Here is a 144,179-nt window from a genome sequence, read left to right as displayed (position 1 = left end):
TCCACATACCACAAAGAATGACGGCCCTTTGGTGGCCCAGATCTGGTTTGCCAGAGGTAGCCCACACATGGGCCAGCACAAGGCCAGTTGCAGACACACTGGTGGTCCTGTGCTGGCCCATGTGTGGATTACCTCTGGCAAACCTGATCTGGGCCACCGAAGGGCCGTCATTCTTTGCGGTATGTGGGCCATGTGTAAGTTGTATGCAGCCACGGGCCAGTTGCAGACACACTGCTGGCCCTGTGCTGGCCCAGGCAGTTTCAGATCTGGCCATAGATGTCAGTCTAATGTGTACCTTAATCAAGCCATGTAATAACAACATGTGCCGGAACATAATAGTGAAAAAGTAACATGACGAAACTCTGTTCAGACAGTGAATGGACTGATTCTTATATAGAGCTTTTTTCTACTCTCCCAGATTAATCAAAGTGGTCTAGGCAACATGCTGCATTCACCCAATCACACACTTTTTCTAAACTGAGTGCTTCCTAACTACATCCATACACATTCACACTCTTGACAGTGGTAAACATGAGTAAACCGTCACTAGGTTTTGGATAAAGTGTACACTCACAAACCTGTCAAACCTGCATTTGAAACGTTGGCCACCATAGCAGTACAGTATTGCAACATGGCATTTGGGTCTTCTAACTAAAATAGGAAAATAGGAACATAAATATTGCCATCATTGCCAGACCTGGCCCACATCTGGTTGACATACACTCTGCCATGTCACCGGTCAGTCAGAAGTGCCAGCTTGATGCCGGATCCAGGCCAGACCTGTTTTCTATGAGCCTGGGCCATAAACCAAACCACAATCGGGCCAGATGTGGCATGCCATCCCATAAATAGTGTCTTATACACCAGGCCTGGCCCATATCTGGATGACATACAGCTTACCATGCCAGAAGTCAGCCAGCAGTGCCGGCTAGACACCAGATCCGGGCCAGACCTGTCTGCTATGTGGGATGACAAGTTCAGTTCTTGTTGCACCTTTTTTCCATTGTGTAGACTTAATATAACATAACAACATCACAATACTACAGTACTACTATTTTCAGTGTGAATACATTTAAATCATTTTAAGTTCATTTTAAGTTCATGGCAGAGAGTAATAACAGTAACTTTATATGACACTTTAAAAAAAAGATTACAAATTAATACATATTTTGAATAAAATACACATTAAAATGTGAACATATCCCAAATGCTCAGTCAAAGATAGGTCTTGCATTTATTCATTTATTTACATACTTCCATACACATATTAGATGTGAACTAAAGCCAAAACGTATTGTTGTTAAGATTAAGAAAATGTTCTGGACTGAGACCTCTGATGTTGTGACTGGAATCTGCTGGAGCCACTCTTCCAGTTTCAGGGTTATTACTTCTAATGCTCCTGTGACCATTGGGACCACTTTTGACTTTAGCTGTTTCTTCACTCTGGTACTTCTCTGTTTTATCAGGCTGTGGCTGTGGGCTGCTGGGTTTCCCACATTATTACAACTGTGCTCTTTTGCTCCTTGTCAGTCACTACTATGTCTCTGACTTAAACTAAAGTCCCACAGGATCTTAGCCGTGTCATTCTCAACAACCTTTGGCAGTGTATCCTATTGAGACTTGTGGACTTGTAGTCCATATACAACACAAATCCTCCTGTACACTATCCACAGCATTTCTCGGTGTATACAGTTCCAGCTTCTTACATCCTGCAACTATGTGCAGGACAACACCTTTGCACCGACTGCCACTTGGGTCTATCAGGTGTGGTAGACTCATGGCTAGGTCCTGTTCCCCATCAGCATCTGTTTTCAGGTGCCCAACACACTCATCTCGTGATGTTTCCTCTTGGATTATAGCTCTCACACTCTTTAATGATCATAGTCCCTCTTTCTGTTGCTTGTAGGGCCCCTACAAATGAAAATGCTTTCCCTCTCTGCAACCATTAAGCCACACTTATCCAGTTTGACTGACATTTTAATGTCCTCAATGTAGATCCCAGTGAGGTAAATGAGTGCCAGCTCACTCCTGCCATGCAGTTTGATGTCACCCATGTACAGGATGTGGCAGATGATCATTCCACTCATGAATCAGCTTTCATATCTGTGCTTTGCAATGATCTGGCTTAGTGGGTTGAGTCCTGTGTAGAACACCAGTGGGGAACATGAATCACTTTTGTATATGCTGCACTTTATGGTGACTTGTGCAACAGTTTTAAAGTTGGCCACCAGTGTTGTCTTCGACAGTCCCACTGAGATATAGATGAATGTTTTAAATAACTCCAACATCCATGTTAGAGGCACTGAGTTGTGGGATTTCATGGAGTCAATCCTGATGGTGCTCATGTTGGTGTTTGACTTTGTGTATACTGCTCTGTCAACCAGGAGATGATATTTTGGTGTTATTTCATCTCTGGTATTATTTCCAATGCCCATCTCATCTGCAGTCATGTTTTGATTAATGTCCTTACTCATCTTTGTTGCCATGATACCTGAGAGGAGCTTTAAATTTGTTTAGGGGCAGGTCATTGGCCGGTGGTTTAACGGTGTCATACTCTTGTTGGGATTCTTCATGGTCAGCCTTGTTCTGTCTTGTTTTAGCCAGTCCAGATGAGTACCTATTTCCAGCCCAGTTTTTTGTGCTGTCAACTATTTATGGAGTGTTGTTTACTTCTTCAGGATGGATCATGGCAGGTCAAGTTTCTCTCCAGCTCGTGATGTTGACTCTGCATATGGTCGTGGGACACTTCTTCTCCCAGGTGTTCTTCCAGTATTGTTGAGTCTTAGCTCTGAGTGGGTCTGCCCTCGTATTATTGTCCCCTTGTAGCTTAGGGGAACACCCTGGATGGATCTTTGGAGAACAGGCCGTTTATTCTCTTGGGCTCAGCTTCACTGGTGTATCTCTTCAGCTTAGTAATCAGAGCTGAGAGGCCTTGTTTTGCAATTTCTACAGCCTCAGTTAAGTCTATAATCATTCTTGATCTTTCTCCCCAAATGTTTCCAGGAGCGCTGTTTGTGGCACATCTGAGCTCATTGATTTCAGAGAAACAGTAAGTGGAGATGTTGAGTAGAACCTTGCTCACATCTACAAGCAACTTCTCTAATAGGTCTTTGTCAGCGAGTTGAGAGTAGCGACCTTGGTTTTACGGCTACTGTCTGTCCAAAGTGTTCATCATCAGCTCAATATACGTATTTGGTTGGGTATCATGTAGTTCAGTTTCACGTCTGTGTAACACTGAAACACACACCTATACACACACACACACACACACACAGTCACACAGTCACACACCACCAACAATGAACAAACAAACAAGCAAGCAAATAAATAAAAACAGTAAGTAAGTCAGTAACAGTAATAAGCAACCTGTGAGCTTTGTTGTACTGAATATGGCCTGTGTGCTTTGCACTTCCTGTTGGCGGACCAAAGGTTTTTCATACTTCATGTTTGCATCTCAGGGCCGAGCGAATCTGCTTCATAACTCGAAAAACGTGAGACTGAACCCAAATTTAGTTTTGAAAATTACACCAAAACACAAACAAAAAAATCTAACCCGATTCTGCTTTCTCAGTGACTCTGGTGTCAGACATAAATATCCAAATGCACATTATAAGATATAGCCAGTGTTGGGAAGGTTACTTTTATAATGTATTCCACTACAGATTACAGATTACATGCCCCAGCTGTAAAGCTGAAAACTAGCTTTACTTTGTTGTCTGGGTCGACTTTGCTAGCGAGAGACAGAGAGAGGCGTTGAAAGGCTGCTCCAACGGAACTTATTGTTTCAGAGGAAAACACGAACACAGCGTACAGTCGAGTCTTAATAGCTTACTTACAACTGGGCTCGTCAGGCACTCTTCTTGGCTGCAGTGGTTATTATTATATTTACATGCTTCCAGCTCCCGTTTCTGCTCGGTGACAGCTCGTACTTTTCCTTTTTCTCCCTCCCTCGCTCACAGACACATAACGGGTATGGCAGTCCATTCTCCCTGCAGCACGGACTACACTGCCCATGAGGCTACATGCTTTAGGGTGATGCCTGTAACACTCTGCCTATTGCCTTCATATTAAATCATTTTTGTGAATAATTTTTAAAAATATTTCTTCACGTCATTATGCGGGCTGCAAGTAGAGGTGACATGGGCCGCGAGATTGAGACACAGACATTAGAGCCTCTTAATGCGTTTTTTGTTTGGGTTTCCAACAGCGTGGAAAGCAAAAATAGAGAGGGCATAGCCTTATGAAACAGGAAAATACCGCCATGTAATCCCTTTATTTCAACAAAGTAACTGTATTCTGAATACCACCTTTTTAAATGGTAACTGTAACGGGATACAGTTACTCATATTTTGTATTTTAAATACGTAACGGCGGTACATGTATTCCGTTACTCCCCAACACTGGATATAGCCTTGTCTGCCTGCATAGTCTTCATGTCGATAAATCAAGGAAATGGCTCCTTTTTGCATGTTCATTAACAGGCACAACATGCACTCTTACAGATCCTCAACTATTCTTTGAATGGACTTTGATTGAAAGCTGGCCTTATTTAACAATGGCATTGTTATTCTTTGCCTGTAGCAGCTTGTCTAGGTGTCTGAGCGCTTATTTATTACCCGTTGAACATGAGACAATGAAAACGCAGTTCTCAGAGATCTATTTGAATGTAGAGAACTGCAGCACAAAGCAGCTAGAGAGCATCTCATTGTTTGACGAGGCCAGCAGAAATCAGGCTTGCTTCTTTTTGGGTGGTGGGTGTTAAGGGAGTGGAGGAGGGGCTCTGAATCTATCACTAGGAGTAGATTTAACCAAAACAAAGAAAGGGAGGGTGCAGGAATTGTGAGGTGGGGCTGGAGATTCTGGAGTCAAATACTGGCCACTGTGAACTTTCATGTGCTAAATTTTACTCACTTCTTTAGGGAGCTTTACTACACTTAGTTGTACCGCAATCCCTCCAGAAAAGCAAGCACTTTGTTTCCTTTCAGTTCATCTAGACTCAAAAAAGGGGTTGGGAAATTAATGTGTGAAGCCATTTAGCATGTATCCATGAGTTGTCTGTATGAACCTACAAAAACATGAGGCACAGAGCCCAGGTCTGCACTCAGAGATAAGTTGGATGAATGTACACTGTCATTCACAGAGAGCCAATGTGCTTTACTCTGCTAAATGGGCTAGGGATGATGAGGCTTGACTCTGAAATACATACAGCAATGATGGAACACTATTTTTAATATGCAGGTAAGATCTGGATAGCGTTGCTTTGTAACACGCGTAGAGTGTCACATTTGTGTACACAGCAAGAGAGTTCTGGGCGAGAGTTTTCTGATCAGCTGAGGCCTTTTCGTGCGGAGTTTGGATGGCAGGCGTAGGTTATCCACAGATACATACTGATTCCAGATATTATGGTTTAGTGGTGGTGGTAGGCGTGAATGTAAGTATGAATAGTTGTTCAGCTCTCTGAGTTTTCACAGTAATAGATATGTTGCCTATCTCAGGTGTTATCCTACCCCACCCTCTATTTTACGGAGGACGGGCTCCAGCCACACTGCAAGCCCAAGCTGGAGAAGCAATTAAGAAAACTAACAACATGGGTATCATTGTGAGAGTTTTGTTCACTATTCCCATGAGATCATCAGACTTATCGAGTCTGAGAATCTGTTTGAGAATATAAACTTTGTGAATGTTACCATACAATGCTCCTCGGCACAATGACACATTCGCTCAAATGTTCTGAACCCTGTTGTCTCTACAGTTATCTGACATGCTGTGGCCTAAACACTCAGCCGCTGTCTTTACAGTGTACCCGCCTCTGTTGCACCCTTTCTGTAGCCTCTGGTCACAACCTAGAGCCAAACTCCTCAGTTACATTAGAACAGGGGTGTCAAATTTATCCGGCCCGTGAGATAATTTCTTGTGTCGGTATGTAGGAACTGAATCTTCAGCCCTGTTGAGAATCCATGCAGGGTGGGAACTTTATTTTGATGGACAAACCGGGCGGCCAATCACATGCAAAGACAGACTGGGATCATACGATTATGTGAAAGGAGGAAAAGGCTCAGATGTTCTGTAGACAGCAAGCATAGTGATACAGGCCAGTTACACAGGAAGAGGGGGAGCTGGATTTAAATGCTAGTGCGTTGGGAAAAGTGAAGAAATGAGTGAAAACGTAACATGAGCAGCATCTGACTGCATTTCAATGATACCGAAGACCGAAAAGCTGAGTGCAGAATTTACAAAATTAGTAGCTGACTAAAGTGATACCCATTTTTATTTTCAGTCATTTTCCATTGTGGAGGACAAAAGTTTTCAAACTTGTCCAGGCCTGAAACCTCATGTGTGTTCTCCCAATGTAGTAGTAAATGCATAAAAATAAGGCTATTATCAAAATGCTGAATAAAAAACTTCTTCCTTGAAAAAGAAAATTTACCATTAAGTATGAAATATTTCATAAAATAAAGTATATACAAAGGCAGAGATGTAGCACAGAGCTATGACTCAGCGTCTGAGTGTCTAAATGAGTCTCACAGGCCTGAATATGCGCTTGAAGTCATTTAAAATTCTTGACTCGCTTGATCTGCTGCTCACTACAAACAAGCACGAGTAGAAATTGTGGACTTTTAACTGCATTTTCATACGTTTTACAGCTTTCCCTGCTGATAAAAAGCTCCCTTATGGCCATTCATACTGCACAAAGTCATTAAACAAAACAATAAAATGACAGAAAAGTTTCTGTTTTTCACTTTCTACTTTAAAAATGCCAGTTTTTTACAACTACAGTTTAAAAGAAAAGGACAGTCTGGGCAATGAGCTGCCAGAACTTTTTCTGTAATTTTACACATTTATTTCTTCAAATTTAAGTCCAAAGAGTCATGCTGACAGATTTCTTTATTTGTCACAGCAGCTTTTTCTTCATCGTGTTCAAAAATAGTTAAATATGTGACTTCTTCACACTGACAGAAAGGGGAGTTTCACTGGTCCGGCCCCTTTAAGATCAAAGTCATGAGTTGTAAAATGACCCCTGCATTAGAGTGTGAATTCTTGAAACATGCAACTACTGGATCAGTTGTTGTTGTTAGTGCAGTGATTTGGCTTAACACACAGCATTATCAGAACCTTGGCCATCACATATTGTCACGGCGAGTGGGATGAGCCGTGTGGAGAAAATAAAGGAGGATCCAATTGCAGGCACTCGTGGAGGTGCGAAGAAGGTTTATTGTAAAAATAAAACACAAGTTGAAAATGGCAAATGGAACTGAAGATAATCTAAACTGGGAACAACTAAACTACTAAACATGAACAAGAACACGAACATGAAGGAGGGTGAGCTGAGGCATATGACGGTAGACAGCAGGGAGAACACATGGAATGAAACACGGTAGATTCACAGACAGACCAGCAACTAATACACAAGTAGACACGACTTAAATACACACAGAAGAACACAGGGAGATTACAAACAGGTAGGGAACACAGCTGGGAGTAATGGACAAGACGAGACAGGGGAAGCAAAACAGAATACACTGACACCAGACGTGACCCTTCAAAGTAAAACAGGAAACAAGAGACAATTCACAAGACACAGACTAGACACTGAACTAAGCCTACATTAAACACGAGACACAAAACCTAAGAACTAATCTCTCACCAAGAATAACTGAAACATAGATTTATAATAATAATCGACAAAGCACCAGAGAATCAGAAAATAATCCATAATGCAAAAATAAACCAAAACAGAAGAAACTCAAAATGCTGGGTCAAAATGACCCAGAACCGTGACACATATAAGCTACTTTATTCTTTTTATTTTCTACTTGGCTGCTGGTCCTGGCCTCCACCAGCAAATGCAACCCATAGACAGACAGGGTGGGGGTGGAAACTGTTCATTAATAGAGTAAGATGGGTTCTCTGTTTCTGTTTGTTGTGCAGGCTTTGAAAGCCGCTAAGCCACACCCTCCTGGGTTCTGCAGAACAGTGACAAAACTGCAGAGCTCTGACAATTGATTAGCAAACGCTGGATATTTGGCGTTGAGGTAACAAGACAAACTTATAGACTGATTATAATGATGAGATTATACCAAATGAAGTTAAGGAAATGAATGCAAAGAAAGAATAGTGATTGATTTTTACAAATAGTGGTCATTAAATAGTGGTCATAACAGTTGTTTCCAAACTGTTACACTTAATGACTCTTAAAAATAAGCAGACTGTGGTAGCGTTTTTCCTTTTCTTTCTTCTCTTCTTTTTTAAGAGGGCATGTAGAACTTTTAAGAGTTCTACATGTGAACTCTTAAAATCGGGTCGTGGACTTTCCTTTTCATATTTCCTCTTTTTTTTACAAGCTCAAAACTTTGCTCTGATATTCAGATGTTTTATTGTTTTAAGCCATTTTAATTTCCTGATCTTGTTAAAAATTTTTACATTTTTATCTGTACTGTGCATTTAAATGCATAGAAACTTTAAAACAATTAAAATCACAATGTCATGGTGAGCCAAAGTAAAGACAGGTGAAAAAAACTGTAAGGAAGAAGAATTTTTACAAAGCAGCAAACTAGAGAGAGAAAAAATGAGCACAGCAGAGGAAAGTTTCAATGTTAAAGCGGCGGTGACTGGATGTCAGGCACCATTTGGGCAAGCTTCTAGTCCACTGACCAGGAAGGCCCTTTTTAATTATTGTCCTTGGGGCGATCCCTGCTGTGCAAGACTTATTGAAGTAATCTGCCCCTCACAGCACCTTCATTATGATGTATGGACTCCAATAAATGCGAATGAGATGTGTGATAGCAGCTGATAGGATGTAAGTTTGCTTGTATTTAAAGGAGTCCATCTGAGTAACAGTTTTTAGATGTATAAAACTGTGTAAAAAAAAGGTGTATACGAAGATTTGGAAGATGTAACACATGTAACTGATGCCATTTCAAGAAGGTGAGATCATTTTTAAAAAAATGAGCATGAGGTGGTTCAGGCATCTCTATAGTCTATCTAATAGACTCCAGTTTGTTCATGTAAATGGAGAGTCCTCTTCACACACTGAGGTTAATTATGGTGTTCCACAGGGTTCAGTGCTAGGACCAATTCTGTTTACATTATACATGCTTCCCTTAGGCAGCATCATTAGAAGACATAGCATACATTTACACTGCTATGCTGATGATGACACCCAGCTCTATCTGTCCATGAAGCCAGATAACACACACCAATTAGTTAAACTGCAGGAATGTCTTAAAGACATAAAGACCTGGATGGCCGCTAACTTTCTGCTTCTTAATTCAGATCAAACTGAGGTTATTGTACTCGGCCCTGAAAATCTTAGAAATATGGTATCTAACCAGATTCTTACTCTGGATGGCATTACCTTGGCCTCCAGTAACACTGTGAGGAACCTTGGAGTCATTTTTGACCAGGACATGTCCTTCAACGCACATATTAAACAAATATGTAGGACTGCTTTCTTCCATTTGTGCAACATCTCTAAAATTAGAAATATCCTGTCTCAGAGTGACGCTGAAAAACTAGTTCATGCATTTATTACTTCCAGGCTGGACTACTGTAATTCTTTATTATCAGGAAGTCCTAAAAACTCGCTGAAAAGCCTTCAGTTAATCCAAAATGCTGCAGCAAGAGTCCTGACAGGGACTAGAAAGAGAGAGCAGATTTCTCCTGTATTGGCTTCCCTTCATTGGCTTCCTGTTAAATCCAGAATTCAAAATCCTGCTCCTCACATACAAGGTCTTAAATAATCAGGCCCCATCTTATCTTAATGACCTTGTAGTACCATATCACCCTATTAGAGCACTTGGCTCTCACACTGCAGGCTTACTTGTTGTTCCTAGAGTATTTAAAAGTAGAATGGGAGGCAGAGCCTTCAGTTTTCAGGCCCCTCTTCTCTGCTGTGGTTTTTGAGTTTTGTAGAGTTTCTACTGCCTTTCCTTTTGTATTGTTCTTGTTTAAGTTTGGTTCTTGTTATTTTTAAGTCTTTTATTATTTAGCTCCATTTGTTATTATTGCTCCCCTGTGTCGTATTATTGTTCCATTATTGGAGTCTTGTGTTTTAGGTTTTCCTTTGGATCAGTTCATACTATATTCGTAGTAAGTTCTTGCTTTATTAGTCATAGAAATGTTACCATTAGTTTACTTCTTTCTTGTTTTTTTCTGATATTTGTTTAGTACCTGTCAGCATTCTATCCCGTCTTCTATTCTATTGTATTATATTGTATTCTTGTTTCAGTTATTTCATTGAAGTTTGCGTTTACTTAGTCGTTTCTCTCTTGTCTGTTGTGTTTAGTTTTACTTCCTCCTACTGTGTCATTGATTGGATTCACCTCTACCTTGCCCTTGTCTTTGTTCTATGTCGGAGTATCTCTTATCATCCCCTGTCTATTCCTGCCCCTGTGTTTAGTGGATTTAGTTTTGGCTTTTGTTTTGTGGGCCCCAAATCACAATGCATGAAATATATGTGGAAAAAAAAAAACCCAAACTCATATGATTCTGAAGAGTTTTATAAACACAGCTTCCTTTCTTTGTCTGAACAACTTCATGGGCTCCTAAAATGTGGGATAAATAATAGGGATTCAGGATTAAAATATAATAAATTCTTTGTACAACATTGAATATCTTTCCTTTGTGTCCCATGACTTGAATGAGCCTGTGCTATTTTCTTACTGTACCTTGATGCTTGTGAGTTCTTTTATTCAGGCACATAGAAAAAAACAACAGTGACTGAAAAGTATTGATTTTTCCAGCACTGCCCTGTGCCGTTCGTAGATTAAGAAATGCCAATACAAGTATTCCACTCTGACTCTCTGGTTCATGTCAAGTTCACTTGTCATTTTCGATAATTCTGACAAGCTCAAGATGCTTAACCATGATGTAGTTAGCAATGCTGGGTGGCCCTCAGGGTTTCTGATTGAATTAGCTGTCTGTGTTCTGCCATTTGGTACTAGTCTGAAGAATCACCAACACAGAGATGGTAGAGACACCCCTTGAACCAAAATGTACTAATTTATAGTACTCACTGAGATGCAGTAACCAGTGTTTTCACTGCCCAGTAGTTGGATACAGTTAAAAAGTCAACTGAGCCAAAGCCAACCAAACAAATGACATGATTATCCACAGCATATCCCTGCAGAAAAAACCCACGGTAGCATTGATGATGGTTCTTTTCCATTGAGATGTCTTTATGTTAAGTTATGGTAGTTTTATGCACAATAACTAGACCCCAAAACAAAGGAAGGTGCATGGAAAACTTTCATCATATCATTTACACCTGTGCTTTTGGTGCTGTAATAAAATGTCTGTCAAAAACAAATGTACAACAGATTTTTATGAATCTGGGAATAGTACTTTCCAGATTTGTGTATACTATTCCTTTAAGACTCTACTTTTGAGATCTGTTTTATTTAAAGATATTTGCTGGTAAGTTGTCTTCTGGAGTTACTTTTTGCAATTTGTTGGTTATTACGTTCTCGTTTGTTTGTACATAATGGAATGTGATTGCCAGTGTGTGTATGCATTCATATCTGAGATAGCTATCAGTAGAAAGAGAAAGAGGAGGGAGAGATTAGGCGACTTTGTGTGCTAATCCCTGTGAAATCATTGCCCCAGGGGTATAAGGTGGGGAGATAGGAGAGTGCTCCACTGATCAGACAGGCTGTGGCTCACTGTGTGAAGCTGTCTGTATGCTCAGTAATCTCTCCCCAAGCCACAGAGAGGACTGCCTGAATGATAGGCAGCTTCCCTGTCTGCAAAACCAGACTTCTGCCTCTAAAACTGTTCATTACAGCCAAGACTATGAAGACTACAGCGGAGTTAAGGAGGTGAGGGCTGAGGTGACGCATTAAGGAGAAATTTGATTTGGCTGTGAAATAACCAGGGATATCACAAATATGGTTTTGTTGGTTTTGTACAACAGTTTGGAGATATTGTGACCATGCATACATGAGGCAAATAATGTTGATTGTAAAGTCTGCATGTCTGTGGGTCTAAAAGGGCACATTTAAAACCAGTGTTGATGAAATCATTATTAGACTTCCTGGTTAGAAAATCTCCAGGGGAGCTGGAGTATTCCTGGTCAGCAGTGGTGAGTACCTACCAACAGCAGTCTGAGAAGGCCTGAAACAGGAAACCTGGTCTTGGATGTTGAGGTAACTGTTGGAATAAATTTCATTCACATCAAAAACTGGTCATTTGTTAAATTCTCCAATGCCAGGGTATTCATAAAAGGTAGCAAGCTGCAATTTGAAATTCAACATTGTTTGACAACTTTAGCCACCAAAAGTATTTTAATGTTCTATTTTGTAAGATTTGTAAGAACAAAATGTCAAAAAAGAATAATAGTAATTTTTTAAACATACTATAAAAAAATAGCAACCTTGGCGTGTTATTACCTTTTTATTTTTTAGCTACAAGTATTTAACTTAGATTTGGTTAGCTTAACTTAAATTAACTTAAGTTAGCATGCAGCCAGGTCGTGACCTCAGATAATTTATACATTAACATTAAGATGCAACAGAAACAATTCTGCAAAGCTGTATTTTTAAAAGTTGAAACAGGAATATTGTGTTAGCAATGCCACATGTCCACTTTATTTATTGTTACTCGATTAGCTATTCACAAGCTACATTTCAAAGGACTAACTTTAATGTGTTTCTATATTTCATTATTAATTTTATTAATTAATTAATTAATTTTATCTATATATATTTAAAAAAAATTACCCCCTCACCCCTGTGGGCGGTTTATCCTTCAAGCTCGGGTCCTCTACCAGAGGCCTGGGAGCTTGAGGGTCCTGCGCAGCATCTTAGCTGTTCCCAGGACTGCACTCTTCTGGACAGAGATCTCCAATGTTGTTCCCAGGATCTGCTGGAGCCACTCACCTAGTTTGGGAGTCACCGCACCGAGTGCTCCGATTACCACTGGGACCACCGTTACCTTCACCCTCCACATCCTCTCGAGCTCTTCTCTGAGGTACTTCTGCAGCTTCTCGTGTTCCTTTTTCTGATGTTGCTGTCATTCGGAACCGCTACATCGATCACTACGTCCGTCTTCTTCTGTTTGTCCACCACCACTATGTCCGTTTGGTTAGCCACCACCATTTTGTCCGTCTGTATCTGGAAGTCCCACAGGATCTTAATTCGGTTGTGCTCAGAGCTTGTTCCTGTGCTGCCATTATTAGTGCCTCTGTGCTGTCTTTCAGTCCAGCTTTGTCCAGCCACTGGTAGGATTTCTGGATGTCCATCCGACTACACTTCTCCAGTCCGAAGGACATTCCGATGTCATTGCTGTATTTCCTGGTGGTGTGGATCAGTGAATCATTGTCCCGTTCATTCTTGGTATACATCTTGATGTCATCCATGTACAGGAGGTGGCTGACGATTGCTCCATTCCTTAGTCTGTATCCGTAGCCAGTCTTGTCAATGATCTCACTGAGGGGGTTCAGGCCTATGTAGAACAGCAGTGGGGACAGCGCATCTCCTTGCTAGATACTCCTTGATGGTGACTTGTGCTATGGGCTTGGAGTTGGCCTCTAGTGTTGTCCGCCACATCCCCATTGAGTTTCTGATGAAGGCTCTTAGGGTCCTGTTGGTCTTGTATAGGTCTAGGAATTCCCGGATCCTGGTGTGGGGCATTGAGTCATAGGCCTTCTTGTAATCAATCCAGGCAGTGCACATGTTGGTCAGTCTGGTCTTGCAGTCTCGGCTGACTGTTCTGTCTACCAGTAGCTGGTGTTTTGCACCTCTGGTATTCTTGCCCATCCCTTTCTGTGCCCCGCTCATGTATTGAGCCATGTGCCTGTTCATCTTACCCACTATGATGCCTGATAGGAGCTTCCATGTGGTACTGAGGCAGGTTATTGGCCGGTAGTTGGATGATACCGGTCCCTTCTGGGGGTCCTTGGTTAGCCATTCTGGGTGTCTCTTGTCAATTAGCGGCTGGTTCATTTGTGCTGCCAGGCACTCGTGCAGTCAGCTTCTTCAGCCAGCAGGTGTGAATCATGTCGGGCCCTGGTGCTGTCCAACTCTTCATACTGGAGACCCTTTCTTGGATGTCTGCCACTGTGATGGTTACTGGACCCTGTTCAGGGAGGTTGCTGTGGTCTGCTCTTAGATCCACTAGCCACTGAGCATTGCTGTTTTGGGTTGCGTCCTTCTCCCATATGCTCTTCCAGTATTGCTCCATCTCCAGCCTTGGTGGTGCTGTTCTCATATTGTTCCCCTGCCACTGAGAGTACACCTTGGCTGGTTCTGTGGAGAACAGCTGGTTTATTCTCCTGCCTTCAATCTCTCTGGTGTACCTCCTCAAGCGGCACGCCAAGACTGTGAGTCTCGCCTGGCAGTTTTAATGAAGCGCTATTGAATTAATACACGTCAGGTATTAAGCAGAATATTGGGCTATTGTTAATCAGAAGATTTAAGAACGGCTACTGGAGCTGATTGTCAGTAATTAATAAATACACACAACACAAAATGCTTTTGCAGGTACCATGTATTTCAACAAAACCAAAGGAAAATAACAAAGAAAGAAAAGGGAAAACTTAAATAATCACTCCTGCTGCAGCGGTTCGATTAATCAAAAACCCAGTTGGGGTGCACAAAAACAACTAAATAATCCTGTAGCTTATATCAAGCAATGTAGATTCTCAAATCAAAAACAATGTTCCCTATAAATAACACACATCAGCATCAAAAACACAGGTCCACACTGAAGAGGGAAAAGTCCATGAATTTTATCTGAGTGTCCATGAGAGATGTCCAAGCACTATTGTCCATAAACGGGGGAATGGTGTGTATGATTGTAGAAATCAGTGTAATTGAAAAATGGTTTCAGAGAAGGGGACAGAGCATCGTCTTTGATAACTTCCTACCAGACCAGTGGAAGTGGAAGCTTCAATGCAGAACGATTCCTGTTCCTAGCCGTTCGTTGGCTCGCCATCCTTTTTTATACCCAAAAAGGGTCACCTGGCCTGCATTAAATAAACAGAGCCAATAACAAATCACAAGAATATGAAAATGTCAGCCAGCTGAGCTAAATACAGTTATTCTTGTTCCTGTGTACACAATTTATAAATAAATAAACAGTATATTTAATCAATAAGGATTTAACTAAAACAGTTCAACTGCTATATACAGATTGTATACCTTCAAGACATTTGTTATCCAACAAATAACAGCAGCCGATTAGCGTCAGCTGCTACCATCACAAACAGTCAATTAAAAGTTCAAGCTCACCAGTGTATGACAACACTATACGTCTCTTGCTCACAGTAGTCGGTGTCTAAGTCGCATAAGGTTATAGTTGGTGTTAAAAAAAAATGCATTAAAAACGGAAAAAGCAAGTGTTGAATTATAGTGCTGAATTAACTGTTAAAGAATCAATTGTTGACCGTAATAGATCAATTTCCACAAAAAGGTTTGGTTCTATCACAGTTTGAAATGTTGCTGTCATGATAGCTAAAATCACAGCTATCATGAGACATAAAGTAAATATGGAGCTGTCAAAACAACATCTAAAACCTTTTCTTATTGGACAGTGGATGAGGCTTTGGAAAAGTGGAGAAATTTGCTTATGTGACTAATCTCAGTGCAATAGCACAAAATGTAGTAAATGAAAAATTAATAGTGTTTTGCTCACCATTAAAATACACAAAACTAAACTAAAAACAGATTAAAACATTACCAGTTTTGTAAGAAAGCCTTTGCTGTAGGGCTAAATGAGAAAATTGTCTTAGACAGATTCGATTGCATTGTGACACAGAAAATATGCTCATACACATGCATATGGTGACAAGCAGATACACACATGCCCTCACAAATTGGAAATGAAAATGATCCATCAGCCAGTGTTTGGGAGACAGAAAAGTAAACAATTTAGGCAGTCACATTAAGACACTTAGAAGTGTAATTACTGCTCCTCCATCGACCCAGATTTCCAGCAGGGGACCCATTGCTGAATGTACTTAGGTTGTTAGGAGTAAATGAGCTCACTTTATTGCATTCTCGTTTCTAATGGGTCTCTCTTCTGCACCTCTGGCCAGCGGTACACATCTTTAACCACTCACAATCAGCCCTCACAGTCAATGTTTATAACCTATTGTATTGTACAGAGCAAACAGTAATGTGCATTTAACTTGAAATACCCTGTCAGGGGAGCCTTGTGCTTACTTTAAGTCCAGTGTGAAGGTTGAACTGTGTTTGGTTGACAAATATTGTGGAGAATGCCATAAAATATTGCAAGAAGTAATTTTTCCCAGAGGATAGATCCTATTGGTAGTGCTATTTCCTGAGTCTCTTAGTGCTACCACCAGGTTAAGAAATTGTTCAGGAAAACATTGAAGCATTTTTTAGACGACATTTGATACCATCATCAAAGTAATGACGTACCATCTACAAAGTAGTCAATCTTTCAGTCTCCAGTTGATCTTTCTGAGTTAAGTTCAATAACTTCCTCTAAATCATCACCATCTCTATTAAACCCCATCCCTGGAAGACTACTCAAAAAAAGTCCTGCCATTAATTAATGTTTCGATATTAAATGTGATCGATCTGGTTCTATTAGTGGGCTAAATACCGTGGGCCTTTAAGGTGGCAGTAATGAAACCTTAAAAAGCCATCACTTGACCCAGCTGACTTCCTAAAAGAGAAATTGTAAAACATCCAACTGATCATCTGCAGAGGCGTTTCAGTCGGGATTCAGAATTTAGTACTGAAGCAACATTAGTGAAGGTTTTTTAATTATAGGTACTGTGCTACAGTGGTTTGAATTATATTTGTCTAATAGACTCCAGTTGGTTCATGTTTTTGGGGAATCGTCTTCACACACTAAGGTTAATCACAGAGTTCCATGCTAGGATCAGTTCTATTGATATTATACAGCGTTCTCCAAGACAGTATTATTAGATGGGATAGCATACATTTTCCTTGCTATGTCAATGATTCCAGGCTTTATCTGTCTATGAAGCCAGGTGACACATACTACTTAGTTAAACTGCAGGAATCTCTGAAAGACATAAAGACCTGGATGGGCTCTAATCTCCTGGTCTAAAAGTCTTAGAAACGTAGTGTTTAACCAGATAACTACTCTGGAAGGCATTACGGTAAAAATGTGCGTAATCTTGGAGCCATTTTTGACAAGGATAGTGCACATAATCAATAAATACTGTGCAATTGCAAAAAACCCATTCCTAAAAATCTTAAAATTACAAAATTAGAAACACCTCAAAGCAGGAGACATGAAAAACATTATGTATACTTATGTTCTAAGTTGGATAATAGAGTTGGCCGGGAGTTTCTTAGATTCTTTTTTTTTTTTTTTTTTTTTGCCGCCTGTCCCGTTTGGTTCTTTTGCCATCAGAATTATTGTCTGAAGGCCAAGAAAGATGCCCAACCGATTTACTTTACCGAGTGGACCATCCCGGCCTTGCCGTATTGGTCCATTTGATTGACCTTTGTTTTTATTGTTTATTTATTTTATTTTCAGTTCTTACATACGGGACAGACATGACTGGGGAAAGGAAAGGGAGAAAGAAGTAGAGGGAGGGAAAGAAAAACACCTGGATCGAGCAAAAATACAAAAGGAAATGGGAAAGGTGAAAACTAAACTATAACCTAAACTGGGTGAACTAGGACTAGACACAAGAAACTGTAAAAATGAACATGGAAGAAACTGAGACTCGATTGTCTCATTATGAGCATGCCCCGACATCATCAGGCATGCATACAAGCATGTGGGAGCCGTACAAACTACCATTGTGAGTTGCTCGAAACATATTTCAGCAAAATGCTGCATCACTTTGTTCGGGGTGTCTTCAGTGGCCCATCCAGAATGTTTTCATACAGTGGCCACTAAAAATTTTGGGTGGCACAAAAAAAGAGATTGTCCAGTTTTATTATGCTGTTGTCAAATAAAGGGTTACTTGAAAAATGTGGCAAAAAAGAGAGAAGAATTGTCTAGTTAATTTCCTGCTATTAAAGTTGATATCACTGAAAATAGGTACATATGAAAACCAAATAAGATTTTTAAATCCATAATAAACAGTCATGTTAGAATTATTGCATACATAGGACAGTGTTGCCAGAGGAGGCCAGAAAAATTTGGCTTCCTTGTTTTTGACTCATAATTTTGTACTTTGTTTTAGTTTAATAAAGCCATCTTTTAGTTTATCTCTTCTGTTTCCAAGTCTTGCATTTGGTTCCAACTCTGTCAGCCACACAGCCAGCTTTGGCATCTGGTGGGTTTTCAAGGTGTTGCTTAAATTTTTGGAGCAGCGTATGGTTCCTGTTATTGGCCAAGTTTCTGTTGTAACCTCTGTGAGGCTGCATTGATACATTTTTCTGTGGCAGTTTGACATTAGTTCATTTTTGCTCTCTTTCATAAAAATGTTTCTGATGTGTGCATCAAGAAATGTTTCGGGACTGGACCCGAGTTACTCTGTTTTTATCAGACGAACAAAATAAACACGATCAGTCATCAGAGCACAGACTTCCTGAAATACAAAACTTCATAGCACATGATACATGAAGTAAACACAAACCATGTAAAAGGAAATATAAAGTATTCCAACTCTTGATTACTTCTAGTAGTCATGAAACTAGAAGTCATTTTGTTGGCACATTTGCCACAACACCGCTGTTCTTGGACCGCACAAATCATCCATCCATCCGTCTTATTCCACTTATCTGGGACTGGGCCCAGGGGGCAGCAGCCTAAACAGAGAAGCCCTGATCTCCCCCTCCCCGGCCACCTCCTCTAGCTTGAACACCAAGGAGTTCCCAGGCCAGCCGAGAGATATAATTTCTCCAGTGTGGACAAATTATATAAAATCTATATGCACCAGATAACACTATACTGTGTGAGATTTCATCAAAACAATTCTAAAAATTGAATTTCCAGCCCTTTCCCCATCTGTGGATCCAACCACAACCATCTTCAAATGTTTAATTTGATCCCAACTGCAGACCTGTAAAGACTGTCCTGACTCTGTCTTACATAGTCACCACACTGCAGTCTTGACAGAATCTGCACGCAGACAGGCATACCAATAGCTGTTGTGGCTCAGGTGATAAAGTGCATTGTCTATCAATTGGAGGGTCATTACATTGAGACCCGACCCTCCAGTCCACAGGCAAAAGTATCCTAGGGCAAGATGCTGAATCCCAAAGTGGTTTAGTTTCACTCGGTATCAGTTTGAAGCTCAAAGGTATAATTTCATGTACTGAAATCATGCTTAGGCACGATTCATGAGTGGAAAATTACTTTCCTGCTTCATGCAGGTTCAATTAAATTAACAATAGATTAAGTGCAAATGTAACTAAATATAGCTGTGTGAACAGGTTTTGACCCATGGATGAATTGTGACTGCCAAACTGACTAGTTCTCATAAGTAGGTTATAAAATAAGGATTTCTTGTGGAGAAAAAATAGGATTTGAAAGTAGTGCCTATACGTAATTCTGACACTGAAGCAGGTAAGTTCTCCAGTTTTCTCCTTGTTGGTTGTGCTGAAGCTAAAAACATCAGCTGCTGTATGCATGTTCCCTTGAGGCTGTCAGACTTTACTCTTCCTTATTAAATGATCAGCTACACTGCTTATAGTCACAGTAGAGTGAGTTTTGGCAACAGCCATGAACTGCGAAGCAGTGATGCCAAAAAGTGGCTTATCTTGATGGATGGGTTCATTATCACCTTCTAATTACAGGTGGATTGTCAAATGTATTCATTACTTGTGCTGACCGGGGTTGTGTGAATGTGTGTCCAGGAGTTAGTGTTACACCTGCTGAACTCCAAGGGGTCAACTCGTGTGTGTTGGGGAGGGGCTTGGGGTGGGACTGGGCTCCAGGGGGTTTTGTTTCAGCTTTGCTGTAGGCTCTGTGCAATATTCATGAGTTATGTGGGGATCAGTGTGCTGTGTGCTGTGTACCACTCAAACTGGTTCTGCCTCTGAAACTGCCTCACTTACTCTGTGATCTATCTATCTATCTATCTATCTATCTATCTATCTATCTATCTATCTATCTATCTATCTAAACTATACCAGAGAAGTGGAAAAATCGATTTTATCAGCATTTAGAACAAGCGCCTTAATCTTTTTTTTCATCAATCTTCACTTATAAACCTATAAAGTTTGGAGATTTGCTGTAGATAGAAACAATGTTTAGAATTGTAGGCTTTTGTATTTATTATGGTTCCAAAAACACTAGAACATTTCCCATAATATGACTCAAAAGTATTTCTTTATAAGCACCACTGGTGACTATTTTTTACAGATATGGCCATGCCCTGCAGAGCCACAGATAACTTTGCTTGTTTATACAGGCTTCACAGGCTGCATGGTGCCTTTCATAATGACTGTAATGATGAAGATATGTGATATGAATAGATAGAATGTCCTTGTGTCAGATCTAGTTGAAATGGAAAACTTGAGACTCGTTCTCTGCTCTTCATGGTTTTCTCTGGTATAGTATGGTGTCAGATAGCAAATTAATGGTGTTAGTTTAGATGAATGAGTATCTTCTTTTGACACTTGATTTTAATAAGGCTTAAGCATCCAAATATGTATGTAATATTTCTAAAGATTTAGAAATGGGACAATTTGGGAATAAACCAGTTTGGCTGGTTTATTTAAACCAGTGGAAACCAGCAACCCAAAAAAGAATTTCTTGCTGTTTGGACCTTTATGTTAAGGTGCAAGCACCAAAGGTAAGTGGACTCTAAAGCATGACCAAGTTGAGACTAGAGAGTAGTGCAAATGTATTTACTTTGCACAAGAAGTAGAGAACTTGAAACACTGAATGGTTTGCACTGGGAAACTATGGGCCAGAGAACACGGGCACAAAGGGGAGAGCATAGATGGGTGAGCTTCAGAAGGCAGAACCTGAGCCTGGGATGGCGGTCCACTGGGAGAGAGGTGATGGGTGTTAAATCCCAAAAATGTACATGGGTAAAATAACAGTTCCAAGTGTTGTTAAGATTAATGTTCAGGTGTACTTGTGAATAGTGGTCCAGGAGGGGTGGACTGGTTTACTCACAGGAGATCGTAGGCAGGAGGGCAAGCAGGTGATGGAGCGGAGGGTTTTCCAGGGGCGATTTCTAATGGAGAACCAGCTCAACAAAACAGATGAGGGAATACAAAGACAGAGATTGCTTAGGCCCACTGGGAGAGAATCTGAAACAGGGAGCAAAGAGGCCTCAGAAGACAGGAATATTTAGCACTGGGGGCCCTGACACCCAAAGTGCTTCAGACTACAAGGCACATTTTCAAACATACATTCACACAGCACTTTTATCTACTTTACATCCATGACAAATTTCAAATGACCAATTACCTTACATGTGTCTTTGGAGGAAGCCAGAGAACTTGGATGAAACCCAAGCAGGCGTTGAGAGAACATTCAAACTTTCACACAGAACCAGAACCTAACCCAACCAGGAGATTTAAACACGAGACATTACTATGATGCAGTAGAACCAACCACAGCACCAGCATGAAAGATTTCCTCTGACACAACTCAAGCAAATATAACACAATATCACAATGTGCTGGTGTGGAACAGCTACAAGGCAGGAATAATACAATCACAAGAATCAATAACAAGAATGATATTGACAAACTTTATACACAAAAAATCAAAGAACTTTTTTTACTAGAGCAACTGTAGAAACTGAAGAGGAAACTGACATTCACTAATGTAAACCAAGAGTTCAAACCACAAAACAGAGATGATAAGAATTAGAGACATTTACAAGAAAATAAAATTCTGGTTTTAGATTTAATCAGTGTTTGCCTGGTCTGTCAGTAGAACAGGTAGGCCAGCAAAGAATATGCATCACAGTAATTTAGTCTTAATTTGAACACAGGCACAGGGAGAGTAATTATTAGATAGAATATACTGAGCTTAGTTCAGAAAGCAGCACTTCTTGTCTAATTAGCACATGATGCTATTTAAAATAAAATATTTACAGGACTGTGTAAAAGTCTTGAGCCACTTAACTTTGATCTATAAATCATTGAAACATCAAAAGGCACCTAACTAGGTGAATAAACTAGTGTTGTACCTACACCTACACACCTACACCTACACAAAACCAAGTCTATCTTTAGTCTGGTCGCAAAAACACAAAATTTGTTCTCATTTCTTTAGTTGAATTTACAAATTTCCAAAAATATCAAGGTTTGAGAGACATACAAGTGTATTTTTGAACCAACGAGGTGATTCCCACAGAGCTATCAGCCGAAACATTTGTCAAACCTCAATGTGGTATGGGATTTGTCCTTAAAGAAATGTAAGAAAACTGTGTAAGTCCACAACAAAAGAAGTGTCTATAGCATATATATGTCTATAAACAGTATCTAAAAGTCATGTCCTTAGGAAATGGGGGTAAAATCCCAGCAAAGAGTCTCAATGGAAGAGAGAATTGAAATGAGGAGAAAAGGCTGAGCTATTTCTAACCACACACGTACTGGACTGCAACTTGTTTTAATCATTCATTAATCCAAAGTGGACATTTTGGGTTCAAATTATTGTTTATATGTACAGTCTAGGTTAGGGAAGAAGTACATCAGTGAGTGGCTTTAGCCATCTGTAAAACACACCTTAGGTGTCGTCATGGTTTTTTGGGGACCTTGTAAAGTTAAAGGTATTGGAACAGCTTCGTTTTTCCAAATTACAGTGATCCCAAACACTGCAAGTGCAGTAAATGCATACCTGCATAGAAAAACATACACATGGGAACACGATCAGTCATGGATTGGCCTCGTGAAAGCCTGTACCTAAACATTATTAACGTAGTGCAGGATCATCTTAACAAAGAATGGAACAAAAGGCAGCCAACTCCAAAAAAACCTTTGAAATGCCCCTCGTGAAGCCCAAAGAAGTACTTCTGTTCCTTTTTAGAAGACCTAGGCTACCTGCAAACCTGAACGACCCTCAGGTACCATCTCAAGCTACCAGTAGGAACAGCAGACACTAACAAAATGCACAAATTGAGAAAAAGGAAGAATTGGTTAGAGCAAAGGTGTGTGCCAATCATCTGAAAAACTCTCCAGTGGTCACGATGGTTTTTGTTTCCTCACTGAAGTTTATCTATCTTTGTGTTTGTGATCAGCAGCTGTTCCCTTAATGTTGTTTTGAGGATTTGTATATAAGATTTCCCCCTCATGCATATTCCTAAATGTGCGAGAGGACAAATAATTTATGTTGATTGATTCTCTCATTCATATGATTTCATGTTTGAAAACAGATAAAGATTCATCTGCCTGGAAGATCAACAGTCAGATGAATCATGTTGTTGTCAATAGCAGATCATAGGAAACTGATGCTGTGTGAAAATGCTATACAAAGAACACTTTAAATAAGGAAGATTCTCGAAATAATAAATGTGTTCCCTCAGCATGCAAGCCTGTAGGCTTAAATGCGTTCTACTTTTGTTTGGAATGATTCATTTCTTTGAATGGCAGCTGCACTGTAGCCAAAATAAATAAGAGTATTTAGAAGAACCCTCAGTAAAGTGGTTCAAATTATTATGCTAAAGTTTCTTAATTTTTTTTTTTTGCTTTAATCTGCTATTTTCAAATTAAGTCAAAGCAACTTAAATCTGTATTCTGGGTCTTACTGAAACTCATGTTTTAGAAGGCAGCCTTTTAATTATTCAGATATTAAATGCTACCAACATTGTCAATATGTTTAGTATACCAACATATTGGTATACTATTTATTTATTTGATTAGTGATAAGAACTTTATCGTCATTTTATTATCTTTTATCTTTGAATAAAAAAACAATACTCTATTTTGTTAATAGTAAACGTTCTTGTTTTACATGAAAACCATGTTTTTCACTGACAACAATAAGCATATTCACAGTTGTGCGCATTAGTAAAAAATATAAAGGGCTTATAAACTAAACTGTGACCTGTGATTTGCAACATTTTAGAAAACTGCTGACTTTGTTGTTATAATACTGTATAATGACTAATAATAATAATAATAATAACAATAATACAATTAATAATAATAACGACAATAAAAACCCTCGTTTCAAATTTTAGGGACAGCTGCGTGGGTCTTCTTTTCCAACTGAAGAAAGTATTATTTTCCCTGCGTTTCTTCACTTCGCCTTGTTCCGCGCTGCGGAGCTGCAGTGATGTCAGCCTGCCTGGGTGATTTGAAGGTCAGCAGCCTCGGAAGGGTTCATACAGAGTTCACCGGCATATATTAAGCATTTCAATCTTTCACTCTCTGTGGCAAAACTAGTTGGAAATGAGTTGCACGGGGGGTGGATAACCCATTCGTCATCGCAGAAGAAACGTGAGCTTTTAAACGCCGTCCGTGGTTCTTTTTTATTATTATTATTACAAGAGACAAATTCTCCCGTTCGCGCGGGTTTTACCACCGCTCCCAATGCGAGACGGGGCGATTTCCAAAAAACAGGTCGGATTATTGTTATTATTATGGAGTCTTCAGAGGTTCGCGGCAGGGCGGAGAGTAGACTCGGTGCAAGAAATGAGGATTTAGAAAAAGCGGCGGAGCGTTTCGGACTGAAATAATTAGTGATTCCAGTGCGGGACGAAGGAGAAGAAGAGGAACGAAATCCGCCGTGCCAAGGAGAGGGGGAGGGAGGGGGAGAGGAGTTCGACGGAGTTGCTTGCGCTTATGTCGGCGATTTTTATCCATCACACACAAGAGTAGTTGAACGAAGAGCCTCTTATCATGTTTGACTGCATGGACATGCTGACCGTAAGTCCCGGACAGATGCTGGATTTCTACACGTCCAGCCCGTCCTCCTGCATGTTGCAGGAGAAGGCTCTGAAAGCATGCATCAGCGGACTGGCGCATAGAGAGTGGCAACACCGCCGGAGCGCACACTGTAGGTCCAACTTCTCCACATTCTGTCGTATTCATGCTGTCGTTCTTGTGCTTATTGTTTCGCTTTGAGTTGCAGAGGTGAGCTCGAAATAATCATACAGGCAGAGTCCGGCATCTGTTCACAACAAGTTCTAATGAAAGGGCCTGCAGGTGGCAAGAGTGACAGTGGTAAACACGATGGAAACTGCTGGGTTTGAGAGTTTTACGCTGCCGCATAATTAAATCTTCCAAATAAAAAGTATTAAAGATTCACAGGGAGACCATTTGTGGAGCATCTTTGGAGCAAAATCAAATGTTTTGATGATTAAAAACAAAGAAAAAGTCTTCGAGCGCCTCACGTGCTTCCCAGCAGAGCCGATCTACTGAATGAATGCTGATGGCTTCCAGCAGTTCAGTTCAGAGAGCAGCACCCTAGCTGGAGGAATGTAGACCGTAAACACGGGCGGTGTTTCCACACCTCCCTCCCCGGGCTGCACATGACAGGAGGGGGCGGCCTGGCAAACCGCGACTTACGTTCTCTGACACTAATGTAGATAAACGAGCGCGCGGACTTCATTGACTTTAGCGGCAGCTCGCTGCTGGAACACGAACTGACCAAAGCTAATGAATGATTTTGTGCTAGTTTTTATCCAGTAGACCAAGTGGACGCTTTAAGGGCACAGAGTGTTACAACTGTACTGTTGACATATCGTTTCAAAAAGAATAAATGTAAGATTTAACAGTCCACAGTCAGGACTATATCGAGAATGAGCACTGTGTCCTAATTATTATTATTATTATTATTATTATTATTATATCCCTTTTTATGAATTATGACTCGTTATTTGTGGATCTGTTTAGATTTTTGTTACAAAACTAGCCTGCATGTTACCGCACGATATTCGAAACAGCCGATATAATATCACACTCACAACTGAGCCTGTTGTCATGAGGCAGTTGTCAGTGTTTGTTTATGGCTGACGCCCTGTTGCTGCTCTCTGATTTATCTTAATTTGTTAACGACCTCGTCAGGTGTCACTGCTCAAAGGCAAAACCCAGTGAGCAGAGGGAAAAGTTTCGGCTGAAGCCTTTAACCTGCAGCCGACTCCCACAGCGCTGTGCTGCGTGTCATTTACCTCAAATTTACATCTAGTTCTTATTTTGGTAATGAATGTATTTTCTTCTAACCTGTCAGAAACCTGTTCCTGGTGGTCAGGGCTCTTTAAATGATCAGCATGCCAAAGAAAACTCGATTGTCTTTAAGAGCTATGCTTTTTCTCCTAAAATTTATATCCAGTTGACATAAATTTGTGGTTATCTACAAATTATTGCTCTAAATAAAATAACAATAATAAAAAAAACAGCGATCAGGCCGTTAAACCTGTTAAATATTTTCCCATTTAAAAATGCTTTCTATTACATTATGTGCTCAGTTAGAACTATGTAAACGTTTTAAATATGTATTTAAAATTAAATGAATGATTTTTTTTATTTACGGATATTCTGTATAGGTTTTCAATTATATGCTTTTTTATTTTTATTCATTTATTTATTTAAGACACAAGCAAAACCAGAAAGCGATGATAGCATGGTGCTGTGAAAGGTTTACTCCAGTGGGTAAAGTGTCAGCATTAAGAATGTAAATGTAAAGACATTTCATCACTTAGAATAATAATAATTTTTTTAAAAGGTAAATCTTAGTGTGTGTAGCAAGGAGCATTAGTCCCACGAGTTCTTGGATATGTCCATGTAAACTAGTCCTGTCAGCTTTGAACAAAAGGCCAGCATGGACTGGATTTTATTCAGACTTCTGCCGTGTCCACGTGTTTTTTCTTCCACTAAGTCCAAATGACTTTTTAACCATTGGTCTATATTGATGTAGTTGTTGCAGTTTTACATGATCTCTTAATTCACAGTGAGCCTACTAATTAACAGATTGCGTAAATTTACTTTGTCTCACTGGCTTGCGGGAGTATTTTCTCTGTCATCAGAGCAGAGGCCTGTTCCAGTGCATATTTATTTCTTTATTTCATATATCTACTATTTCCTATTCAGTTGTTCCCTTTTTGTTTGAAACGACTGTTTTTGGACTTGATTTACTTCAAATAGAAAAGTGAATGTTTTTTGTTTGTTATATTTTGCATTTCATAATTTTTTATGGCTCTGTGATTGAGTGAACTCACTCTTCTGTTCCTCATTGACGATGCAAAAATGTCCTTAATCTGTTATATGAACCCTCAAAATGAACTCGATACTTTAATTAATAAGTTAATTAAGTAAATTAAATTAAGAATCGATTGATGAAAATAGTGTAGCTTGTGAATATTTCAATATTTGCAGGGCATGTAAAGCTGCTGTTGGTGACTGGGTCAATGTTTCTTTTATCAATAATTCTATTCTTGATAAAAGTTTGCAGATTAATTTTTAAAGTAAGGTAGAAATAAGGAAATGACTGGGAAAGCCTCCCCTGCCCCCATTTTTTAAATATGCCATTATTTTTTGTGCAATCTCTCAATGTCAGATCTCAGTGAACTTGAAATAGCCGCAATGCTAAAAATGAGGAACTCATGAGTAACACTTTGGCCTGTGAAGCCCAGTGTGCAGGTGACAGGAGGGCTTCTGACTAACACATCCCAGTAAGGTACTGTTCAAATAAGACCTTGATTTGAAGAAGCATGTCTCGTGTTCACTGAAACATCGGTTTTATAATTTGTTTTTCCAGGAAAATGCAAACCTCCTGAGTATTAATTAGCTGCAATGACAACAAAGCAACCATTAATGCATTTCCTCATTCAGTTCAGATGTTAATTAAGAGTGAAAGAACCTCTTACACAGATGAAATGGGCTATCGAATGGCTACACATGATGTCAATAATCTGGAAACAAGCAGCTGAAATGTTATCATGAAAAGACAAAGCCAAAGAGACAGCCTGGTATGGATTGTAGATCTGACACATGCTATGAAATAATGAGTCTTTTGTCTTTAAGCCTTAGCATCTCTGATATGGACATGAAAGGCCACGACTTGCACACCAAACTAATTTAATGACTGTGTGAAATAACAGGTGAACGGGGGGAAATTAAACGCTGTGTACAACAGTGAAATGGTTAGGGTGGCATTAAGGCTGCCCTGGGCTGTGCTGACACTGTGTGTTGATGAAAATACCTGCCTTTAAATAAATATCATATATTAGCGAGCTCATAAATCATCATAGCTGCTGATACATGCAACTTTTCATATTTCATATTATAAAGAATGACTCATTTTAACACTTTCTATAGCTGATGTTATAGTGGTAATTAAAAAATACTAGATGTTATTACTTTTTAAAAAAAGTTTATGATGCTGAAAATTTGATTTGTTTCACAGAAAAATGTTTTAAATAGCCTGCCCTGAGCTTCATGTCATTTTTAAATGCATAAAATGGACAGTTTTGTTTAAAACTGCAATAAAAAAAATAAAGAAATAGGATAAAACAACAGAGTGAACAACGGGAAACCTCAGTACAAACCAGTAGATAATAATTTTATCGACTATGTTAAAAAATATGAGGAATTTTTTGTTGTGTCTTTTGCAGTCTTATTAGAGTTTTAGAGGAGTTTTCCCTGATTTGTCATTAATTACTTGACTATACATTAGAATTTCTCCTTCTGAAAGTATATTTGCAGAAGTGGAAAATATACATGTTTTAGGCTACTACAAAACACACTATATGTGGACCTCTCCCATCCCAAAAATGGACTCGTCTCACTGTTGAGGTCTGGGAAATGCTTCCACTCCCTTAAGGCCAAAACAGAGAGAATGAGGAGGAGCTTCTTCCCTCAGGCTATTCGGGTCCTGACCCAGGGATACTCTGAACTGTCATGCATCATGTCACTACACACACACTGTTTATTTGCACACTTTTTATAATTTCTTTCTGAAATGTTTTATTTGCACATTCTACTTTTTATCTTATAATTTACCTTAATTCTTAGTTTAGTCTTTAATTCTTAGGTTAAATTCCTAATTTATTCTTTAAATCTGTTAGACCTTTTTTTTTTACTGTAAACTTTTAAAATGTAAATTTTGTAAATTTCTTTACTGTAGTTTAATGGTGGACATTGTACAGCAATAACATTTCACTACATGTTGTACTGTGTACGATAGAATTTGAATTTGAATATATAAATCTGAAAAATACATTAAAATACATTACTGAAAATATACTGAAAATTTTTCAGTCTGCTGTGACACACTGTCACAGACCTTCTTATTAGGGTCCCAGTGACTTTTCCCAGTGATATTTTCTTAATTTTTCGAGGTTGTGTGTTTATGTGATTTTTCATGATTTTTGATTTCCAAAAAAATAAACATGTAAAATAATCATACAGTTTTGTGAAGCTGATGGGCAAATAGTGAAATGTTTGGTTGTAAAGTAAAACAATTATTCTTTTATCAGAATGATTGCTGAATAATTACAAATCCCTGTACTAGACATATACTAATGGCAGCTCAAAACTACCCAGTGTTTGGGTAGTAATGGTATGTAGTAATGCAGACGTGAGGAGCTGGAGATTGAGCCACCAACTCTCTCTCTTTATCCCTCACACACACACACACACACACACACACACACACACACACACACACACACACACACACACACACACACACACACACACACACACACACTTCTGAGATATAGTAGGGGATATAAATCAGTTGTAGTTTGAATGAAATTAACAGCAGAACAAACGTTTTCACTCTGCATCTTTTCTGTTTTTTCATTATTTTGCATTTGGCTGGGGTCAGTGACCCTACTAGCAGCACGAGGCAATAAATGGACCCTGCAGAGGTTCCACAGGTAGTCCAACATGTCCAGGATGGCACATTAAGGCCACCTGTGTATGTGTCTTTAACTAAACAATCACAAACAGACTCTATGAGGGTGGTCTGGTGGCCCTAACTCCTGTAGTGGGCTTTGTGCTCACTGCCTGGCATCATAGCCCAATTGGAATTTGCCATAGGATACCAAAACTGGGAGGTGGGAGAAACAGACCTGTACAGGCTAGCCCAGGGGTGCCCAATCCCAGTCCTCGAGAGCTACCATCCTGCAGCTTTTAGATGCATCCTTGTTCCGTCACACCTGAATCAAATAAATGGCTTGTTATCAGGCCTTTGCCAAACTTGATGGCATGCTGAAGAGGTAATCCAATCATTTGATTCAGGTGTGACGGAACAAGGATGCATCTAAAAGCTGCAGGATGGTAGCTCTCGAGGACTGGGATTGGGCACCCCTGGGCTAGACAATGGCACCCTGACTGCCTTTAGGTATTGGGGTGAAATCCTTGGGTCTGCGGTCATACCCTATGCTTCCAAAATGGGTCCTGGAGTCTTCCTGATTCAAGACGATGCCTCATGTGGGGAGAGTATGCAGGCAGTTCCTGGAGGATGAAGGAACTGATACCACTGACCTGCCCGCACACTCACCTGACCTAAATCCAATAGAACAGCTCGGAACATTATTTTTCCGTCCATTTGATGCTGCCAGGCTACACCTCAGATTGTCCAGGAGCTCAGTAATGCCCTGGTCCAGATCTGGGAAGAGATCCCCATTATCCGTCATCTCATTAGGAGCATGCCCTGATGTTGTTGGGCAGACATACAAACATGTGGAGGCCATACAAACTACTAAGTAAGAGTTTCTGCAGAATGGACTAGTCTCTCACATCAGTTTTTGCCTTTGATTTTTGGGGTGTCTTTTGAATTCAGCACTCGAGGTTGATTTTTATTTCCATCAAAAGATGTGGCATTCTTTTGTTCCTAACACATTACTATGTAATGGTATCGATACCATGCTCATATCAGTACAGACATCCAGCATGATTTTTTCCCATTGAGATCTGATGTTTTCAGCACACACACACACATATGTGTGTGTAAAATATGTAATATATTGCCTCATGCTACCAGTACTGACATCCATCCATCCTCTTACACTTAACGTTGTCAGGGTTGCAGGAGGGCTGGAGCCTATCCCAGCTATCATAGGGCGAGAGGCAGGGTACACCCTGGATAGGTCAACCAGTAGTGACACTGACCCCTTAAATTAGCTTAAATGCTTTGAGTATTTTAAGCTCTTCTTGCTCTCTCTGGCACACATTGGAAGGCCATGCAAAGCTGCTTCTAATGTGGTGCACACTGTGTGAAAACCTGAACAAAAAAACACTTCCATACAGAGGAGTGTCAGTATTTAGAGTGAGCTTTCTTTCCACAGCCACTCAGGTTATGCCTACGTCTCCACATCAAAATCACCACAGCTTAACACAAACCAAATACAGAAACATCTCTTGTAATTTGTCAGGTTTAATTAAATCCTGTGATTTATGATAGTACCACCCAATTGATTTTTACTTAGGATATACATTTTTAGCGCACCTTCCCTTCTGCAGCATAAAAGCAGCTTTGTCCTCCAAAGCCTCATTGCTGTTTGTAGCGACAGGCTTTGCTTCATATTCTTTGCCATGTGTCCATTTTGTGGCCCGTGTGGACAGAGTTTCACAGGCTACTTGTTTTCCATCCTAAAAAATTGGATATAAGGATGCAGAGGGCACAGAACAAATCTCCAGATTCACTTTTATTTATAATTAACTACAAGTAACATATCTTCCCTCACTCTGCTCATTTATAGCTGAACTAGCATTAGCGTCGCTGTTTCAAAAACATTCTGGCCCCAGATAAATGAATCAGAAAATTCCTGTTAGATCAGTCAACTAAAAACCTTTGTGTGTGGAATTGACATGCTCTCCCTGTAAATAGGTTTCCGTCCACAGTCCAAAGATAATCATGGTTAGGTGTGGTCATTCTAAACTGGCTGTAGTGTGCTGTGAAAATGAAAACACTGAAGAAAAAAATGGTTTCCTAAAAAAAGAAAATGTAGCATGAAGTGTGAAATATTTCATAAAATAAAGTATGTACAAAGTTTCTTTGAATGGCAGAGATGTAGCACAGAGCCATGGGTCAGCGTCTGAGTGTCTAAATGAGTCTCACATTGAAGCCATTTATAATTCTTAACTTGTTTGATCTGCTGCTCACAACAAACAAACACAAGCAGAATTTGTAGACTTTTAACTGTATTTTCTAAGTTTTACAGCTTTTCCTACTGATAAAAACCTCCCTTATGGCCATTCATTAAACAATAAATAAATGACAGAAAAGTTTCTTTTTTCACCTTCTACTATAGAAATTTTAGTTTTTTCTTTTCAGTTTTTCTTTCTTTGTCACAGCAGCTTTTTCTTCATCATGTAGAAAAATAGTTTAATATATTAATATTGATATTATATAATTATATATTATGTATAAATGTATGTAAATATCCTTTACACTGACACAAAGGGGAGTGTCACTGCTCCGGCCCACTAATATCAAAGTGGGCTGCATGTGGCCCGCCGTGTAAAATGAGTTTGACAACCCTGCCTTAAACTGTGGCAGCGTCAGCTTCAGTGGAGCTATTGTGTTATCAGTCTTTTTGTTGAAAAACTGAGGGCTGCTGGGTTTAATGTTGTCAAACTTATTATTCACATGCTGTTGTGGTGCAGATCTATTTTTAGTCACGAATGTGGGTTAAACGCTCCCGCTTACACGGTGACGACGGCGCACTATGGCACTGTGCGATAAACAAAGCGTTGAAGCAAAAAAATGTGAAGATTTTTTATAATTCTTTTTCAAATTACTTGGTGAATCGTTGCAGCCCTATTCTGAATTATTTGAATTTTTTTAAGGGGGAGGTATATGGTGTCACTTCTCCATTCCAAGGGAGAAGTACTTCTCAGTCAGCATGTTCTCTTACTGGCTGGTTGTAAAAGGCAGTGTGTGTTCATATTAGCTTTCTCTGGTGTCACTAGCCACAGTTCTCATAGATAGCCAATCACAGTCCCTCCCCTTATTCATCTCGCAGACTCCAGCAGGGAGCCTGTGCTTTTTTACCCAACCAGCAGGTTCAGCCAGAGGGTAAGGGTTGAGGAGTCGCTCATTTTTCTCTCCCTGTTCGTAAGCCACACTAGCTATGCCCACTTGTCTGTCAATGGCCTTTATTTCTCTGAGCTTTCTGTGTATGTTAACATGCAGAGAAGCCGACTCAAAGTTTAATCATGCAGAAAATGGAAAAAGGCTCCCCCGCAACTGATGCCTATGTAGCTAACTGATGACCACACCTCCACACATACATGTAATGAGGGGTGTAATGCATCTATGTTTATACGTCCCATCTGTCTGCAGGTGGTCACACTGCCTCTTAGAAGCAGCCATGAGTTTCAAATAGGTAGCAGGGCTAAATTGTTGTGGCTGCCTCTCCTCAGTGTGTAATCGCCCAGCCATCACAAATGCACCAAAGTGTTTTTCCTCTAGATGTATGTTGAAGTGTGCTGTACCGCCTGGTGAAGGCTAAGGCACATTAATTCTGTGCTTCAGTAGTCCTCACCTGATGCGAACACCTTGTTTCAGTTATTAAGTGTTTGATACAGAATATTACACTGTGGTTATTATATGGCGAACTGTTCTTGTGTAGAATGAGCTGCTGTTTCCATATTTTAAGTCACAACAACAGACTGAACTATGTATAAGTAAAAAATTATATTTCAATACAATGTGCTGAAAAAGTAAAATGACTTATACATTTATTACTTGATGTATGTATAATATAATCTATCTATCTATCTATCTATCTATCTATCTATCTATCTATCTATTAGGGGTGGGCGGTATAAACGGTATACGGTAGAAACGATATGAATTTGGCCAACGGTCGAGATTTTGACTATACCGCTCTACCACGATAGCGCATGTTGATGGTGCCATCGAGCTGCGCCTGTTTTGGTCGAAAGCATTGTAGCGGCTGCAAGCAATATCATCTGCAAATTGTGCTGGGCGACAGTAATAGCGAAGAGACGAAGCACGTTTTGGAATATGAGGGAAGCCAAAAACTGCGCTTCCTCCACTTCCGTACCATTGATTCAGTAAAGTTGAATTCTCTTGCAGCTGCTCTATTCCCATGTTGTTGCAGTATATTAATGACTAACCTCGTATTGTGGATGGATTATCTCAGTTGTTCTCCTGACTGAAGTTTGGTCCGTTTACAGCATCCTGCCATGCGATTGCATTTGTCCCTGACCATCAGGAACCCTCACGTTAACATTTGTCGAGTGGAAAAAAGTTAGCGTTCATCCTGCAGCTTCACTGTGTTTATGTTATGCTAACATAGCTGTGTCGCTAGCGATCACGTAGCACATCATTATATACCAGCTAGCCCAACTTCAGTAACCCTACAAACGTCACTGCTGTTTAGTTTTCTGTCTTCATTTATGTTGGAAGTGATAGCAGAGCTGTATGTTTGAATTTTTCAGAAATCTCTCAGTCAGAACATGCTATATGATGCTTAGGTGGAAGCTAGCGAGCTAACTTCCTGCTAACTTCTAACTCTGTTAAATGTAATAAATTCTGTTTTCATGGATGCCTGGATGTTAAACTTAATTGTTACACCTGGTAAAGCAGCAACGCTGATCATTTTATTAAAGATGAAAGAATTTACACAGTTTTTAACTCTCAGTGATGTCGCAGTGTTCGTTTGACTTTGGGACCTGAGGCGGACGGAGTCAGTGTTGCCAACTCCTCAGTAAGAAAAATCGCTATTGGCTGTCTTAAAAGTCGCTAGAAGTCGCTAAATGACATCATCGCCTAATTTGCATAATTGGTCATGTTAATGTAATTGTAGCCTATGTTGTAAGAGAGAAAAATAACATTGTGGAAGAGACAAAGTGAGTAAAAAACGTCCTAAATGCATTTAGAATTTATTTAGAACTACAAATTAAATTTCTTTTAGCAATTATTGTTTTTTAATGTCCAACCCTACTCCTTTATCCGGGCCTGGACCGGCAAAAGTGACCCAAAATAGGCACTCTGGTGGAGTTACTTTGTGTGTGTGTGTTTATAAGTAGTTTTAAACCTTGTGATCCACAAAACAGCATAACAGTAAAAGAAGAACTGACTGCATTATAGTCAGTGCAGAAGAAGTGGCTTCGCTCATGCGCGATTCATTTCCAGTTTGAACGCATAGGTGTGAACATCTCCTGCCCTGATAGCAACTGGGGTAGGGCTATCCTCCGCCCGTGAGCGCTTTGGCATGGGCGAGGTGCCCACGGCAGCACCCGCTGCTTGTTGAGAAGAGCGATATTCGCTTTCACATCAAAAAGTCGTCATAAATAAGTCTTCAATAACACTAGAAAAAGTCGCCAGATTTGTCGCTCGTCGCTTTTTAGAAAAAAAGTCGCTAAATATAGCGACAAAGTCGCTAAGTTGGCAACACTGGACAGAGTTTTGGACCCAGATTACTCAGTGAGGCTCCTGACTACGGTACCTGTAATGCTCCAACAATCCATCAAGCGGTGGATTCGTAGCTTACCAAAGTCATACTAAAACATTTTTGACAGATTTTGAGCGCCGTGTACCACATAAAATCAGTTCGAGGTCAGTAAGCAGAACCAGAATTCATACATAAGTCGCACCGGATTTTAAGGCGCACTGTCGATTTTTGAGAAAATTAAAGGATTTTAAGTGCGCCTTATAGTGCGGAAATACAGTATACAGAAGAAAAGAATATATATATATCTATATATGTATATATAGATATATATATATATAGATAGATAGATAGATAGATATAGATATATATATCGTTACCGCACATGCTTCAAATTATACTGCGATATAGATTTTAGGCCATATCGCCCAGCCCTGCTTACTCTCTCTCTCTCTCTCTCTCTCTCTCTCTCCATATATGTCTGTACGTATATATGTATATATATGTATATATATATATATATATATATATATATATATATATATATATATATGTATATATCTGTATGTATATGTGGAGATATTTGAATTTGAATCTGAATTTCAGAAGTGAGACCAGTGAGACCACACCTCATTCACGCCCCCTCTGACCCTCAGTCTATATATGCCCCCTTCACTAATACCTGCTGTTCTCATTTTCATGTGAACACGCTGCGATGTCAAACAACTCTAAGAGTGTTCTAAGAGCATTGCCCGCCCGGGGAACCTTCCAGCAGCCATTCTCGCCCCTCTGCAATCCGGTCTGCTATATCCATTCCTCAGAATTCCTCTCTCTGCTCCATTCAGCAATACAGCAACTCCGGTCGCTCACCATCCCCGCGAAATTACAACCTCGGAACTTCGATTAGAGGAAGATCAATAACCAACAAAAGTTCAAGGCACACCTCTAGTCCTGATCACTCTGAGATACATCTCCAGCCCTGCAGAGCTTCCCGAAAATCCGACCCATCACAGTGCCTAACTCCTAGGACACACCGTCATTCCCACATCCTGGTGAGGTCTCCCAAAGACAACTTCCCATCAAAGATTTCAGACTGGACCGTAGCCCATCTTCAACGAGTTTTAAAAGAAAGGCATTCGCTTTTACCAGTCTGACAACAAGGCAAAGCTATTCCATTCCTTTTACCTTCTCAGCGCTCCCTCATCCATACAACAAATGAAGATAATCCTCTTTTCCCGGCATAAACAAAGCCAACGCCTCTAACAGCGAAGCTTCCCCTCACCTTGCAGTCTCGACCACCAGCCACCACATCGTGTGTTCCCGGAGGCAAAATTCCACCTCCCTCCTCAGCTGCTCCTCCTACCCCACATGGCACGGGGTTGCCAGCTCTGCGGTCTTCCATCCTTTCTTCGCAATTCGCCTCAGCAAATCTTCATGGAACCGGGTTGCCACTTCTTCAGCCAACTATCATTCTTCACTAAATTCTACACCAAACTTTCCTGGCACCGGGTTGCCAGTTTCTCTGCCATCCATTTCTTCTTTGCTAAACTTAGCAGCAAACCGTCCTGGCACCAGGTTGCCAGTTTCTCAGCCACCCATTCCTTCTTTGCTAAACTTAGCATCAAATCATCCAGGCATTGGGTTGCCGGTTGAGTGAACATTGGCGCGACTTGCTGCCGCTACTCACCGGTATCCTCTGATTATTTTTGTTTACTTCTTTTATTCTCCACCAATTTTAATCCTCTGTCCTATATTGACACTATTAGTGACCTGGCGAAATTCCCAAGCACCGGAGTATCTGGGTTTAGCTCTCCTTGACCGTCTGTTTTGGCTACTGTCTCCCACGGACTTGTTCACCTGGCTGTTTGGCTTACCAATATCTCCGTCTGCGATGTGGACTGGCAGGATCTGCATACTCTTCATGTGGGTTTGGATTATCCTGTCGTTGGTCTACCGTCCTGGTGCTTGACTTTACCACTATACAACTGCCGAGCTTCTCCGACTCTGTTTCCATCTGGCTGCTTGGCCGCCGGTACTGCTTCATCTCCACCCGGATATCGCATTCCTCCCTCGCTGCAAGTATATCCATCGGGGCTCTCCCCGAAACCTTCATCATGACAACTCTAAACCAATACAATCCTTCTGCTCCACCTCTCGTCATTCCCCATGTAACTTCGACAGGACTGCTGACCACAGTGTTTTAGCCAGCCTGCCCAGGGCGGCTTACACTTTTGTTCAGTCTGACACCACCGATGTCAATTTCGTCCGGGATCTCATCACTGACCGTAAGTTTGACTTCTTCTGTTTGACTGAGACATGACAACAGCCCGATGACTTTTCCCGGCTCAATGACTCCTCTCCCCCGGGGGTTGTTTACACCTGCCAACCCCGTGAGTCCAGCGGTGGTGGAGGTCTCGTGGTAATCTATACTGATAGGCCAAAAAAAGGAGGCGGTGTAGCTATTTATGTCAAATCAAGATTTAATGCCTCGATTGTTCTGTCCCAATCGATATGTAAACAAATGGAGTTTTTGGCTTTGAATGTAGATATTGCTAATACTCTTTCGATAACCATTGTTGGGTGTTACAGGCCCCCATCTGCTTCAAAAGAGGCATTATCTTCACTAAAGCACCTTTTGGCTAAATTAAATTACACTGAACTACTAATGGCTGGAGATTTGAATTGGGACTGGCTAAATGCAACTTCTGGTGAATTTAAAGAATTTTGCGATTCAATTAATCTTACCCAGCTAGTCTATCTTCCTACCAGGCCAAATCTTAAATGCCCTGAAAAGTCCACATTAATTGATTTGGTTTTAACAAATGTACCTCATAAATTCTCTTCGCTTGGTGTCTTCTGTAATGACCTAAGTGATCACTGTGTTGTTGCTGTTTGTAGAAATGCTAAAATCCCAAAATGTAAGCTGCGCATAGTGTGTAAAAGGAATCTTAAACAATTCAATGAACAGGCTTTTCATCATGATTTGTCAGTAGTTAATTGGGAAAAAATCGGATTATTACCAGATGTAGAGTTAGCCTGGACATATTTTAAGGAAAGCTTTATGGAAATTGTTAATAAACATGCCCCCTTACGGAAAGTTAGAATTAAAGGCCGAGAAAATCCCTGGTTTTCGCAGACACTCGCAGATAACATACACAAGCGTAATAGAGCATGGGACAAGGCGAGGCAAACAGATACTACCACTGATTGGTCTGCTTTCAAACAGCTTAGAAATAAATGCACTTCTCTTATTAAAAAGGCCAAATCCGAATACTTTTTGTCTGCCACCACTGAGAATCTCAACGATCCACAGAAATTTTGGAAAGTAATCAAGTCCCTTTCTGTCAATAAAATGACTCAAACCTTTCCTAAATTTGTTGTAAAAGATTCAGTCTCAATTAATGATAAAACTGAAATTTTGAATTGCTTTAATGAACACTTTTTATCAGTGGGTTCCTTGTTTGATTCTGCAGAAACTTTTTTAACAAATTCTTGCCCAGAATTCTCTATGTTTTCTGGAGACCGTTTTAACTTTGTACCTTTTAGTGTTTATGAAGTGCATAAAGCTTTAAAGGCTTTGGATCACAGAAAACCTCCTGGTCCAGACTTGATGGAACCTTATTTTTTGAAGCTGGCAGCGGATTATATTGCAGAACCACTTTCAATTCTATTTAATTTTTCAATTAAAACCAAAGAAATTCCATCGGTTTGGAAATCAGCTTTTGTCTTGCCTTTGTTGAAAGGAGGTGATCCATCGGTGTTGACTAATTATAGGCCAATATCAAATTTGTGTGTTTTATCCAAAATCATGGAATCGCTAGTTTGTGACCAGTTGAAGGAGTTTTTGTACTCTAATGATATTGTCTCTAAATTTCAGTCAGGCTTCAGGAAAAAACACAGTACTAACACTGCCACTATGAAAGTGATAAATGATATTATTATGGCACTTGATAAGAAATTGTACTGTGCGTCACTCTTTATTGACCTCTCAAAAGCTTTTGACACTGTTGATCATGCTGTCCTAAAAAACAGACTGCTCAGCCTTGGACTGTCAGAACATGCAATAGCGTGGTTCTCAAATTATTTGAATAATAGAACCCAGTGCATTAAACTTGAAGGTCTTTGTTCTAAATTTGTTGCTGTCCACAAGGGGGTGCCACAGGGCTCAGTTTTGGGTCCCCTTCTGTTTCTTTTATATATCAATGACTTGGGTCAAAATGTCTCAGACACAAATTTGCATTTTTATGCTGACGATACAGTTATTTACTGTTATGGATCATCTCTTACTCAGGCCATTGAAACCTTACAGAAAGCCTTTGTTGCTTTCCAGCATTCACTTATCCAGCTAAAATTAGTTCTCAATGCTGACAAGACTAAGCTAATGTTGTTTTCTAAGTCAAAGAAGGTCCCAGAGCCTATTCCAGTGGTGTCCACCCTTGAAGGAAATGTCATAGAGATAGTTCATGAATATAAATACCTTGGTGTCTGGATAGATGACTCCTTTACCTTTAAACCACATATAGAGAGACTTGTAAAGAAACTGAGGCTGAAACTTCGTTTTTTTTTCCGTAATAAACAGTGTTTTTCTTTTGCAGTAAAAAAACGTCTTGTCACTGCAACCTTTTTATCTGTGTTAGATTATGGTGACATTCTGTATATGAACGCTTCTTCTTCATGCCTTCTAATGTTGGATACGATGTATCATGCTTCCTTGAGGTTTATCACCAATTGTAGATATTTGACCCATCATTGTGACTTGTACTTAAGAGTAAATTGGCCTTCTTTGGCCATTAGAAGACAGGGGCATTGGTACACTTTTATTTACAAAGCTATTCTTGGATTGTTGCCTCCTTATATTTGTACTTTGGTCACAAGGACAAATAGTGGTTCTTACTCCTTGCGTTCAAATGATCAGCTGCTGCTGTCTGTTCCCCTTGTCCGCACAGAGTTGGGTAAGAAAGCCTTTGTCCACTCTGCGCCTTTTTCATGGAACCTGTTACAGAAAGACTGGAAACTGACTGAATTGTTGTCTTTAAATGTTTTTAAAACTAAACTCAAAGGCCTACAGACTGCCTCAATAATGTGTAATTGTTTTGTGTAATTTTTAATCTTGTTTGTTTGTATGTATTTGTTTGGAAATGTGCTGCCTCTTGGCCAGGACTCCCTTGAAAAAGAGGTTTTTAATCTCAATGGGACATTCCTGGTTAAATAAAGGTTAAATAAAAAAAAAAATAATCTATCGCAAAAATTGGAAAGTCTCGCCGCTGTCTTTGCCTCTTTTCAGTTCTTTTGAATCCGTTACCTGTCAACTCCCAGGCCCTGCTCCAACTATCGCCCTCTTAAGTCTAATTCTGTTTTTATAAGTGACTTCGCTGATCTTCAGATTCACCTGGCTACTGTTTCCCCCAACATAATACTCCTGGGTGACTTTAACATTCATATGGACAACAGTGATCCTCCTCTTACCAATAACTTTTTATGGTGTCTTGATAGTTTTGGTTTTAAACAGTATATAAACTTTCCTACTCATACTAAGGACCATACCTTGGACCTAGTTTGCTGCTCTGGACTTACTCCTTCCAACTGCAAAGCTGATGAACTACCAATTTCTGACCATTTGCTTCTCTCTTTCAATATCAAAATGACATTTTCTATAACCAAAAATCCTTGCTCCATCTCTTTCCAGAATATTAAGAAAATTAACCCTGATACTCTGTCTACTGCCTTCTCTGGTTGTTTGCATTTTAATAACCTGCTCACCCTAGAGGATTTGGCTTCCTATTATAACCACAGTCTCAATAATATTTTAAACCCTGTTGCCCCACTAAAAACCAGGTCTGTATCATTTTCCCACTCAGCACCCTGGTCTACATCTAAAGGCATCTGAAAGCAAAAGGTCGACAGCTTGAACGTCTCTATAAGAAAACTGGTCTCTCTGTCCACAAGGAAATGTTTAATAATCATGTTTTGCATTATAAGGAGTGTATCAGTCAAACTAAATCTGCATACTACTCGACCATTATTTGTTCGAACGAAGATTCCCCTAAGATACTGTTTTCACTGTTTAACTCTTCTTTTAGAGCACCAGATCCTCTCCCTGCTCACCTTTACTCATCTTCCTTTTGCGATTCTCTAATGTTATTTTTCTCTGAGAAAATCCACAAAATACACCAAGTCCTGGCCTCTGAAGTTGTCTGTAGTTCTCCCTCTGTAATTCCTCTCCCATTGCACTGTTTTTCTGCTTTCCAACTTCCCTCTGTCACTGATATTTCAGATCTCATCTGTAAGTCAAAATCTTCTACCTGTCAGCTAGACCCCATTCCTACAGTTTGGGTCAAAGCCTGTCTACGCTCTCTGCTTCCCCTCATATCTGCTATCATCTACTCCTCACTTACCACTGGAACTGTTCCTGCTCCCTTCAAAGTTGCGGTAATCACCCCAATACTGAAAAAACAGGCTTAGATCCCAATAATTTTAATAATTTCCATCCTATCTCCAATTTACCATTTCTATCAAAAATTCTTGAAAAGATAGTCGCCACACAACTCCACTCATACTTAACTAATAATAATCTGTATGAACAGTTCCAGTCTGGTTCAATAACATCACTCAGTCTGCATATTTCCAACTTCGTAACATTAATCGTCTCCATCCTTTTCTCTCCCCACATGCCACTGCCATTCTTGTTCATAGCCTGGTCACTTCCTGGATTGATTACTGCAACTCTCTTCTTTTCGGTCTTAGTCAAAAATCTATCCATAGCTTCAACGTGTCCAGAACTCTGCTGCTCGTATTATCACCAGGACCCCTTCTATGCACCACATCACCCCTGCTCTGCAGCAGCTTCACTGGCTTCCGGTTAAATACCGCATCAATTTCAAGATACTTTTGTACACTTTCAAGGCTATCCATCATCTCTCCCCTTCATACCTCTCTGACCTGGTTCAGATCACCATTGCTTCTCGGTGTCTCAGATCCACCTCCTCTCTTTCTCTTTCCCTCCCTTCCCCCCCGGCTAGCCACCATGGGGCACAGGGCTTTCTGTTGCTCTGCCTCCCATCTTTGGAACTCCCTTCCTCCTGAGATAAGAAACATCACCTCCTTCCCTCTTTTTAAGACTCAAAACTCACCTATTCACAATAGCCTATTCCACGTAAACTTTTCCATCCTGCTACTTTAATTTATTTTTTTTATTTGCTCAACGTTTTATCCCTTTTTTTTTGTAAATTGTTACGTTTGTTGTTGTGATCGCTTGTGTACAGTGTCCTCGAGTGTTTTGAAAGGCGCTTTCTTAAATAAAATGTATTATTATTATTATTATTAATCACTGCAGCCAGTGTTGGGGAGTAACGGAATACATGTACCGCCGTTACGTATTTAAAATACAAAATATGAGTAACTGTATTCCGTTACAGTTACCGTTTAAAAAGGTGGTATTTAGAATACAGTTACTTTGTTGAAATAAATGGATTACACGGCGGTATTTTCCTGTTTCATATTGTCGCGGGTCAGGACTGTTTGGGTTTTGTTTGACAGCTACGTTCTGTTGTTCCAGGCTGCAGCGTTATGGTTGCCATGGTTACAGGGCGACGCACTCTCTCTGCGACTGTGTGTTTCCTGGGTGAGAGAGCGCCTTTTTGTTGTTGTTGTTGTGCTAAGCTATGCCGAGCAGTTTGGTTAGCGGCGGTGTGTTTCTGTTGGAAAATAAACGGCTGTGCTCCCTGGCAACTCGGGGAAGCAAGACCAAACGACACATCTGTCTCCTCCTTGTCTGAGCTCGCCACAGTATGTTTGGCTATACCCTCTATTTTTGGTAATTCCACGCTTTAAGAGGCCCTAGTGCCCGTGTCTCAATCTCGCGTCTCATAATGACGTGAAGAAATATTTTTAAAAATGATTTAATATGAAGGCAATAAGAGAGTGTTACAGGCATAGCGCTAAAGAATGTAGCCTCATGGGCAGTGTAGTCCGTGCTGCAGGGAGAATGGACTACCATACCCGTGATGTTTCTGTAAGCAAGGGAGGGAGAAAAAGGAGAAAAGTATGAGTTGTCATCGAGCAGAAACAGGAGCTGGAAGCATGTAAATACAATAATAATCACTGCAGCCAAAAGCCCAGCTGTAAGTACGCTATTAAGACTCGACTGTACACCGTGTTCGTGTTTTCCTCCGAAACAATAAGTTCCGTTGGAGCAGCCTTTCAACGCCTCTCTCCGTCTCTCGCTAGCAAAGTTGACCCAGACAACAAAGTAAAGCTATTTTTTGGCTACGAGCCCGACACGAACCCGACGTATTAGTCAGAGGTCCTTTTACTACGGTTCGGAGCCGCGGACCTTCAGTAATAGTAATAAATCACACAGCAATAGTACATTCATGTAGCTGTAAAAAGCATGATAATATATTAAGTAACTAGCTGAGCTCATTCTTCTACCACTCAACCAGCCCACTCCACCCAGGTCGATCAACAGCCACGACGGTCCCATCATCATGTGCGACCCCATCTCGGGCAAAGGAGCTCACTGCGCTTGAGTTTGCTTTCGCGTTTTCACTATACAGAGGTGTTCTCTGCACCTCTTTTCCCTCCCAAAGACAAGAGCTCGATACGTACTTGACTATAATACTTGATCTCACCCTACGATTCGGCGGCACAGGCTTTTACTAGTACCACATCCAAGTTTGCTTCTCATGTAGCAGCTTGCTCACAACAGTTTGATCAGGACACATTCTGGGGCAGTCTCAACCAGGAACTCAGGCCGCATCTTTGCTGCCCATTTTTCTCTCTCCTGCAAGATATGCGGTGCTCCTGTATCATCCTGTATCGTTCGAGCCCAAAATAATTCACAGCCCATAAGCCGCACATCCACTCTTAACCGCTTGGCCCCAACATGTACACCAGAAATTTCAGAACCCACAGAATCCATTCCTAGCATGCCTTTGCCACAAGGTTCAGATAGGAAGGGCAGACCCATCATGCATCCAGGAGGCCGCACCATTTGCAATAATTTCAACGATTCTGGTTGCCTCAGGTGTTAGTGCCGCTATCTCCACTCCTGCTCCTTTTACGACAGCGGCAATTCCCGCCCACCATGCCCCCGCAACCCCCCAAGCAATGACTGCCTTTACCCGTTTCGACACCCATTCAGAATCCAAGATCAAAAGAAGCCTTAAAAAAATCACCCTAACCAGGAGTTGGAGTTGTTTTAGCCAGTTGTTGTTGACAGTGTGAGGTAAGATTTGGATTGTGCTGAACAAACAATTTATTCTGTCTGATATTCTCATATCATGTAAGTACAAGTATCTAGAGATTTGGACAAAATAGTCCACCTGAAAATCAGCAGAAAAATTGTTCAGCGTAGTATGACTAGTTATAATTTGTATAGACATGCTGCCACACAGTAGAATGATGTATGTAAGACAACTGCATTAATGCATTATTCCAAGTATCTATGTGTATTATCTGTGGTTTGGTTATATGAGCGAATTTTGCAAAAAATTGAGATAGAAAGTTCCAAATTCTTCCTTAAATAATTTCCAACCCAGGCTGGTCTTTAACTCATACTGTAAATATATAAGAGCATGCACAAGTGCCTGTTTTCTTGATCCTCCTTTATCAAGTGGCTTTGTGTGTCAGACCACTGGCTCATCTCCAGCAGATTGTCTCAACGAACATCTGCTTTATGTGCAAATGTTTTAACCTGCTCTCTGCCAGCTTCACAGGGAAACCATCTGGAGCATTAGAAGCAATAAAATGAAAATCAATGCTTGTCTCTCTGTCCTTACCAAGTTGGAAGTGCATTGTACATTGGCACTATAAAAATGCAATTGAATTGAACAAAGTAATAGTAAATAGCAAATATAAATAGTCAAGAGTACAGCTAAATATAAATACCCCAAATTGTATAATTTGGAATAACCTTGTAATTTGTAAGTAAACGGTGAGTGTGATGGAAGATCAGATTAAATCACCAGGGAATTCCATACAGGGACAAGGGTCCAGTAATTATAAGAGCTTGTCTCTCAAGATTGGTAATTGGGTTTACCCTGATGAACTACGGAAGAATGTAATCTAATCTGCTGGATAGAATGCTTCCCATTTTCTATGTAGAAAGGTTGTGTATGTGTGTGGACAGCTGCTTGGTCTCTACAATTATCATGGTTTTGGTGCATTTTTATTGATGGTGCTAAATTCTCTCTTGTAGCATTGTTAGTGGTATTTTATCTGCATGTTACATGCACATCTCCCATAAACACTGCTGTTTAATGATTAATGCTTAACATTTATTTTATAGCCATCTCTTTTCTGTGTGTGCTCAGCTAATTTACTGGACCCTCTTTCATAATTATCTGAAAATGAAATAATATTTTGGAGTAAATTAGATGGATGTTTCCAAGAAAGGCCTATGCTGTTTGTTAATTGTAATAAGAGGAATTTGTTAACAAGTGTCTGTTTGGTGGATTCAAGTTTGACCAAAATAAAATGGGAAATTTAACTTGGATTGAACCAAAAGAACTTCCTATTTTTTCACTATTCTGGTTGTAAATCCGTGTAACCCGTTGCTCACACCAGTTTTAGTCCTGGTTTTCAGTACACAGTGAACATCGTGTATCAGTTAGTAAGTTTCTGTTCACATACGCACGTTGGTTGGAAAGATATTCACGAATATGAGCTTCAATAACTTATAAGAAATTAAGTACAAATACGAGCAGTGCCTATTTCTTATTGTAGTAGACAATGAGTTTTTTATTCTAAAACAATAGTGACTTTTACTCAGTTGTATCACAAAAATCATTTCAAACATCTTCGTTTGGTTATACTTCAACAAGGAATTTGATAAATGGTTATATTTTCTAGATCAAAGACTTGGCTGACAAGGTAATTTAAATGAAAATGAACCATCTCTGGAAATGCATTAAGCATTTTGACCAAGCAACACACACAAACTAATCATGAGAAATACTCGAAAGCAGAATGTGATGTATAAAAGTTTATATGTGGAATTTGTGGCTAATGTTTTCTCTCTGTAGGCAAAGAACCTAATTGTAGTGAGACAGTTTAGTTTCCTGTAGGTTAAAATGTAAAGTTCTTTTCTAGTTCCAAATTGTTCAATTATTTTAGTTATTTTAGTAGAACAACCTTCTTCATCTCCTTCTTTTTGTTTGCAATCCCTGCAGCCATTGAAACACAGAGCACCAGCTCTGAGGAACTTGTCCCCAGCCCACCATCCCCACCACCCCCTCCTAGGGTGTACAAGCCCTGCTTCGTCTGCCAGGACAAATCCTCTGGATACCACTATGGTGTCAGTGCCTGTGAGGGCTGCAAGGTAGGACTCTTGTACTTTGTCACACAAAGTAATGATCTTTTTTGTTTCTCTGCAATGCTGAGAACAGGGATATTTTTGCTGAAGAGGATTACACACAATTGCCTTTGTTTTTGCCTTTTGAGAACCTTGTGATGGGTTTTTTGTTTCTTAAATAATTGTTAATTTTTAAACCTTTTTTTCCATTGTGGGTGCCATGTTGCCTCGTAAGTAACAGCAAGACTGACAGACAAAGATACAGTGCTATGAAAAAAAGTATTTGCCCCCTTCCTATTTTTTTATTAAAATATTTATTTTCTTTTTTTTTTTTTTTTTTGCACATTTGTCACGTTTCAGATCATCAAACAAAGTTTCATTATAGACAAAGATAACCTGAGTAAATAAAAAATGCAATGATTTATTTTATTAAGTGAAAAAAACTATCCAGGTCTACCTGGCCCTGTGTGAAAAAGCAATGGTCCCTTAAGTGATTGTGCCACTCTTGGCAGCATGAACTGCAATCAAGCATTTGCAGTAACTGGACATTGTTTTAATTCTGCCACATTTGAGGTTTTTCAGTACAACTTGTTTAAGGTCATGTCTAGGCAACTCCAAAGCCTTTAAGAGGTGGATTCGCTGGTGTGATGTGTTCAGATCATGCTCCTGCTGTATAACCCAAGCACGTGTAAGTCTTTGAGGAGTTTCTGGTAGAGAGCAGAATTCATGGTTCCATCACGTATGGCTAGTTGTTTAGGCCCTGTCCCAAATCATCATGCTACCACCACCATGTTTGACTCTTAGTGTAATGTTCTTTTATGATATGATATGGTAGTTTTATAATTGATAGAATGGGATTCAAACTTCCAAAAAGTTACTGTTGTCTTTTCAGTCCACAGACAATTTTCCCAAACGTCTTAGAGATTATCAAGATTTTTTTTTCTTGATTCAAATGTTGGGAAAATGTGCGACAGCAATGGTTTTCACCTTGGAATTCTATCAGTATCATTTTTGCCCAGTCTCTTTCTTCTTGCTGAATCATGAACGATGACCGTGACTGCTTAACTGAGACTGAGGCCCTTGGATGTTGTTTTGGTTCTTTTGTGAGCTCCTGGAGGAGCTGTTGATTTGCTCTTTGAGCTCTTTGTTTTTAGGACAACGAGTCCTGGGAAGATTCAACACTATTCCAAATTTTCTCCATTGTCAGATAATAACTATCGCGATGGTTCACTCGAATCCCCAAATCTTCTAAATGGCTTTCCAAATGTCAGTGACTTTGTTTCTCATCTGTTCTTTAGTTTCTTTAGATCATAGCGTGATGTGTTTTGCTTTTTGTGCTTTTTGAGAGAACCACCTGACTTTGTCAGAATGTATTCCTTGATTCAACAGGTCAGGCCTGGGTGTTTCCAGATTATGTGGTTAATCAAAGTTAATTTGTGATTTAACAAATGTGTGGAAAAAACACAAAACATGTCTTAATTAAGTGGTAAGTTTACCCAATTTTGTTTTGTAATTGTAGTGTATAGATTTTTAGTTTTGTTTATGTTGGTTTTCAGAGCCTTAAACACCATGAAGTAATTTTTTTATATATCTGCAGGAATAAAAAAATGTTAAGTGAGAAAATCTGATTGTTTTCCTAATATGAGTCTACCACTCCTTTATCACACAAGTGTATTCGTGCCCCGTCTCTGTCTGCCACTGTTGAGGTGTTCTACTTTTAGAAACTCCTCCCAACATCGGCCCAGGCAGCAGTTGTCTCTCTTCTGACACTTTCATATCTGTTGCTAGGCAACTGCTCACACCTGCATGCAGATAGACACATATACAAACAATATTCAGTAGGCCTGTGTGGATTTTGGTGTGCTTCTTTAACGTTTCTAATGGATTGATGTACAGTACTGTTAGTAGGAGTAATAGAGTAACAGAGTAATATGATATAATATTTTCTGAGGAATCCACATGTATTTGTTGAAGGTGGGCTGTACTATTTCTTGTCAAGTTCTGCAGTTTTTCTTTCCATGCAGTCCAACTACGTGATGACCTCTCCCCCTCCTGTCTTTGTAACATGTCCTCATCCCAATGTGTAACATACCGACGACTGTGAGAAATCATCGCTGGGAATGATAATTCTCTGGGTCAAACTAAGTGCTGTGTAGGCTCCTATTACATCTATGTCTCATCATAAAGATCTGTCATGACCTCTGACCTTCTTGCTGTGTCCTTGATTTAAGGAAAGCTCACATTAAGTGCGGCATCACACAAGAAGTATGGAAAATAAAAAGAAACAAAAGAAAATGAAATCAGGAATGGAGCATATCCTTTTTCACAGTGTTACTAACTCTGATGTTAAAGTAGTTAAAATCATGGCCGCATGTTTTGGGGGTTTTTTGTATTCTATTTGTTACAATGAATCTTCTGTCTCAGTGACAAAAGCTTTTTTTTCCTGCAGTGCATGGGGCAAGCCCCCTCTTATAGGCTGGTGCAACCAAGCATGCAGTACAGCTGTAGGCTTCAGGCCAACAAAGAAGACGTTTTACTGCTCAGTGAATGTGCCAGTTGGAGCCACAGATACAGTCAAAAGCAGACAGTGAGAGATTCTGTGTGTAGGCCCGGTGGAGAAATGTTTGAGTAAACTTTTAAAAGTCTTCTATGAAATCTGGGAAACAGACACTATCTCTACTTTTAAGATTGGGCTTCAAACTTTCCTTTTTGATAAAGCATATAGTTAGGGCTGGACCAGGTGACCCTGAATCCTCCCTTAGCTATGCTGCAATAGACTTAGGCTGCTGGGCACTTCCCATAATCCACCGAGTATTTCTTCTTCGTACACCTTTTTCATTCACCATGTATTGTGTATACACCATTCTGAATTTATTTACTTGATATTATTAATCTCTGGCCCTCTTCCACAGTGTGTCTTTGGTCTTGTCTTCCTACCCTCACTCCAAATTGGTTGGGCCAGATGGCCACCCATCCCTGAGGCTGGTTCTCCTGGAAATTTCTTCCTGTTAAAAGGGAGTTTTTCCTTCCCATTGTCACCAAGTGCTTGCACAAAGGGAGTCTTTTGACTGTTGGGGTTTCTCTCTATTACTGTAGGGTCTTTACTTTACAATATAAAACCCGCTGAGATTGAAACCCTTGTGATTTGGTGCTATATAAATAAAGTTGAATTGTGTTGAAATTGTCACAACAGCCCTGTGTATGCTCTGCTTCTCCTTTCTCCTTCCAAAGATTACAAAGTATATTTTAGGTGAGGTTGTTTTTGTTAGAATTATTATTATTATTATTATTAGTAGTAGTAGTAGTAGTAGTAGTATTGTTATTACATTCTGTTTTTGATTTTTCTCCTGCTAAATTTCTTACAGTTAAAGTCTAAATTGTGGACATTTCCTTTTTAACCCTTTGTGAAACACTAAAGGTAACAACAGAGTATTAATCCATTTTAGTGTGAATAGCTGGTCCAGGTTACTCTAGCCCATTAAAATGAACAGACCCTGGGGCCTATTGACCAGGCCCCTAACTTTAACCCAGTTATTACCAGGTGCCCCGACCTAGGGGGGAGCTACCGAAACAGGTGTGGGTGATAGATACTGGGCTTGCAAGGCTACTCAGGTTCCCGGCTTTTATTAGAGCAGGCTGGGTAGACACCTGGGAGAGAGAGATCATTAGAACTGGGCGAGTCCCCTCACCAATCCATTGGCTCTATTAACTCTGCATTACCTGCTGGGTAATACTCATAGGGTCAGATTAGGGTTGGTTCAAAAAAAGAGCCGATCCAGACTTCCTGCATTGGGGTGCTTGTCCCACCAGATCAGACACTACATTTATCAATGTTGTCTGTGATCTTCCTCTTTTCCTCTTACCTGGCAGCTCCATATTCAACATCATTTTCTAACACATCCACCGTCCCTTCTCCACACATGTCCAAACCATCTCAGCCATGCAGGAAAAAAATCCAATATTAAAACCTGAAGCAGCTTAGGTCCTCCGGTAAGACAACGTCTTCATTTCACACCTGTTCACTGTTGATGTCATGTATGTGCACCTGTTTCAGTGTTACTCTCAGACTAATGTTGAGAGAAACACATGTAAAAGCATGGCCGAGGGTTGTACTACAAAAGACGTTTGTCACCCAAGCTTCCATTAGCTGGTTCAACACAGACTAAAAGCCGAATATATTGTAATAGGTAGCATTATGGTTATCAGCTTTCACTGTTAACCCAGGCTTTCATCAGGATCACGCGTCTTCAGCACAAAGTTATGTATTGATATGTACTTTTACATGATATGTATTTGTTTTTTGATAGAAACTCTGTATAATGTCATATTTTTGTAGAATGGAGAGAAAAGGTTGTTGGTGCAGGATAGGCTGCACACCCATCTCTAAGGTTTATAGAGATTGGTCAGAAAAGAGAAAAATGTGCAGTGAGTAGCAGTTTTCTGGGCGGAAATGACTTGTGGATGCCAGAGTTCAGAGGGGAATGCACTGTTTATTAAAACAAATGGTTGCAAATGTCCTCGGTGATATTGGTAGCATGAGATGGTACAAGCAGTCCATTAAAGTCACGCATGTAGTCCAGTTCAATCAGGAAGTCCATAGCTACAGTTGCAAGGTTTGCTGTGACTCTAAGCACAGTGTGGTAGAAACACTAGGAGGCAACTACACAAGGAGAACAGGAAGAACAGGGCAGGAACAATCTTCAATCTTCTGAAATCTGTCTAGATTTTTAATCATACTGATTATTTTGTAGTTTATGTAACTACAAGTTATAGTTTGAGAATATTTCTAATAACAGGTGTCAGTTAATTCGCTGTTAAAACTTTTACACTACATTTTAACACCAGACCAATGAACATGAGTGGGAAAACAACATTAATAGATGGTGGTTGTCCTTTTTGCAGTGTTTGATTCTGTTATAACTGAGTCAGTGTGTTGCTCTGTCTTGGCAGGGCTACTGTGTTAGCAGAGCTGATTTGAATTGTTAAAATCGGGTGCAGGCATATGGGCTTCCAGAAGCACATGCATATGCAAAAGATGACAGTGTCTTCTGCATTGACCCAAAGTCACATTCAGTCACTCCTTACACTCCCTGCTGAGAAGGGACATGTCCTTCTGAAACTGAAGGTGAAATATCTACAACTTTCCAAGAGTGTTAAACTGCCGACTGTCAGTTTTCCTTTAGGTGCAAACCCTTCTGTTTAGAAATGTGAGTCGTTTTATTTATAATCAAGTACCACGTCCTTTTCATGGAACAAGAATCTTTAAGGGATGGTCACAAAAAAGGAAACAGGTGCAACACATGTTGTAATTACCGTGTCACATAGGTTATACTTATATAAAGAAAATATTTAGAGTTTTTAAAAGTAGAATGGGAGGCAGAGCTTTAAGCTATCAGCCCCCTCTGCTATAGAGCAATCTCCTAGTTTAGATTTGGGAGAAAGACACCCTCTCTACTTTTAAGGCATTAAACCTTCAGGTGACCCTGAACCATCCCTTAGTGGTGGGTGCTTTTATTCTGTCTCTATTTAATATGTTTAACTTTTTATATTTTCATACAGTGTTGAGTTAGCAAAATGTTGTTCTTTGTACACTCAGTGTAGTAAGACAGTTCTTCCACCCTTTTCCTACTCGGTTTTCCCTAACCTTCCTTGGAATGCTTTTGAAGTTCTGCCTGAGGTGGGAGTTAAAGATCTCACGAACTGGGGCCTCTGTCAGGCGCTCTCAGCACACGTTCACAATACATTTACTGAAGGTTTGCCAGGTCTGTCCGGCATTCTCTGCTGCCACCTGATCCAACTTATCACCAGGTGGTGATCAGGTGATAGCTCGGCTCGTCTCTTCACCTGAGTGTCCAGAACATACGGCTGCAGATCAGATGAAACAATTACACAATTGTGGACCTGGGTGTCCTGGTGGCACATGCATTTATGGAGAGTCTCATGATTTAACATAGTCTTCATTGTAGATATTAGTTCAAATGTTATTAATATTAATAATATATAGTTATTACTATTAGTTTAAATGTCAAATATGTATTTTTCATTAAATGTTATCTTGACTTTCTTTGTATTAATTGTAGGAATCAAAGCCTAGATAGATAAATCCTAAGACACAAATATGACCAGCTACCACAACAGTTAAATCAGACCGTATGTATTCTCAGTTCACCATAAAGAAAGATGGGTTGAACTTGTAAATGCGTCATGAGTGCTGACAGGTGTTTGGGGATGAAGACAAAACTTTGAGTCGTTACACTGCTCACCCCCTCCCTTCTATTTGTTGGGGTCTGGAGCGTCGACACAATAGGATTAGTTTGATGGAACTGGTTTGACAAGCGAGAGACCTTAACCTCGTCTCTTTGTGAACTCTCTCTGCTCTGTGTTTCACCTTCAAATCCACAGAAGGGGAAGAACCTCACCCACAGCTATGTTAGATTTTTAGGTTGAAAGTTAGGACTCAGCTTACTATTGATTTTACTGGATGTATGCTGACTGACATGCCAGCGTGGCAAAGACCAGGAAATCCTCCAGGCTGACACCTAAATCGTCTTCTTTCGTAAGTATAACAGGTGTTCACATTCATCCGTCCATCCATACTCTTCCGCTTATCCTTATCAGGGCGTCAGGTATGAGCTGGGATGATCAAACCCAATCTATCTTTTAATTTCTTTACGTGGTCTTCAAGAATGTTTCTTCAGTCTTTATGGAGGACACTCCAGAGGTCGTCTTTGGATGCTGAAAGACAGACACACAGAGAATTTCAGCAGGTTTTACAGATAGCTGTACTTACAGATGGTGCACCTTTCTCCTCACCTCCCTAAAAGCTATTAATGAAGAACCAAACATTTCTAATTTTATCACTCCATCAAAACTTTTGCCACTGATTTTCAATACAGTTCGAATCTATTTTGGCATACCTCGGCCTTTTTCTCCTATTTTCCTTCCAATGGCTTCTTGACAGCCACCTTTCCACTGCTGCTGATGCCATGGCAAACAATGGGAGATGCATTTCCCAGGTCTTGTGATGGGTCGATGCTGCATTTTTTCCTACTTCTTGAAGACATGATTTTCAAATGCTACTTATCTGCGTTAGAGTTTTTTCTAGGCATTCTGTTGTCTTCCCCTTTTCCAGTTTCCTCAATTTTCTTTAAGACACACTTCATGCCATGCTAATATATGGCAAGTTTTTGGCTAATATCTCTTTTGGACATATCTTGTTAGCGCAAAAATACAATTGTATTCCAATTAAACTGTCTTATCTTTGGGATTTTCATACATTCAACTAAAGAAATGGGAACAAAATATATGTTTTTGCAACAACAAGTTGTTTTTTTCTGCCATTAAGTCAGGTGTGTTCCTTTATTCTTAAATAATTCATATGTCAGTGTTCAGTGGTTCAACAAATGGTCAGGTAAACACTGGACTGAAAATAAATGAAAAAGAAGTCAAAGTTCAAAGAAAAACTTGTAGAATTATTGCCCGAGACCACTGTTGCACAGTACTATGAAATACATTTATTTGTGTTGTAAATGTATATCTGAGGTACTGTGTGTGGCACAAAACCCTACTCTTTTCAGAGGGTGTTTTGCATGTTGGGGTGACTGTAGCTCAGGAAGTACAGTAGTTTATCTAAGACTGGTGCTTTGAACCCTGGCTGCTCCGTGCCCAGAGTATCCTTGGCCAAGATACTGAATCCCAAGCTGCTCTCCGATTCGTTCACTGGAGTTTAAATGTCAGATAGGCAACACCTAGGTGCAAAATAAGTGTTTGTGTCAATGGGTGAATGAAGCATGTTGTGTAAGTGCTTTGAGGAGAAAAGTGCTTTAGAATAACTAATCCATATTTGTGGTTTTAGATATCCTGCTGACTAACAAACACATAAACAGGAGTGATGGATGGATGGATACATGTATATAAATGTGGTAACAATCCTGCATCTGTGTATTTCTGTACTGATTTCAAATCGACACTCTTAAATCTGCTTATTAGTTAACTGTACACTGCTGATCAGTTGTATTTGCTTTGGGGTTAATGAAAATAACAGGTGCACGAGGGGAACAACACTGAGACAAACAGGAATGGCTTTACAGCTGGAGACCACTGACACACTTTCCTTTTCTGTCTGTTTTTTTCACTAGCTTTGCATTTGGTCAACGTCAGGGTCACTACTAGTAGCTTGAGGTGATGGAATAACCACCAGTAAGCCACTTGTGTAAATGTCTCTGACCAAGCAATCAGAAATATACTTCATGAGCGTGGCTGAGGGCCTGACATCCTCTAGTGGGTCCTGTGCTTATTATCTGGCACCGTAGGGCCCGATTGGCATTTGCCATAAAGCACCAGGTCCAACAGCGGCTGAGTACACATGGCAGACGTGAAAGGGTTATGTTACCTGTAACATCGTTCGCAGTGATTGGTTTGGTAGCGGGTTAGTGATGGTCTGGGGAGGCATATCCATGGAGGAAAACAAAGACCTCTACAGGCTAGGCAACAGGACCCTGACTGCCCACTGCTTCACTGAGTGAATGGGTCAAATGCAGAGAGAGTAATTTCCCCACAGGGATCAATAAAATATACATTATTATTATAATCTTTGACCCACTGTCGGACCTTACACCGGCGGGTTCCTTATGTGGCTAGAGTATGCAGGCACTTCCTGGAGGTGGAAGGATATTTGACCCACACTTGCCTGACCTAAATCCAATAGAACACCTCTGGGACATCATGTTTTAGTCCAACTGACGCTGCCAGGAGCTCAGTGATATCCTGGCCCAGATGTGTGTGTGTGTGTGGGGGGGGGGGATCCCCCACGACAACATCTGTCGTCTCATCAGACGACAGATGTCGTCTGATATTGCAAAATGGACTAGCCTGCTGCATCACTTTTTCACTTTGATTGGTGAGGTGTCTTTGAATTCATCAGACACTTGGGATCCAATGTGTTCTGAAGTGGTCCTTTCTTATTATGACTGCTCTGCACTGCAGCCTCTTCTTCCAATTTCCTCTTTATATCATTATTTACTCTCTGCAGTCAGCTTCTGTCGCAGAATGAAGATGAAGAGGTCAGTTGTGTCAATAGTTTACTGCAGAGCCAAAAGAGGACATGAATCTGCTCGGGCCTTTCTCTGCCTGTCACCATAATCTCTCTCTTACAGTCTCTCTCACTCTGTGCTAACACACACTCCATAATGTGATTTGTCAAAGTTGTATAACATACAATAAGCCCAGGCAGTAATAGAGAGGAAGAAATAAAATGGAGAAGGTCAAAATGTCAGAGCTGTGACAGGAAATAGATGCAGTGGTGTGAAGAAATGTTTGTCCCTTTTTTCGTCACACATAATATTTTAGATCATCAAACAAATGTAAATATTAGACAAACACAAGTAAACACAAAATGCAGTTTATAAAAGAAGGTGTTTATTGTTAAGGGGGAAAAAAACCCAAATCTGACCTCAAACATTTAAGTGTAATAAACGTGCAAAGAAATAGGACATCAGTGTGCAGCTCACTTCTTGTCTGCTCGATCTCTGGCATTGTGTGAATACACACACAGGCTGAGACATTTATTCTGGTAACAACATAATGACATCAGGTCAGCTTCACAGCTAACAAGTTCTATAAAACAAAGAAAGAAACAGCAATCCTATGTATATGTCACCAGTTTACAACAGCAAATACAATGTGAAAGAAATGAACTGCTGCTGGTAACATATTTATAACAGGATAAATCAGTAAAATAATAAAGTATGCATGGACATGATCTAAAGTGAAGTTTTTTTAGGTATTCCAACTTTCTCCCATAGTACAAAGACATGCATGTTGGGTTAATTGGTGATTATGGCCATTGGTGGGTATGTGAGCTGGATAAAGTGGTTATAGATAGTATGTAGAATATTCTGTGTGTATTTATGTGTGAATATGGGTCCTTCTCTCAGTGACCAGTAAGAATGAAAAATATATAAAATGCAGGTCCGTTTCTAATTCCTTTTTAGTGGGGAGCACAATAATGATGCATCCATCATCCATCCATTCTCTTATAATAAATACTTGTATCACTTCTATAGGATTCTGAATATTAATACAGAAGCTAACTGATTTCAAGATGTAATTGCATCCTTATCAGAAAATTAAATCAAATTTACAGCGTGTAGTCTTTCAAAATTACCTGCGCTTTGGTTTGCAAACAACATCTGTCAAGAAAAGAACCTAAACCATTTGATTGTATTTACATTTCATATTCAAATATATTTTTAAAGTAAACATTTTTTATAAATGAATTAATACAGCATTTTATATAATTTCATTTTAAATATGAAAAATATTATGATAGCCTTGAAATGGTATGGTCTAGTACACCTCGTTTCTTTGTGTTTCTCTGTGTAAAACAAACGATGCTGGAGCTGCTGCAAAGTTTCACATGATGCTTCACATCAGAGTTTGTTGATGAGGCCGTTGGCTGGATGATTCCTGCTAACTTTGTCCAAGTAAAGGTTTTAACGGTGATTAAACCCACAGACCTTCAGTTAATACATATGATTACAATAGTACATATGAATACATTAGATTCATATGTATAGGAGTGTAGAGGATCCTCTTTCACAGCATCTTTGATATTACTTGGATATTAAGTGGTTATTACTTTGGTAATTGCATAGTGATAACTTTACCACATTATTACGCTCCTGTTTTCCCCTTGTTACTGTGCTATTACTCCTTTATTACTGAGCAGTAATAGAAAGTGCTACCATAATGTCGATATTTGCTAAAGTTACATATGTCCTGGTGTCACATAATTGAGTTTGGTCATTATTTTGCGTTCATATAAATACTAATGTGGCAGAATGTTAAAGCTACGATAGTCAATAATTTTCATACTAAAATACTAAAATGTCTCAAATAAGTCTATTGAGCTCAGACAGGAATTAGATCTTTGGTTGCTTTGGTTAGTGTACACTTTGTGGGTAGATTCTCATTAGGAGAGATATTTTTATATATATATAAATTAATAACTAAAAGAACAAAATAAAATAAAAACTATCCTGTTCTTTACCTAACTAGAAGCGAATGGCAAACAACGCTAAGAAATAAAATAAAAAACATATTTTTTGAAAATACATAGATTAGTTGGGTAGATGAATCTGAAAGTCTATAAGATGTTTTATCAAAGTGGTAGGTGTGTAGAGGCATAATCTAAATTATTATCAGTTAGAATTACCTAGTAAGAAAAATTTAAATCTGTCACCACAACAAAAGTACCAAAAAGATTTGGCCTGTTATTTTAAAGAAGTACGTTGGACAGGTCGGCAATAGCTTTGAACACAAATAATCTAATCTAGTTTGAGTCTATGCAGAGTGTGTTTGTGTGTAACTGAGCACAGCTGAGAGTGAGGTAGCCTAAAGATGGCTTCTGATCACTATTAGGGCCCTCGGCAGGTCTAGGCCGAAAGACAAGCCCAGAATGGCGAGAACAGTGGGGCCACAGTGGGATGTCTGTGGGACCGGGTGATCTGAAACCTCTTTATTCTCTCTGTTGTCTTTTGATAGCTCACGCTTAGTCTCTGGTTCTCTGTTGCAGCTATTCAAAGCAGGCTGGGTGAGTCACACGGGTCCTCTGCCGAGGACTCCAATTAACTTTCTCTCCTTTTTCCTTCCTGCTCCTGTTCCCGTTGTATTTCTTGCTCTTTCTTTGATTTTTCCCTTATTCGGTTTCCTGTCTCTACTGTACCTCCTGGTCTAATTACAGTTTTTGGATGCTCAGGTGGATAAATATGCTCTGATTGGGTTGGCAGGTGTGGTGTGGAGATAAATAAAAGAGCAGAGGCGGTGCTCTTTTTCTGTGTTAGTTGGTGACTGGTGATCTGTCTGTGCCTTATCTGTTTAAGTTTCGTGTTTTCCACACTAACAATGCAGGTCTTTGTGCTTGTGTACCTTTTCTGTCCTCTTTTTTTGTATTTTCAGTTGATATGGCTGATGAACCATCAACATTTCAGCCCCTATTTGTGTTTACAAAAAAGCTTTTAGCTTCTACAAACCCCAAAGTGCAAAAAGACAATGACTTTGATGCACTGTTCTTGTAATGTCAGGTTAATTTTACAGTGGCGGTATGAATTGTTGTATGTAACTGATTTGAAATCCAGCCAAGGTTTACCTTGACTTCTGCCCAGTGGTAGCTGGGACAGGCTCTACAGAGTTATGATTATATCATTATAATATGATTATAATATGCCCATAACTTTTGGCAGTTAGTTTGGAAGGGAATTAATTAAACTACACATTCTCAAAGCTGCAACAGTTCAAGGACCCAGTGGTTGGTGAACCCAGATGGTGTGTGTTCAGTAGAGTCTCAATATGGACCTTATGTGATCGTAAGCCTTAGATAGGCAACAACGTTTTGCATAATAGCTTTAAAGACATGAATAAAAACAAATTGCAGACTCAAATTTAGTTGAGGCTCTTCATTTTTGACCAAACGTTGACCCCAAGTTAAAAACGACCACAGAAAGAACTCAAAGTGTCTAAAAGAAAACAGCTACAAAAAGGTGACAATGCACTCTCTAGACAAACATGAGAAAAATGCAAAAACAGCCACAGAGAAACGTAACATAATTTCTTGTCTTCTTACTTTGAGTCAGCCAAAGTCCCTCCCTAAAATCAGTGATGTGTGTCACCCCTACACACACACAGACACACACAAACCTCCCCTCTTCCCTCTCTACATGCTACATCTCCTCATTTTTCAGGAACCCCCTGGGTCTCCAATCCCCTCACGTTTTCTGATAGCTGTAAGATGCTGACACGATTAAACATGAATCCTAATACTCTGCTGTGCCTCTAATCCCAACAACCCACCCCCACTTATCCCTACCTCTTGGCTGTACTGGATGCTCAAGCAACACAAAACACCATGGCCCAGTGAGGCAAGTGAGATAAACAGCCAGCTGAAGGTAGAACCAGTAAAAAAAAGAACAAAAAAGGGAGAGTAAAAGATAAAGCAAGAGTAAATGAGAGGTTGCGCATGAGTGAGAGAAGGGAGAAGGGGTAGGCCAGGTGAGCAAGGGTTGGATTCTATCTAAATATTTAATGGGCAGCACTTTCGTTTTTTAATCTGTAAATGAGAAGGCCTGAGATGTTGAGACCATGGCTGTGACACCCTATCCCTGGCCCATTAAAATAACAAGATGCTCGATACTGATCTTGGTTAAGGTGCACTATATCAGTCCAGGGGGAAGTGGCCTTGTCTCCCAGGTGGCTGGGTCTCTGTCCCTTGTACTCAAAATTATTCATCTCTACATGGCCTTATCTACCAAATAAAGAGAGCTCTGCTGTGAAGAGGGCCGTTATTGGCATTGCAAACACATTTACCTTTGGAGTGAGTGTTATTTATATCTGTTCAATCAAGCTTAAGGTGCAAGTTATGACATTAGAGCTAAGCTGTTTTTTACACAATAGAATTTTATGTTGCGAAGAAGCCGCTGTTATTTTTTTGATTTATGGTTATTTCTGACACTTTGTGGATTCCTTTGGGTCAGTTTGGATCTTTCTGTGGTAACTTTGCATTTTGTGGAGATACTTTTGTGTGCTTTTGCAGCTATTTCTGTTCATTTTATGTTATTTGTTCTGGTTTCCTTGTATCCCCTTGTGGTAATAATACAGTTATTGTGGGGGGGGGTTAAACTCTCTTTGTGTTAATTTTTCACTTTTAAAGTTGTTTTATGCCTTTTTGTGGTTGTTTTCATATGTTATAGTGCTCCTTTGGTGTATGTTTTTACAAAATTTCTATAGATGCGAACATGGCCATGGAATTTTTGAATTGTAAAAGTCTTTTACAGTCTGCTGCACACGTTTCGGTGGTGCATGCAAAAAAAGATTTAATCGCACTTTGCATTCCAAGAAAAGGGGAACATTTGTCAATGCACGATTTTTTGGTATACTGATTACACTGATGCGCACATCAGAGCTACAAAGAATCATAAGAAAGCGTGTTGCTTGGACTCATCGGAGGCAAATTTCATTTCAAAAGACTACCCAACAGAAGCCTTGATAAAAGCGTGGTTTGCATACCACCGAAGCATTTCAACCTTACGGTAACATCTAAATGTAAAACATGTTGCATGTGAGCACAGAAACTGTGGGAGCTGTTAGCGCTAGCAGTCCCAGTTCGGCAGCCCAAACTTGATGAAATGACTGGCTTCATGACCAAAATTATTAAGTCAACATCAGACAAACTTACAAATTCTCTTGCAAAATGGATTTCTCTGGACTGTAGACCACTATCAGTGGTAGAAGATAGGGGGTTAGAAAATGTGCTACAGTTAGCGTCAGGTGATCCAACTTTCTTCAACTGCTGTGCAGAAAGCCTATTTCAAATATAATTCAACAGCTTTATGACACTGAAAAGAAAGCAAAATGAGATGCATTACAGACAACCCTGCTAATATGGAGGAACTACACCAAGAGCAAACAAGACTGGGGCAACACAAAGAGCCACTCATACAGGATGTTTCCACACAGTGGAATTCAGCACGGGATATGGTTTCTCTCTACTAAAGAATCAAGAGGCTGTTTTTGCTGCTTTAGACAAATAAAAGCACAAGCTAGTCATTTTAACTCCATCACAGCTGGTAAAACTTCAAAAGCTGGCAACTGTTCCTGAGCCATGCAGTTAAATTAAACTTTTTTTTTTAACTTTTTAAACTTATTGTTACTGTAACAGCCCTACAGAGCAGAATCCACCATCAGTGAGACAGACTGCCTGCTGCTGTGGTGGTCCAGTCGAGCAGCGACCCACCCACAGCTGTCTGTCCTGGCCTGCAAGTACCTGATTAGTCCTGCCACTTTCCAATGTGAGAGACTGTTCTCACTTGCATGTCACATAGTAACATAAAAGAGAGCTGCCTTGAGCTCTGAAAATGTGAACAGGCTAGTTTGTCTAAATAACTGGCTGAAAGAGACGGACAGTAAATAAGCATGGAGGTATTGTGAGTCCAATGGGTTTGTTATCTTTTGCACTAAAATGTTCGATGATCACACTGTTTTAGTCTAATGTGTAAAATAATTTTGGCTAAGGTTACTTTAAAGGTGAAGCTGGTCAAATAACCTTTTATGTTTCTGCCTTGTTTTTTTAAGAAGAAACACTGCACTTTATGTTGAAATTTTCATTATTACTTTTATTTAAAGACAATACCATTTTGAAAATGTACTTCAAGTACTTAAAATAGCACTTTATCTTTAAGTCTACCCAGCGATCTGCGTTAACTATATACATATATATATATGTGTACATATATATATGTATATATATATATATATATATATATATATATATATATATATATATATATATATACATACACACATGCTGGATAGCATAGTGGTAAGACTACATGGCTTTGGAGCAGGAGAATTAAGGTCTGCAACAGGTGTTGAGGAACCAGGGCACCCTGATGAGAAGTGGGCTACTGGAATAAGGCGGCATTGGTAGGCGAGAGATGAAAATAGGGCGGTGTTGGAACGCTACTACGCAAATAACCCCAGCGGAAGGGGTTACATGAATATCTTCGATACCCAACATCCAGACTGACAGCTCAGTGTTCCAACATTCGGAAAAAGGGACTGCTCTCACAGCTAGAGATTGACAAGGTACAACACACATGCTACGGCAAGGGGGAGCCAGGACAACAAGTCGGGGAGGAGATATCATCAACACCCCCCCGAGATTGGGTACCAAGCCCCAAGTGCGATGGAAGAAGGATTGTTGAGTGCGAGAGGAAATGACCTAAAAGATAGGATCATGGCGAAGCTTGAAACTTGGAGCTTCCGTAGCCTGTTACCACAACGTGAAGTACCCTCACAAGATCTACTAGATGATGTGAAAGCAGCACTATGGACAATAACCACCACCACCATTACCTAGACTAACAAGCTGATCTATACCACGGCAGCAATGATCAGTGAGATCCTGGGCTTCAGGTTGAACAGCCACAAGGAGCAGAACACTCGATGGAGAAGGAGACTAGAGGCTAAGATCAAGGTAGCACAGAGGGAGATTAGCCAGCTTTTGGAGCTGCAGAAAGGTGCAACAAAGAAGATGACTAAGAAGTATAGCAAGCTGTCTTTACCCGGGGCCTTGGAAACTGCCAAGCAAAGACTCACAGCTTTGGCCAGCCACTTGAAGAGGTACACTAGAGAGATCGAAGGCAGGAGAATAAACCAGCTGTTCTCCACAGAACCAGCCAAGGTGTACTCTCAGTGGCAGGGGAACAATATGAGAACAGCATCACCAAGGCTGGAGACGGAGCAATACTGGAAGAGCATATGAGAGAATGATGCAACCCATAACACAGAAAGGCACAGAAAGGAAATGGCAAGTATACCAGAGGCACAAAAACTAGCTACTGGTAGACAGAGCAGTCAGCCGAGACTGCAAGACTAGGCTGACCAACCTGTGCACTGGCTGGATTGATTACCTACCAACCTAGATTTCGGCTTAAGACCAGAGGTGACCGCGCATTCTCCTCTGTTGCACCCTACATCTGGAATAATCTCCCTCAAGCTATTCGCGCGTCTGATTGAATTCAATTTTTAAAATTATCAATATCAACACTTCACTGAGTTCTTTTGATTCCTCAGAGGCATCCGATGGAAGACAAAACACTACTCAGTAGACCATTTAACACTTTATTTCACTTTCACAATACTTCTAGAAGGGAGATGCGTCCTGCAAGACTGTCAGGCAGTGATCAGCTGATCACGGGGTCGGCCTTAAAAGAGAGACACCACCCACCTGTTCTCCGCTCAGACATCAATCTCTTCATGTCAGGAGCTCGGAATCCTTGCCGACGTCAGTCTTCGCCTGCTTCAGCAACCGTGAGTGTTTTCTCTCTTGACTCTTCAGCTCATCCCGGCTCAGTTCGCTCTCCGTCTGTAACGTCGGTTCCGAAGCCGTGCTCTGTGCACCGATCGTTACTAGAGTAACTGCGTGCCTGTCCCAACCCATCGCTAGCCTTCGCCGCGTTTGGGTCTAGCCAGCACGCCACACGGGCACGCCGAATTGCTGTGTTTAATTCGCGCGTTACCCCCGATCGTGACAGGATGTCTGAGCCCGTCATAGACCCAGCGGAATTCGAACGGCTGAAAGCCGAAGTGATATACCTTCGCGGCGTGGTGGATCGGTTGAGCACAAAAGTGGAATCTCTCACCGGAACTGTCCTCCAACTTTCCACTTCCGTCACCGCGCTGCAACGTCAGCCAATGCCGGTGAGCGCGGAACCCCGGATCAAACTACCAGATAAGTGGAACGGAGTTGATGGCCGACCTGATGGCTTGCTTGCCACTCTAGACATGCTGTTTGAATGTCAGCCCCCTAAATACGCCACCGCCCGCGCAAAAGTAGCAATGTTAACCTCCCTCTTGTCTGGCCAGGCCCAGGAATGGGCTGGGGCTCTCTACAACAATAAATCCGCAGCTTGCAATGACTACGCCCTGTTCGTGGAGGAATTAAAGAAGACATTTGTTCCCCCGAGCAGTGAAGTGGAAGTGGAGTCACAGCTGCTTCATTTACGCCAGGGCAACCGACCAGTCTGTCACTTTGCTTCACAATTCCGTACCCTGGCCGCCAAGCTAAATTGGGGAGACGCTTCTCTACGATCCATCGTTTTGGAGGGGCTGGCTGATTACATCCAAGATGAGATGACCGGTCGTGAGGCCCCCAAAACTCTGGATGAGGCCGTGGACCTCGCCCTGAAGATCGACCAACGAGTGATGTCGCGGCCTCGCCACACCCCTCGGGCCTTTAAACCCTCCCAGCCTCTGAGGGCCACGTCTTCGCAGTCTCCTCCCCCCTCTGCAGGAGCAGCCGCTAGCCCAAGCAGCACGTCCAGCGGGGAGCCCATGCAGCTGGGTAGACTGTCTAAAGAGGAGAGAGAAAGACGCTGGCGTGAGGGTCTCTGTGCCTATTGTGGATCAGCTCGACACCGTCGTCCCCAGTGCCCGCTGCGCCCGGGAAACGACGACGCCAGGTAGACTGCGGGGGAGTCCCACCTGGCCCGTCCCTTTCCTCTGACCCCTCTCGTTTTCTGTTACCAGTAATATTCCACCTGAAGCACCAGCAGTTCTCATCTAAAGCTCTCCTGGACACCGGAGCAGCCGAGAACTTCATCGACCAGAAACTAGCCTCTCGACTTCGCATTCCGTTAACCCCTGTTGATCGATTCCTCCCGGTGACCTCCGTGGATGGGCAACCCCTCCAACCCTACCCGATCCAGTTCCAGACCCGGCCGGTCCACATGTCTATCGGGGATCATCAGGAGGAGATCCGGTTTCTAGTGGTCTCGGCCACCTCCCCTCTCATCCTAGGATACCCCTGGTTCCGTCACCGTGACCCCCACATCTCCTGGTCGTCCTGCCAGATTCTTGATTGGGGTCCCCAATGTCCACACCACTGCCTTTTCTCTCGGACCAAAGTGAACTCCAAGTCGGAAGAGGCCTCTCCCCCGAAACCCATTGATCTGGATAAGATCCCTCCGGCCTACCACGACCTATCTGAAGTCTTTAGTAAGAGGCGAGCCTCCATTCTACCTCCTCATCGTTCCTACGACATGGCCATTGAGCTCCTCCCGGGAGCGGTGCCCCCTCGCGGTCGCCTGTTCTCTCTGTCTCCTGAAGAGACTAAGGCCATGGAGGAGTATGTTGCTGAGGCCCTCCAACAGGGCTTCATTCGCCCTTCCACCTCTCCTGCTGCTGCTGGATTCTTCTTTGTCAAGAAGAAAGACGGCGGGCTCCGCCCCTGTGTTGATTATCAGGGCCTGAATAAAGTCACTATCAAGAACCGCCATCCTCTTCCCCTGCTATCCACTGCACTCGACTCCCTCTCCCAGGCCTGCATCTTCACCAAATTGGACCTACGCAGCGCCTACAACTTGGTGCGCATCAGGGAAGGGGACGAATGGAAGACGGCCTTCATCACCCCTAACGGGCACTGGGAGTACCTCGTGATGCCCTTCGGCCTCTGCAACAGCCCTGCTGTCTTCCAACATCTGATCAACGATGTCTTGCGTGATATGCTAGGCCGGTGGGTGTTTGCTTATCTGGACGACATCCTGATCTACTCCCGCACCGAAGTGGGCCATATTCGCCATGTGAGGGCCGTGCTGAACAGGCTGCTCGAGTACCAGCTGTTCTGCAAACTGGAGAAGTGCGCTTTCCATCAGCGGTCCACCACCTTCCTCGGCTTCACTATCTCCTCCGACGGCCTGACCATGGACCCGCAGAAGGTCCGAGCCGTGACCCATTGGCCTCAGCCCTCCAGCCTTAAGCAGCTTCAGAGCTTCCTGGGCTTTGCCAATTTCTATCGGCGCTTTATCCGAAATTTCAGCACCATCGTCGCCCCGCCGACATCTCTCACTAAACCAGCTGACCTGCCTAAACCCTTCTGCCTCTCCCCGAGCGCAAGACAGGCATTCCGGGACCTTATTCACCGGTTCACCACGGCCCCCATCCTACTCCACCCTGATCCTGCCAGAGCTTTTGTGGTGGAGGTGGATGCCTCTGATGTCTGCGCCGGCGCCATCCTTTCCCAACATGGCCCAGATGGGAAACTTCACCCATGCTGCTATTTCTCCAGGAAATTTTCTCCCACGCAGCAACGGTACGGTGTCGGGGACCGCGAACTCCTGGCCATCAAGTGGGCCTTAGAAGAGTGGCGGCATTGGCTTCTGGGAGTGAAGAACCCATTCCTGATCTTGACTGATCATCAGAACCTGATCCATATTTGAACGGCCAAGCAGCTCAACGCAAGGCAGGCTCGTTGGGCCCTATTCTTTGAGTCTTACAATTTCCACCTCACCTACCGTCCTGGTTCCAAGAACGCCAAGGCGGACGCCCTTTCCAGACAGTTTGCCTAGGACGGTCTTACATCGGACCCTGGACCCATCCTTTTTTTTTTTCTTTTTTTTTTTTTTTTTGCCTGTCCCGTTTGGATCTTTTGCCATTAGAATTATTGTCTAAAGGCGAAGAAAGATGCCCAACGGATTTACTTTACCAAATGGACCATCCCAGCCTTGCCGTAATGGTCTATTTGATTCATCTTTAATTGTTTATTTTATTTTTACTTGTTGTATGCGGGACAGACTTTACTGGGGGAAAGAAAGGGGAGAAAGAAAGAGGGAAAGAAAAACAGCTGGGAAGAAGGACGGGGAAAAAGGGCAAAAAAACAAAAACCAACAGAATAAGCAGACAAAAAAAATACATATTGACCACCTGGATCACCTGTTGAGAAAGAAAAAAGAAAACAAGCAGAAGAAAACAAGAGTAATAGAATAAACAACATCACAATGATATATGGGAATATGGCAGTAAATATTAAATGTTAAACATTGTTGTGCAGCACGTAAGATTGACAGCGCACAGGGTGCTTTGAGGTAGGAGCCAAAAAGGGTGTAGTTTGTGTGTGTGATCACCCGTGTGTACACCTGTGGACATGGACGCGCTTGATTTTTTTAAAAGGTTCCTTCATGTAATGATCTGCTAGAGGGTGGGGGGGGGGGGGGGGGGGGGGGCACTGCCCCGTCCTCCAGGGCATGAAGCAGGTGTGGAGGAGATCAAAACTCCAGACATCCAGAGGCCCCCAGAACACAAAAGACCAAGGAAGACCAACAGAGGGGCAGCCGCGCCACTGTCCCAGAAAGAGCTGAGGAGAGTCCCAGATGAGGGGTCACTCAGCAGCCGCGGAGCAGAGGCCAGGGGGGGTTGCAGTGACGTGCCCGTGAGCTCCGCCGGCAGCCGGCTGCGCCAGAGTGACCGGGCCCCGGGCCGAGAGGCCGAGGGCACCCCACCTCCGAAGTGGCCCGAGCGAGCCCCAGGCTCCAGGCCCCGATAAGCAGCCGCCAAGGAGTGAGCCGGTGTGTATCCGGACGCCCACCCCCGGACACAAAGAACCACCAACGCACCGATGTCTGGGGGCGTCCGCCACCGGCAGGGGAAGTGGTGGGGGGAGATAGGCCTCCAAACCTTGGAGGACCTGAGATGTCCCCAGAGAGGTGGCATCTGATACCCAACCTGACATATAGACACAGACATACAGGCACACACAGATACAAACATCCATTCCCACCCTCATGCTCTCATAAGCAATTACTCCACACTCAACCAACGTGGAGACAGACATAAAGAGACGCTGTACACACAATCACACTCCCCAAGCGTACTCTAAGAACCGGGTCTAGGTACCCTTGCCCCTGGAGGGGGAAACTGCACCCAGACCCAGGTGGTGTTACCCTTTTCCCTGCGGTGGAGAGAAGCAGACCGCCCCGACTCCGCAGCAGCAGGGAGGCCCCACATTCCAGACCCCAGTCGGACGGCCAACTCCTCCTCCTAGCCCCCCCGCTCCAGCAGGCCGCAGAGAACGGGGGTGTGAGAAGACTCCAAACCTCCCTCCGCCCGCTCATATGTAGTGTTGATGTATGTGTGTTCTAAGGTGCATTTAAAACCCAGGAGGGCATGGAGCTACCTGCCAGAGCAGCAGGTAAGCGCATAGCCCCTCCTGCTAGCCCTCAATGTCTACGTGTATTTAAAATTGAGAGGTGGGCAACGACGCCAGGGGTGAGGTTGTACACCCTGATGGTAATTTGGATTCCGTGTAGCGTGCCCACCCCCAAGATCCTATATATATGTGTCATGAGAGTGTGAGTAATGTGAATGTCTAAGTTGTGAGATAAAATTGAGGCACAGGCAGCCAGAAGGGGACAGAGGGGGGGGATGCCTCCTCTGCACCCTGGTGACACACCCCTACCCCAAGGCCCTGCATGTGTGGGTGATTGTGGTGGAGCGGGAAGAGGGAGGCAGCTGGAGATGGGGAGGGAAGGAAGGGAGGGGCAAGTGACCCCTCCCTGGGGCCAGCTCCCCCGCTGACCCCAGTAGACACCCCCATACTCCGCAACCCGCCAGGGAAAGGGGGCCCAGGCCCATCCGGACCGGGGCCCAGTGCAGCAGCGCCGCCCGGCCCCACAGAGCCCGGGACAGTCCACCTGACCCCACCACAGAGAAAACTGCACCCACCCCTGGACCCATCCTACCTGCCCATCGGTTTGCTGCTCCCCTTCGGTGGCCCCTGGAGGACTCCATCCGGGACGCCCTGGTCGCCGAACCAGCTCCGCCTGACGCCCCTGCTGGGAGGCTCTATGTGCCCTCCCGGTGCCGTCAGGAGGCCTTGCTTTGGGCTCACTCCTCCCCGCTCTCTGGTCACCCGGGGCCCAACAGGACCCTTCAACTCCTCCGTCGTGCCTTCTGGTGGCCCTCCATGACTCGGGACGTCCGTGAGTTTGTTTCCGCCTGTGACACCTGTGCTCAAGCTAAGTCCTCAACTCAGCCTTCAGCTGGCGACCTTCGCCCTCTCCCTGTGCCCAGACGTCCCTGGTCCCATGTCGGCCTTGACTTTGTCACCGGCCTCGACACCATCCTCACCTTTGTGGACCGGTTCTCAAAGACTGTGCACCTGGTCGCACTGGCTGGCCTCCCTTCTGCTAAACGGACAGCCGAGCTCTTCTTGGACCATGTCGTCCGGCTTCATGGATTCCCCAAGGACATAGTCTCCGACAGGGGGCCCCAGTTCACTGCCAGGTTTTGGAAAGCCTTTTGCCGTCTGATTGGAGCCTCTCCTAGCCTCTCGTCCGGCTATCACCCTCAGACCAACGGGCAGGTTGAAAGGACCAATCAACAACTGGGGCGCTTTTTAAGGTGCTTCGTCTCCGCCCAACCGTCGCTTTGGCCTCGTTACCTGCTGTGGGCTGAGCTGTCTCATAACCTTCACGTCTCTTCTGCCACCGGCCTCTCGCCCTTTGAAGTCTGTCATGGTTTCCATCCTCCTATCTTCAACCATCAGGAGGAGGAGGTTGAAGTACCTGCGGCTGAACGGATGGTCCGCCGCTGTCGTCAGGCCTGGATCAAGGCGCGGGCTGCCATTTCCCGATCTAACGCTCGGTACACCAAGCAGCATCGTCGCCGCCACCGTCCGGGTCATCCTTTTCAGCCGGGGGATCGCGTCTGGCTCTCCACGAGGCACCTGAGGCTCCGTACCGAATCCAGGAAGCTCACTCCCAGGTTCATTGGCCCGTATGAGATCACTGCCCGGCTCAACCCCGTAACTTACCGTCTCCGGCTTCCGTCCGCCATGAAGGTCCACCCTGTTTTCCACGTCTCGCAGCTCAAGCGGCGCATTACTTCCTCGCTGGCGCCTCCCTCCCCGGCCCCGCCCCCGCCCAGGTTCATCGATGGGGATCCTGTCTACACTGTCCGGCGGATCTTGGACTCCCGTCGCCGGGGTCGGGGGGTCCAGTATTTGGTGGACTGGGCTGGTTACGGTCCTGAAGAGCGCTCCTGGGTGCCGTCCCGCTTCGTCTTGGACCCCTCCCTCATCTCGGATTTCCGTCGCAGCCGTCCTGGACCGTCGGGTGCCGGTCTTCGGGGGGGGGGTCCTGTCAGGCAGTGATCAGCTGATCATGGGGTCGGCCTTAAAAGAGAGACACCACCCACCTGTTCTCCGCTCAGACATCAATCTCTTCATGTCAGGAGCTCGGAATCCTTGCCGACGTCAGTCTTCGCCTGCTTCAGCAACCGTGAGTGTTTTCTCTCTTGACTCTTCAGCTCATCCCGGCTCAGTTCGCTCTCCGTCTGTAACGTCGGTTCCGAAGCCGTGCTCTGTGCACCGATCGTTACTAGAGTAACTGCCTGTAATGTGCCTGTCCCAACCCATCGCTAGCCTTCGCCGCGTTTGGGTCTAGCCAGCACGCCACACGGGCACGCCGAATTGCTGTGTTTAATTCGCGCGTTACCCCCGATCGTGACAAAGACACATTGCCGCGGATCTCAAAATGGTGACAGGCACCTGACAGTTTTATTACTGGGCACCCTATTCTAGTCTAAACAAAAGTATTTTTCAGTAAGTTTCCACTACAAGATGGTTCCCTCTTATCTACTGCTCTACAGGTAAACATGGGCGAGAGCCTACGACTGAAGGACACCTATTCTACTGCCTTTATTATTCAGGGCTGTGTCCACTTAACACTACTTCTATATGATTATATGGGGCAGTTTTGATTAATATGAGATTAACATAAGGCACAGTAATAAAGCACTTCAGGTACAATCATTCCAACATCCCCTCTTTTGGTCTGCCCCCATGACAGACCAAGACTACTGCAAGTCATCAAACATAATATCAGCAGATTGACACCCCCCCCCCCAGTACCCAAGAGTGGCATCATTTTGTCTGCCTTGGCATCAGATCCTCCAACAGCCTGATTAATCACTCTTACCAATAATGCTCTGAGGCAAGGCACACAACAACAGCCACATGTTACCAGAATAGCTGTTAAAGTAGATAAAGAAACCAAAATAGACATAATAAAACTCTTCCATTGCCCAAAGACAGAGGTCATCCACTCTCCCAACGGATTATTGACTCCCGAATGCTCGTGCATGGTATTGGACAAAGTCTTCAGGCCTTCCAACGCTCTGGTCACAGATCCATCAGGGGCTGTATTATTAGGAATAAAAGTGCAGCACATATCGCCAAACATTGCGCAAGTGCCCCCTTTTTCCGCCAACAACATGTCTAATGCCATTCGATTCTGCACAGTCATAAGTGAAGTGGGTCCTAATTGTTCCGCAAACCCTCCTACAGCATCACGGGTTAAATAAGCCAATCTAAGGATATTATAATGGACGTAGTTAATACGATCCATTACTTATTTGGAGTAATTGGGATAATTCCTGCAATCAAAGGCAAATACTCAAACCCAGCCGCAATTGGGTTGGCCACCTTATGTCTGGCTCTGTTCTAGACTGGTTTTCATCTTATATATTTGAAAGGAGTTTTAGAGTGTCTGCAAACCAGATCATGTCAGAATCTACAGAGTTGTTGTGTGGAGTTCCTCAGGGCTCTGTGCTGGGACCTATTCTGTTTTTAATATACATTCTTCCTTTAAGTCAGATAATACAGCAGTTTCCTGAAGTATCTTATCATCTTTTTGCTGACGATATTCAGCTATATTATTCTTTTAAGCCTGCTGAAGCTCATAAGCTCTCCAATCTGATTGACTGTTTAACCAACATTAAACAATGGTTGAACAATAATTGCTTACAGCTAAACCCGACCAAAACAGAAACCTTGATTATTGCACCAGGCAGTGCAATACCTGATATTAAACGGCGACTGGGTTATGTTATGTTCCTCACAGAAACATAACCTTAGAAACTTGGGTGTCATTTTTGATGAAGCTTTTTCTTTGGAGGGACATTTAAATCAGATAGTGAGAACCTGCTTTTTTCACTTGAGGAACATTTCTAAACTTAGATCCATCGTGTCAACAAGTGAACTCGAGATGATAATACATGCTTCTGTCTCTACAAGACTTGACTACTGTAACAGCCTGTTTACTTGTCTAAACATGAAAGGGCTAGCCCGCCTACAGGTTGTTCAAAACTCTGCAGCGAGGCTACTGACCCGCTCGAACAAGGGTGCTCACATGACCCCTGTTTTAAAGTCGCTGCACTGGCTACCAATCAGATTTAGGTTCCATTTTAAAATTCTAGTTTTAACTTTTAGAGCATTACAGAGACAGCCCCCCCCCCCCTACATTGCTGATCTGATTCGTACACATACCTCCACTCGTAACCTGAGGTCAGCAAATCAAAACCTTTTAGTGGTCCCCCACACTCGTTTTAAAACCCGAGGGGACCGATCTTTCCAAGCAGTTGCACCCAGACTGTGGAATGCACTTCCCCTGTTTCTACGGGGTTTGGACTCAGTGGAGACCTTCAAAAAGCAGCTAAAGACATTTTTATTTCAAAAAGCTTTTAATTAGACCAGAGTTTTTATGATGTATTTTATGACTGTATTATGTTTTTACCTTGTAAAGCACTTTGTGACATATGTCTGTGAAAGGTGCTATATAAGTAAACTTTACTTTACTTTACTTACTTACTTATAGTCGTCTGGCACCCCTCTGGGCACACCAATGCAATCTATGTACGTTGGTGAACCTATAGAAAGGTCAAATGAGCTTGTCGAACGCTTCTTCAAAACATGACGTCTACGTCTCGCTGTTAGCTGGGCAGTGCCGGATTTACCCAGTCGCACCCTCTTTTCACCCACCAGTATTAACGGGGCTCCCAACCGCACTAAGGCGCACAAGCCAGATGTTCCCCTTGGAATTCTCATAAACAAACGATATTCCCCACAATAATAACACAAACCAGATCGTGCCCATGAACCAATATATGTGTCCTTCTCCCTTGAGGCGTTCCCCCTGGCTGGAAAGATTTCTACACACCAGTCATCTGGAATCTCGCCGGCGTCATGCTTGTGGCTGGAAGGTTCAGAAACAGTAAAGTTAAAACAGGTGTAATTTGCTTTACTCGGTGTGAACGGTGGGGTGGGACAATGAGGCACTTCTGTGATTGGCCAACATCCCGACCCTAAATTGCTGGATTTCTCTTCCCAAGAATGTGACCTTGGGTCTCACCAGCTGCAGTTTGTCCTTACTTACTTTAAACCCTGCCTCCGCCAGTCTCCTGAGCATGGTCATGGTAGCTTGAAAGCAAGCGTCGGCCGTGGGAGCCGCAATGAGCAGGTCGTCCACATACTGGACCAGGGTGCACTTCACTGGAAGTACACATGGTTCCAGCGTCTGTTTCAATACCTGATTGAAAATTCCTGGTCACAAAGCAAATCCCTGTGGAAGTCTGGTATACCTGAGCTGGTGACCCTTATAAGTGAACGAAAAAACATCTCTCAGGGAGTGGTGCAATGGCACACAGAAGAAAGCATTAGCCAAATCAATACAGGTAAACCACCGTTGTTCGGGTAAAAGATTGGTCAGAGCCGTGAAAGGATTAGGGACAGGAACAGTTTTAGTTTTCAACATTAATCATTAATGGCCCTCAAATCATGCGCCATACGATACTTTCCCGTGCCGTGCTTTTCTACAGGCAAAATCAGAGTGTTCCAGCGCGAGGTTGAGGGTTCTAACACCCCCACCTTCAATAAGCCCTCTATGGTCTCCGCAATACCCTCCTCCGCCTCAGGTCTGTGAGGGTATTGCAGACGCCAAATCGGGACTTCCGTCTTCAACTCAAAAGTCACAGGGGAGCACGTGGCTAAGTCAACATCTGTGGGCCCCTGTGACCACAGAGTGTGTGGCAGGGCAGCCAGGCATTTTAATGGCCTCCGGGTAGTCCGTTAGTTCCCTGCCATGAGTTCTCCAAATAGGGCGGTGTTCTAACACCCCCTCATCCCTCTGGATAGTAGAAATTCTATACGTGTTCGTGCTTGGGGAGAATGAGACCTCAGGGATCTGAGTTTGTTTCCAATCCGTTGCTCGGGATGCCACTCGTATCATAGGACCCAGGTCCTTCGCCTGGTGTTTGGAATGCACTGCCAAGGACATATGAGGACCGACTCGTCGCCCATTCTGAACCAGCTCTGTTTATCCTCCGGTAACCGGACCAGGGCTGCTACACCTTGAGTTCCCACATAAATGTCTTCAGAACAAATCTCCCAAGATTTGCCCTCAAGAAACTCAAGAAACAGATCTTCATACCACTCAGTTTTATCGCGGTCATAAAAGAGCGTCACGTGGTACGGGTCAATGGGAGGAGAGTAAACATCCAAGGCCATTATCCAGGGGCACCAGAGCTGAAAATGAGCCAGGATGCTGTCAGACGTAGTCAGCCGGGCCCAATAGATGTCAGCTGTTTGCTCAATGTCCTCAGACAGCAGCCATTGACCTCTGATCCCCGTCGAGATGCATGGCAGCTGAGTGCCATTTCGCAAAGTCACTGTCAGTCCGTCAGCCCCACACATGATCACCCCTCCAAGTTTAATCAACAAGTCTCTGCCCATTAAATTCACCAGGACTTGGGCTGAAATCACATACGGATGCATCACTACTTGGTTACCAAGTTCAGTCTTTAAAAGTGTTGTGACAGGCAGCATCATTGGAACCCCAGAGAAGCCGACCACACTGACTTCGTCCCCAGATAATCATGTCTCTCCTGGGGCCTCACTAATGGTGGAATATGGGGCTCCAGTATCAACCAGGAACAGCAGAGTCAGTCCATTCACTGTCATTGGGAACAAGGGATCTGCCTTTCCCCCATCTCCCCGGCCTCTCTGTGGGGAGTGTCACTGCATCCACTGCTGCCCGTCGCAGCCAGCCTCCCAGGTTGGGAATTGTGGACGTGGTCCGGGTGTCATGTGTGGGTTAGGTGCTTGATATTGGGGTCCCCCTCCACCCCACTGCAACTGACCAGTGTATTGTTGAGGCTGCTAATAACAGTTTCTGGCCCAGTGCCCCGGCTGGCCACAAATCCAACAAACATCACGCCACCCATGTCCCGCTCCAGGTGCTCCCCTTCCGTAGCCAGGTGCCCCCCTCACACCCATCGAGCCACCACGGCCTCTTGCCCTACCTCTACCGGGCCCCGTATTCCCACCCCAGTTGGGCATGGGTGCGGCTGGCAGTCCGTCATAGTACCCTGGACATGGATTCGGCAGATAATTATTTAGGTGCGAATCAGGGTGCCTAGGGTCGCGACCTTGCGCCACCATTACCTTAATAGCTTTACCCTCTTTCTTTCTATTTGTCACCTGCTGTCTTGCTTCTCCCACTTTAAACCTCAAGAGTTGTTCTTCAAGTTCCTCTAGATCATCTTTCTTTTTCTCTTTCTCCAATTTATACTTATCAAGATGGTGCACTAAGTGTGTCTCCCAGCAATGTGAACCCGCCCCCCTTTAAATCAGGGTCATCCAAAATTTTCTCTCTCACCTCCTCTGGAACTCCTGCTTTCCTGAACCACTCTTGATGGAGACCCCATCTAGTTGCGTTGTGGCCAGTTTGCTGCAGCCACTTCTCCTTGCTCTGCTCTATATAGTCTCTGGAGTTCTGATCAGGTTTCCACTCCAATTTAATAATTGCAGCAGCATTTGGGTTTGGCTACATCTGTCTAACGGCATTCCCTACTCTCTCCTGCACACACCAGTAAGGTGTGGCATCAGGAAGATCCACCACCCTTGCTATCACCTGCACCTCTTCTAACGCTGTTATAGTGATGCATCTTCCAGCTATGGCCCTGAAGTCCCAGAGCCAGTTGGGTGCCTGAAGTCACTTTATCCAGTTGTCTCAGCCATGCTGCTCCTCCCTCAGTTATTGGAGGCAGCATCTGTACTAACCCAGTGACATCCCCCACATTAAAAGGCTTGCACCTTCTATCCCTGCCACTCGTAGCCACAATGGGGTACTGTCCAGGACCCTTACTCACGTAGTTCTCTCTGTCCTCGCTTATAAAATGCTTCATACTCTTCAGGTTCTTCAGTCTCACTGAAATTCAGTCGTTTTGTAGGATTCTCATGATTCTCATCCTCTTTCACTGCAGCTTTTACCCAACCACCCCACGAATCGTCATCCCACTCTCTGTCTGTTACTCTCATTTCTCACTCCATCGCTGGAGTAAATTTCTGACATTTCTCCCGACTCCCTCGCTCCGGACCTCCCTCTAAGTTCTTTAATAGTTTCTTAGGGGCCAGGAGCACAACTGAGGTACCCCCTTACCCTTTCGAATTCTGCAGCTGGCTCTTAAATATGTCCAAGCTCTCTTCTTCCTCCTGCGCTGGACTGTGCCCTCTGTCTTCCTTCTGTGTCTGAGCTGGAGTGGGTAGTCCTCGAAACTGAACCGCCTTTTCTCCCTCTTCACTTACCTCTTCCTGTGAGGCCTCCTCCGGGCCCCCGCCTTTTTAAATAAAGTTCGGTTCAAAGTCCTAGGTCGCTTAGTCGGCTCAAAATCACAGTTGATGGGCCCCGAGTTGAGCCTCACCACTGTGCCGTCCTCCTTCTCCATACTTCTGTCAATAACCACGAAAGTTGGGGAATTTCCTGGACAGAGCACACTCCACAGGGGGCGCAGTGGGCCGGGACGGTGGAGAGGGGAAACCCTGCTTACCTTACCACCGGCTCCCTCATCCAATGCTCTACCCCCTGGCACCAAACTCCCCATTTCATTAGGTTAGCTCTTCTCTCCTCCTCCTCCTCAAGTTGTTTCTTAATACCCCCTTTCTTCCACACATTTTCCCCTTCCATCTCCTTTGTCAAATTCTTTCCCTTTTCTTCAGAAGCTCTTGTGGCTTCTAGCAGCACTTTGGCCAGTGGGCGGCGCGTATCATCTGTCACCCCTTGCTCATCACATATTTCTTTAATTTCTCTTCGTATTTCCAATATTTCCCCATCCTTACCTGTATTATTTCCAGAAATCATACTCCTCAGAGCTTTTCCCAGTTCTTCTCTCTGTTTTCCAATGGTTTTCCATATATTTCCATCTCCTGTTTTAACCCTAGGCTCTCCTCTAATCATTTCTTTTCATTCTGCCATTTTTATTTCACAAATGTAATACTTACCCCTGTCCACCAGATGTCACCCTTGTTCTCTTCTGTCCTCCTCATTGCTCCTCCTCTGTTATGCCCTCACGCTCAACTCCACCCCCCCTCTGAGTTGGGCTGCTCGCTCCTCCTTCTTCTGTCAGTCTGCTTCACCCCGCTCTGGGAGACACTTCCTTCTCACACACTCAACACACCATACAGAGCGCGTGTCTCGCTCTGCAAAACCCAAACACACAGTTTTAGATGCAAATTCACTTTAAGCCTAATTTACTAACCCCAACTTTAACCCAAACAGTCTGTAGGCGCTACAGCGGCCAACGAACCCAGCTTCGGAATCTAACTGGCGAAAGAACTCAGCCCCACTGTCAGGCAGACTGTCAACTGCAACGAATTATTTTAACTTTTTATACACACTCACAATCTAAAGACACTGTAGCAGGATTCCACAATCTCTGACTCGGAATCTAACCGGCTAAAGAACTTGGGCCCACACTCATACAGGCTGTAAACTGTGGTGAATTTACCCACTCGATTTCAATCGAGACACGAGACACAACCTCTCGCGCTTCACACACACACACACACAGCTTGAAAGCGCTGCTACAAAGACTCTGCCTCACTCCCCTCCGCGGCCCATACGTCCATAGCGGAGTACGAGGGGGGGCCTATTCTCATACACACTTCAGCTGTGGCAAGATCCCCGACCCTGACTGGTTCTTTAAGATGCCCTCAAGTCCAGGTTACCACCCTAGTCCTCCCGTCCCACGGGTCTCGCCCTCGCGTCCGCGAGCAAGTGGGGCAGCCAAGCCCAGAGCAATTACTCTTACTCTATCACTTTCAGCCGTCATCCGCAACAACCAATTTGTTTACTTGGCTTATTACACCCCAATTTAGTTGCTCTAGCGCACTGGGACGGATGATGCTCACACACCGCCTCTTTGTCTACTGCAGCAAATTGACACTAAGAATTCGATCAACTTAGCAAACAGACAATTTAAATAAACTCCAATATGCACACTTACAGGCGGTGCCTACCTTTATTTAAGATGACCCGGGTCGCTTTTTCGTTTCGCTGGTCGAACCCCCTTCCTTAGCCTCCTATTGGAATCCCGGACGAGCCCCCAATTATTAATATCAACACTTCACCGAGTTCTTTTGATTCCTCAGAGGCATCCGATGGAAGACAAAACACTGCTCAGTAGACCATTTAACACTTCATTTCACTTTCACAATACTTCTAGAAGGGAGATGCAAGACACATTGCCACGGATCTCAAAATGGTGACGGGCACCTGACAGTTTTATTACTGGGCACCCTATTCTAGTCTAAACAACAGTATTTTTTAGTATTTGATCAAAAACTTTTTTATTTAGCCTACTCTTCCTGTCTTCCTAGAGTAAGTGTACTATAATTTATCGTTTTGCTCTGATTAATATTTATAATGATTTAACCTTCAGCCTTTTGGATTGTGCCTACTATGCCTGGTGTATTATTGGTTAGTTATGTCTCACACCTGTCAGCATATCAGTATTTGTATCTGTTATTGCTCTTAATTGGTTCTGTGAAACACTTTGGCATACCTCTGGTTTTTAAATGTGCTATATAAATTGTATTGTATTGTATTGTACTACAAGAAGGCCTATGACTCAATGCCCCACACCAGGATCCTGGAATGCCTAGAACTGTGCAAGATCAACAGGACCCTAAGAGCCTTCATCAGGAACTCAATGGGGATGTGGGATGTGGCGGACAACACTAGAGGCCAACTTCAAGCCCATAGCACAAGTCACCATCAAGTGCGGGACCTACCAAGGAGATGCTCTGTCCCCACTGCTGTTCTGCATAAGCCTGAACCCCCTCGGTGAGATCATTGAGAAGACTGCCTACAGAATGGAGCATTTGTCAGCCACCTCCTGTACATGGATGACATCAAGATGTATGCCAAGGGTGCATGAAAGATTGATTCACTGATCCACACCACCAGTATATACAGCAACGACATCGGAATGTTGTTTGGATTGGAGAGGGAGAGAGAAGGACTGAGGGAATCTAACTACTAGAAGGCAACATTGCAGAGATTGAGGACAGCTACAAGTACCTGGGGATCACACAGGCAAACGGAAACCATGAAGAGGCCGCCAGCAAAGCTGCAACCACCAAGTACCTGCAGAGGGTCAGGCAAGTGCTGAAGAGTCAGCTGAATGGTAAGAACAAGATCTGGCTATCAACATCTACGCCTGCCTGTGATCAGGTACCCTGCTGGGATAAAAAGCTGGCCAAAGAAGGAGAAAGAAGCCACTGAAATCAAGAAAATGAAGCTCGTGAGCATGCATTGAGGGTTTCACCTTTAGTCCAGCACCCTGAGGCTGTACACTAAGTGGAAAGAAGGAGGCCGGGGACTAGTGAGTGTCAATACCATGGTCTAGGATTAGACAACGAACATCCACGAATACATCAGGAAGATGGCCACAACTGACCGCGCGCTCAGTGAATACCTCAGGCAGCAGAAAACCAAGAAAGAGGAGCAAGAGGGGAAACCATCATGGAAGAACAGGCCTCTGCACGGTATGTACCACCAGCAGATAGCGGAGGTGGCTGACATCCGGAAGTCCTACCAGTGGCTGGACAAAGCTGGATGGAAAGACAGCACAGAGGCACTAATCATGGCAGCACAAGAACAAGCTCTGAGCACAAGATCCATAGAGGCTGGGGTCTATCACACCAGGCAAGACCCCAGGTGCAGGCTGTGTAAAGATGCCCCAGAGACAATCCAGCACATAACAGCAGGGTGCAAGATGCTAGCAGGCAGGCAGGCATGGAACACCATAACCGAGTGGTCAACATAGTATACAGAAACATCTGTGCTGAATATGGCCTGGAAGTCCCGAGGTCAAACTGGAAGATGCCCCTAGGGTGGTGGAGAATGACCAAGCTAAGATCCTGTGGGACTTCAAGATACAGACGGACAAAATGGTGGTGGCTAAACAACCGGACATAGTGGTGGTAGACAAACAGAAGAAGATGGCCGTAGTTATAGATGTAGTGGTTCTCGATGACAGCAACATCAGAAAGAAGGAACACGAGAAGCTGGAGAAATACCAAGGGCTCAGAAAAGAGCTCAAGAAGATGTGGAGGGTGAAGGTAACAGTGGTCCCAGTGGTAATCGAAGTGCTTGGTGCAGTGACTCCCAAACTAGGCGAGTGGCTCCAACACACAGGAACAAAATCGGAGATCTCTGTCTGGAGGAGCGCAGTCCTAGGAACAGCTAAGATACTGCGCAGGACCCTCAAGCTCCCAGGCCTCTGGTAGAGGACCCGAGCTTGAAGGATCGACCGCCTGCAGGGGCGAGGATATTTAATGGTAAAAAACAACAGAGAAAGTTATTATCTCATTTATCAAAAGATAGAGAGCAATAAAACATAAGAAAATCTCTCAAGAAATTTCAACAAATTATAAAATAAAGTGTAGAAAAACACTTGAAACATATTTACGTATATCACTTAAAACAGGCTTAGGTTTTTATTTTCCAGTGTCATTTCATATTGATTCTACAGTAATACAGAGAAAACATCAAAATCAGACAATGGCCTATGAGCAAGCACATGCCAACAGTAAGAATGGAAAAGCTCCCTTTTAGCAGGAAGAAACCTCTGCCAGAACCAGACTCAGAGAGCCACATCTGATGGGGGGTGATGGGGTTGTCACATATTGTTGGCCATTTGGGATTTGGGACCACATTTCCAATTGCCCCTACACCTAGAAGCTCAGGTGGTTGGACAGCTTTCCCAATGTAAACTTCAAAATTTGATCCTGTTGTGATTTGGCACAAAATAAATAAAGCTGAATTGATCCAGCAAGGACTAATATCTTGAAACCCCATTTTCTTGGTGTACTGGGTTGGTATTCTTGTCCATAAATGGCACAATTTGCTCATCCACAATTTCTCTTTCATAGAAGGAGAAATAGTCTCATCATAGTCACCCATATTGAGATTGAGCGACTGTTGTCACTGAAAAGGAGAAATTTTTAATGCCCTCTCACTGTGCAAGAAGTATCACATCAGCATCAGCATGCGAAATGTGCCCAAATCAACGTCTCCTTCAATATCGCACAGCAGTGCCCTGAGGCAATGAAAAGAAAAACTGAATCGCTTAACATGCGAAATAAAAAAAACAAAAAATCATGAAAACATCTCTACAGCTTCATATGCTCACGCTTGTTTTTTATTTACAGGTTATGTCATTTTAAATATCATTACTAGGGCAAATATTCTTACCTCAGTCTCACACCATATGTTCCTCCAACCATGTGTCAGAAAAAGGTGTCCCATCTTCAAATCATGCTTGATAGTGACTCCCACATTTTTTCTGTTGGACTTTTTCAAACACTGATTGGTTGGCATCATACATTCACATGTAATATAGACATGTAACAGGCATGAGGCTTAAATAAACTTTCTGTTGCCCAACAGCAATGCTGTAAAGTCTATTTAAACGTAAATGAAACTTATAGTTGGACATTTTAGGATAATTTGTACAATTCAGAAGAAAATAATAAAATAAATACATCTCATCTTAAAAAAGTTTATCCTTTTTGATTTACTTAAGCTTCTTAAGTCAAACATATTCAACGTATTATTTGTTAAAATTATTCTTTTTCTTTTTAGTTCTAAATTAGTCTTCTCCACAGAAAGTGTCTGACTCTGTTGCTACTTTATGAAGGCCAAGTACATAGTTACTAACTTAAAAATGATAAAATCTTTATTGAAATCAGTCCACATTTATCTATTTTAACTATTTTTCAATTTTATTTAACAACAAAGACAACATACATCACATGAAACTGCGGAAATTTTTATTTTGTTGCCCAACATTTTGTAATTTTGGGTAACAAAGAGTATATTTAAGCATCATGCCTCAAATTACTTTTGTAATTTTGTTATAGCATGTTTCAAAAGATATATTGTGGTATAAAAACCACACACTCATCAAGGAAGGCATGAAAAGCTGACTTCAGAAATTCATGTCCATCTTTTATACTGTCTTTGGTTTAATCAGAATTTATTTGGAACAAAGAGGAGGTATGCCAACGTGGAAGCAGAGAACGCTTTTTCTCACAGAAGCTGTGTCTAAATTCAGCGGCTGCATTGAGAGGCTGTTAAATTCAATGGTCTAGCCTAGCAACTGTGACAGCAGCAGCTACAAAGGTTAATTCTAAATTATAACTATAATATATATGATAATATGATATCTATATTTTATGTTTATTCATAAGAAAGGTCAGTGGTTGAATTTAACTCAGCTGTCTCAAATATTGGATCATGTTTCAGATAAAATGAAGGGTAAACCGATGTAGCGGGTCTAACAGGAGAGACGTTATACATGACACATGACATTCTTACAAAATATGATGTAATGTTGTATATTAACTTACCCAGAAATACATCAAGCATATACCAATCTACAGCAGTAATATGCAACACCCACATACAAGTAGCAGCAATATACATCTAAAAAACACCATGTTTCACTTAACTGGAGAAAGAAAACACTATTTTCCTGACATTTATATTTTAAGTACATTTTGGTGCTAATACCCGCACAGTTTAAGTTTTTGAATTTACAACTTTTTGCTGTCCTTGAAAGGCCTCAGTACCTATTCTACTGAAACCACCACAATCCCACTTTGATAATAAAATATTGTAATATGAACTAAAATTACTATTACTATAATATAAATTAAACCCTCATTGAAGCTGTCCACAGTTCCCTTTATTATTCCGTCTTTCTATAAACATCCTGTCCTGCAGGATAAACCTTAGTGATTCAGGTTGAGCAGAGAGGTCTTGACAGTCTGTTGGAGCTTCTCAGTAGGCACAGAGACATGGACAGGAGGGCTTTGTATGTATAGTAGCACCAGGGAGTCACTGCTCTGTTAGAAAAATAAAAGGATTCATTTTCCAAAGTAAAAATTGCTTTCTTTTTCAGCTGCTCAGCTAAAATAAATTTCCAGAAAAATGAATCTGAATGCACAGGCGTTTGTGGGCTGCAACTGAAGGAGCCTTTAAATTTAGACAGCCTTCATCACCTCATTGTAATGTAATCAACCTTCACATTCAACCTTGGGATTCAGAGGGTTCAGGGACATGGGAAAGATGCAAGAATATGTGGAAACTCACCCATTTAAAAGGAAATGAACTGCTTTCTCAGAGGAAAAAAGGGGTTGAACAAGGAGAGTGACAGAAGATAAAGGAGGAATTAAAACTGGATATTAGTAACAGACAGCAAGCTATTATATACTATATATTTCTACTCAGTGAGTTAAAAAACCCTCTGCATTTATAAATGCAACAGTAATTTCTTATTTTTGTTTCATGCTGCTTAGATGTGGGATTGTAATTCAAATTGGCATTCGTAGGACTTTTATTTCTTGGCACAACCTTGGTGGCTACCTGTAGACAAAGAACGCCACATTCATCTGTGTTTTCTGTTCTTGTATTTAAACATTTCACTGGTAGTGTCAGGTAGGCCAGATAATGGGACATAACTCAGTAATCTGTAGGAATCTGTAGAGGAATGCCAACCTATACAAAGAGCCCTTCTTTTTCTAAAATGGGAAGTGTATAAACTTACTGTATTTCTTATTTATAATATCTTGTTAATCAAATACCAAATCTTTGATAAAAACAGTCAAGCTTGAAAGCAGTCTGACTTTATTAGGACTGAATGTGACACCACATTGTTTAATTTCACTGTATTTTACATTTGTTATTCAGACTGTGTATGAACATAGAATTTTTTTTTTTACTTATTACCAGCCATCAAAAATGCTAAACAACTTTAACACAAATTCTACTGCTTTTGTACCTCTGCCAACATGTTCTGTGTGGGGGTGGAAAACCACACAAGCAACTAGACATGAAGTGTCAAAATAGAGCAGAACTGAAAAACAGATTCACTGAGGAGGGGTACCCATGCAAATGCAGAGTAACATTTTCCTCCTTTGTACAACAGACAAACTCTTACAGAACTTAATAACAACATCACCTGTGACTTCTTGGAGTTTATCTGATGTAAAAACTCCTCCCTCCATTTTTAAAAGCACAGGATTTTCACAGTGTCACCATTTAAACATTATATTAGGAACTGGTAATCAAAACGTATTTGCAGGGATCTTTATTTTATGGAAGTAATAAAAATAAGAAATACTTGAAACCCTAATTCCAAGAAATTGGGACACTGTAAAATGTAAATCAAAACATAATACAATGATTTGCAAACGTATAAACTAATATTTTATTCAGATGTATTTCAGAATAACATTCTTTCATGATAGTCATGAAGACTTCACCATCCATAATATCAATAGGCAAATCTGAAAATTTCAAGAGACAATTCTAAAATTCTGTTTTGAATTTTGACAATATGGACGCCACATCTAAAGAGAGCAGACTATCCCGGTTGTTATTAGCACACATTTCAAAAAACGGAGGACACATCCGTTTGCACATCTGGAAAGGTGCCATCAACACTGACTGCTATACCACATTTTAGAGCAACATATGCTCCCATCCAGATTATGTCTTTTCAGGTGTTGCATATTTCAGCAAGGCAATGTTCAGCCTCATACTGCATGTATTACAGCAGCATGGCTTCGTAGTAGAAGAGTGTGGGGGCTGAAATGACCTCTGTGCAGTCCAGGCCTCTCACTAACAGAAAAGATTTGGCACATCATGAAATGAAAAATTCAACAACTGATTGTTGAGCAGCTAGAGTCATGTATCAGAGCAGAGTGGGACAGCTTTCCTCTCCCAAAGGTTCAGCAACTGATCTCAGTTACAAAATATTGACTGTATGGACTATCATTATAAGACGTGTGTTTCTGGACATGTGCTGCTGCAGTTTTCTGTATTCTATTGTGAATGTGAGTTTATGACTTTTTGAAACATTTTTGTTTATTTATTTTTACATTTTTTACACTGTCTCAGTTTTTCTAGAATTGGGGTTGTACAATATTCGGAACAAACTGCATTGCTGTTGCTAGTCTCTTCACCCTAATACCCAAGCTGTACTAACTTACCGCATGAAACTACAGTATTGTGCAAAAGTCTTAAGCCATCCTTTTCTTTATATTTTACTAGGAAAATGGTAAATATGTATAATTTGTATATTTTGAGAGTTTGTATAATTCCAACAAGCTTGAAAGTCAACATTTATAGTAGGTCCACGTTTATTCTTTGGCACAGCCTGAAGCTTCCTCAGAAAATCCAAGATGGCGCTGGAGTGACGGCAGCCTTTCCAAGTAGCTCTGCAACACTGTACTTGTTTCTTAACTTTTAACTATTTTTATACTACTTTCAAACTTTTTTTCATCTTCCTCTAGTTACTTTACTTTCTACCTCTTAGATATAGCATGGATAACACACTTTTTAAAACTTCTGGAACCAGCTCCTTCGTCTATTCGAGAGCGAAGCTGCTGGCACTAAACACAAAGACACAGACCGGCATGAGACACAACATCCCGGCCGAGCTAAAAAGGAGCTACAGAGGCTGCAAGGCTGGTGCGAGGAAAGCGATCGTGATAATGGGCAACGTGAACTTGCTACAGAATAAGATTGATGAACTGTCTCTTTTGAACAGCCACCGACTCTACTGTGAGTGCAGTTTGTTTATCTTCACGGAGACATGGCTAACCAAACTAACGCCTCAGACTAACGTAGACCTATGTGGATTTACATCCGTGAGAGCCGATAGGCCTGTGCGTACAGGCCAGCGGAAAAAGCAGAGGTGGGGGACTCATTGTCTACATTAACAACAGATATTGTAACCCTGGACACGTCTCCGTTAAAGTATCGGTATGCTGTCTGGACCTGGAGCTGCTAGCTGTTAGCTTGCGACCATATTATCTACCTCGAGAGTTCAGTCATGTGATCTGTGTGTGTGTTTACATCCCTCCGAGGGCTGATGCAACAGCTGCCTGTGAGGAAATACAGTTACAGCAAGACTGCAGACACAACACCCCAAGGCTTTCATTAATATATCTGGAGACTTTAATCATGTCATACTGGATTCTACTCTGGCTGCTGTTCACCAGTTTGTGAACTGTCCCACACGAAACAACAGGACAATTGACTTGATGTATGCTAATGTGACAGATGCATACAGAGCCACCCCCCTCCCCCCACTAGGGAAGTCAGACCACAACCTGGTCTACTTACAGCCACAGTACACACCCCTCGTCCAAAGGCAGCCTTTGACAACGCGTTCCATTAGGAGATGGACCCCAGAAAAAGAGGAAGCTCTGAGAGACTGCTATGACACCACAGACTGGGATGTTCTTCTGAGCCCACATAGCGAGGATATAGAGAGTGCAACACACTGTCTATCTCAACTTTTGTGTGGATGTGGTCGCCCCTGCTAAGACGGTACGGTGCTATCCCAATAACAAACTGTGGGTAACACAGGAAGTCAAAGCTGTCCTCAACATGAAGAAGAAGGCCTTCAGAAGCAAAGTGAAGGAGGAGATGAAAGCAGCACAGCGAGAGGTGAAACGCTGCCTAAGGGAAGCAAAAGACACCTACAAGAGGAAGGTGGAGCAAAAGTTGAAGAGGAACAATATAAGGGAGGTCTGGAATGGTGTGAAAACCATCACAGGCCACAACATCAAGAGCAGCACAGTGTGGGGGCGGGAGGGGGGTGGCTGTGGAGAAAGCAAACGAACTCAACAACTTCTTCAACAGGTTTGACCCCACCACCCTCACCTTTACAGAGCCCTCTCCCTACTCTCCTATGTCCCTCAATTCTCCCCCTGACACTATGGTAAATGATAAATTGACTGATTCTTATATAGCGCTTTTCTACTCTCCCGGAGTACTCAAAGCTCTATACAACATGCCACATTCACCCAATCACACCCATTCTCACATAGTGCTTTCTAAGTACATTCACTTTCTAAGTACATTCACTTTCTAAGTACATTCACACATATTCATACTCCGATGCATGCATCGGAGAGCAACTTGTGGTTAGCATCTTGCCCAAGGATACTTGACATGCAGACTGGAGGAGCCAGGGATCGAACCACCAACCTTCCAATCAGTAAATGACCAGCTCTACCTCCTGACCCACAGCCACCCCCTCCTCCAACCACTCTCTCAACAGCATGACAGCCCCCCCCCCCCCATCTACTCCCAGTGTCACAGTGGACCAGGTCAGGAGACAACCGGTGGCACTGACTCTAGAGCGGCTCCTCCTCAACAACCTCCGACCACAGGTACAACATGCCCAGGACCCACTACAGTTCACCTACAAAGCGGATGTCAGAGTGGAGGATGCCATCCTGTACCTCCTACACAGAGCCCACTCACACCTGGACAAGGGAAAAGGCACGGTCAGGATGCTGTTTGTTGACTTTTCTAGTGCCTTTAATACAATCCGGCCCCGTCTGCTTCAGGAAAAACTAAACAGGATGCAGGTGGACCCCTGCCTGGTCGCTTGGATCTCCGACTACCTCACTGACAGACCACAGTACGTCAGGCTGAAGGACATCACGTTTGACACTGTGGTAGTTTGCAGACGACACGGCCATCATGGGGTGTGTCTGGGATGATCAGGAAGAGTACAGGAGTCTGGTGAGGAACTTCGTCACATGGAGTCACACAAACCACCTGCAACTCAACACCTCAAAGACCAAGGAACTGGTTGTGGACTTCTGGAAGTTTAGAGCAGGGTCACTGCCAGTTCAGATAGTGGGAGAGGAGGTGGAGGTGGTCAACATGTACAAGTACCTCGGGCTGTGGGTGGACAACAAACTGGACTGGTCATGCAACACGCAGCACCTGTATAAAAAAGGCCAAAGCCGACTGTACTTCCTCAGGAGGTTGAGGTCTTTTAACATCTGCAGGAAGCTCCTGAGGATGTTTTACCAGTCGGTGGTTGCAGGAGTACTGTTCTATGCTGTGGTGTGCTGGGGGAGCAGCACAGCAAACAAGGACTCATCCAGGCTGGAAAAACTGATCAGGAAGGCTGGCTCTGTGGTCGGCATGAAGCTGGACACTCTGGTGACAGTGGCAGAGAAAAGGACACTAAAGAAACTGCTGGACATTATGAACAATGCTGGGCATCCTCTGCACACGGTCGTAAACAATCTGAGGAGCCTATTAAACGACAGGTTGCTTCTCCCAAAGTCAAGAACCAACAGACTTAAAAACTCCTTTGTCCCACACGCCATCAGACTGTTTAACTCCTCGTTGGAGGAGAGAGGGAGGGGAAACAGGAGGACAAAGGAGGGCGGGAACAACTGAGCTGTAGTGATTTTTTTCACTGTGCAATATTTGTAATATTTTTTCTTATATTCGACTGTGCAGTAATCACTGTGCAATAGACTCACTCAAATGTGCAATCCACTGGTATTCCCATTCATCCCTATTATATATTTTGTATTTATATATGTGTATATATCGTATATTTATGCTCATATCCTTACTCTCATTCCCCTTTATTGTATCTGTAACATGCAACTTCTGTCGGTGCTGTGCTACTGGAAACTAAATTTCCTGGAGGAACCCACCCGAGGGATTAATGAAGTTTCATCTAATCTAAAATCTTTTTGGTCATTTATTTAAATAGCCTTCAGGGATCAAAGCTCTTCTTTGGATGTTGTCTGTTCTCTGTCGAGATGATACCACACTGTTTCAGTAAAACTGAGGTCTGGGCTCTGGGGAGGCATGTGATAGCATGTTTGGGATCATTGCCATGCTGACAAATTAACATTTCTCCAATCAGACGCATTCCAGATGTTATTGCATTGTGTATCAAAAACTGACAGGACTTTTCTTTGTTCATAATTCCATCAGTTTTGACCTGATGTCCAATACCGCTGGTGGAAACATAATAAACTTATAAACTTTATTTATAAAGTTTACCCATATCCCCAAACCATCACAGAGCCTTCATCCTGTTTTACAGATAAACACTCAGGACTGAACCTGTCTCCTCACCTCCTCTGTACACAATGAGCCAAAAAGGTCAAATTTGAGTCATCACTCCATCAGCTGTGCTACCCCTGATTTTCAGTACAGTTCTTGTGTACCTTGGCAGCCTTTTCTCCTAGTTTTTTTCTTTAAGAATGGCTTCTTGATAGTCACCATTCCAGTAAATGTACTTCTAATGAGGTTCTGGTAAATACTGTATGGATCAACTGAAGGGCTAGATGCATTTCTCAGTTCTTTGCTGCATTTTTTTCCCATGCTTCTTAAGGATACACTACATACCATGCTGACATATGCCAACTTTTTCCAATGGCTCTTTGCGAGTACTCCTTGTTGCAAAAACAATGTTATGCCTGTTATAATGACATATTTATCTTTGGCATTTTTTGCAGATTCAGCTAAAGAAATTAGAACAAATTATGTGTTTTTGATACAGCCTGCTAGTAACAAAGTAACTGAAGATATAGTTCTTTGCTAGGTTGTCAGATTCATCCCTTATGTTTGGTGCCATTTTTTATCTTTGAAAGATTCAAGCTGCTTAACAGAAAAAAAAAGAAAGAAAGAAAAACAAAAAGGACTCTGAGAAGTCCAAGGACTGAAGAACTGGACTGTAAATGAGTGAAAAAGTCAATGTCCAAAGAAAACGACTGAAATACTTTTAGAAAGTCCTGATAACTATTACCACTTTAATAAATTGCAGGAATATCTGGTTCCTTGGAAGCAGCCTTGAACTGTCAACAAGCCTCTTCCAAGTAGAGGATCCCCCAAAATCTTGAGAAACATTTTATAGACAGTACATAACACATCACCTTCTGCAGGTCCAACTTCCAATATACTATCACATACTATCTCACATACACATAGACTTCCAAGGCTAAGTGACCTGGATGCGCTTAACTTTGAATGACTTAAGTACCTGGGTAGCCTTGGATTCAGAATCCAACCTGAACACACTTATGCATCAGCTGTATGCGTGTCTCTCCCATTGTTATCCATCAGACCTCACAAGTAATATTTACCAGCTCACTCAGCTTACATCATCCAATATAAAGGCTTCTATTAAAGAAATGAATAATATCAAATGAGCAAAGGTGACCTCGGTCTGCTCACGTGCTATCATGGCTCAGACACAAATGGCTGAGTTCAGCTTGTATCCGTGCTACCAAGTGTGCTGCTTGGTACTTGACAGATGCTTGAGTCTGAGGCAAGATGGGCAACAGAGACTGCAGTTTCAATCCTGTGATCTAATTTCTAACCCATCATCATCCCACTTCCCTAATGAAAGGAAATGCAAGGTCCCATCTGTCACAGGGAGATATTGCAAATGGAACCTCTCCATAGTGAAGGAAGTTCCTGAGGCAGAAATGCCTTCAACCATCTGCAAAAGGATTTGGATGATGTATAAAAATCATTTTAAGAGCTAAATTAATATCTGCAGACTAGGATATTGAAGACTCTTACTTTCTTTAGTTGCATCCCTGCTTTTTGCCACTCTGCATCAAAACAAACATGTTCCTAAACCTACTGTTGTGTCCCAGATCTTTCTGAGGATATGAATCATCTTCCTTATTGCTTTCCTTTGAGGGGGCAGTCCAGTGTGCATGCAGCATCATTCAACATGATTAAAAATCGTGCTCTCTCCTTTAGTTTGTGTTTGCCCCATCTCCCTTTGCTCTCGTCTTCCTGCCTCTTGTCTTCTTTTCCCCTCACACCCAATTGCTTGCCTTCCAATTGGGTTCAAACGCTCACTTTTAAAATTTTCTGTATGGAGGTTGCATGTTCTCTTTGTGCTTGGATGGGTCACTTGGTTAAATTTGGCACTAAAGTGTTCTGACTGATGAAGAGACAGATGTTGGTCCACTTTCAAACTATCCACAGATTGTATTTATTTATTTTTCTCCATGCAAGGTAGAAGACGCTCTCAAACACACAACTTCAGAAACCAAAGTTTTCAAAATTTCCAAATTCTACATGTTTTTAAAATTTGAGTCCCTTGCAATGGATCATGTAGACTGTAAAACAGTTTACATTTTGACAGGTCACTAATATGTAGTCAGTGTTGGGGAGTAACAGAGTACATGTACCGCCGTTACGTATTTAAAATACAAAATATGAGTAACTGTATTCCGTTACAGTTACCGTTTAAAAAGGTGGTATTCAGAATACAGTTACTTTGTTGAAATAAAGGGATTACACGGCGGTCTTTTCCTGTTTCATATGTTCGGCTGTCCCCTCTCTATGTTTGGTAATTCCACGCCGGTGGAAACCCAAACAAAACACGCATTAAGAGGCTCTATTGCCTGTGTCTCACCTCTACTTGCGGCCCACATAATGACATGAAGAAATATTTTTAAAAATTATTATTCAAAAAATGATTTAATATGAAGGCAATAGGCAGTGTTAAAGGCATAGCACTAAAGCATGTAGCCTGATGGGCAGTGTAGTCCGTGCTGCAGGGAGAATGGACTGCCATACCCGTTATGTGTCTGTGAGCGAGGGAGGAAGAAAAAGGAAAAGTACGAGCTGTCACCGAGCAGAAACGGGAGCTGGAAGCATGTAAATATAATAATAACCACTGCAGCCAAAAAGAGTGCCTGACGAGCCCATTTGTAAGTAAGCTATTAAGACTCGACTGTACACTGTGTTCGTGTTTTCCTACGAAACAATAAGTTCCGTTGGAGCAGCCTTTCAACGCCTCTCTCTGTCTCTCGCTAGCAAAGTTGACCCAGACAACAAAGTAAAGCTAGTTTTCAGCTACGAGCCCGACACGGAACCCACCGTATTAGCCAGAGGTCCCTTTACTACGGTTCGGAATAGTTTTCTATACGAGATCGCTGCAAAAAGTGCAGCCTTACCTAATGTCCACCTACTGTTACTCATTTATATTAAAATTCAAAGATCTAGTTGGTATTGGTATGGCGAGTAACCTTCAGTAATAGTAATAAATCACACAGCAATAGGACATTCATGTAGTTGTAAAAAGCATGATAATATATTAAGTAATCCAAAGTATTCCGTTACGTTACTCTCATTGAGTAACGTAACGGAATACGTTACAAAATACATTTTGGGGCATATAATCTGTAATCTGTAATCTGTAGTGGAATACATTTTAAAAGTAACCTTCCCAACACTGTATGTAGTTTGTCATATCTCTCAGCAAACAGCGTTACTACTTAGATCATCTGCTTCCATCTCACCCTATCCCTAGGGACCTCTTCTCAGACACCAACCCATACATCATAGCAGGTCTCACTATCATCTTGTAAACCCTCGCTCTCACTCTTACAGCTGTCCTGTCTCAAATCACCCTTGGCACTCATCTCCACCCACTCCATACTGCCTGCACTCTTCTCTCCCCTGTATTTTCTCTCTTCTGTCGTCTATTTAAACTCATCTCTGTTTATTAGTTGTTCACCTTTCCACCTGCCTCCCTGTCATTCACACACATATTCAGTCTTGCTTCTTCTGACTTTCATTCCTCTTCTCTCTAGGGCATGCCTCCACCTCTCCAGGTCTTCCACCTGCTCCCCAATCTCACCACAGATCACAATGTCATCTGCAAACATTATAGGCCACGGAGACTCCTGCCTGACCTCATCTCATCTGCCAACCTCTCCACCATTGCAGACAAGATTTCCATCAGTATTGGGGAAATTTAAAAGTAAATGTGCACTGTAAATCAATACAGAGCAGTATTTAAGGTCTGAGTCTTATTACCCACTGGAGCAGAAACTGGGTTTCATCAGGACGCTACAACACAGTACAAACATCCCCACAGACACAGCGGCCAAGAAAGCAGAAGAGCATCATTTCAAGAAGGCCCTGAGTAAATGTGGTTATCCCAGGAACAGCTGAGGCGCATTTTCTCAAGCCATAACATTTCAGTGGCTTTCAACCCCCCCGCCCCCCCCTCTCTGGTCCACAGGAAGGACTAGGTCCCCTTGCACAAAAGGGTCATGTAGTGTATCCGGTTCAGTGCCAGGTGGATTACCATGATTTATATATTGGGGAAATCAATTTATAATGTACCACCATGGTACTCTGATCAATGGTCACGACAGTTTGCATATTAATGATGATGAAATTGACCTCACGACCCATTATTAGTCAGTTGTGCCAGTTGCAGTCATATAAATCTACTGTTTATAAGGTTGGGGAGACTGAGAAAGAGACTTGGATGAGTGATGAAAAGTTTCTCCCACTGAAAGTGCAATGTCCACATGAACAGAATCTACTTTCTGGGGTCTCTTGGAGCCATTTCATAATTCATTTCATCAGTTCAAACAGTTGTACGTAAGTACTATTCATATATGTCAACACTTTGCCATAACCTGTCATAAGACTCAGTTTCCACTATCAGATGAGTAGAAATTGGTTAGGATGTTCAGGAACAATCCAGGAATCACCAAGGCTCAAGCCTGCAATGAACTGAGAGCTGCTGAAACACCAGGGTCACTGTCCACAGTGAAGTGCAATTTACCTTGACATAGACTGAGAGGGTGCTGACCAAGAAGGAAGCCCCGGCTCCAATATTGACAGCTTCTTTTTTTTTTTTTTTTTTTGTCTGTCCCATTTGGTTCTTTAGCCATCAGAATTGTTGTCTGAAGACCAACAAGGATACCAAATGGATTTATTTTGCCAAATGGATCATCATGGCATTGCCGTATTGGTCCATTTGATCAACTTTTGTTGTTATTATTTATTTTATTTTCAGTTGTTACAGATGAGACAGACATGATTGGGGGATAGGAAAGGGAGAAAGAAAGAGAGGAAGGAAAAGAAAAACAGAAGGGAAGAGGGACAGTGAGAAAGGGCACTTACAAAGACAAAGAGAAAAAAAAATCTCCTGGATCACCTGTTGAGAGAAAAAGAATAGAAAACAAGCAAAAAAAAAACAAAGCAACATACTAAACACAACACCATCATGTTAATCTAGCTAAGTGTAAACAGCAATAAATACTAAATATTGAATGTTGTTGTGCAGCACGCAGGACCGACAGCGCACAATGTGCTTTGAAGTAGCAGCTAAGAAAGGTGTAGTTTATGTCTACGAACAGTGAACACCCATGTGCACACCCGTGTGGATCAGCGCGCTTGTATACAGAAGGTTTCCCCATGTAACGGTCTGCTAGAGGGTGTGGAGGGCCATAGCCCCGTCCCCCAGGGCATGGAGCAGGCATGGAGGAGATCCAGGCTCCAGACATCCAGGGACCCCAGAGTGCGAGAGCCCAAGGAGGACCACCGGAGGGGCATCCGTGCCACCCTCCTGGGAAGGGCTGAGGAGATCCCCAGACGAGGGGTCACCCAGTAGCCACGGAGCAGAAGCCAGAGGGGGCTGCACTGGCGCGCCCGCCGGCTCTGCCGGCAGCCAGCTGTGCCAGAGTGAACCGAGCTGCAGGCCCCGAGGCCGGAGGTTCGAGGCCCCCCTTTGCCCCGGAAGAGGCCTGACCGAGCGACAGGCACCAGGCCCCGCCAAGTAGCCACCGGGAGTGAGCTGGTGCATACCTGAGCGCCCAGCCCCGGACACCAAGAACCACCAATGCACCGACCCCTGAGTGCATCAGTCACCGGCAGGGAGTGTGGTGAGGGGAGATAGGCCTCCACACTTTGGAGGGCCTGGGTGTTCCCAGGGAGGTGGAGTCTAAGACCTGACCTGACATATAGACACAGACAAACAGGCACACACAGACACAAACATGCATTCCCACCCTCATGCACACATATACAAATACTCAGCACTCACCCAACGTAGGAATAGACATATATGCACATGTACACACAATCGCACTCCCCAAACATACTCTATACCCCGGGTCCAGGTACCCTCGCCCCCAGAGGGGGAAACGGCACCCAGACCCAAGAGATGTGACCCTTTCCCCCGGGGTGGAGGCAAGCAGACCGCCCCAGGCCTCGCAGAAGCAGGGAGGCCCCCCGCCCCGATGGCTGGCAGAGAACGGGGGTGTGTGAAGACCCCATACCTCCCTCCTCCCGCTCATGTGTAGTGTTGCTGCGTGTTGTTCTAAAGTGCATTTAAAACAGGGGAGGGCATGGTGCTGCTGCCGGAGAGCAGCAGGTGTTAGCACGGCCCCTCCCGAGAACCCTCAATGTCTACATGGATTTAAAATTGAGAGGTGGGCACCGGCGCCAGAGGTAGGGTTGAATACTCAGACCATTCACTGGACGCCGTTGGCGTGGTCACCCTCAAGGCCCTATATATATGTGTGTGTTATGAGAGTGTGAATAATGTGGATGTCTAAGTTGTGGAATAAAATTGAGGCACAGGTGGCCAGAAGGGGACAGAGGGGGGGGATGTCTCCCCTGCACCCTGGTGACACACCCACACCCCAAGGCCCTACCTGTGTGGGTGGGTGTGGTGGAGCGGGAAGAGGGAGGCAGCCGGGGATGGGGAGGAAAAGAAAGGAGGGGCAAGATGCTCCTCCCTAGGGCCAGCTCCCCTGCTGACCCCAGTAGGCACCCCCGTCCTCTGGCACCCACCAAGGCAAGGGAGTCCAGGCCCATCCAGACCGGGTGACAGCTTCAAGTTTGACTGAAATTTACAGCTGCCCACATGGACAAGCCAAATGAATGGAGTTTTATGGTCAACCAAGACAAAGACTTGAGCTATTTGATTATATTAACAAGAGATATGTTTGGGGGTATAAAGGTGAGGCTTTGAAATCCATGAACACTGTCAAGCATCGTGCTTTGGGGTTGTTTTGCTGCTAGTGGTATGAGCACAATGGAAAAAGTTGAGGGAATAGTGAAGAAGGACGAGTACTTCCAGATTCATTAAATTCACCTCAAATCAATATCTGTACGATTGGGACACAACTGGGTGTGCCAACAGGACAGTGATGTCAAACGCATATCAAACTGGTTTGGGATGAATAAAGCAGGCTAACATGAAGCTTCTGGAACTGCCTTCTAAAAGCCATGACCTCAATCCTATTGAATATTTGTGAACTATGCTTAACAGCCAGGTCGGTGCCAGGAAACCAACCAATTTATATAAACTCTACCAAGCACCGTTTTCAAATATCAAACAAAATTATGCCCAAAGCTTATTGATGGCTATCAGAAGTGTAAATAACCAAAGGCCAAGGAACTTTTAGAACAGCAAGATAATAATGTTTCATTTTTTTATGTTTGTTAATAACTGCATGCTGTAGAATAATATTATCACAAATGTATTTTGATGGCACCGAGCTGGGAAGGACTCTGTCTGTTCAGCTGCAAGTCAGAACAGTCCAAAAGCACTGAAGATGGTGGTTAGCCACTCTGTGGCAAAATTTCTCATCGAACAAAAAATGTTCCTTAAAAACAAATTTGGCCTTTAGCTCGTTAAGTTATATTTCAAACACAGCACAATACCAGTAATTTCACTGAGCATTTGAGCAGTAGTGTCCATTCTGTCCCTTCATTCAGTTTAGGAGGTCTCTTTGTTATTCACTTAAGATGCTCTAAGAGCAGCTTTTATGAAGGAACTCACTTGGAATCGTTAGTGCCATTTATGCAAAGTAAATCATCTTCCTTTTAATCCAACTCCCGTAGATCCCAAAGCAGAGTCTCTGAAATCGGAATGATCTTCTCCATCAACACAAATCTTTCCACTAACCCCAGGTTTTTAGGCACTTTGTTGCCTAAAACTTTTTGGACAGACTCACAGATTGAGTTCATTTGAAATCCTCTAGTAATTAATTATTAGAACACTCATTTGGTCTTCTGCAGAAATTTAATGTTACTTTAAGTTCAGATATGGCAAGTTGTTGGTTAAGTCTTCCATGCTGTACAAGCAGCCTCACTTTTTAATACCATTAAATACTTTAGTGTCTGTTCCTGCTTGTACTCAATTTCCCAGCTCAAAGCAGCATTTGAAGCTCCCAGCTGGGACACACTCTCTTTTCGCTCAGTATTAATGGCAATAAAAAAAACCAAAACATCCAGCACATTGTTATACACACTGTTGTGACATTATGATATCCAGTGACAAGAGGATTTCAGTGGAGCTGTGTGGATGTTTTAGCAAAAATGCAGTTGCAGAAGATTAGAAGTGAAGTGAGGATAACTATGTGAGACGCTGCTTTTATAATGCATCCCCACCCTCCCCTGCCTTCCTATATGTATCTGTCTCTGCAGGGTTTTTTCCGCCGAAGCATCCAGAAAAACATGGTGTACACGTGTCACCGGGACAAGAACTGCATTATCAACAAGGTGACGCGGAACCGTTGTCAGTATTGCCGCCTACAGAAGTGCTTTGCAGTTGGAATGTCCAAAGAGTGTGAGTTTCTGACACAATTTACACAAAGTACTGATGTGAGCACATTAAATACGGCTGTTGGTTTGAAATAAAGGATTTGTGGTGGTCTATATTTTCCAAGCAACAATAAAATCAGGGGTATTAAATATTTATTTTTTCAAAAAATAAGAATTGCAACATTTATTTGATTATTTGATTAACTCATGTAGAGGAGTAACTGTCTGCATTTCTATTAATGTATAAAACTCCAAAACAAGAGAAAATGTGATTTTTTAATACAGTGAAAAGATGGAATTGGAAAGGTTCTATCAGACACAAATTTTCAAAAGGACATTTAGTGTCATTGTAGTTTTGTTGGTTGAACTTAACAGATTTAGTGCTGATTAATCAAGCATTGTTTGTAAAAGATGGCTGTAAGCACTGGATCTGAGAACTGAAGCCAGCACTGAAGTGCAATATCACTGGGAGCCAGCTATATAGTAGTTTTTCATACCTTCATAAAACATCTTGATCCAATAGTCACCCATTCCGATTTCTTTCACGAACCTCAAAATATTATGTTGAAATTAGCAAATTTGACTCCTTCTGTTAGTGTGATGGTGGTCCTTGTGAAAATAACTCATTCATTAATTTGATATTAGCCCTCAACCAGAAGTGTCACTCATATGTTTCACTCTGGTTACCAAATACAGTCACGTCTTGGTTCTTATATAGTGCTTTTCTACTCTACCTGAGCACTCAGACCGTTTTATATAACATAACCATTCACACTAGCACTTTTTTCAACACCTAAGCACTCTCTATCTAACATTCACATACATTCAAACTCCAGTGAACACATTATTGCCCAAGGATACTTAGGCATACAGATCAGAGCATCTGGGGATCAAACCACCAACCTCCCGATTAGACTTATTCTACAAAGCTATAATTTATTATTTGATTTCTAAGATATAAACTAATACGTTTTATTTACAGACATGTGAAAATTATGTTTTTCACAGGACTGTGAAAACCAGTACGTACTTACTGCTTCTAGAAGTAAGAACTAAGTCCTGCTAATTTATCATCAGAACGTGTGACCATTTCTACAAAAGAAGAGGTTTTGTCATGTTACTTGTCCGGAATTTATTTTCTCTAAGTTTATATAAAACCAGTGTTAGTACAAACAATGGCAGTATAAACACATAATGAGTGAAAGAAAAGGTGAGAGTGAAGAAGAAACACATTATGGGAAGTCCCCAGCAGCCTCGGAGCAGGATTTTGAATTCAATTCTAGATTTAACAGGGAGCCAATGAAGGGAAGCCAAAACAGGAGAAATATGCTCTCTCTTTCTAGTCCCTGTCAGGACTCTTGCTGCAGCATTTTGGATTAACTGAAGGCTTTTCAGGGAGTTTTTAGGACTTCCTGATGATAATGAATTACAGTAGTCCAGCCTGGAAGTAATAAATGCATGAACTAGTTTTTCAGCGTCACTTGTTTCTAATTTTAGAGATATTGTGCAAATGCAAGAAATTTCTTTAATCACACTATCTGTACTTTATCACTTGCTGTTGTTAAGACCCTCAAGATCCTCTGCATCACAGACATTCATAGGAACAGTTTGCATTTCATAGGTTACTGGTGTCCCTTGGCTGAATCAGAATTTATGGTTTAGGTCCACTTCATGTTCCATTAGTCTCAGTGGGGAGGGGGTCCATTCCCTTCTGTTATGCACTCTTATATCTGAGTAGAAGAAAAGTGGAAAATATGATATCGTGATTTCTTTAGTCTAAGCGCCCCCACAGGGCCCCTGATTAAAAAGAACTTACTCTGTTTCCTATATTCTTGTTGTGATCCTCAGCCTCTTACCCTAACTACCCTAACTGTCTATCTGTCAAATAAAGCTGAAAAAGACCCCCCCCCCCCCCAAACAAAATAAACAAACAAGAAAAAAACTACGTTCTTTGGTTTGTATTGGCAACTACTATGAAATGATACTGGTATATGGGGATTCTAAATAACAGATGCATCCAAATATCATGTCACATTTGAGCTCTGATGTTGCATCTGCCTTTCTTTCAAGGTGAACCCAAAATGCATAATATCTTCAAAGAAGGTATTATCAAGAGAAGGATAATGAGCTGCCTAGTTAGTATGATATTTTATAATAAGGTTCTAATGTCATTATTTACAAGTCAGTAGCTATTATGCATTACCTACTCCTGCATAATGTTTGTGTAATCAAAGTAACCATGTGTCTGAGTTTTGTCTGAGTTTTACTGCTTTACAAACTTCTTAAAGTATGTTTTTTTAAAGAAAGAAAAAAAAATGAATACATACACAACACAATACGATTTTCTTAGAGTTAAATACTGCCCAGAGTGAGAGCTGCCTTTACAGAGGTTTGCACTCTCTGGAAGAGAGATCTTTCTTGGTTGATGGTTTCAATTACTCTTATGTATGTGTGAATCATCACAATAGTATATATAAAATTACTCCCAATGTTGATCTTGTTACAGGGAATTCTCACAAAAAGTTACAACTGGCATCTGCTGGATATGCATGACCTTATCTCTTAGTCCCTCAGTCCTTCCTGGCTGAATTCACCGGGCTTGGCTTCTGTCTGTCTCTCTGCCTTTGCTTTCTTTCTCTTCTCTCTCCTATCTGTTGCAATTGTTGTGTGTGCTCATGGGCAGGACTCATCCTGGGTTTCTCTTGCCCAACACACCTGGAATGATAACCCACCTGTCTCTGACGTCATTCAGGATGTCATCAACTACTTAAGGTTGTGGCTGGCGGTCAGTCTTTGCTGAATCGTTGAGCTACACAGTTTGTGAAACACTGGGTACTTCTCTGCCTCTGATCTTCGTGGATTCTTAGCGTATGTTTCCTCTGCACAGATTTCCTCGATTCGCTTCCCCGGTGTGTGGTGAGCCTACCCTGAGTTGAGAAAGAGAGAGAGAGTTTTGTGTGGATTCCCTTTCTTACTGGACCTTTGTTTTCTCTCTTTTCATTGTGTTCAACACTGTTTAACTTCCACTGTAAATAAAGGCACTGAACTTTGACTTCCTGAGTCCTGCGTTTGAGATCAGCCTGCCTCATTGGCTGTGATAGAACAAGCGACAATATGGACCCAGTGGACTCCACCCCACTTCCTATTGCCCTTGCCTCACAAAAAGCCAAGTTAGATCGGCATGAGAAAGTGTTGGAGAGCTTTGAACAATCGCCCAGAAAATTGCAGAATTAAAAGGTATGATAAACCAAGGCTGTCTTTTCTCTCCTAGGAAACCACCCTGAAGAAATTAGTCTTTATCTGCTAGAAACTCTGTTAACTCCTCTCATCCTTGGTCATCCCTGGCTGAGAAACCATAACCCCAATACTGATTGGAAAAGAATAGCATTTCATGCTGGAGCACACATTGTGTTTGTCAAAGGTGAGAATTGTGAATTTCATGTAGACAGTGATTCCTTCCTCGGTTACACTGTTAACTCAAACCAGACCCAGCTGAGCCCCAAGCTGTAATCGATTGGCTGCTTCCAGCTAACTGTAAACACTTGCAACCCATCCTTGGTTTTGTTAACTTTTACCGTAAGTTCATCAAGGATTTCAGTGAGATTGCTCTTCCACTAACCCAACTCACCAACGTCTCTTTTCAATGCAACTCCTCGACCTAATCAGCTTTTAATCTCTTGAAACAGCGCTTCCCTTCTGCTACAGTTATGACCACACCTGCCAGTTCATTGTGGAGGTAGACAGCTCTGATTCTGGCATAGGTAAAATGCACCCGTGGTCTTCTTTTCCTGTTGTCTCTCTCCTGCAGAATGTAAGTATGATATTGGGGATCAAGCACTACTGGCAATCAAACTTGCCCTTGAGGAATGAGGGGTTGAACAACCTTATATATATACCTTATAACCCAGACCACAAAAACATCGCCTTCCTCAGTCAGCAAAATGTGTAAAAACTCAGCAAGGCAGGTGGGCTCTGTTTTTCTTCAAGCCAGATGGCGTGTCAGTTCTCCACTTCCAATAAAAACTCCAACGAGATTACCATCCCGTCCCCCTCTTATGCCATTGGCTTTCGCACCTCGGAGATCAAGTCTGCCATTCATGAAGCCCAGGAAAACCGGACCTGATCCTGGTAATGGTCCTCCTGGTCGCCTCTACTTGCCCTCTGCTGTCCGACCAAAGGTAATCCATTGGGCACACACCACAGAATATACCTGTCACCCTGGAGTTAAACGTACAATAACTTAATAATAACAATATCCAACATCTGTTCTGGTGGCCATCTCTGGTGAATAACATGTCAGCATGTTCCTTTTGTGCTTAAAACAATCCTCCAGCTCTCCCCCCTGCAGGTTTATTATAGGCTTTGCCCACTCCCAGCCCCCCTTAATTTGAACTCGATTTCATCACTGGTCAATCTCAGCAGGTAATACTCCCCATCATTGCTTGATCACGGCATCCGTTCAGACCGTGGAGATCAGTTCGGCTCTCAAGTCTGGCAGAAATCTCTGCAGTCTCTCATCTGGCTTTCATCTTCAAACAGCCAACGTGCAAACGTGCTAATCAACACCTGGAGGCTGCCCTACACTGCATAGCCTCTTTGAACTAGTCTACTCAGACCGCCCAGCTGGCCTGGATAGAATATGCCCACAACATTATGACCTCCTCTGCAACAAAACCATCGCCCTTCGAATCATCTGTTGGATACTGCATCCACTCTCCAAAACCATCTCCCCAGATATCATCATCTTTGTAAAGCCACCCATGCCGCCCTACTCAGAACAAAAGAACAAAATAAACATCTGGGACCTGCCTACAGTCCTGGTTGGTTTGGTTGTTTACTCAGTACATTCCCATCCTTTTTCTGTTTCTGCCCATCTCAAGCTACTTCAGAACATAATATTTAATGTCTTCCATGACTCTCAACTGTCCTTTGTGGCACTCTGTGTTGAATGATAAGCTCCAGTCCAAAAGCTTTTGGACAATGACACAATGTTTTGAAATTTTACCTCTATATATCATCAGAATGGATATGAAATCAAATAATCTGTAAATAATATGTGATTGAAGTGCAGGCTCAGTAAAACTGTATTTTATCAACTGTTTGGGAATTACAGACATTTTTATGTTATAACAGTAATAGGACACAGTGACATAGTTTTACATGTAAGAACTGCATTTAATTTAGTATTTAAATACTCATTTGCAACAGTATCGGTACTAACACTTCTGTCCTTGTCTCCCCCAGCTGACACACAACTTCACACAGCACTGCTGCAGCGCAGTGACGATATAAAACATGGCCAGTTGGCTCTAGTTCCTTCCACAATACTAAAGCTAGATTTTCCTGGTTACGATAAAGTTCCATCCTGCCAGTTTTTGGAGCCAGAGCATGCTCAATAGTCCACCCCCACCCTCCCTGGACTTTTATGTAGCCCGTTCAGTTCATTTTTTTTATTTTGATAGTCTCCTGCCTCACATGTATAATGTTCAGTTTTTCTTGTTTTGTCTCATTAGTCTGTATTAATGTCAACTATGTTCCCACCTGTGGCATGTTCCCTCGTTAACCCTTGTGTGTATATATTGTCTGTATCTTACTTTGTTGCGATCTTCCTCTTGCCTTGTGTCCTGTTTGTTCAGAGCTTCCAGTGTTTGCATCCTTGAGTACCTGCCAGTTAAGCTCTTTGTATTTTCCAGCAATAAAGCTCTTCTTGAGTTCAGTCCAGACAGTACTGCATTTGGGTCCTAACCTGCCTGCCATACATCATACCATGACAGCAAGACACGGCTGCAAAGGCAGATGTATGGAGTGACGAGAAAAGGACCCAAGTGCAGGCACTGATGACAGAGTAGTTGTTAGTTGTTTTTATAATGCAAATAAAAGCAGAGCATGTCAGGGACTAAAACTAACAAAACCTGAATTGGAAGAAACTAAGAAAAGAACATGAGGCGCATAGAAAACATTACAGAAACCTGCAGAAGATGATGAGCAGAGGGTGAGACACAGGGGAAGATGAACAGACGAACCAGTAATGAACAAGGAAGAGGCTTAGGATAAAAAAACTAAAGTTGTAAAGAGTTGTGTATCCTTTTCCATCCATCTCCTCTTATGATCCATATTTGAGCTCCAATTACTAAATGGAGATACCCTGCGACTCCAGCTATCAGTTAAAGCTTTCAGTCATAACACCCAGTTCTCTTTCCTAGCATTTGTTTCAGTGTCTCTCTATGGGATGCACTTCCCTGCGTATTCCTCAGAAGCATGTATCTCATTCAGCCAATCTTGATTGGCTGGTGATTGCAACAATCACATCAGACAGAGACATCCACCCTCAAATAACTTGTGCTATTACATAATCATTATTCAAAAACCTCTTCTTGCTTTGGGGCATATCTCAACCTTCTTAAGCTAGCTAGCTTAATTGTCCACAGACAGGAGTGTTAGCTAATTCCCGTCGCTAGGCGCTAGCTACGGTTTGCTCATCTCTCCTGAACCCAAATTTTAACCATAGATCAGCTGTCATACCAGTTACCCTCCAGTAAGGCGATCTTATCTGCAAGACTTTATTTGGACAGCACTAAGGATTTTCAGAGTAATTACCAGCTTTTTAGGCCTTACAAGGCAGGCCCTCTTAAGAGCAGGCACATCACTAAGCAATGGCTCTCACTTTGGATTGTGGAGGTGATTGCTCTTTGGTATACTAGCCTGCAGCAGCAGGGACCAGAATGCCTGCAGGCTTACTCCACTCATGGTCTGGCAGTGTCCTGGGCCCTTTTCAGAGGAATGTGAATCCAGGTATCTGTGCAGCAGCAAGCTGGTCTTCACCTCTCACCTTTGTCCGGTTTTACAGGCTGAATGTCTCAGCTTCAAGTATTGCCCAAGCAGTGCTGGGCACTGGGTCCTCACTTGGATAGGTGAGATACTGGCTATTTCTGTGACTGCTTGAGATAAGCTTGTCCAACAATATGGGAGCCTCCATTTTCCATAGTGAGAAATGTTAGGAATGAGAACTTTAGGCTACTTTGTAACCCCGGTTCTCAGAGTAGCATGAGTGAGATGTCTCACCAGACGGCCCTTCTTGCTGGGATGAAGCAAGAAGAGGGGCTTATCTTGAATAAAGACTATTCAAACTATTTAAGAGTGGGTGGCTTGGTCCGACATGGTCATTGCAATCACCAGCCAATCAGAACTGGCGGAATGAGATACATGCTTATGAGGAATATGCAGGGAGCCGCATCCCATAGTGGACCCAGAACAGTATGTGAAGAACTACTTAAACTTTGCATAGGTTCTTTTTGGGTACTCCGGCTTCCTCCCACAGTCCAAATACATGCACAGACAGTGTTAGCCCTGCGACAGACTAGCGACCTCTCCAGAGTGCACTTTGCCTCTCGCCCTATGGCAGCTGCAATAGCCTCTAGCCCGCCAGTGACCCTGAATTAATAAGCAGAATAGGATGGATAGTTTGACCCCCACTGGACGGGATACTGCAGCTAGGCACCAGGGGGCAATTGAAACATTTTGGCTTTTTAGAAGCCACTAGAATATTTTATTCACTCTTTGCTTGCAAATAGGCAAGCAAACAGATCCTCCCTTCAGCAGCTGAAGTAGTTGACATGTAAAGCCCTAAAAAACACTTTTTTGAGGATGTTAAAGAGGTCAGTAAAGCTAAAGGTTCAGCATTGAATTACCGATTTGTCATCGTGAATGTTAATGCTGTAGCATGTGTTAATGTTAGATGCTTAACTGTTTGTATTTACATAATGGCCACAAACCCAGCCTCAGGGATGTCCCAAGCCCATATAATTGGGAGGATTACATCAGATAGCACACCCGGCTTCAAATCTTTGCCAAATCTTTGCCACTCCATCCAATGTGGTAACCCCTGAGAAAATACTGTTGACCATAAATTTTATTACAGCTATTAGAGCACGCTGTAGGTATTAAAGGTAGCGCCCTGCAGTGGTTTGAATTACATCTATCTAATAGACTGCAGTTTGTTAATTTAAGTCGAGAGTCCTCTTCACACACTAAGGTTAATTATGGACTTCCACAGGATTCCATGCCAGGACTAATTCTGTTTACATTATGTCCCTTAGGTAGTTGAATTAGAAGGCATAGCATACATTTTCACTACTATGCAGATGATACTCAATTTTATTAATTTTATTGACTGAGTGATGCTGAAACATTATTATTTCCATGATGGACTTAATAATTTATTATTATCAGGATGTACTAAAAACTTCTCTGAACCCATTTTTAGTTATGCTGCAATAGGTCTAGGCTGCTGGGGGCTTGCCATAATGGTGTGAGTGTTTCTTCTTCAGTCACCTTTTTCACTCACTATGTATTTAATCATTAGTTATTATTGATCTCTGGCTCTCTTCCTTAGCATGTCTTCCTCCCCTCACCCCCAACTGGTCACAATTAGATGGCCGGCCCTCCCTGAGCCGGCTTTGAATTGAACTGAAATAAGGACACAGAGAAAGGTACTTTTATCTGACAACCACATTAGCTGTGTGTTAAGTTGTAATTATAATTAAGGTATAATTAATTATGACATTAATGTGGGAGATGGGCAGCAAAAGTTATCTAATGGGCAGGCAGGGGTTGGGTTCACCAGCTGGAGTCAAATGGATCTTGGTCTTATCAGTAGCAAAGCCTGTTAACCAATAGTTAGATCATCATAGAGCAATCTTTTATTTTTTAAGTTGTGTTCGAGTTGTGTTTGACTGCTGAGGTGATTTGGTTTCTCTGTATTATTGTAGGATTATTACATGACAATATAAAGTGCCTTGAAGCAACTCTTGTTGTGATTTGGTGCAATATAAATAAAACTGAAATGAATCAAATTAAATTGAATTGAAAATTTGCTCCAAGGTAATATTTTAATATTAATAATTTGCTATCCTGTAAGTCTCCTATAAAACCACTCTGCTAAGTGATTTTATAGGACTTTTGCAGGATATTGAGAACTTGTGACTGAGGGAGGACACGGCATATTGAGACACTTGTAACAGATCGAGAGCCCTTTGGGCAGACGTTTCCTCTAATCCAGTGTCTTCATTCCAAAACCTTTAAATTTTCCAAGTGAATGCGGCTTCATATGTACTGATAAAGAGAGTGAGTGTGAAAACACAGGTCAATGCACCCAAAACTAAGTTTGTTTGCTACTACAGGGGCTCTCAAATGTGATTGTCTGACGAGTGGCCCTGTTCCCAGTGCTGCAGTTTTTGTAGAATGAAGCTGGGATCAGTTTTCATTTCTGCGTTTCACAAATTGGATAAAGTAGGAGAAAGGAGGATGGTGCTTTAGCCTGTTCTTCGTTGTACTTGGAGCCCTGTTTGATCCATGACTTCTGCAAGACATGTTTTTCAACAATTGGGTTTATTCCTGTTGGAGTGTTAAGAAAAATTCAACTTGGCAGATATAATTCTATTTTTGCTGCTTTGAGTTCTGGGGGGGGGGCAATCTGCGAGCTCCCAGAGGTGGTGACTGTCTGAAAGCTAAAGATCTGCTTCTGGATTATTAACTTGAACAGTTCTGATTCTCAGAGCATGTTGAAGAGACTCGGTAGGCCAGTTAGTGAGTAAACTGTTCACTGCATTTTAGGTTTAAGTCTTCATTGTCATTGTGAAAAATAGATCTCCATGCTATACAAGTCTCCAGCCTATTGTCAAACACTGTCAGCCCTGCAGTCAGTAGGTCACAGCATGACAGGCGGTCAGCAAGGTCTGATACATCAGCTTGTCGTTGTAGTGTGCTCCAGTGTGGTTGTACTGATGAGGAGGTGGACGTTTGGGCTGCTACACAGAGGTTGCTCATGTGAATATGCAGCTGCTGTTGACATGTTCCGCCCATCATTGTGGGTGTTGTTCAGGTCACTATTTTGTTCTCTACTGTGTTATGTCGCAAACAAGTTGGATGAATTGAGGCTGCAAATAGCAGCCAATAACTCCCTCAAAGATTCATGCATCCTTCTTATCACTGAGTCCTGGCTTCATCAATCCATTCTGGACTCTGCTATTGAGCTAGCAGGCTACACCACACAGCCCCATGACCGAACAGTGGACTCCAGTAAGAGCAAAGGAGGTGGGCTCTGTATGCATGTGAACAACAGCTGGTGTGCCAACACAGGGATCACAGACTGTCACTGTTCACTGGACATAGAATATCTGACTGTCAAATGGAGGCCCATCTACCTTCTAAGGCAGTTCACCGTTGTCATAATAACAGCCGTTTACATACCACCAGATGCAAATGCTAACTCTGTGATTGAACTTCTGCATACAAACATCAATGAAAAAACAGAGCATATACCCTGTCACTGTAGATATCATATCAGGGGACTTTAATCATGCAGACTTAAAAACAGCAGTCCCTAAATTCCACCAGCACGTCAAGTGTGCCACCGGGATGACAATATACTGGACAAAGTTTATTCCAACATCAAAATGGGCTACATGGCCAGACCTCTACCACATCTGGGCAAGTCTGACCATTTGGCCCTATTTCTAATTCCTGCATATGCTCCCTCAAGAAAACTGCTCCCACCATCACAAAGACTATTACCATATGGCCAGAGGGCGCCTCTCAGCAGCTGCAGGACTGTTTTGACAGGACCAACTGGGATATCTTTGAACATCAGGACCTGGAAATGTTCACAGACAGTGTTCTTTGCTACATAAACACTGCATAGACACCATTACAGCAGACAAATGTATCTGGGCTTATCCCAACCAAGAGCCCTGGATGACCCGGGAGGTCAGGCAGCTGCTGAAGGAGAGGAACATCACGTTCAGGTCCTGCAAAAGGGACCACTACACCGCAGCCCGATCCAACCTGAAGAGATGCATCAGAGAGGCGAAGGGGGACTATAGGAGGAGGATTGAGGACTATCTGGAGAGTAACAGACAGCAGGTGTGGCAGAGCATCCAGCATCTAACCGACTATAAGATCAACCTCGGAGCTGCTGGAGTTGAATATTTTCTTCACGCTTTGAGGCCGTGTTACCAGAGGCATTGGAGCCAGAGCAACAACACGCAGCCCACAGCAGCACTACCCCCACCCTGGAGGAAAACAACGTGAGGCACACTCTGCAGATTGTTAACCCAAGGAAGGCGGCTGGTCCTGATGGCGTGCCAGGTCGTATATTGTGAGGGACTGTGCAGAACAGCTGGCTGGGATCTTCACCAGGATCTTCAACAAATAACTCACAGAGTTGACTGTCCCACTCTGCCTGAAGTCCTCCAGCATAGTTCCCTTGCCTAAGAAGCCCCACAGCCTAAGTGACTACAGACCAGTGGCACTCACCCTAGTAGTAATGAAATGGTTTGAGAAGCTGGTCCACAGTCACAGCAGCCCTGCCTTGCAACCTGGATCCACACCAGTTTGCCTACAGAGCAAACAGATCCACGGAAGATGCCGTAGCCACAGCACTCCATGCTGCCATAACACACCTGGAGGGGCATGGGAGCTATGTCCGGATGCTTTTTGTGGATTTCTGCTCTGCATTTAATACCATCTTTCCACACAAACTGGTGGTCAAGCTACAGCACCTGGGGCTTCCTTACAGCATCCGCTCGTGGATCAACAGCTTCCTCTCTGGCCGTAGACAGAGAGTGAGAGTTGGCCATGGCACATACTTAGCCCTGAGTCTCAGCACTGGCTCACTCCAGAGCTGTGTGCTCGGTCCACTGCTCTACACACAAGACAGCACCCATATCCACCAGAGTAACACCTTTGTGAAGTTTGCAGACGGCACTACCGTGGTGGGGCTCATCTCCAGGGGCGATGAGTCTGCTTACAGAGACGAGGTGGAGCAGCTGTCGTTATGGTGTAAGACCAATAACCTCCTCCTTAACACTTCAAAAACCAAAGAACTCATAATAGACTTCCAAAGGAAAAAGACAGAGATCCCACCACTGATCATCAGCGGTGACTGAGTGGAAAGGGTAGCAGACTTTTGCTTCCTGGGAGTCAACATAGAGGAGAACCTTTCCTGGAGTGCGAACACCTCCGAGCTCCTGAAAAAGGCCCAACAAAGACTGTACTTCCTGAGAATTCTCAGGAGTAATAACATCACACAGAGACGGCTGGTGTCATTAACACCACCCAAAAGATAACTGGCTGCCCTCTCTCCACGCTGGAAGATCTACACAATACCCGCTGTCTTAAAAAAGCTCAGAACATTATAAAAGATACCTCACACCCTGGCCACTCCCTGTTTGAACTGTTGCCCTCGGGCAGACGGTACAGAGCAATCAGTGCAAGGACAAATAGACTCAAACACAGCTTTTTTCCAACCGCAATAACACGTCTGAATGCTGCTACTAAAAAATGGGCATCACGCTACTCTTGAAATGATCTATGCACTGACTGAGTCATTTGCGTGGGAATGTATGTGAATGTTTGTTCATACAGTTAGATTATTCTTATTAGCAAATATTCTTATTTGCATTTAAGTATTCTATTGATTTTATATAAATTTGATATTTTTATTCAATTCAATTCAATTCAATTCAATTTTATTTATATAGCGCCAAATCACAACAAAAGTCGCCTCAAGGATGATGCACTGATCAAAGACCACTTCTAATTTCATTGTACCTGTGACAATGACAATAAAGACATTCTGATTCTGATGTCTCATCTTCCATATTAGCGTTGTTGTGGAAGTAGGCATCTAAATACTCTAAATACTCTTGAGTGTGGCTAACGCCCCCAGGTATTGCGGTAGGAACTTCTGGCAGCTCCACAAACTCTGCTTGCACCAGGACTGTAACCTGGCAGCTTCTCTGTTTACTTTGCTTGTACTGCAGCTAAGCTCACTGCTGAGCTGTTTGACCAACTTGATGCGGATGATCTGCACTCTGACCTGACTTCCAGTTGGAAAAACTGAGGTGTCTCTGCGACTGGACTGCTGTCGATAGAGTGGAGTGTCTCAGGATCCTGGCAATGCTTGATGTGTAACTGTTCTTTTTACTCTTCTGCCCTGAGCTGAATGCTACTGTTCAGCCTATGCAGAGAGGTAAATATAAATGACTTCAGCAAACAGTCATTTGTGTTGTATTTTTTCTTTTATTGGTGCACCATTTGTAATACTTTCATTGTTGTAAAAAGAGCAACAGATTCAGACCTTGACTGGCAAATGCCTGGCTGGTTATTCAACCAGTCAGTCGTGGACTTGAGCAGACATGAGCAGACCAAGAGTAAACATATTTGTTGACACATAGATTCAGTAACATGACTATGAAGTGTCATATAACAAACTTATCACAAAATATATTTCAGAAATAATCTGAGGGACAGAATAATACTTTTTTAATAAAAAAGTGATGTAATAAATAATATACCAAATTACTTTCTCCAGCAAGTAATTAAGTAATATACTGCATTAATCTTCTTTTTTAATAAGGAGTCCAGAAACAAAAAAGAGTTCGAAACAAAAGTTGCTGGAGTCCAGGAACAGTTCAAAACCCAAAATCCTAGAAGCAGGAGTCCTAGGACTCACCAAAAACAGTCCAGGGGCTGGCCATGTGCCCAGACAAAACAGGCTGAGACTGAATAGGGGGCCGACCCAGATGCCGACGGCACAACAGTCCATAACAGGGCTTTTCTGGGGGCCAACCGCGTGGAAGACTGCTGCTTTCCACTGCTGACCGCGTGGAAAGCGAAGGCCAAGCAGATGTGGTCGTAGGCGATGACCTTTGGGCACCTGGAGTGCTGGACGCTGCTTGATGGGCGCAGGACCAGATGAGGATAGGACCAGAAGCAGACGGTGGAGCAGGCAGCGGCGTGGAATTCGCAGGTGGTGGAGCAGGAGGTGGCTGAACGGACTCACCAGAGCCTCCAGCAGACATGAGAAGGTGCTCGACAAGCTCACCAGAGCCCCCAGCGGGAGCAGGCGGCAGTGTCGGAGCCATGGAGTGCTTTCCTGAACCCCCAGAGGACACGAGGAAGTGCTGGCCGGGCTCTTCCAAACCACCAGCTGACAAGGAAGGTTGCTGGACTGGCTCTCCTGAGCGTCCAGCGGGAACAGGCAGCTAACCCTGAAAGTTCATTTTTAGGTAGCTCTAAAACCGGGCCGGGCCGCAAATCCTCCAGCGAATCCTCCAGTGGCCCAGCTGAAAATCCTCCAGAGGGCTGGCCTGAATAACCTCCAGTGAGCCGTGCTGAATAACCTCCGGTGGGCTGGGCTGAAGCTGCTGCTCTGGGTGGACATGCACAGTGGAGATGAGGAAGTCCTAGATAAGAGGGTGCAGCAATCCGAATAGCCAAGGGACTCCAGAAATCATCCTCTGTAACCAGAGAGCTATCTCCTCTTGGTATTCCTTAATGGGCAGCACTAACCACTCCTGACACAGAAACTCCGTTGTGAAAACAATGTCCTCGCGGAGCTCAGAGGAGGGATTATAAGCTGCTGGGTCCACTGTCTGGTCGCATTCTTCTGTCATGATTTCAACTGTGTGTAGGCAGGAAACGACCCAAACGCAGACTCAAACTCAAAGAAACACAGCTTCATTTGATGAATGGCAAAACAATACAAAACTAGACTGGGAAATTATAGCTAAGACGCAATGAGGCACACAGGTTAACACACAGCCATGGATGAGGGAGATCGCGACAACGAGCAAAGAAGACGCAGACACTAAATACAAGAGGGGAACAGGGCAAAGAGGAAACACCTGGGAAACACGGCTGACACTGATTATACAGACGAGACGGGAGAGAGCAAAACATAACATTATGTAAACTGACGCAAGACTATCAAAGTAAAACAGGAAGTACACAGAGATGCAGACTGGAGGGAGCGAGAGAACACAGAGGAGCACGAGAGAGAGAGAGAGAAGACATGATGGGATGGGAGAAACAGATAAACATGAAAAGCAGGGGGATCACAGAATGAAATACAAGGAAAACAAGACACAAGAACTCACACAACATACATAAACACAGGCACACAGAGGGTGAAGACGCAAAGGGAAAATACTAATAAATCAAGGAACTGAAGAAGGAATGTAAGAAACTCAAAACAGAATACCAAAGACTACTAATGAACCAAAACATAACCCATAATACAAAATTAATACAAAATATCACAAGAATACAAGAAAACACAAAATGACCTCCAGAAAAGAATTAATTCTATGGTCTTCAATTATTTATTTATTTATTTATTTTCATTTTTATACAAGGTGCGTGTGTCATTTTAAACAGAAATGGTTCAAAAAGGGCTGTTGTTGCTGGTTTTTCTTTGTAATAACCAGCATAGATAAATGACTTAACATAACTGTACAACTTTACATAGGCTTTTCACACCAAAAACACACAACTGGAAAACAAAAGCTCAGTATTTTGTTGTGCCTGTGTTTCACACATCCCCAAACATTTTAAAAGGTAAATTCTCAGGTTTCAGATACACATGCAGTGTAGCCATCCCACATAGCAGACAGGTCTGGCCCGGATCTGGTGTCAAGCCGGCACTGCTGGCTGACTTCTGGTATGGTAAGTCATCCAGATCTGGGCCATACCAATTTTGCTATGTGGGATGTAGAATGATTGTACTGCATTCATCTGTAATCATTTTTACAAAAGGATCATTTCATCTCAAATTTGTCAATATTTCTTTAAGTAGTCCTGTGTGGCTTGTACTGTCTATTTTTCCATCCATCCATCCATTCGCTTCCACTTATCCTTTTCAGGGTCGCCTCTCGCCCTATGACAGCTGGGATAGGCTCCAGCGCCCCCCACGACCCTTTCTATTTTTCAGTTTTTCAAAACAATATATCTTGAAAATTATTTGATATAAAGCTAAGCTCACTGTAATCATATATCATATATGTTCAAACTATGTACCATAAATTGGAGATGGTTGAGCAGAAGGCCCACGTTCATTGGAGCCCTATTACCAAAAACAAGAACTTGGTGCACAAGAGTTAATTTATTAAATTTAGATTTTTTTTGCAATCCACAAAGGGTAAGAATTATACATACATATTTAAATACATACATACTATAACGTATACATAAAACCTTTAATAAGTGATGCTGAAAGTTTTACAGTGTCTTCTACTTTGACAAGGCCAAGGCCCCTCGTTAGTCTTCACGTTTGACTAAAGCTGGTAGCTTCTCTTTTACAGCATGAAAAAGTATTTGTTTGACAGCACTCCAAGAAAGTGTCTAGGGAACTCAGTGAAGAGCTCATCCAGGTCATCGTAGTCTAAGGAGCTTGGAAAGAAAAGCGAAAAGTTTCCTTGAAGACGTTTCACCTCTCATCCGAGAAGCTTCTTCAGTTCTAAGAGTGACTGGTGGAGAGTCCCTGATATACATCACATCAAAAACTCCACCAACAAGGTCCAGAAACTTTCACTTGAGCCAGATGAAACCATGGTGTCCTTTGATGTAGTCTCTCTCTTCACTTGCATACCTACAACAGAGGCAGTGGAGACGGTCAGAAAACGACTACAAGAAGACAGCTCCTTGGAAGACAGGACCAGCTTCATCCCCGATCAGATTTTCACACTGTCAGACCTCTGCCTCACCTCCACATATTTCAAATACAACGAGGGATTCTACAGACGCAAACATGGACGTGCCATGGGCTCCCCGGTGTCACCGATTGTAGCCAACCTTTACATGGAGGAAGTGGAAAGAAAGGCTCTTGGCTCTTTTAAAGGGAGAGTACCCAGCCACTGGTACAGATATGTAGACGACACCTGGGTCAAAATTAAGACACAAGAAGTGGAATCCTTCACTGCGCACATTAACGCCGTGGATAAAAACATCAAGTTCACCAGGGAAGACACAAAGGATAACTGTTTGTCATTCCTGGACTGGGCCGTGCGCTTTGAAGGGAATCGAAACCTCATTATTGAAGTTTACCAGAAGTTCACAAATACAGACCAGTACCTCCTCTGTGATTCACGCCACCCTCTGGAACACAAACCTGGAGTAATCAGGACCCTACACCACCACAATCAGAAAAATTTTATTTATCCCCAAGGGGCAATTAACATACAACAGAGCAGCCTAACGTTGAAGATTAGAGCAATAAGAACAGGCAGAAAGAGTGAGATAATAAATACACAGAATATACTGTATATACAGTTTTAAAATTACACAGTTTAAAATTAAAGTGACCAAAAGATGAATAAATAACTGTAAGTGACTAAGAGTGAGTAAAGTGTCGGTAGTATAAAAAGAGTGTAGTTTATGTTTCTGGTGTGGGAAATGTTCTTATCGGCTGGAATTAAAAGCAGAGTGGCTTTGGGGACAAAGGTGGCTCTCCTCCTCTCAGTCTGTCTCTTTAAACATGTTCCAGTCTGTGCACTCGAAACAGTCCTGAAGTGCTGAGACAGCCCCACTTGGCCAGACTCTGATGGTTTTTCTGGCTGGTCTTGTGCATTTCAGCAGTGATGTGTACGTGGGCAGCAGCATCACAGTGGCATGGTCAGATGAGCTGATTTGCGGGCTCACAGCTGCCTTAATGACACTGGCACAGTTTAACGTGGAGGCGGAGTCTGTTTACACACCGAGAGGAGCAAAGAGGCGGAGCCGTTACTGAGACGTGGAGCTCAGGTTAAGAGAAAGAAAACATATTTCTAGCATCCAAAGCAGCAGTGCTGTTCCTGTGATCAACATTAAAACCTTTACTGGGAAATAGCCAGTGAGTCCTTCATCAAAGCACCTGATCAATAAATTTAAACGTGAAGAAAAGCAAACTTGATAGCTGCTCCATCCACTGGCATTTGTTTTACAGTGAAAAATCTGCAGAAAATCTCCATGAGTCATAGTAACATATGCAGATGAACTCGTAACTTAGTCTGATGCTATGTTTAAATTATACAGCTAGCTGAAGGCTGACAGCAGCCATCCTATTTTACATGGAGCCAACAGGGGTGAGTCTAAAGGGGGGCATGGGGTGGACTAGACCATATTTATTTTAAGGTTTTCACAAGTTTTTCAGATTGAAAGTGAAACAATATAAAATACTGTCTCGATTAAATTACATTCATACTTAGAAATATAAAATTAAAGCTTTTGTCACAAGCCCATAAAAATATACATGCCCCAGTAAAACTCTGAGGGTTGTTAGGTTGGACACTGAATTATTGTTAGTATTAATTACCATCTACACCATCATAACAGTTTGTTTCAGCAGCACAAAAAGCAACTTCAGAATGCTGATAGGCTCGCTTCTCTGCATTGCAGCCTCCACATTCTCCTCTAAAGGCTTACAGACACAAACTCACTCATTCACTGCACACTTAAACACACAGAAACACGTACAAGAACTCATAAAGCCTTCAAGACAGAGTAAAGATTCATTTTTATGCCTTAGTTTAGATTGCATGTTTATTTTGTTTTTACTCTGACTCTACTTAAGAATGTTTGTATATTTTTGTATTAAAGAGAACATTTTCTTTAAATAATAAAATTTAATATGGCACATAAATACACAGGGTTTGTTTGTTTGTTGTTGTTGTTTTACAAATGAAACAGATGACAGATGAAACAAAAAAAAAAACATTGCAATTCCTAAAATGGAAACCAGTGAGCAGTTAATTTTTTAAGACCTGCGTTTTTTTTTCTTTTGAATAGTTATTATTGCTCAAGAGACAAAAGCATTTCTTATCTGGTTAATCGATTGAATAATTGATAGATCACTTGATTACTAAAATAATCAATAGCTGCAGCCCTAATAATAACTAATGATAAAATGCAGAGTGGTGTTTAAATATTAAATATGTAGTGAGAGAAAAAGATGAGTCAAGAAGAAACACTCAGTGCATTGTGGGAATCGCCCAACAGCCCAAACCTACTGCAGTATAACTCAAGGTTGTGCTCGTCCCTGTTAGTTGTGCACCTTTCCCTTACACTTTTAACTAATATACAGTCAACATTTTCACAAATGACCTTTTGTTTTTTACCCCGTTTGTTGACAATGTTGATAATTGTCATCAGGACAACTGTCAAGTCAGCCATCTTCCTCAGGATTGTGGTTGAATGTACTGAACTAGACCAAGAAGTAGAATTGTGGAAGTCTGCTGTCTAACATGTGTGAGCCCTCGTTAGAAAATAACAGTAAATAACCAAATGCTGAGTCATTTTGGTGTATTTTCAAGAAGCTGGTCCTTCTGCTGAATATGATCTGCAGACAGGTGTGTGAAAGCAACACACGCATTATTACTGACAAATGTAGTTTTTGGACTTTACCAATTGTACATTGGTGACCAAGAAAGACGCCCCTGCTCCAAAATCAACACGTCCAAGCTTGACTGAAATTTGCAGCTCATATTTGAGGTGGTCTTCTTTGTATTAATATTTAAGTAAAAGTGAATATATATGAGCCTCTGTGGGTCCTACGTTCTATACAAGTGTTTCTGAGATAGCAGTCCTCATTCGTTGTTCCAGTTGTTTGTTCAGTGTGACAGAATATGAAAACATTGGAAGACGTGCATCAACAGAAAGCCTGTATATATGTGACATTGCTTATTCTAAAGGTAGCCAGATGAATGCCTACTCACACTGCTACTATATTGTAGGGATGTACAGTACTTCCAAAGATCGGACAGCAATCCCAACTTGGGACATAAATACTCATTAAAGATTATTTACAGAGCAAAATATTTTTATACTTTTATGCCTTGATGAAAGCTTTGCACTTTTTGTGTTTCGTCTATGAACTGTCCCCCTTAGGGGTCACCACTACGCCTGTTTCCCTCCTGTCTGGCATCTTCCAAACTCTTTGGCCAATACGTTCACTATCCCGCCTCTGCACATGCCTGAACCATCTCAGCCTCACCTCTCTAACTTTGTCTCCAAACCACTTAACTTGATATGCTCATTTTCCTGTCATCCCCAAATTAGCATCCTCAACTGAGCCTTGTGTCTTTTCAATTAGTGCCACTGCCTCTTCACTACCGATTATATCAGGTCTCACTACTATCTTGTAAACATTCCCATTAACTCGTGCTGCTATCCTTCTTGTACAAATCAGCCTGGACTCCATCTACTCCATCCCGCCTTCACTCTCTTCTTCACTTCTCTTGTGCACTGTCTGTTGCTTTGGATGGTTGGTGCCAGGTATTTAAATTCACTGTCTCTACTCTTGCATGTTCAGCTTTTCACCTTCCTCACTCTCATTTACACACATATATTCTATTTTGCTTCAACTGACTTTCATTCCTCTTCTCTCCATAGAGTTCCTCCACCTCTGCAGGCTCTCAAAACAAATCACAGTGTTGTCTGCAAACATAACAGTCCATGGAGATTCGTTCCTGACATTATCTGTCAACCTGTTCATCACCACTGCACATGACACGGGGCTCAGAGGTAGTCCCTGATGTAATCCCATCCCATGATGTGAACCCATCGGGCACTCCTCACCACTGTTTCACTGTCCTCACATGTGTCCTGCACCAGCCTCACATACTCATATAACCTCACTACTCTGCCACTCCTGCCTTCCTCATACAGTAGCACAGTTTCTCTTTTGGGACTCTGTCATATGCTTTGTTTGGATCCACAAAGACACAGAGCAGCTCCGTCTCTGTACGTCTGGAAACAAACATTGTATCTGCTACTCACTGATCGTCACCTCTTTTTTTAACAACTCTTCTCCATAGCTTCATGGTATGGCTCAATTCAATTCAATTCAATTCAATTCAATTTTATTTACACAGCGCCAAATCACAACAGCAGTCGCCTCAAGGCGCTTTATATTGTACAGTAGATCCTACAATAATACATACAGAGAAAAACCCAACAATCATATGACCCCCTATGAGCAAGCACTTTGGCGACAGTGGGAAGGAAAAACTCCCTTTTAACAGGAAGAAACCTCCAGCAGAACCAGGCTCAGGGAGGGGCAGGGCCATCGGCTGCGACTGGGTGGGGTGCCTTATATGTTGTTTGCTTCACTAAGAGCTACATTTGTTTAGAGGATAATCCAGATTTTTGTGTTCCTCCAGCTGTTCGAAATGACCGGAACAAGAAGAAGAAGGAGAGCCCAAAGCGGGATCTGGCAGAGAGCTACGAGCTGACAACTGAGCTGGAGACAATCATTGAAAAGATCCGTAGGGCTCATCAAGAAACGTTCCCCTCCCTCTGCCAGCTTGGCAAGTACACGACGGTATGTATGATTTAACAAGGTGCCTGAACAACGTCTTTCTGCAACGAGCATTTAGTTGCATTATTTTTTTATGCAGTAAATGTTACATTGTTACTTTGACTTTATGCCCCTGTATTGCCATATCCCTGTATGGCAATGTGTTTCTGTGGTTTGATCCAGGTACTGCACCAGTACAATTCAAATTTAAGTGCATTTTATTTATAAAGCACCAAATCGCAAAAAACAGTTGCCTCGGGGCACTTCGTAAATACCCTACAATAATGCATGGCGAGTGAAAAGAGGTAAGAGAAGGACAAACAGAAGGAGCTCATTTTCATACTTTTGTACTGTACTCTAAATCTCCCTGTAATGCAACTTGAGACCTCAGATGTATGCCTCTGATAGTCCTCACAGAACCTCAGTGATAATTGTTGTTCCTCTCTCAGCAGCCATATATTGGATATAAATTGTGACAAGTAGAATAAAAGTGCAGCAACCACATCATGATTTTAGCCTCAGAGTTCGATGGTAATAGTGTTTGTTTACAACAGTTTTTATAGAATGCAACAGATTGGAGAAGCTAAACAAAAGCTGTAAATACTGGAAGACTTAGCCATTGTCAAAAGCAAATCCTCATCAGGGAGATTCTTGCAGAGCAGGCAGCTGCCCATCCGTCTGGCTGGGGCTCACTCCAACCTCCAGTTTTTGACATGTCTGAAAAGTGGAATAAATGTCGTAAACCCAACGTGTGTCCTTTTCTCCTCGGGTAAATTAAACCACAGATTTGTGCACTGAGTTAAGCTGGGCGCTCGCAAGGCCTTTCTCCCCCTTCTGTCACCTGCCAGTAGACGTCAAGGCCAAGAGTTATTTAAAGTTATTTAAATGCTAAACTAAAAAGCAATGAAATGCCAGATAGTCGGAGACTGCTAATCCACAAAGGGCCTTGTCAATCAGAAACATCAGGACCTGGTTTGTCCAGTCTGAAAGCAGATGAGCTTTCCCACTGAGGGAAGGTTCTGCACTCATTGTGACATGGCAAAAAAGTAAGAGGTCATAGAAATGTTTAGAAACTCTCCAAAGTACCATCTCCTACTTGACGTCAGCTAAATTCTGTGATGCTTTCACAGGCAAACAGTAGGAGCTGCATTACAGCTGATACATTCATAGCATGTTGAGATAATATTGACCTGATTGTGTTTGTTTTTAACCTAACGGAGAGCATTTGGTAGCAGGAGACTGGGGTGTATGTTTAATGATTTAGTGGTAGTACTAGTTTTAGTCATCTCATCACATCAGATTTCATAAGTGAGTATTTTTTTAAATCCACTGGCAGTTATAATATGAAGTAATGCCTCTCTTTTTGGGGAAGTGATAATAAACCTCTGAGTAGAGTTGGATATGAGATCTTAAAGGGGAACAAACTGGCTTATAGTACAGCAATTTTGCTCCAATGTATGCAGTTGTATACTGACTGTGTTGTCTCAGTGTAAGCAGCGTTTGCTGTTTGTTGGAGTGGTTAGTGTGGTTCGTGCTAATTATACTTGTTTATAGACTGCGAGAAATCCCTCATTATTACAATCGATTGGATCCTGATGCGCCTTTTGATTCGTGCTTGTCTGAAAAGTGGACCAGCTCCCGCTCCCCTAGATTATGTTAAAGCACCAATTATGTGGTGAAATATTCAAATCCTGGTCTGCAGTTATTTAGGAGTTCATTGCTGGGTTAGCTGAGATAGCTGTGCAATTGAGAGGGCTTAGCTCAACAATGAATAATGCTTCATTGACAGTGATGGTAATGAAAAATGAGCCTGGCAGTTTCAAAGACAAAATAAAGCACTGAGCCACACTGGCTCCAGGCACTGATGATGGTGGTATATGCCACTGCAATACAGTGCTCAGCTTGATGATATTTGCTACCTTAGAGTTTTGCGTGCTATCACAATCCTTCACATGTGGTGGCTGCTTTTACTGCCTTTTCCATCTCTGCATCTGCACATGAGTTTTTCTGATGTACAGTTTTTCACACTACTAGTGTATTTTGTAATGTTGCTACTTGCCTGATTTCTTTGGATAAATGTTGGTAAATTAAATCAGAATTCCCCAGCAACTTTCTTGTTTGGTCCTATTGAATTATGGGACTGGTGTAATTAACTGTGTGTGTGTGTGGGGGGGGGGGGGGGGGGGGGGGTGTTATTCCCCCGTCCTCTCAAGTTCCCCTTATTCTAGCCTTTCCCTTTACACCCAGAAGGAAGAGCAAGATAAGTTGTTTTAATATCGGCCATCAGCCCAACGTGCACTGAGCAAATGCACACACGTGTGTGTTGCACCTTCACATCCTCATTCCCTATGAATCTGGATGTCAGTCAGTTTTATGTGTCCGTAATGCTGTTGTGTGGACTGGAGCTCATTGTCTGTGATTTAAGCACAGCCCTAATGTGCTGCTCACTTAACCCCAGATCATATTTAATGGTCCCTCTCTCCATTTATCTGACTCTCTCTCTTTATTGGCTTGTGAATAGATTTCTTGCTTGTGACGATGTCCAGCATCTGTGCTAACTGCCTCTCATACAACCTCAGACGAATGAATGTGCTGTAAAGCCAGATTCCTCTGGTTGTCTCTGCCGTCTTTTCAATGGACTGTCGGGCTGCTCTGTGTAAGCCGTCTTAAACCAAACTCCACTCTTCCTTATAAGAGCTGCTCTCCCTTCCTCCTCACTAATCCCCTGCAGTTCCTGATTCACTAACTGTTTTCCATTTGTCCTCCTCTTGCTCTCATTCATCAGATCTTCATCCTTTCATCAGGTTTTCTCTGTATGTATTATTGTAGGGTCTACCTTACAATATAAAGCACCTTGAGGCGACTGTTGTTGTGATTTGGCGCTGTATAAATAAAATTGAATAAAATTGAATTGAATCATCTTCTCAGTAGATTCTCTCTAATTGGTAGCACATTTTCATTTGTCCTCAATCACTCTAACCTGCTGCACATCCTTTCCAGCCTGATCTCTCTGCCTACATGTCCTTTGCTCCCTCCTTGGTGTCTTGCCTTACATACAACTCACTATAGATATATAAATTATATATCACGATTAGGGCTGGGTATCGTCACTGATTTCTAGAATCGATTTGATTCCAATTCACAAGGTCCCGAATCGATTCGATCCACGATTCAGATCATGCATCAGTACATTTCCATATTTTTATATCTATAAAAAGAAAGCTGACACTTGTGAGCCTTTATCAAAAGTGTAAGCATCCCAGCAGATGCCTTTGTGTATAAGTGACTGAGGATAAAACACAGAAAAACATGAAGGTGATTTTCCTGGTCTGGGATTTTATAAAAATATTCTGCAGTAGATCAAAAACAAAACAAAACCATTAATCAACATATGAACATTACCTGATGCTGCTGAAGTGAAGCAGAGCAAAGTTGTAGAGGTTTTATTAGAGACACAGCTGAGCGTTTTGCAATTTTGCATAATTAAAAAGTTTAAATTTGTTCAGTATTGAACGGTAGAAATGAGGCTTTCTTTTCGGAAGTAAGTAAAAGGAAAAAAACTGCAAACGCTGTAAACAGCGGTAGACACATGTGTAACAAGCAAGCGAATAATGCAGAAAACAGATTTTTAGAGGGGAAACTGTTCTTGAAGTACAGAGAGAGAGAGAGAGAGAGAGAGCTGTGCATGATGTGTGATTTTATCGTGGTGGAAGCAAAACAGTAAAAGTCAGAGAGAATTCATGACGATGTTTATGTGAAGCGTAGTTTGGATCTTCTTTTGCTGCTGGTTCGCTCAATATTGTTTGGAGAGAGATAAAACCTGCAGCTTCTGAATCAGCACAAAAAGGGCGTGAACACAAAGCGCTGACAGATCTGAATCAGCGAGCTGCCGGCTTTCAGCCCCGACCGTGTCCGTGCTGTCGGGTGAGAAAGTCACATCTCACTGATTCTGATGCGTCGGCGGGTCCGCGCTTTGTGTTTACGTCTCTGTGCAGAATCCGTGTACCTGCTCTCATTGACTGTTTTAGCTGTTTGGTGGTTGTTGAAATGTTGTGAGGTTTAACCTGAGGCTCTGGCGTTTTGGACAAAATAAATTTAGATTTAAAAATCGATTCAGGATTTTAATGAATCGATTTTACATTATCCAAGCTAGAATCGATTTCAATCGATAAATCGATAATCAAAACCCACCCCTAATCACTAGATATCAAACTTACATGTTTCAGATCATCAAACAAACTGTAATATTAGACAAAGATAACCAGAGTAAATAGAAGATGTGTTTTTCAAATGATGATTTCATTATTTAATGGAGAAAGGTTATCCAAACCTGCCTATTCCTGTGTGAAAAAGTCATTGCCCCTCTTGTTAAATCATGAATTAACTGTGATTAACCACATTTTTTGGAAAGCTGTGTTCAGTTTCACAGACCTGTTGAGTCAAGAAATCACCTAAATAGAACCTCCGTGACCCAAGCTAAAAGATCTCAAAAGCAACAAATATTGCTACGATCGAAGGAAACACCTGAGTCACTGGCAATCATCAGTCTGAAGAGGGTTACAAAGCCACTTCTAAGGTTTTGGGAGTCCAGTGAATCATGGTGAGAGCCATTATGCACAAATGGGGAAACCTTGAAACAGTGAATATTTTCCAGGAGAAGCTGGCCTACCAAAATTATTCCAAGAGCACACTGAGACTCATTCGGGAGGTCAAAAAAGAACTGAGAACAACATTAAAGAACCACAGGCTTCACATGTCTCAGTTAAGGTCGGAGTTCATAATTCAACCATAAGAAAGAGACTGGGCAAAAATGGCATCTGGCAGAGTTCAACGAGAAAACACTTGCTGGAAAAGTAAAAAACACAAAGGCTCGTCTCACATTTGCCCAAAACATCGAGACAATGCTGAAGACATTTGGGAAAATATTCTGAAGAGACAAAAGCTGAACTCTTTGGAAGGTTTGAGTTCCATTAAATCTGGCATTAAACTAACACAGCATTTCAGAAAGGGAACATCATACCAACAGTAAAATATGGTGGTGGTAGTGTGATGGTCTGTGGCTGTTTTGCTGCTTCAGGACCTGAAAGACTTGCTGTGGTCGATGGAACCATGAATTCTGCTGTCTTTCCCCTGTCCAGAGGATACACCTTTTCTCTCATTATGACAGCAATCATTTGAATAAGAGAAGCGGTAATATTAAAACCATTAACTTCTGCAATTACAAGGCCAGCGTAAATTATTGTGACCTGTCCAAAATTGGCATCCTGAGATCGAGGTTGGTTTTAACCACCCTTACCCTTCGACCCACTGTTCTTCAGTTAATCTGTGGCCCCCCATAAACAGACAAACAAAATCACTATTTAACAATTTAACAAGATAAACAAGATCAGATTAATTTATACAATCTAATCTTTGTCTGCACAATACATGTACATGTAGCATGCAGACATGTTTCTGCATTCCTTGCTGGCTTAAGATTGTATAAATATAAATGTAAATATAAATATAAAGATGTAAATATAAATGTCACTGTAGTTAAATACATATCTGTTATTATTAGATGAATATGACCAATGGTGGAGTCATTTTTTTAAAATATTCCCTTAGGAAAAGAAGCAATAAAACATCATGAAAAGACCACAGTACACATAAAACTCCACTATTTGAAATGTGCATAAAACATCAAAAGTAAAAATTATTATTCTGTACAAAAATGTCCTCCAACAGCGTTAAATGGATTAATATTACTGCAGGAGCTCACTTTAAATACTTTCTTCATTTCTGTTTAATGTTCAGCAAAATATTCCTTACATCAGTGTGTGTGGTGACAGCGAGGACCAAGTAACACTGAAACTAAATCAGCTAAAAACACAGGCCTACATCTAGATTTTTTTTTTCATTTATATAAAAATATTAGTTGAAAAATCAGCTGAATTAAAAGACTGAACAGTGTGTGACATAGTTAACTGTCAATATAGATGAAGGTGGGGTGTTGGCAAACAGGTAGGTAGACTTATTACTGTCAGGGACAATCTCCAAAACACCCTGAACAACAGCATTTCAAACCATTAATCGCATTCTTTAATAAAATGTCACACTTTAAAAGCCGCTTAACTGTGGGCCACATCAATTAGCACATTATGAACAATACACAAAAAGACAACGAACACAAGGCGGAAAAATAAAATAAGCTGACTTTCATGTGAGTTGTGAAAATGCAGTACTACAAAAGATGTTCATGTAAAACTTGAAAAACAAATCAACTGCCAATAATGGTGTGTCACAGTGCGCTAAATCTAACTCTAAAATAGCAACAAAACCATGAATCATCTCCCTCAAAATGAGTAACAACAGAAAACCTATTAAAAACAATCAGGCTTAGATTAAGAGGGGTTTTTGTATGTTTGTTTGTTTTTTACAAAAATCAGCAGTCAGCTAACAACATCATAAGTGTACTCACTCAGCTGAAGTAACATTTTTGTTCAGGTCAAAATGTTGAGATGAGTGAGGAGATCTCAGTTTATTTCAAATAAGTCCAGCAGCAGAAGTAAAATCTTTCAGCTGGAACAGATGTAGCAGGGATGGAGAGATCCCGACTTGCAAGCCGACGTAACCGTGGGAAGCACTACATCTGCCGAAGTCGCCGCGCGAAGCAGCAACTGTTCACCTTTCGCCACTGAAGTGGGTCTTCATTAGGTGAAAGACCAGTCGAGTAACACCCCAGCTCATCTATTTCTATGGGCTCTTTATAGACATCCCCAAAATTGAAGTTAAGCAAGTGACTGCACATTTCTCTGTTTAGTTCATTTCCTGCTATTCTTGGCAGATACAGCAGGAGAAATAATTATTCGATCCCCTGATAAATTTGTTTGCTCACTTACAAAGAAATGAGCAGTCTCTATTTTTACAGTAGTTTAATTTTAACAGCGAGAGACAGAGTATCAACCAAAAACCCAGAAACAACACATTACATAAAAGCTCTGAACTGATTTGAATGTTGCTTATTGGATACCGCATATGTGTGCATTGGATTGGTAATAAAGAAGGTACCTAGAATTCATGAAGTTATGGTGTGCACCCCAAGCAGTTCATCGCATGGTTTAACCTGGTGACTGTCTAGTTCAATAGTATTCTATTGTACTGTAGGTTGCTGTTGTTAAATATATTATCATACATAATATAATGTTAAATTTTCCCTCTTTGAGCACAACAAAACCTGAAAGTAGGTTTTATTTTTCAAACAAACATGTGAAATGTGACCATTTTAAATAACACCTCTGTCACTGACATGAAAAATACACAATAATTAGTCTTTCTGGTTAGTCTGTAAATCTAATGTGAACTCAGATGCTTTCTGCTCTTGACTTTATAATAGTTATTTATGGAGAATAAACAAGCTAATTGTCCAAGGAGTTTGCTTGGTGAGACAAAGCACTCTGTCAGCATCTCTGAGCAGTTGCATTTGTGATTGGAACAGCAACAGTCAATTACAGTAACACAAAGGCTTTGTTTCCATATCTCCTGAGGTCTGTGAGTCACACTGTGTGCACTCCTGCCACATCACAGTGTTTCTGTAGGCTAGGGCAACTACACAAACATTTTTAATGTGTCATTTTTAATACAGTTGTGCGAGCTGTTGTGTGAAGCAAAAATCCAGATAGATGGATAGCCACTCATTCTTTCTTGACTGTCAAACTCCCATGTCCCATTTTTGCTGTCAGTTAGTGTTTCCTAGTACAGCCTACTAGTCGATACTGTTATACTTCTTTGAAGTCTACCGACTGGAGCGCATGTGTATTGGTGCGTTGAGATCTAAATTCTCCATGGATGAATTTACAATAGAAAACAAGCAAACAGAACGCAAAGAAAACAGACGAGGCTCTATGTGGATGTCTGCGTGCCTGTCTGATGGTGGGTACCCTGCTGGACTTGCAGACGTGGAAAGTGTAACATTTATGATCACCACGTTAGTTCCTTCACGGGCAAACAGTGACATTGCAACAATCCTGTACCATTTACACCAGTCCTCGTAGTATGATTGTTTTATTCATATGCATGTTGTTGTGAGGCTGGACCTCGGTCTGTGGGACAAGTTCAGCGAGCTGGCCACTAAGTGCATTATAAAGATTGTGGAGTTTGACGAACAAGTGCCTGGCTTCATGATTGTTTTATAATCATGCACGTTGTTTTCCTTGTTATTTTTGCTTTCGCTCTTTCTTTCAGTGCCCATCATTTGCGATTACTGCTCCAGGTTGCATCACTTTGCTTTCAGTCTGCCAACCAGTTCACACTTTGCTGGTGTCCTGCCGTTTCCATTTGTATGTCTTCTGTTTTCTGGCCTGCTCCTCGCCTGATTGGTTTGCCACACAGTTTGCCTATCCATGTAAAAGTTGTGATCAAAAAATTCTGAAACCAATCAACAGCCATTCATGATTTACATTCAACCATCTTCCATTCAATGCCATCTATTCAGGTACAATCTGTGCAAAGGTCTTTAGTTGCCTTTCATTGCTATTTCTTTTTCTATTTTGCTAAAATGGGAATTATGTAAACAGTCTGTAAAAAAAACCCTAATTCTTTAACACAGACTGAACTCTCTTTCTTTAGTTATTATTATTCAGGCTGAGTTCTTCAAGGACTGTTCTTAAAGGACATTCCAGAGCTCTTCTTTCGATGCTCACTGCCTTTTGTTCCTTTCTCTGTCACAGTGATCTCACACTGCTTCAGTAATGTTAAGGTCTGGGCTCTGGGGCAAAACTCCTCATAGTGTTTCATTGTGTGTGTTTTCTATCCAGGTGTGCTTTTACTGCACTGGCAGTGTATTTGGGTTGATTCTCATACTGGCGAATAACATTTTCCAACATAGCAAATTGGTATGGTCCGGCTCTAGCCCACATAATGTGCTTACACATGGCCCACATACCACAAAGAATGACGGCCCTTTGGTGGCCCAGACCTGGTTTGCCAGAGGTGGCCCACACATGGCCCAGCACAAGCCAGTTGCAGACACACTGCTGGCCCAGAACAGTTGCAGCTCTGGCCCCAGATGTCAGCCTAATGTGTACCTTAATCAAGCCATGTAATAACAGCATGCGCCGGAATATAATAGTGCAAAAGTAACATGACGAAACTCTGTTCAGACAGTGAATGGACTGATTCTTATATAGTGTTTTTCTGCTCTCCCAGATTACTGAAAGTGCTCTATACAACACGCCACATTCACACACTTTCTCTAAACTGAGTGCTTCCTAACTACATTCACACTCTCGACATGCAGACTGGAGGAGCCAGGGATCGAACCACTAACCTTCCTATCAGTAGGTGACCTGCTCTACCTCCTGAGCTTCAGCCACCCAGTGGTAAACATGAGTAAACCCTCACTAGGTTTTGGATAAAGTGTACACTCACAAACCTGTCAAACCTGCATTTGAAACGTTGGCTACCATAGCAGTATAGTATTGCAACATGGCATTTGGGTCTTCTAACTAAAATAGGAAAATAGGAACATAAATATTGCCATCATTGCCAGACCTGGCCCACATCTGGTTGACATACACTCTGCCATGACACCAGTCAGTCAGAAGTGCCAGCTTGATGCCGGATCCAGGCCAGACCTGTTTTCTATGAGCCTGGGCCACAAACCAAACCACAATCGGGCCAGATGTGGCATGCCATCACATAAATAGTGTCTTATACACCAGGCCTGGCCCATATCTGGATGACATACAGCTTACCATGCCAGAAGTCAGCCAGCAGTGCCGGCTAGACACCAGATCCGGGCCAGACCTGTCTGCTATGTGGGTTTGTATATTACACAGTGGATCAAAATCTGATAGTGGACGTTATGTGAATAAACATTCTCTGTCATGATATTTAACAAACACAGATGATCTCTGAGAGACAATCACTTGTTCACATTTTGATCTCAAATATTAAACCTGACTTGACTGCATTTAAGCCCTAAACAGAGTTCTGCTACTGAACAAGAAAAAATAAAATCATAAAATAATTTAAAGCAAAATAGAAAAACAATCAATCTAGGATTCATCTTGGCCAGTAACTCAAGAAATAATCAGAACAAATCATAGCAGAGGTGAAAGTCACAGACTTTGTTACGATTTGAAGTTAAATTCCACAAATCAACAATCTGTTGTACTGATTCTCACTTTAACACACTGGTCCCATGAGACATTATCTCAGGATTGCCTTTCCCTCTTACAGTTCCCGACTCTAGCCCTTCATTTGCCATTACTTTTCTTTCTTTCCTCCCCTGAATCACTTTTATTCTTTCCTGTTTTTATTGCTCTATGGATTCCAACCATCCTTGCCTCCCTGTCATCTTTGGATAGATTCTGCACCATATAGCTGTATTAATGATACCCTGGCTTCAAACTGCTCTGCACTATCTGTCACTGCTCCATTGCTGCATCCCGTCATTGCCAAAGCATCCCTCTGACACTGTTAGGCTCATTATCGCAGGGCCTAGCCACCAGGCTCAGTACAGCATATTCACAACAACAATCTTTGTGTTTTTGAGAGCTTGGGTTTTATGATGAATATTTTCTATATGCACGTCTGAGACATGTGGAGCAGAGTGAAGAGATCATTAGCAGCAATGACGACAGTAGCTGTCTCTTGGCCTGACACTGCTCTCTGTGTATGCGTATATATGTGTGATGCAGAACTCGAGTGCAGACCACCGTGTGAGGCTGGACCTAGGACTGTGGGACAAGTTCAGCGAGCTGGCCACTAAGTGCATTATCAAGATTGTGGAGTTTGCCAAACGAGTGCCTGGCTTCACGGGGCTGACCATTGCAGACCAGATCACACTACTGAAAGCTGCCTGTCTCGACATTCTGGTGGGTGCTTTTATTTTGAAGAAGCAACGTTATTATTTAGTGATTGGACGATGCTTTCTTTTGTACTGGCCTCACATTGATGCGTCTTTTGTCAAGGTGGAAAAGACTTGGATACATCTCAGCCAATCATAATTTTCTTGAATCACAATTTTTTAATATACGAGGCATTGTTCGATGCCAACAATGTATAGTCAAGATCAGCTTTATTGTCAATACTACCATATCATCTCCTGTCTCACAATGTGCAAAACACATACGTAAATTATAAATGGGGAAAAAAGAGAATAAAAATATGGGATACAAATTCAAAAATATGAATATTGATAAAGAAATATAAGAATTTATTAAACCCTATTATTATTGCAGTCTATATATAAAAATATGATGCATGCTAGGATTATTATACCCTATACACAATACTGCAGTTTCTGTATTAAATCATATACAGAATATAGGCACTGTGTCCCTGTCCAGGAGATACTTCTCATTTCCTAATGTGGAAAATTCTTCTGAATATTTTTGTAGGGCTGAGGCAGCTGAAGCAAGCACTAAACATAGAGCACTGGCATTTCCTTTAATGTAGGACAAATTGTGTTTTGGTTTGTGAACCTGAATCATAGCGAGGTGCTTTATATTGTAAGATAAAGAACCTACAATAATAGAGAGGAAACCCCAACAAACATCTCCTTTGAGCAAGTGCTTGGCAACAATGGGAAGGAAAAACTCCCTTTAAATGGAACCTTGGCAGAACCAGACCTAGGTATGGGGCAGTCATCTACTGTGACTGGTTGGGGGTGAGGAGAGGGAGGAAAAAGAAAAAAACTATATAGGAGAGACAGACATTAATAATATGTAATGATTACATGCAGAGAGCTGTATAAACACAATGTGAAAAAGGTGACTGAAGAAGAAATACTCTTTCTTACATGGGAATCCCCCGGCAGCCTACGTCTATTGCAGCATAACTAAGGGAGGATTCAGGGTCACCTGGTCCAGCCCTAACTATATGCTTTAGCAAAAAGGAAAGTTTGAAGCCTAATCTTGAAAGTAGAGATAGTGTCTGTCTCCTGAATCCAAACTGGAAGCTGGTTCCACAGAAGAGGGGCCTGAAAACTGAAGGCTCTGCCTCCCATTCTACTTTTAAATACTCTAGGAACAACAAGTAAGCCTGCAGTGTGAGAGCGAAGTGCTCTAATAGGGTGATATGGTACTACAAGGTCATTAAGATAAGATGGGGCCTGATTATTTAAGACCTTGTATGTGAGGAGCAGGATTTTGAATTCTGGATTTAACAGGAAGCCAATGAAGGGAAGCCAATACAGGAGAAATCTGCTCTCTCTTTCTAGTCCCTGTCAGGACTCTTGCTGCAGCATTTTGGATTAACTGAAGGCTTTTCAGGGAGTTTTTAGGACTTCCTGATAATAATGAATTACAGTCGTCCAGCCTGGAAGTAATAAATGCATGAACTAGTTTTTCAGTGTCACTCTGAGACAGGATATTTCTAATTTTAGAGATGTTGCACAAATGGAAGAAAGCAGTCTTACATATTTGTTTAATATGTGCATTGAAGGACATGTCCTGGTCAAAAATGACTCCAAGGTTCCTCACAGTGTTACTGGAGGCCAAGGTAATGCCATCCAGAGTAAGAATCTGGTTAGATACCATATTTCTAAGATTTTCAGGGCCGAGTACAATAACCTCAGTTTGATCTGAATTAAGAAGCAGAACGTTAGCGGCCTCTGTAGAACAACAAGGTTCAAACATGTGGCGAAGTAAGATGTGAGTTTTGTGGTCCATCTTCTGCACATTGTAATTTCAACAAGGTGGATATCCAGCATCACATTGTTAAGGAGACTAGTGTAAGGTTGTTCCAATTCTCACTGCTCCGCTCTCCTCTTTCCTTAGCCCTTATCGATTTTCCTACCCATCAGAATTTGGGTAAGAGGTTAGGAAAGATAGGAGGTGTTTTTGGAGCAATTCCAGCTGTGCCTGGAAGCTGTCAATCAAAGAGGTCAGACATCTTCCACCAGGATCTATTTGGATGAGTTATCAGAAAATTCGCCCAGCTGAGACTTACGAAGGGAGAAACAATCAGTTTGTCTTTTTTTATTTCTATTTGTAAAATAAATATGCTTGTCGATTATGTAAAGTTAGCAATTTCATCATGAGTCTGCAGTGACTGATTTGCTTTTAGCCTCAGCTGGCCAGTGGACAAACTGCACTTCAGCGCTGCCTTCATTTTTCTCTATGGAGGTTTCCATGTAGTCACAATTGTAAACAAACGTAAAAGACAAACCAGCCACTGGAACCTGAGAGCAGCAAGCTGCCACACTGTCACGTGACTCAGCCAAGTGAGAGCAAGAATGTATGATCTTAACTGATACAAATACATCTGCTATAGTCTTTATTAACCACTAATAAACCCGACTAACATTATAGTATAAACATAAAAGTGGTAAATTAAACTGAGAATGTAAAATCCACCATTGATGGCTATTGATGTAGTTGCAACAGAATCACACAGGATTTCAGGACTTGTTGGTCGCTACCACATTATTTATTATTCTTTATATGTATTTATTAACAGGTGAGTTTTGGGGCTATTGCTGTAGTTGAGTTTGAGACTTTGTACTGGCCTGTCGCACTTGTCAGGTGTGACAAAGCAGTGTAATGAACTCACAGGGACACACGCGAGGTGAGAAGTTGAAGGCCGACCACGATGAGTTTCTGGCTCTGACTCAACCATCAACATCCGCTCACCCGCACGTTTTTATGGTGAAGGGCGTAGATATTATGCACAAGGGCTGGGTGAGGGAGTGTCAGAAGAAAGATCAAACACTTTGTGGGTAGATGTGTGTATGTGTGTGTCTAAGCGCAGGCCTGGCCAGCCGGTGCGAGTCACCGCCAGTAGCCATGTTTTATTCTTTTTCATGTTGCAGACATGCCTGCCACTCACTGTCAGAGTCAACCCACTCAAATAGCTTCAAAGGCTACTGTAAGCTTCACATCCACCATCAGTTGCTTCATTAGGTGAACACACACACACACACACAAACGTGCAGTGCAACAGGGAGATCCAAAGGTTACTCTCTTTGGGTCTTTGGAAGGTCACTGTTTTTCTGGTGTATTGTGTCTGCTGGTTTATGTAAAATGTGTTAGACCTCATAGAGTCAGCTGACTTCTATTAAAATCAAACAGAGCAACATGTCAAGGTAAATAATGGTCTGTAAATAAGAACAGCAACCAGGTGTTAGGTAGATGAATGTGCATTTAACTGCTTTTTTTTAGGTTGAACATGTCAGCAAATCACTGGATCGTTCAGCAGCAACAATACATAGAGCAACTATAACATTCGACTTTAAGTGTCTTTAGGATCTAGTCTGCATTTAGCCCTCTCTGTGGTCTCTACTAACTGCAAGGAGAAACATCTTTCTCTCTGGTAGTAAACTACACTACACTGCACTCCACTACAGTTTATATTATTGGACAAATTGTGATATAAAGCTAATCACGTGGATTCTCAGAATAAAGATATAGTCTGAAAGTGAGCAGAATAGGTCCCCTTTAAACTTGTATTTCGTAAAAAAAAACCTGCCAGCTGTGTATCGCTCACAGTTTCTGCCTTGTTTGCTTCTCTGTCAGATCCTGCGCATCTGTACAAGATACACTCCTGACCAGGACACCATGACCTTTTCAGATGGGCTGACCCTCAACCGGACGCAGATGCACAATGCTGGCTTCGGTCCGCTTACTGACTTGGTGTTCACTTTTGCCAACCAGCTCCTGCCCATTGAGATGGATGACACAGAAACAGGCCTCCTCAGCGCTATCTGTCTCATCTCTGGAGGTGAATAAAGGACAGAGCATGAGGCGTTTCGTGAGAATGGGAACCGTTGGTGTTGATTAGTGTTGGTACCAAAGAATGACGAGAAACTGACAACGTAAGAGTGTACCTCAAAAAAATAAGGACACGAGGACACAAATTTTGAGCAGACCTCATCACATTTCTGTCGGCCCTCAGAGGGATTGTATGGTTACACCTGCTTGTGCTTGCTCAAAAGAAGGAATTGCCCACAAATGTTATCTAAGCAAACAGATCTTGGCTGTAGTCACACCTATACTTAGATCGTTTTAGTCAAGAACCACCGCGTGGTGATCAGAGAGTGGATCCAGATGCAGGACTCAAACAGACTTGAACTCAAATCACAGCTTTATTTGCTAAATACAAATACAACTGAGCACATGAAGCTGAGTGAAACATTAAAGGCTGCCAGACCAACAGGACCACACATAACATGCAAGAAGACATGTCAAAGAACAGAGAACATATCATCTCTACACAGGAGAGCAGAGTGGACACACCTGGGAGTCCAGCTGACCACCGCCTACTCGCGGTTCAGCATTCGCAGATTTACTTATTGGCACATTTTTCAAGTTATTTGCGGAAAACTCGCCCAATCATGGATTTTTTCATAGACCATATCTAAAATATTCACTAATTATTTTCATTTTATTTTCGTGACTAAATACATTTTTTATGATTAAAAAAGGTGTGTTTCTCTGCGAGGGGAAACGACATCTGCAGACACGGAAGCGGGCGCTTGTGGTCCCTGAACCATGTGAACACAGGGGGTCGACTGTACAGCTGAAAGGGATCTAATGAGACAGGGGAAACAGAACTGAACATCACGCACACGGGACAAGTAATTTAACAAAATAAAACAGGACCTAGCATGTACACACCGAGATCCAGACTGAGATACGGCAACGTGACTGACCAAGAACACAAAAGGACACAATCCAAAGATATGATCACGGGAACGGGAATACACAGGGATCACGATTTAAGGTTCATTAACTAAATAACCAAGGAGACAGAGATGGAGAGACCAGACAGGCACGGGGTTTGAAAAGGGAACTAACATAAAATAAACAAAAACCAAGAGCTAGAAATATATTATGAACACAGAAGCCTCAGAGCCATCATAGGTGACAACATGGTGTCAGATTAATCGTGTGAACCCTTGGGTCGCCCGTACCCTGGGGTTGGGAGCCACTGCAAAGCTTCTCAGGAAAGACTTACATCAACCTAAGACATAAAGATCAAAGTAAATGCTGTTTGCAGCCTGATTGCATCATAGTCTAAAGACATACACTAAGCAGTTTATGGTGAAATGTTGGAGTACATAAAGAAAATGATCCAGTCCACATTTAAACTCTGCTCGACTGTTATTCGTTCAGCACAGTTAGCCCGTATTGACTCCAGCTGAATATCAAGTGTAGTCTGAAAGTCAGCCACAGGTTTCTTTGAGTAAGGCAGCAACGATCAGACTGTCAAACACATGAAGGAAATTAGAGAGTAATAATGTCTCATTTACTGTATGTCCACCAAAATCATGCTTCAGTTGTCTTAATCACTCCCACCCGACATCAGCACTCAGATTTCATCACTGCTGGGTTTTCATTCAGAGCTCTATATGTATATACTCAACCCACAAGGTCTTGCTACATATTACAGGCTCTTGCATAACCCATGAAAGGCACAAGACACCTCTGATTGCATTTGTAATCACATATCTTGACTACAGTTTCCCCAGGTCTAGATCTGAGTGTAAACACTGCCACCTTATGACTTGTTTGTGAAGTACACATTACACCATCAGGCCATCAACATCCATTCACATTTTTATTTACATACCACGTAATCTCATCTTGTTTGCTTGCTAATGTTTCAGTTAACTGTAAATATTTCAAATGAGTTCCATCACATTACTCAAACACACAGAACCAAACAGCAACAAAATATCAACTGAAATCACTTTTGTTCAAACTAACAAACCTATTATAGATGATAGGTTAAAGGTTAAAGGTTCCTTGGCTGCACTGGAGGTACAGTGGTATCATTAACTTACAGTGTCAATAGAATACTGCACATGTTATATTTTAGTTTTTTCTCTTTAATGAATTTGCAAGAATTTCAACACAGTGAACAAACAAACAGTTTGTTTGTTCACTGTGTTATTATGGCATTTTGAGGTGGAAATTAATTTAACCTATTTTGAAATAGGTTAAACATGACAAGAGGTGGAACAGGTGAAGCTCTCTGAATACTTTCCAGATACACTGTATCAAACAAACAAACAACAACAACAAAATATTATTATTGTTGAGTCAAACAAGTATTTGAACCCTCAAACAAAATATGATTTAGTACTTGGTGAGACATTACTTGTAGTTGTTCACCAGGTTTGCACTCATCTCAGGAGCGAGGAGTCGGTGAACTCTAAATCCTTTCTTGGCTGCCACTGGGCAACTTGAAGCTTCAATGACCAACACAGATTTTCTATAGGACTGAGGTCTACAGACTGTTTAGGCCTCTCTAGACCTGCAAATAATTATTTCCCCCACTGTATATGAGTGGAGGTAGGTGCACACATATGGACTACATCATATGCAGACGGTGCAATCTGAAAGACAGGAGACTGCAAGGTGATATGAAGAGTAGCGAGGCAGCATCGAACAGTAGTCTGCAGGATAACTTTGGATGTCCAGAAAAGGACGCAAGTGAGAGCAAATGCTGAGTTGTTCTCTTTTATGTTAAAGGGTTTTTTAACCTTGCAATTTAAAGTACACTGAGATCATTGCTGCTATTGAAAGACAACACTGAACCAGACTGAACAGCTCTGTTTGCAATGTTTTTCTTCTAAATCAAACCAAGCTTCATCACATATAATAGCCTCAGTTTTGTCTATATCATATAAAACCAATATATGAATTTGTCCTAATTGAGCCTCAAGTCTGACGTGTTTTGTGCATCTGTCTGTGTATCAGATCGTCAGGATCTCGAGGAGCCCTCTAAAGTGGACCAGCTGCAGGAGCCACTGCTTGAAGCTCTCAAGATCTATGTGAGAAAGCGTCGGCCAAGTAAACCACACATGTTCCCCAAAACCCTGATGAAGATCACAGACCTGCGCAGTATCAGTGCTAAAGGTAGGGTGGACATTAACGTACCGTGTGGTGATGATTGAGCTTACAATCAGCAAAGTGATGTGTTTTTTTAAAGAAGATCAGTGCTGTGTGGTGACAGCTACAGGAAGACATTATTAGTACCACTGTAGTTAAATAAATATCTACTATATCCCCAAAGATCATTTATTATTAGCTGAAAATTAGCTGAAAATAAAAGTGGTTTTAAATAAAACATCATGAAAACACTTCAGGACACATAAAACTAAAGTAAAAATAATTATTCTGCAGAAGAATGTTTTTTTGACTCATGCTAAAAAAGAAAAATGTTCACAAACAACCAAATTATCCATTCATCCAGTGCATCTTCAAGCTTTTTAATAGATATGTTTAGGCATTTCCTAAAGTCTTTAAAAGGAAAAGACAAAAAGCCAGTATTGACCCCTCAATGAGGTGAAGTAGTCCTACAGCACGTTTCCACCTCTGTGCTTGACTGTGGGGATGCTGTGTTCTTTGTGTATTTGTACAGCGGGTCAGGTTGATGGCAGAGAGCTTGACTTTGGTTTCATCTGACCGGAAGCCTTCTCTGAATCATTTAGATGTTCAGTGTCCAGTGTTGGGGAGTAACAGAGTACATGTACCAGCGTTACATATTTAAAATACAAAATATGAGTAACTGTATTCCGTTACAGTTACCATTTAAAAAGGTGGTATTCAGAATACAGTTACTTTGTTGAAATAAATGGATTACACGGCGGTCTTTTCCTGTTTCATATGTTCGGCTATGCCCTCTCTATATTTGGTAATTCCACGCCGGTGGAAACCCAAACAAAACACGCATTAGGAGGCTCTAATGTCTGTGTCTCAGTCTCGCGGCCCATGTCACCCCTACTTACGGCCGCATAATGACGTGAAGAAACATTTTTAAAAATTATTGTTCTTATTGTATTCTATTATTGTATTTAATATGAAGGCAACAGGCAGAGTGTTACAGGCATAGCCCTAAAGCATGTAGCCTCATGGGCAGTGTAGCCCAGTTGTAAGTAAGCTATTAAGACTCGACTGTACACCGTGTTCGTGTTTTCCTCTGAAACAATAAGTTCAGTTGGAGCAGCCTTTCAACGCCTCTCTCTGTCTCTGCTAGCAAAGTTGACCCAGACAACAAAGTAAAGCTATTTTTCAGCTACGAGCCCGACACGGACCCGACGTATTAGCCAGAGGTCCCTTTACTACGGTTCGGAGCCGCAGACCTGTTTTATATTCGCGCTGAATAGTTTTCTATACGAGATCGCTGCAAAAAGTGCAGCCTTACCTAATGTCCACCTACTGTTACTCATTTATATTAAGGTTTAAACATCTAGTTGGTATTGGTATGGAGAGTAACCTTCAGCAATAGTAATAAATCACACAGCAATAGTACATTCATGTAGTTGTAAAAAGCACGATAATATATTAAGTAATCCAAAGTATTCAGAATACGTTACTCTCATTGAGTAATGTAACGGAATACGTTACAAAATACACCAAGTGTTGTTGGTGACTGTGGTTCCAACTGCCTTCCGATCATTAACAAGCTCCAACTGTGTAGTTTTGGGCTAGTCCACCACCTTTCTCATGATCATCCTCGCCCCATGAAGTGAGATCCTGCATGGAGCTCCAGACCAACAGCATTTTGTATTTCTGCTATTTCTATTTTAATCAGGAATTCTGGGAATGGGACACTTAATACTGACATTTTTAATGTGTTGAGCTTCTGAAGTGCTGATATTTCGAGACACTGTGTCACATGACCATGGCTAAGTAAGGTTTAGTGCACAAGCATTTACAGTCAACACTCACCTTTTCACCGAGCTCAGTGATTGTTTTGTAGCCCATTCCAACTTTGTGCAGGTTTACTTGTCCCTGATTGATTGATTGATTGATTGATTGATTGATTGATTGATTGATTGATTGATTGATTGATGCCATAAGATTGGGGCATCAATCAATCTTGGTTTCTATGGGATTACTTATTTATCAGTCAATTACATGCAAGTCAATTTATAACTTTTATGCAGCGTGACCCAGATGGGATCTGCGGGTCTCGCCTGGGGTCTACTTCCTGTAGGACATGCCTGGCTAGTAGAGGCCAGGAGGCAACCACCTCAGCTGGCTCCTTTCTATGTGGAGGCATAGCAGCTATACTCTGAACCCTCCCACACGACTGAACTCCTCACACTATTAATAAGGGAGAGCCCATCCACCCATTGGAGAAAGCTAATTTCAGCTGCTTGTATCAGCAATCTCATTCTTTCACCTTTAGAGAACGATAACAGTGTTAACATGATGTTCAGGCCTGGATTAATAGATTTATGGCGTTTCCTAACATAGATGCTCTGTCTGGTAGCAAATGGCTGCATAACATTTATGAAACAACAATCTATCAGCATCGGCATCAGTTACAATGTAAAACCATTAGATTAAACGACTCGTACGTAACAGCAACAATCAGTCGACTACTTGTGCACATCCCTGCTGCTAGTATTTTAGGTATTATATGGTTGATATTGAGAAAAGGACTATAGATGTTAAGGATTTATATTCCAGTTTCAAAACTGTTTTTCTCCTACCGTGGTCTTGCAGGAGCAGAGCGAGTCATCTCTCTAAAAATGGAGATCCCAGGGTCCATGCCACCGCTAATCCAGGAGATGCTGGAGAACTCAGAGGGCCAAGATAGCCAGAGCAGCAGCAGCAGCACTTCAGCTGAGGTGGGGCCCAGACTCAACAGCAAGGGAAATCGCAGCAAGGATGCTGCTACTGTGGAATCCCCTAATTCCTCAGACAACGAGGAGGGTGCTGCCACGCCACCCAGAATCGAGCCCTAGGAGGCACCCGGGGGCCTCGGAAACTCTCTGGCATTACTTTGCTCAAAAACATGGGCAAGATGTACATCCCTTAAAATCTACCTAAGCTTGATATTCCATTTTCCGTCCATTTTGTCCCTATTTTTCTCTCCAATTTCCCCACAATTCTTTCATTGAAAAGAATATAACACAGAGGCCTCAAAGGATCCCTGCTTTGTGTACATTTCTGAATTGAGCTCTTATTTGACATGCCTCTGGGACTGTGACAGGAAGGGCATCGCTCTCACAAACCAGCAGAGATAATACTCCTCAGGTCTCCTGTGTAAATTCTTATCTGCATGACGGGAGTTTGATAAGTGTTTTCTCTGGCTCGCTCAGTCTTTCTCTGTCATCTGTTTTCTTCTCTTGTATCGTTGGCACATACGCATTGTACATATCATTGAATGGTTAGGTCTCTGTTTCTAAGATGAATTTTGTGGTGCTTTATTCATTGTCTCTGAGGTGACACATCGAGGATTAAAGCGGGGCTCATTTTAAGTCCTTCAAAAAGTTATCTAGAACGTTACTGCATATAGACATCATGGAAGTCTAATATTTTATATTTCTTATTATATTTAAAACGTTTTATCTTTTATAACCGTTTTGGGTTCACATTTCTCCGTGAATAAGTGTACATCCAGACGTCGACAGCCGAGTTTGTTCGTTTGTTTCCTCGAAGGAGGAAAGCACAAGAGCAGAAGCCTGGAGATACACGCTGATCAGATTGGTCATGTCTGTTTTGCTTCAACCTTCCAGGTAAACTGCTGAGACCGATTGTAGAAGCTTAGATTGAGAATGCACCAGTCTATGAAATCAACTCATCTTGTCAAAACTGATTGGGGAAATTAGGCTGATGACAGATACCAGAGGTTTTTCTCCAACAGGTGGTGATCACATAAGATTCCCTATTACAGTGTACTTCAGGTTTACCAAGATTCTCCTTTAGTGTCTGCACTTTGGAACTGGGAGAGAATAACTGGAAAACGTGGAAAAAGATTCCATGTGTTCTCGCCATCTGTTTCCACAGTGTCAGATTAGCCTTCTGTGTAGAACGGAGAGGTAGTTCCTGGTTTTAACCGAGTCTATGGCTGCAGTTCCACCTCAGATACTTCAACAAGATACCGGGAACATTTGAAGAAAGTCAGTCCGGGCAGATTCTATCACAGATTATTTTATTTTGGTGTTAACTTGTACTCACTGATGAAATCTGAGAACACAAAGAATTACTGTCATGAAGTTATGCTTTAAATCAGCGGTCCCCAACCTTTTTTGCGCCACGGACCGGTTTGTGCCCGACAATATTTTCACGGACCGGCCTTTAAGGTGTCGCGGATAAATACAACAAAATAAAACTAGTACCGGTACCGAAAAAAAGAAGATTTTTTCATACCACACGTGAAAAGACCCAGGAAAACCGAGTTAACGAAAAAAACGATAACAAAATAACGCTAAAAACCGATAAAAACCCTGAAAACCATACATTTCACACCCGAGTCTCAACTCTCGCGGACCGGTCCGTGGCCCGGGGGTTGGGGACTGCTGCTTTAAATAACCTAGCTTTGTTGCTAACTTTATTTGGAGCTAAAGCTGAAAGTTAGCACAGTCAAATTGCTGGCAGTGACCTTTCATTGCACACAAACTACTTGCTTAACTGGACTTTAGTTGTGGATGATAATGTTACTTCTAATTTTAATGTGTGTAATTCCTGTGTCTGGCTTCAGGCAGTCAAGAACACGTTGGTTTGACCACTTATTTTAAGTCAGGTGTTAGCAGGTAACTTGGTGATTGAAATAGAATAGAATACCTACTTTATTGTCATAAAATAAGCTAATAAGAACCACAGTGCAAAACAAGCTAATAAGACTTCCTCTGTCTCTTGCCAGTCCCCGTTTTTTCTGTCAGCAAGCTGTGCTAACATTTGTGCTTAACCCTCCTGTTTGATTCCAGCCTACATTAGCTTAGCAGCGATGAATGATTGGATGTCAGCCTAATCAGTGACTCCAGCACTAACAACATGTACTACCAAGTGCACGTGCATCTATTATGGCCTTATGAGAAGAGCTCCATAACCTCTTTTTTCTGTCCCTTGCTTGAATCAGTGACACACGGGGGTAATGCTACACACATGACAACTGTACACTAATGTAAAAAGCACACAGTGGGGTGAGTTGTGGAAAGACCCCAAACACTGACCTAGCTCTTTACATTGATAGACTTTCATCCCTCTTAAGTCAGCAGAGTAAAGCCTCTTTTTGGACAGCTGATCCAATATTAATCTCACTGACTGTGAAGTGGGTGTGGTGGGGGTCAAGTAGCTAATCACTTAAACTAACTATAGAACATAAAGATGGTGAAGCTTTGATGAGTAGCTGTAACTATAAAACTAAACAAAATGACGATTAACAAACACAAACACGGCACAATGTTCAACTTTAAAACAATTAAGTACAAAAAGTGTATAACAATTTTTTAAAGAAAAAGATGGATTTCTTCATTTCAAAGAGGATGCAGTAAAGATGAAAAGATGTTTTAGTTTCAGCAGTATACGGTTTACAGGCAGTTTTGTGCTAGCAGGCAAAATTCATGCAGAAAATCAAGTTTCAGGTTTGATTTAAACAACTCTGCATTGATCATTTTCAAACCAGATTTTACATCTAGACTGTAATTAAATATTATTAATAATAATAAATTATTTCAAGTCAAACAGGTTTAATTAAAGCTTTAAGTTTGCATTGAACTGAGCAGTTAATTTGTCACATTCTGAATAAAAGCATGCAGAGCTTCACAGTTCTTGCTTTGACACGTGACATGAAGTTTTTCCTGATCAGCGCACAGATGCTGCACAGATGCTGCACACACTGCATCTTATCTAACACGGGTTCGATAACGTGGAACTTTTGGGGCTAACTTTTCAGTTTGAGGGAATAGCAGTTTCTGCTTTCTTGTTGATAGCAAAGTGAGAGCAGCAATGCCATCCTTGTGTCTTTTCGTTAATGAAACTAGAGCCTTAACTACAATAACTGAGTTTACCATGAAGACAGAAGTGTGTCTTACAACAAACCTCATTAATTATAACATTAAATTTGCCTTCTTTGTTCTTTAGACAGACTGAATCTTGAGAGACACCAGTTGTATCCTTTGCAACCAGCGACAAGAATCTGAGGACTATGTTGAAGCAAGTTCATTATAGCCAGGCTCATTTCACACAGCATGGACTGAGTGCCGCCTGTTTCAGTTGGAAACATTATTCGAGCAACAAGTGTAAGAATTCTACAAAAAGTATAAGTCATAACAAATAAGACGTTAACCACTTAACACATTTATTTTACTGCTGAGTTCTAAAATGATTACACTGTGAAAATGATGGTAAATGTGTTCAGTACAGGTTACTCCGTCTGTTCAAGTCTCATACGATTCTGCAGTCCAGTGAAGACCTGCAGTCACATTAGTTTTTAGCAAGATCACAATGATTTGTCAGACAATACGTGGACAGCTCTTTTCTATTACATTGAGACAAAATTAAAAATAATAGTTCCTCATTTTCTGCATTACCAACTGAATTCTTGATTCCTCTGGTAAAGTGACTCAAAGGTATGAAAGTGTAGCACAGCAGGTTACACTGTGAAAGTGTGTGATAGCTATGCTGGTCCACAGAGCAACATTTATCTTGTATTCATAATCAATACTGTTAGATTGTAACATTCTTGTGTTTGGAGGAGCACACTTTGGTAGTTCGTGTCCCTGCTGTCAGCATGCCAACTCATTCCAGATGCAGTTTGAAGCATGAATCCTTTTTCATGTCACTCCATCCTGTGAAATTACACTTCAAATGCATAACACATGAAACATGCTTAAAATGGTGTGTGTGTGTGTAATGACAGATTACTACACAGCACGAGCAAACACAAAACAAAGTCCCCAAAAAACACTTACACGAGGTTAAAGTGATGTCCACTGTGGGCGAGTACAGCTGTTGCATGCGTTGTCATTGCTCTTATTGAACCGTCATCTGACGATGACATTTAAAAAGATCAACTCAACATCAGCTGTCATGCGTTTTTGGTACTGCACAACAAAAGGACTTAACTCAAAATCACTCCCTATTGTACATTTTACACTCCCACAATTTATTGAAAGCTCATATCAGATTAAAATAATGAATTCTCAGTGGACTGATTAGGATTAGGTGAACTGTGACGCGACACTCTCGGTCAGCATACATGGATGACATTTGTCCCAAAAAAGGCTCCAAAGTTCAGAACAGGTTTTCACGTATGGAACATGTGGCAGCACATCTGGAACTCTTAATGTGTGACTTTGATCGGAAACAGAAAAAGCAGCACTTAAGGGGACAGGTTCTAAAAATCTAGATTCTATCACTGGAAATACATATCATACCTGAGCTGTTTAATTTTTTGTTTGTGTGCTTGGATGTGAGTAACGTGTTGGCGTCTGACAGAAGAATGATGTGCAGTATTAGGGAATTTTATCTTAATGTAACATAGGAATTGTTCTCCTGTGGTTCTCTCTCTGACGTGCTCTCCCGGTGAGAGATTCAGGGAGACTTTTTTTATTTTGACATGAAAAGTTCTCACAGCTGAAGAATGTCCACATCCTGTCCCGAAGCATCGACGAGCCCTCGGCTCCTGGATGCAGCAGGGACTGTTCTCTGTTTCTTTTAGCAAAGAACCTCACCGTGCTGAATTACTTATTAGTCTCCATTGAATGTCGTACCGATGTAACTGTACTCTACTATCTAGCTCACTGCAGAGATGTTATATAAATGGTGTGTGCTTTGCATTCCAGTCGGCAGCTCTGTGGAAACGACGCTCTGTGTTTGTGCTTGGAAACATAAACTCCCACTGAAACAGAGGAGGAGGAGGAAAATGCAACACGCGTGTCATTTAGGACAAATGGGACAAATGCCAACCGAGTCACCTCAACTCTCGATGTTTGATGTCCTCTGTTTGTGTTTATGTCAAACAGCAGAGCTCCATCTGCCATGCCTCAGCCAGGGAGCCAGTTAGCTGTCATCAATCAATCGAATCAATCATCTGACAGCTACTTGGTTCACAGGTGAGGTACGAACTTGAGTTCGACTGATATGGGAAGACTAATCAGCATTGGCCAGTATTCTGTAGCAACAATCAGTTCAAGTTCAAATGGACCTTTACAGATACTCAACAATGAACTGTCCCCTGCTAGGAAGTTAACCCTGTACA

At 42.1% G+C, this 144,179-nt stretch overlaps 1 protein-coding gene across 1 annotated transcript; it reads left to right on the top strand.

Moving 5' to 3' along the window:
* The first annotated feature begins 24,029 nt into the window (after window positions 1–24,029).
* Window positions 24,030–141,425, top strand: LOC135933323 (retinoic acid receptor beta-like). Its single transcript, XM_065471457.1, has 8 exons — window positions 24,030–24,858; window positions 46,345–46,493; window positions 97,022–97,163; window positions 118,114–118,274; window positions 128,933–129,109; window positions 132,752–132,956; window positions 135,941–136,099; window positions 138,698–141,425. The coding sequence occupies exons 1-8, from the start codon at window positions 24,702–24,704 to the stop codon at window positions 138,937–138,939; spliced, it is 1,392 nt and encodes a 463-aa protein (XP_065327529.1). The 5' UTR covers window positions 24,030–24,701; the 3' UTR covers window positions 138,940–141,425.
* Window positions 141,426–144,179: the final 2,754 nt, after the last annotated feature.

This window comes from Pelmatolapia mariae, linkage group LG22 (genome assembly GCF_036321145.2).
Source record: "Pelmatolapia mariae isolate MD_Pm_ZW linkage group LG22, Pm_UMD_F_2, whole genome shotgun sequence".
Classification (NCBI taxonomy): domain Eukaryota; kingdom Metazoa; phylum Chordata; class Actinopteri; order Cichliformes; family Cichlidae; genus Pelmatolapia; species Pelmatolapia mariae.
This window is presented reverse-complemented; position numbering and strand designations above follow the sequence as displayed.

Bases quoted from the DNA above. Each gene is read 5' to 3' on its own strand.
- LOC135933323 (XM_065471457.1), top strand. From the start codon at position 24,702: ATGTTTGACTGCATGGACATGCTGACCGTAAGTCCCGGACAGATGCTG. The intron at 24,859-46,344 runs GTAGGTCCAACT...CAATCCCTGCAG, and splicing joins ACACCGCCGGAGCGCACACT to CCATTGAAACACAGAGCACC. The intron at 129,110-132,751 runs GTGGGTGCTTTT...CTTCTCTGTCAG, and splicing joins CTGCCTGTCTCGACATTCTG to ATCCTGCGCATCTGTACAAG.